This window comes from Myxocyprinus asiaticus, chromosome 27 (genome assembly GCF_019703515.2).
Source record: "Myxocyprinus asiaticus isolate MX2 ecotype Aquarium Trade chromosome 27, UBuf_Myxa_2, whole genome shotgun sequence".
NCBI lineage: Eukaryota > Metazoa > Chordata > Actinopteri > Cypriniformes > Catostomidae > Myxocyprinus > Myxocyprinus asiaticus.
The window spans coordinates 43,710,955-43,848,454 of NC_059370.1; the positions used below are offsets into that span (position 1 = coordinate 43,710,955).

The 137,500-nt window shown below is 38.6% G+C and overlaps 10 protein-coding genes across 10 annotated transcripts; all 10 read right to left on the reverse strand.

Annotated features, from left to right (window-relative positions):
• Positions 1-11,788: 11,788 nt before the first annotated feature.
• On the reverse strand, positions 11,789-53,934 carry LOC127417853 (protocadherin beta-15-like). The gene is made up of 3 exons (XM_051658089.1): positions 51,436-53,934; positions 13,852-13,863; positions 11,789-11,938 (listed from the first exon to the last, which is right to left on the reverse strand). Exons 1-3 carry the CDS (start codon positions 53,785-53,787, stop codon positions 11,789-11,791), a joined length of 2,514 nt encoding a protein of 837 aa, XP_051514049.1. The 5' UTR covers positions 53,788-53,934.
• Positions 46,930-47,719, reverse strand: LOC127418116 (protocadherin gamma-A11-like). The gene has a single exon (XM_051658509.1). The coding sequence runs from the start codon at positions 47,599-47,601 to the stop codon at positions 46,993-46,995; it is 609 nt and encodes a 202-aa protein (XP_051514469.1). The 5' UTR covers positions 47,602-47,719; the 3' UTR covers positions 46,930-46,992.
• Positions 53,935-54,395: 461 nt separating the features above from the next.
• Positions 54,396-56,830, reverse strand: LOC127417854 (protocadherin alpha-2-like). Its single transcript, XM_051658090.1, has 2 exons — positions 54,464-56,830; positions 54,396-54,401 (listed from the first exon to the last, which is right to left on the reverse strand). Exons 1-2 carry the CDS (start codon positions 56,828-56,830, stop codon positions 54,396-54,398), a joined length of 2,373 nt encoding a protein of 790 aa, XP_051514050.1.
• Positions 56,831-58,122: 1,292 nt separating this feature from the next.
• On the reverse strand, positions 58,123-61,267 carry LOC127417855 (protocadherin alpha-8-like). Its single transcript, XM_051658091.1, has 2 exons — positions 58,778-61,267; positions 58,123-58,188 (listed from the first exon to the last, which is right to left on the reverse strand). Exons 1-2 carry the CDS (start codon positions 61,142-61,144, stop codon positions 58,123-58,125), a joined length of 2,433 nt encoding a protein of 810 aa, XP_051514051.1. The 5' UTR covers positions 61,145-61,267.
• Positions 61,268-62,322: 1,055 nt separating this feature from the next.
• Positions 62,323-64,737, reverse strand: LOC127417856 (protocadherin gamma-A11-like). Its single transcript, XM_051658092.1, has one exon. The coding sequence runs from the start codon at positions 64,735-64,737 to the stop codon at positions 62,323-62,325; it is 2,415 nt and encodes an 804-aa protein (XP_051514052.1).
• Positions 64,738-65,833: 1,096 nt separating this feature from the next.
• Positions 65,834-68,219, reverse strand: LOC127418082 (protocadherin alpha-8-like). Its single transcript, XM_051658462.1, has one exon. It carries the CDS (start codon positions 68,207-68,209, stop codon positions 65,834-65,836), a length of 2,376 nt encoding a protein of 791 aa, XP_051514422.1. The 5' UTR covers positions 68,210-68,219.
• A 7,329-nt stretch (positions 68,220-75,548) lies between these two features.
• Positions 75,549-77,965, reverse strand: LOC127417857 (protocadherin alpha-2-like). The gene has a single exon (XM_051658093.1). The coding sequence runs from the start codon at positions 77,937-77,939 to the stop codon at positions 75,549-75,551; it is 2,391 nt and encodes a 796-aa protein (XP_051514053.1). The 5' UTR covers positions 77,940-77,965.
• A 1,340-nt stretch (positions 77,966-79,305) lies between these two features.
• On the reverse strand, positions 79,306-85,541 carry LOC127417858 (cadherin-related tumor suppressor-like). The gene is made up of 4 exons (XM_051658094.1): positions 83,138-85,541; positions 82,607-82,664; positions 79,543-81,825; positions 79,306-79,335 (listed from the first exon to the last, which is right to left on the reverse strand). Exons 1-4 carry the CDS (start codon positions 85,504-85,506, stop codon positions 79,306-79,308), a joined length of 4,740 nt encoding a protein of 1,579 aa, XP_051514054.1. The 5' UTR covers positions 85,507-85,541.
• Positions 85,542-86,643: 1,102 nt separating this feature from the next.
• Positions 86,644-88,930, reverse strand: pcdh2aa1 (protocadherin 2 alpha a 1). Its single transcript, XM_051658095.1, has 3 exons — positions 88,711-88,930; positions 86,918-88,575; positions 86,644-86,706 (listed from the first exon to the last, which is right to left on the reverse strand). The coding sequence occupies exons 1-3, from the start codon at positions 88,928-88,930 to the stop codon at positions 86,644-86,646; spliced, it is 1,941 nt and encodes a 646-aa protein (XP_051514055.1).
• Positions 88,931-107,194: 18,264 nt separating this feature from the next.
• Positions 107,195-119,926, reverse strand: LOC127418071 (protocadherin beta-15-like). The gene is made up of 4 exons (XM_051658446.1): positions 117,217-119,926; positions 111,337-111,395; positions 110,707-110,825; positions 107,195-109,199 (listed from the first exon to the last, which is right to left on the reverse strand). The coding sequence occupies exons 1-4, from the start codon at positions 119,725-119,727 to the stop codon at positions 108,871-108,873; spliced, it is 3,018 nt and encodes a 1,005-aa protein (XP_051514406.1). The 5' UTR covers positions 119,728-119,926; the 3' UTR covers positions 107,195-108,870.
• Positions 119,927-137,500: the final 17,574 nt, after the last annotated feature.

Consider the following 137,500-nt stretch of genomic DNA (forward strand, 5'->3'; position numbering starts at 1 on the left):
ACGTCAGCGACATCCACGTGTATTACTTTAGCTCTGGACAGGGACGGTGACCCTTCGTCTTCAGCAATGACTGTGATGTTGTACTCTGTTACGTTTTCCCGGTCCAGTCCGCCATCTAAAACCAATGAAAAGTAGTTCTGAAACGATGACTGTAATTTAAAAGGGCTGGACCCTGCAAGACGAACGCGCACTGCTCCGTTTTTACCCGAGTCTGGATCTGACACCGTCATCAGTGCAATTACCGTGCCCTTCCCCGCGCTTTCCACTACCGGGCTAAGAAGTGACGTTACAGTCACATCTGGAGGGTTGTCGTTAATATCTAGGACTTCTACCAAAAGCTTAGTATGGCCCGACATAGTCACTGGACCTTTATCTGTGGCTTGAACTCTGATCTCAAATGCGTTACTCTCCTCGTAATCAATATCACCTTTGATTTTCACATCTCCACTTTGCGCGTCAATATCAAACTTTTCCAGAATATTTTGAGGCGTCCGACTAATAAAAGAGTAAACTATCTCTCCATTCATCCCTTCATCTAGATCTCCAGCCTGCAATCGTATTATTGTAGTGCCAATTGGCGCGTGCTCGGCTATTGATACTTTATACAATGATTTACTAAAAACTGGTGCGTTGTCATTGGTATCTAACACATTAACCTCGATCATGACGGTTCCTGACCAGGCGGGCGTCCCGCCATCAACAGCAGTGACTGTGAATTCAAGCCGTGGGGTTTTCTCTCTGTCTAAATTCTTCTGAAGCACTAATTCAGCGGAGACAGTCTTATCACTATGAGTTTGTACATCTAAAGTGAAAAAATCATTGGTTGTAAGCTTATAAGTTTTGATTGAATTCACACCAATATCTGCGTCATGCGCGCTCTCCAGAGGAAAGCGCACACCAGGCGCTGTGCTTTCACTAACATTAATGACTACAGAGCTAATTGGAAACACCGGAGAGTTGTCATTAATATCGAGTATATTTATTCTTACCCGGTAAAGCTGCAGTGGATTGTTCACCACGGCTTCCAGATCAACGGAGCATGAAGTTGCGCTTGCACAAAGCTCTTCTCGATCAATCCGTTCGCTCACCTGCAGAGCTCCCGTCTCTGTATTTACACTAAAATACTGCTTTTTAGAGCCGGGCATGATACGGAAGCCCCGTGAGTGCAGGTCTTTTACAGAAAGGTTAACATCTTTAGCTATATTACCTACTGGGGTGCCCTGTTTCACCTCCTCCGACACACTGTATGAGATTTGTCCCATTACAGTCCCCAAGATATGACAGGCCAAAGAAAAGGAAAAGCACATCAAATGCCACCGTTTGCATACAAACATGGTTACTTTTTAATTCAACAGAATAACGCTAAAATAATCATAAAAATGGATCATAGATCTTATAATTCCAATTAAGCAAAGGATCCGTTTCAGGCGGTGATCAGAGACTAAAGAAAACAGCCCAACCTTCCTTCTCTGTCATCAGGACAAAACCATTGCGACGGTAAATCCTCACACCAGGATCCAATTAATGCATCCATCCAAACACCTCAAAGCTATAAGTATATGACAAAAAGTGCCCACATGATATTCCATTGGTTTTTGATAAATGAAGCCGACGTCCAGTCTTGAAGATGTTGAATACTGAAAAATATAGATGAATGAGAGGGTGAGAGAAGCACAGAGAGAGAGGGTGAAGAGGGTGGGGGGCTGGTCATGAAGAGGAGGAGACACCCCTTTCTTTGACACCGCTAGTGGAACAAGAGTGACACATAGTGGCCTCCTTATGAACTGCAGTGCAAGGTTCACTGACAGTGTCTTGTTACATTCTCTGTTCAGACATGCGATGCACAGTTAAAGCCATATCAAAAACTAATTTTAAAATCATTAGAAAAATAAAATATTTGAACCAGAGAAATTACATCACACAAGCACAGAGGCAGCTGTCAAACATCTTTATATGAAGCCTTAAACTCATGTTTAAGAATTTGTACAATATATTAACTTTTTGAATTGGTGTTTTGTCATTTATTGTTATTATAGTGTAATGAGCATTGTATTGTTTACAGAAAATAAAAAATAAAATAAAAAATATGAAGGGTGAATATGGGTAAAGTGGGACACTTTTATACATTTCTTCTTCTTTATGATTTTAAAGCCATATAACCTTTAATCATGCCTTTAGTGAAAGCTTAGTATATCTTCTACCTTAGTCAACAACACAAATTAAGAAATGCTAAATATTGTGAGGAAGATCCCATGAAGACCCTCTTATGACCAAATCCCAGATTTTTTTCTGGTAATACTGGTAAAGTTGAACATTTGTATTGTCCAAGTACATAGGCCACTTGATTTTTTCCTCTAAAACAGGCTAGCAGTAGTTTATTGTAAGCTTTTAATTTTGTTTGCTTAAAGGTTAAAATATCCACTTGTATCAACTTAAATGAACAAGTTCAAGTTGTAAATTCTCCTTAAAATATCCATTAAGATAAACAATTTGTGATGGTTTTAAATATTAGTGTAAAACACATTGCTCTTTTGTAAACTACATGATCATTTTTTATGGAGGTTTTACTTTATACTGTTATATATTGTATTGTATTGCATATTGTTTTGTGTTACATCTACATGTTTCATTAAATGTTAAGCGTTCCTTACAAAATAAAAATAAATAAATACTTAATGCAATAATAGCTGGAAATCACACAGCTATAAAGCTGTAAAACATTCATAAACACAGTTTTACTGGAAAAGATGGCATACGATGCAAAACATCACTGATTTGTTTATCATTTTAAACTCATACTGACTGATGCCTCCAAAACCTCAAATCATTTTTGCAGTTTTTACAGAACCTCATCTATGTTTGCCAGCAAGATAACTTCACTTTGGTGATATTTAAATCAGCTTAATTTATAAAATCACTGAATTTATGACAATTAACAAATGTTTGAGCTTGCAAGACATATAAAGATCAACAAATGTAAGATTTAAAGACAACTAAGCAATCACTTCATTTTAAGATTATACAAACCAGCAGATATCCAGTCGTGGCACCACACATTTGGACACTGAGATACAGTATGGGTGTCACTGTATTAGATAACAAAATATCAAACCAAGTGGCATACACAAATGAACGTAGGATGCCAGAGCTTCTCTCATAACTAACTTCACTTCTCTATAAGTTATTTTTGCTCAAAGACTTTGAATCAGCTGGTGTCTTGGTGATTTTTAGTGGATGTATAAGAGTCAGTTTTTACAGTACATCTATTGCTTTATCATTTAGAGACTAATGATTCTCTAAAACAATGGAATTCATTCATTGTTAAGTGTGACTTAAACATTAAAATACTATATGGGAGCCCCTGCACTTTAAAGTGTCCAAACTACTGCATGTTTGATTGCACTGCACAACTTTAAAAGAGCTCAAGCTACAAACAGCCTATCCACTCCTACTATTAACATCATGATTTTTTTTCTTGTGCTATCGCTCTTTCTCTCTACCTCTTCTCATGCAAATGCTCACAGACACTGTCCAACCTTATATTAGTGGAATCGTGTCTCTACACGCAAATAAACTCATCTCATTTCTGTCTTTCTCACTCTACATTAATGAGCCAATAAACTCAGAGTGTGTGTGAGAGAGAGAGAGAATATAAAAGTGGGACACGTCCATTTATCTATGTTTAACTTGACATTGATGCAGGCATCCAATTTAAATATTTCACTGCATGTTTCCTGAAGATACACCAACACTGTGTGTGTGTGTGTGTGTGTGTGTGTTTGTGGGCAGGTTTAAGTGGTTTACGAGGACTTTTTTTTAGGTTATAAACTGGTAATTACAAGGGTACTATGCTATAAATGTGGTTTATGAGGACAATTCTAGTGTCCCCATAATTCAAATCATTTAAAAAAAAACATACTAAACGATGTTTTATTGAAAATGTAAAAATGCAGAAAGTTTTTTGTGAGGGTTAGGTTTAGGAGTAGGGTTAGGTTTAGGGGATATAATCTATAGTTCATACAGTAAAAAAATCATTATGTCTATGGAGAGTTCTCATAATGATAGCTAAACCAACATACGTGTGCGTGTGTGTGTGTGTGTGTGTGTGTGTGTGTGTGTGTGTGAGAGAGAGAGAGAGAGAGATAGATAGATAAATGCATCTTACATTATTCAGGGTCTGTGTAATCCAGGGATTAGCTTCTGCTCGCAGCCTCCTCTGTCCTATTTCCATTCCCTTAAAATGATTTCAAATATTAATAATCATAATCTTCAGATATAAATCAGAAACATGATGGCACCTCAGACTAGGCCGCAGTGCGATAGCAAATGTTTTAGATGACACAGAAACACAGAAAATATAAAGTAACGTTTATATATGGGTGTTTTTTTATTTTTTATTTTTTCAACTTCAGGATTTATATATATATATACACTATATTGCCAAAAGTATTCGCTCACCCATCCAAATAATTGAATTCAGGTGTTCCAATCACTTCCATGGCCACAGGTGTATAAAATGAAGCACCTAGGCATGCAGACTGCTTCTACAAACATTTGTGAAAGAATGGGCCGCTCTCAGGAGCTCAGTGAATTCCAGCGTGGTACTGTGATAGGATGCCACCTGTGCAACAAGTCCAGTCGTGAAATTTCCTCACTACTAAATATTCCACAGTCAACTGTCAGTGCTATTATAACAAAGTGGAAGCGATTGGGAATGACAGCAACTCGTAAGGCCACGTAAAATGACAGAGCGGGGTCAGCGGATGCTGAGGTGCATAGTGCGCAGAGGTCGCCACCTTTCTGCAGAGTCAGTCGCTACAGACCTCCAAAGTTCATGTGGCCTTCAGATTAGCTCAAGAACAGTGCGTAGAGAGCTTCATGAAATGGGTTTCCATGGCCGAGCAGCTGCATCCAAGCCATACATCACCAAGTGCAATACAAAGCGTTGGATGCAGTGGTGTAAAGCACGCAGCTACTGGACTCTAGAGCAGTGGAGACGCATTCTCTGGAGTGACGAATCACGCTTCTCCATCTGGCAATCTGATGGACGAGTCTGGGTTTGGCGGTTGCCAGGAGAACGGTACTTGTCTGACTGCATTGTGCCAACTGTGAAGTTTGGTGGAGGGGGGATTATGGTGTGGGGTTGTTTTTCAGGAGCTGGGCTTGGCCCCTTAGTTCCAGTGAAAGGAACTCTGAATGCTTCAGCATACCAAGAGATTTTGGACAATTCCATGCTCCCAACTTTGTGGGAACAGTTTGGGGATGGCCCCTTCCTGTTCCAATATGACTGTGCACCAGTGCACAAAGCAAGGTCCATAAAGACATGGATGAGCGAGTTTGGTGTGGAAGAACTTGACTGGCCTGCACAGAGTCCTGACCTCAATCCGATAGAGCACCTTTGGGATGAATTAGAGTGAAGACTGCGAGCCAGGCCTTCTCGTCCAACATCAGTGTCTGACCTCACAAATGCGCTTCTGGAAGAATGGTCAAAAATTCCCATAAACGCACTCCTAAATCTTCCCAGAAGAGTTGAAGCTGTTATAGTGCAAAGGGTGGGCCAACGTCATATTAAACCCTATGGATTAAGAATGGGATGTCACTTAAGTTCATATGCGTCTAAAGGCAGATGAGCGAATACTTTTGGCAATATAGTGTATGTATATATATATATACACACACACACACACACACACACACACACACACACTGTATTTATATATACTATATATAAGTTTATGAATGTCACATTAAAAATTACTTGGAAACTATTTACCAGACCTTTATCAGATATATTTGGTACTTTACACATGCCTTTTCTGAACATGTTTTAGTGTTTCTTGTCCCAGATCCAGAATTTTAATATTAAACTATGAAAATCCATTTTAAAATGCAAATTATTACATATTTTAAACTATAATTTCAACACATAACCATTAAAAAAAATAAATAAATAAAAAAAATAAACCTAAACCAATTAAATATTTATTTTGTAAAAAAATATTTCTAATTTATTTATTTATTTTTTTAAATTATTACAGTTCCCACAGTTGTGGTGTCATTTACACTACACTAAATAATTTTGCACCTAATATATATATATATATAATTATTATAATTATTTATTTATTTATTATTTTTATTTTTTTCAAAAGTTAGTGTAATTGTTCACCAAGTGGACAAAATGTGAACAAAAAAAGAGAAGAGCATGCTTGAGATTCATTATGAGATTTTTTATTTTATCACTTATGAGCAGAAGATTTTAATTGGGCATAATTTCCAATCAAGCTGTCATTTTGCAGAATTACACAAAAAGTGTGAAAATATGATTTAATTGTGTTTATTTAGGATCCATTAAAAAAATGACAAAAATTACGTAAATCTCTTGTGATGCATCTAAATACACTGTTGGACATTATTAGTAGACTTAACTTTCAAAAAATTCACAGAAACGTGCCCGAAGTTGAAGAAACACCCATATTCCTCTTAAAGAAAACATGCAGTCAATAGTAATACACATATGAATGAATTATTTCACACTAGGTATATACACAGAACCCTCAATTCACTTGAGAACTGTTGAATTTCATGTTCACATATGATTACGATTCATACGGTAAAATTCCATATGAGCAACATACTGTCATGCATTCTCATACTGTCTATTTTTTTTTGTGGAAATCAAAAGGTATTCAGTGCTTACTGTCCTTCTTTAAAAGTGACAAATACACTGTTCAAGTAGTGCTGAGGCGTATAGTTATACTGGGTTAAAAGGTTTAATAATCAAGTTAATAACAGGGTGTTTCATTTAAGAACGAGACTGTGATCAGTTCGGTGTCTAATACAAAAGCATTTGAAATTGTAACACTTGAATGTGCCTGTGTGCTATTATTATATCTTTCTACTCTGGCATATTTACTAACTAGAGGCAGGATTTGACATTTTTGTGTGTATTTGTGTGTGTAGGACACAAACATGTCTCTAAGAATATGCCAGAGGATGCATGAAAGTATTGTGAACACCAGAGGGGGCGGTTGGATAGCATGTGTGATATCATCAAGGGTGGGGCTGCATAAAGACATATGCGTGAGGGAGGGTCATTATATATGATAAAGTCTAATCTGCTGAATGTGTAAAGGAGATGAGTGTGTAAACCAGCACATTTATTTAATATTAACAGGATAGTGAGAAAAACAAAAACATTTATATGCACAAGTCTATGTGCTTGAGAAAGAGAGAATCGTGTGTGAGAAAGAGAGTTGGGGGGAGGAGAAATGTTTTCAGGCAGCAGAAGAACCCACTCTGCAGAGGATGCCTGTTGCCACGGAAACCGCTTTACAGCAGGAGGAGCCTTTATCCAGCTCCCATTCTGCTTAAAGACATAGTGAGACCATTCTAAGCACCATCCATCTCACAAACTATATATCAAAGTGTATGTTTCATCACTAGAATATTAATATTAATATTAAAAGGGAACCATTAACATGACAGTTAAATTAAGTATTGTAATGAGTCTCTCTCTTTCTCACACACACACACACACAAACACACACACACACACACACACACACACACACACACACACACACACACAAACACGGAGATTCTGAAGAGCAGGTCAGCTCATGCAATGATGATGCGTTTCTACAGCAGCAGAGAGACACAGTCCTGCTGATATCTGTCACCTCCCCCACAAATACTATGAGCCAACAAACGCTGCCAACACACCCTACAGCGCATTCAACAATCAACAGTTTACAGTATCACACCTGATGTTGTATTCGTGATATAAAAACACACAGTATGGAAATAGGTGATACCGGTGTATAAACAAATAGCTTGTAGTCTTGACTAAAATACACTATTGAACATTTCCACTGTTATTGCGCAAAAAGAAAGATACAGTTAATTTAACAAACACTGACACACTATAGTGGAGCATACTGTCACACTATATGGGGTAAGATGTCCCAATGGGAACCTGCCACTAAATAGATAACAGTATTTTAATTAATTAATTAATTCCTTACATTTATATAGCACTTTTCTAGGCACTCAAAGCGCTTTACATAGTATAGGGGGAATCTCCTCAAACACCAGTGTGCAGCATCCACCTTGATGATGTGACGGCAGCCATTGTGCGCCAGAACGCCCACCACACACTAGCTGTTGGTGGAGAGGCAGGCTTAATAGGGGAGAGAATAGGCAAATGTAAACTATTATGTAGCAAAATATAAAACAAATCATAAAACAGCAAACGTTTAAATGGTAAGCTCTTATAGGAAAAAGCAAACCATTGTTTTGGCTGACAAATATTGTAATTAATAAAATGTGCTTTAAATCTACCTGTGTTATACAGTTGACTGTTGTCTTTATGTATGCTAGTGTGGCTTTTATTTTACTCAACAGCTTTTACAAAAAATACAGTGTTATTGGAATTCTAGTTTGGAGGACATAATTCACAAAAAGTATTCTAATTTGAGACATTTATGAAACAAGCATGTTTGTAAATGGACATTTGACTCAAAACCTTATAGTTACTGAGATGTAGCCCTTGTGACAGCTTTCCCATGTGACAACTAGCCCCTGTCTTCCCTTCATTAAATTCTTACAGATTTATGAGACCTGAACGTAATGTTGAAAATGACCTTAAACGTCTTATGTGAGCACAATTCTATGGTAAAGATCTATTTCACCCCCACATTTGATCACTTTGATAAAATTCATCTTTGATAAAATTCATGCCTCAAACATTTAGGAAAAAATCTTTGTCTATGGACCCACATCGGTGCAGTATTGTTGATTACCACAGACAGTAATTTAGACCTCACTGTATATAAATGGGTAACCTTAGTTATGAAACGTGACAGCTGCACATATATTTATTTTTTGTACAGGCATCCACTGTAACAAAATAACTGTAAATTTATTTCCCATTCGTATAAAAGGGACACATTTATATTATTATCTGTAGTCCTTTAATACATTTCCAAAACTACATCCATGTTCTTGTGCATAGCTCTGCTTCTACACAACACACACACAACCATACATAAAGGAATCGCTCCACAGGACATTCATATACTTTGTTCAAAATCTACTTCAGTGTTCAGCCCTCCTCCTGATTAAGAGACTGACTCTAAGAGGATCTGATCTTTCTTGAAAATCTGGCACTAAAACATCAAATATAACTGCAGACTTTTTAAACTAAACCATTTTACAGAATCCAACAGATTTTCTACCAAAATCAGTCAAGAAAATGCATAAAAAGTGTTTGAAGTCATAATTAATATCGGTTTAATAAAATCCATCCCTCCCTATAAAGCCACACACATATTCTGACAATCCATATTTCAGTCTTTGCTGTCCAATCAATCACATATTCTAATTGCAATGAAAAGAAACCAAGAAGTTTTAGCTTAAATTCGATGTTGTTTTAATCTATTTTTAATCAATAGAAAATTCCACCATGTGTTAATATTAAGTGAGCAGATCACACATGCACTCACAACCATGATATCTTGAGAAAGATGAGTCTCTAAAGGAATTTTAATCCAATTAGAGTTTAATCATTTATTTCCAAATCTGTGTTCAGATCCTTTCACAGGTAGCTCTAATGGAAATGGGACAGGGGCGTGACTTCCAATCAGAAAGATAGAATCCAGGGCAGACACACACATATATATATATATATATATATATATATATATATATATATATAGGGCCTGAAAGTACTTTCATCCATGAAAAATACTAATCCTCATAGAAATGAAGAGTGGCACACCACAGAAAACATAAACCACTCAGAAAAACCACATGGATGTTCCAGCACTCTGCCCAGGACACTCAACTGAAGTCTGTATGTCTCTCAAACTCTCATTTGGATTTGGATCAGAGAGGTGCCGTCTGGCAGCTGCACGACAGTTCAGTCATCTCTAATCCACTTTCCCAAAATCCCAAAGCATTCTGGCAGGAAACGGTTAAACAAACCAGGGTCGTAACCACCATTAGACTAGACATTAGATTAGACAGTATTCAGACTATTCGTCAACCAATATGTGCTTTTCAATGATTGATTCTTAAATTGTTACATTTCTAGCCAATATACAGTAAAGTTTTAGCACAACTTAAATTTCTCTCCAATATAGAAATTTCCATAATTCTTTATGATTTAACTCAATTCCATGGCTTTTCCAGGCCTGGTAATCCACATTTTAAAATTCATGGGAATTCTGCCTCAGCCAGCTACTCTCAGGGCACATCCAAAACATGTCCCAACCATGTGTGTGTGTGTGTGTACGGGTTTGGGTGGTTTACGAGGACATTTTTTAGGTTACAAACTGGTAATTACAAGGGTATTATGCAATAAATGTGGTTTATGAGGACATTTCTAGTGTCCCCATAATTCAAATCGCTTAAAAAAAAAAACCATACTAAACAATGTTTTATTGAAAATGTAAAAATGCAGAAAGTTTTTGTGAGGGTTAGGTTTAGGGTTAGGGTTAGGGGATAGAATCTATAGTTCATACAGTATACAAATCATTCTGTCTATGGAGAGTCCTCATAATGATAGCTGCACCAACATATATTTGTGTGTGTGTGTGTGTGTGTGTATATGTCTGTGTGTGTGTGTGTGTGTGTCTGTGTGTGTGTGTGTGTGTGTGTGTGTGTGTGTGTGTGTGTGTGTGTGTGTGTGTGTGTGTGTGTGTGTGAGGGTTAGGTTTAGGGGTAGGGTTAGGGTTAGGGGATAGAATCTATAGTTCGTACAGTATAAAAATCATTATGTCTATGGAGAGTCCTCATAATGATAGCTGCACCAACATATATTTGTGTGTGTGTGTGTGTGTGTGTATATGTCTGTGTGTGTGTGTGTGTGTGTGTGTGTGTGTGTGTGTGAGGGTTAGGTTTAGGGGTAGGGTTAGGGTTAGGGGATAGAATCTATAGTTCATACAGTATAAAAATCATTCTGTCTATGGAGAGTCCTCATAATGTTAGCTGCACCAACATATATTTGTGTGTGTGTGTGTATATGTCTGTGTGTGTGTGTGTGTGTGTGTGTGTGTGTGTGTGTGTGTGTGTGAGGGTTAGGTTTAGGGGTAGGGTTAGGTTTAGGGGATAGAATCTATAGTTCGTACAGTATAAAAATCATTATGTCTATGGAGAGTCCTCATAATGATAGCTGCACCAACATATATTTGTGTGTGTGTGTGTGTGTGTGTGTGTATATGTCTGTGTGTGTGTGTGTGTGTGTGTGTGTGTGAGGGTTAGGTTTAGGGGTAGGGTTAGGGTTAGGGGATAGAATCTATAGTTCATACAGTATAAAAATCATTCTGTCTATGGAGAGTCCTCATAATGTTAGCTGCACCAACATATATTTGTGTGTGTGTGTGTATATGTCTGTGTGTGTGTGTGTGTGTGTGTGTGTGTGTGTGTGTGAGGGTTAGGTTTAGGGGTAGGGTTAGGTTTAGGGGATAGAATCTATAGTTCGTACAGTATAAAAATCATTATGTCTATGGAGAGTCCTCATAATGATAGCTGCACCAACATATATTTGTGTGTGTGTGTGTGTGTGTGTGTGTGTGTGTTTGTTTGCACAGAATGAAAAGGTATTACGTGAATGAGAGTATTAAAATCCATTTCAATCTCATAAATAGGGTTTTTAAGTAATAAGACTAAAGCAGCTTGTGATGAAAAAGCCTCTGCAGAGCGATTCACTGGCCACTCACACTAATCAAGAGCTTTGATTGGCTCCTGACACACACTACAACATGTAATTCATTATCTGATTGGTTTAGCACACCTCTCTAAGACGCTTCTGGCTATCTGATTGGCCCGCGTGTTGCCGTGCAGGTGTGAGTGATGACTGAAGCAGATTTATGTCTATCAGACTCTCAGGAGAACAATCATCTAATGAGGTAAGAGTATTGATTGACATTTCAGCCTGTTCTGTTCACAGATATATGAGCCACACCCTCAGAGAAACCAGCAACAACCAGAGGGTGTTTCACAAGGACAGATGACCCCTAAATCACTTACACACACACACACACACACACACACACACACACACACACACACAGCTTTAAATGGGTCATCGCTTACTAAAACAAATCAATTGTTACACACTAACACACACTGAAATAGAATGATGAATCGTTTGACAAACACTGACTGACAAAGTGTAAAACTGGTGGCTATGTTTTGTGTACAACAGCCCTTGCACACACACATTTATACATAAAACACACCAAAAAGACAAAAAAATAAATAAAATAAAATAATACACTGATCAACCACCAGGCGGAGATGTTTTTTTTTTCTCGAGTAAGTTGTGAAACAAAGAAACCAAGGATCTCACACACACACACACCTTCTCTCTCACAATTCATGTGAGGGGAAATGAAAACGATGTTAAGAGAGGAGACAACCCATTCAGCAATAGCAGACAGATCTGATAACACACACACACACACACACACACACACACACACACACACACACAACACAAACTTAGGCTTTAATGTCTATTGTACAGTAATGTAGTGTGTAGTTGACAGTATTGTGTTACCTTGTGCACTGATACAATATCTAATATAATCAGTTCAGGATTTAAGAATGATTTCACATTCCACACTCCATTTGTACTCACATGCACACACACATTTAGATTTCTAATGTTTTTGAATAAAGGTAATTATATTCACTACAGGCTAACCCTAACTCTTGCTATATATCCCGAACACTAGCTGTATAAACAGTATAACTGCAACTGCAAATTTTAGGTTTTGCCAGATTGAGCTCATTTAGGGATGATTTTGTCCCCAGAGTAAAGCAAATTAAACCCACATGCACACACACACACACACACACACACACACACACACACACTAGCAGTAATCTATTGACCTGCTGTTGTGACAAATCTATTTGACCCCTCTTCTGCAAAACTCACAGAATAAATAATCCACCAGCTCCCTGCAGCACGCGACCTAATTATTCACACAGTGAATGTAATTTACTTTGTATATCTTCTGTGTGCCTGTATGCGTGCTTGTGTGCATGTGTGTGCGTGTTTATGTACTTAGCTATCCTTATGGGTCAAATCTGCCCCCAGAAGCGAGCTAAATATGGCAAAACCTCTCTTTAGGGACATTTGGCGAAGTCCACATTTGGAAAAGTGATTAATAAAGAAAAACATGTTAATAACACACACACACACACACACACACACACACATATATACAGTTTATATAAAAGCAAAAAAAGTTTTCATTCAGGGGTAGAGTTAGGGTATGAGTTAGGGTTAGTCTATAGTACTGGTAATTATAATTTGCTTTAAATAAGAAAAAGTGAATATGGTATTTCCTTATTTAGACAGGCAAGTGTGTGAGACTACAGATGGATTGGTGTGTGTAGTTATTGTTGTGAATTTTGCTGGGAAGTTTGTAGGGGTAATGTGTGTGTTATATGTGCATCCGTGTGTGAGTATGTGCATGTGCGGATAGATTGGGCAGTGCTGCATGTGTGTATGGGTGGGGTTACTGCAGAATGACATCAGCAAGAATGCTTATGGGACATTTCAAGTGGACAGAATAGAACCCAATGTTCCAAAAGTTCTCTGCTATATTCATCTCTCTCTCTCTCTCAAATGCAGACACACACACAGACACACACTTCCTGAACATAATCTTTCACTCTCATCATCAAAACGTAATCATTTCACTTGGCCTCATGCATTACTAAGAGTTACACATTCTGATCTTCTAAGGTGTTTTGGGTGAAAACTTTTTTTAAACACTTTTGCTATCTTGATAGCTACTTTTTTTTTTTTTTTTTTTTTTTGCATGGTCTTACCTTGAGTGTGCTCTGGGACACAGAAAATGCAGGTCAAGTGGGAGGAGAGAAGAGAGAAAAAGGGAGAGAGGTGGTTAGTGCTTCTCATCGGTTAAAGCAATATTTACATTCCACAAATTCTGCATCTTGAATTTACAACACGCACAAACAGATGTGAGGTCAGATCTGAGGCCCAACTGAGCTCAGATACACAGATGGACATGTAATGTCTCGCTGAAGGACAGCATTGTTTACTTTTTTTTTTTTTTTCATTTAGCAGACACTTTTATCCAAGGCACAGGGGATAATGTAGAGGATAATACAAGCAGAACAATATATAAAACAGAGAAAACAATATAAGAAGTACTAGACTAGTACAGAAGTGTAAGTGGAGAATAGTGGAGAAATATTTTTCCCCCAATAAAATAAGGTTGGTTAAGTGCTCCTGGCAGAAATGTCTTCAGCAAGCAGAACTGAGACTCAAACCACAAGAATTAGAATGAGAACATCACTTACACCACCCCTATCTCTGAACAAAACAAACAGGACAAACCATCCCGCAGCTTGTGACACGCAACTGCCTAATGAGGGAGTTCTCAATTAAAGCAAGAAAGAAATACAATGGAATGGAACAATATATTTTTAGAGTAATAAGGATAGCAGCTTTGAAGCAAATTACAAAGACATGGCTCAAACCAGAGCCCACATGAATTCAAAGATGGAATAAATTATGGAAATGGGGATGGAGCGAGTAACATATAAGATTAGAAATCAAAGTTTAAAAGATGGAAATTGGTTAAAAAAAACTAACTCATTACAGGGACAATACAGTACCGCTGGAGTAACCTGAGCTTGATGCCTTGATCAAAGGCACAATTTTCATAGTTTACTTCTTGTGGACATCTAACCAACTACTACCGAGTTTAAATTACTGCACCAAAACACGCAGTTTCACAATATATTAACTTCATGTTAATGTAAATGTCAGCTTCAGAGTTGAATAATCAAAACAGCTTCATCAGCTCATATAAATGTTTAGATGATACCCACAAAGACCTGGAGTGGCAAAACCTAAACGATTATTTAAAGCAATAAAATAATAGCTTTTTTTTTTTCTTTTCACAAAGTATGGGGCAGAACTACACACAACTGCAGCTCACTCCAAAATGTTTAAAGATAGAAAAACAGAGTGATTTTTTGCACTAAGTGTAAATAGCACCTGCCACACAGTGTGGCTATTTGTGCACGCCAATGGTCTGGTGGAAACACATAAATGAACCTTCCCTAAGGACTTTTCCCTATCCTGTTTCCTGTCTCCACTCATAATATTTCTTTTAATACTAGTACTTATAGTGATAAATAAAAATCAATATAAAGGTTGATTTGGTCACGGTGGCGGTCGAGGAGTTGAGAGAAAGGTTTGATCCAGGTCATATTAACCATGGTTTTATTATAGTAATATTGCAGTAACCATGTTTTTTTGGCAGAAGCCAATATTAATGCAATTACCCATGGTGATACTACAGTAATCTGGTGTTTTATAGAAACCATGCCTAATGTTGTGGTAAATATTATTTTTCTGCAAAAAAAAACAAAACAAAAAAAAAACATGGTGATCCTATGGTTACTGTAGTAAAACCATGGTTATTTTTTGTAAGGGAAGATTGGGTTTAGGGCTAGAGATTGGTAAACAATAAACACGCTGCAGTGATGCCCCTATGCTGTATTTAATTTAGGGTTCAAATTGTATCCAGCACTATTTAGCATCTAACACTATTTGCACTTAGTGCAAAGAAGATGCATTTTGTTGCTATTTGCACTGAATGTAAACAGGCGCTGCCATAGGAAAAAATGCCAACATCTCCCCAAAATGTAACTTGCATAAATATGACATTGCTTTCTTTCTAAATGTTGCTTAAGTGCAACAGTGGGCCTTAGTGGTCAACAACTTTGAATGTTACTCACATAACCAAACCCATTGAGAAAATCATACATAAATATTCCAGATGATTTTTGACGTAGCATAATCTTAATTAATGATAAACATAATGACATAGACAAACTGAAGATTCTTTTTAAATGACCATTTTAAGAGGGCAAAAAAAAAAGAAAAAAAAAAAAAAGAAAATACACCATCACTATCAATGACTGGGAGATGCAATTGATTGAAAGATTAAAAGGGTAGAAGAAAAAGCAAGGAATGTATTGATAATGCAGCACAGTAAAGACTGGAGTAGAGGAGAAAAATATAAAGAACAGCAGCATGAAAGAATAGGGTTACCGAGGCGATGAGTGAAAGGACGATGAGAGAAAATTAAACATGGATTAAAAGGAGGAGAGAGAGAATTAAACAAAAAAAGGATGTGTGTGAGGAACAGAGTGAATGGATGAAAGGAGAGAATAAACAAGTATTAACTGTTAAAGTTTTTAGTGGCTCCACAAAAATGTGTGTGTGTGAGTGTGTGAATGGTTATGACAGGTCCGTTGCATGCGCGGTAAAGTTATCTTCCCCTCTAGACTGCTGTAAAGCTGATGACTTTCCTCAATAATCCCATTAGAAAGCTTGTAGTTGGATTATCGTCTCCCCAGTTATGATGACAGTCCTAATCCAACACCACAGCACACATCAACACCACAGGGACTACGGCAAGCGTTATGGACCAGATTAACCAGAAAACACCTGAGCTACACAATGCATGAATCAGACACAGCCAAAATGAGAGGCTCTCTTCAAACAATTATGAAGATATCAAGAGTCACGGCACTGACAAACACAGAGTGATTCTGAAGGGTGGATGGTCACGGCTGACTTTCGCTTTCCCTAATGACAGCTCAAGTTCTAAAACTGTACATCATGTAAGTTTGCATTATTTAATGTGACAGGATGAATTAAATGCATTTCTAAATCCTCGCCAGTGACTAAAATAATATTGTAATAGAGTTTATTACAGTGTAATCTTGTTTAACTTTCAAAGGTAAAACCACATGGATTTAACGGTGATATTGGAACATTTCACATGCACTCCCAACATTTCATGTGACATAGTTCCACATGTGCAAAATTCAAGCCTCAAATGCAATCAGTTCCATGCTACATGCATGTAAACACATATTTTTATCGAATTTAGACCAACATCTAAACACACGATTTTCCTCTTAATTCAGCATTGTTTCGTAATTGATCAGAAATTATCACTTGGTGCTCAGGTAAATTGAATGAATGCATTTAGCAACAGTATACACAGTCAGATATGTCTAAAATATGTGGCAAAATATTGGATTTGTGCATTAGGCCTTGCAGAGTAGAAACATTTTTAACTTTAGTTTTAACATGCATCTACATGTGTAATCCATGTGTTTTTTTTTATATGACAATACAGCCAGAGTGAAACATTTTAAGAGTCATCACCTGATCAGTGAGATTTAAAGCAAAGCAATTTGTTCTCTTATTTCCCAGAGCATATAATGCCTCTTTTCGAAGCTTTGCTCTCAAGGCTGATCATACAGAAAAATAATAATAATTTCATCATGTACTACAGAAGCCACAAGCACAACCTCCTCTACAAGTGCACACCAGAGCAATAGCACTGTTTATGTTCACTAAAGGTCACAGATCATCAAACTCACTGATAAAACTGACACTGAACTGAACTGAAGCACCCTAAGCAAATGAAGCCGTGTTTATACTACACACGACATCGTTTTAAACTTAGTTAGTTTAGGGTGATGTCACAGTGTTTAACGTACTGTTCCAGCCACAAGTAAAGCCAATAATGCAGGTTTTTCTTTCCGTCGCTTTTAACGCTGTGTCGCTGCTTTGCTTTATTGAACTTGCCACGGACCCTTCTACTTTTAAAAACTCCAATCTCTCTCTACTCATGCATCGTGGCTGTGCTGTCTTTGTAGAGTTTGCATTGCAAATCATGTAAAAAAAAAGTATACTTCCACACAATCTCTGAGAGACGGGCTTCAAAATTATCAATTTTAACGACAGTAACCTAGGTAACAACTAGGTAAATAAAAAGCATCACGTCCAAACCACACCCACGAATAGTTTTTATTAGAGGTTGACCAACAGTGGATTTTGCCGATACCGATAACTAAGGTGGAGGGAAAGGCTGATAACCGATTAATCATCTGATAGTTTTTAAAATTGATTTATAGAATGTCAAAAAAAATGTCTTATTATTTCCTTACTATGACGGACACAGACAAAGAGTCCTAATAAAACAAAATCCCAGATGCAGTTTATTGTTCAACCAAAATCACCAAAATAACCAGAAAAAAAAAAAAAATGTTTTATATATATATATATATATATATATATATATATATATATATATATATATATATATATAGTGCATAACACGGGACTTTTAAGTATAAACAAGCCCAAAACACACCGGGGACTCTTATTTTGAAATGACAAAACTATCTTCAATCTATCGGCATAGATTTTTGCTGATAAAAGTATCTATCGGCACCGATTAATCGGTAAAACCGATATATCGGTCTACCTCTAGTTTTTACCAATCATCAGTGCTCTCCAGCCAAGTTCTCTTGGGTCAAGAATTTCTGAGATGTACACGAACAAGAGAAATCTCACCAAACGAACACCTTGGCAGAACAAAAACTTCCCTGCATTTTTTTATAATTTCTTGGCGAACTAAGCGAAGCCTTTTCGCCCAGTAAGTATAAGCCTTTAGGCTAATTAATTGTACTACTCCATGGAAGAATTATTCAAATTATTAATTAATTTAACTGTTTAATGAACACCGGTGTCTCTTATTTTATTTTTGTTTCAACAGTTTAGAAAACAATCAACAACTCAAGGCTGTGCATTACTGTGATTTTAACACGGTTAAAGGGGATTTAGGCACTCTGCTTCTTGTCTTGCTTAAGAACATTCCTCACGTGTCAAATGTGGCTTATCTAATCAGATTTTATAGCATCAACTATACATTTTACAAAGACTCACCGCAGGAGAGTACTAGAGACAGTTCAGAATATTATAAAATGAATAATACAATGAGAACAAAATATTGATTAAGTGAGAGCGTGAGATTGGAAGTGACTCAGGGAAGACACAAACAGGAACTACAGAGCATTGAAACGGCTAGAGCAAGACGATGAGAAGAGAGATAAAGGACAAATTAAGATGCGACAAAATGATTCAGAACCTGAGCTAATCTGAATATACAGCTGACACACACACACACACACACACACACACACACACACACACACACACACACACACACAGAGCTCTTATTGTGAGGAAGCAACTGCAGAAGGATGAGGCTAGAATCACTCGGGAATGAACACACACACACACACACACACACACACACACACACACACACACAAACACAGACACACACACACGTCTAGAGAGCAGCAGACACATGCAAAAACCATGTTAATTCTCTGCACCTGCACGTCAAATGACATCATTCTCAAACTAGAAACATGCAAGCAAATCAATGTGGCGTAATGATGGAATATAACATCTAACGAGGCCCACAAGGACAGAAATCCATAGAATACAAACGCCAGTCATTTACTAAATTGTACACATTATCCAAGCCTAGTATTTTGATGTATTAAATATTATGGCTAATTTGACGATGGCTCCAGCTGTCAAGACTGTGGTAATCTTAGCTCTGTTTAAATACTTCCCACAGATTTCTTGCCAGAAAAAAATTATTTTTGTATTTACATAATTTTAAAGTATTTACACCTGCATATAATTAGCATATAAAAAGCAGACTGACTCAATACTAAAGTCATTTATATTCTTAACCATAATCTATAATAGAGCCATGGCAGAAACACAATCACTAAATAAAACTTAATAAAACAAACTGCTTTCATAGAATCATATAGGCCTACCAACATATTAACACAATTATTTTTATGTGGCTCGTTGTACGTATTGCGGCAGTTTCCTGGTGAAATGAACACTCGAGGCACTACAACATCGACTTTATCGCACTTTCACACAAATCACAAGTAAAACGGCAGATTATCAGTTCATAAACACTTACTTTCACCCTGCTCCTCACTCAATGCTATGTTATGACAGTTTCTGATCAACTGATAGAGCGATGCACTTGCGATACAAAAAAAAAATCATGTGAGCAGAAAGTATCATTTTAGCCCCACAAAATGACGTGGTTGTATCAGCAGTTGCGTTCTTCATCTCACATTTGCTTTTCTGACACTATCGGTTAGGTTTAGGTTTAAGGTTAGGGAGGTCAGTTTTGTTGATTTCAAACTTGATAGAGCATTAAACTTAAAAACCTCATCTGTTTGGGAGAACATTTAACTCGCTTTTAGCGCCACACAGTGGACATTTCACCTCGGAACTGCTGCAATACGTGTAATGAACCGTATAATATCATTTTTGCATAAATGTCACCACAATCACTTAATCTTCCTGAGATCAGACTGTAATTAAAATAAAAAAAGCTACAAAATTGCATTAGAATCAGACTAATGAATATGCATTTAAAGCCCCTTATTTCTGAACAGTAAAACGTTTTTATGAAAAAAATACATAAAACAACAACGATAATACTAAATAAAGAAATTTTACTAAATAAATAAAGAGATGCCTGCAGCTTGTAAAGTTATCCACACAAAACGTCTTTTCTTTTAAATAAGAAGAGAGCGAGAGTGAAGGGGGGGGGGGGGGGAGAGAGATATGGCCATATTTAAGCTGCAGTCAGTGAACAGACTAAATTATTCACATCATGCTGCCCTACATTTTCGAGGCAACCTTGTGTGTGTGTTTTCATGTGGGGGGAATTTGTGAATGCTGTTCGGACTCAAACACGCTCTTGAATTCATAGCGACATTAAAAGCTTCTGCATCTGTGCTGTGAAGGCCCCAAAAGGACAAACCTCACTGGTAGAGCCGCACTGTTACAGAATAAAAGCTGAAACACTGACGTGTTCTGGTTGGAAAACTACTATGCAGATTTTCAGAATTCTTCATGTACAACAGTGTTGAATAAACCAATTTGAAATTATATCATGCCAAGCTATGCACTACTCATCATTTAGGTTGGTGAAATACAGTGTATACAAAACATAGTTCACCCCAGAATGAAAATGCATTGTCATTTGATCAGCCTTATGTTTTTCCAAACCCATATGACTATCTTTCTTCCATCCATCTTCTATAGCCACTTCTCCTATGCAGAGTTGCGGGTAGTGCTGGAGCCTATCCCCTTTCTTTCTTCCGTGGAACACAAAATAAAAAAGAATATTAGTCTCAGTCACCATTCACTTTCATTGCATCTTTTTCCATGCAATGAAAGCGAATGGTGACTGAGACTAACATTCTGTCAAACATCTCCTTTTGTATTCCACGGTAGAATGAAATTCATGTGTTTGGAACAACATGAGGTGTATGAGGTATAACAACATAGTAAGTTTCTCCCCTTTGCCGTTATATAGACAGCCAGACCTGAAACACTAGTCCTGTTCTGCTACACACACATACGCATGAGATGCATCTGATGACCCATGTGTGCACAGACACATGGATGACACACTGTCCTGATGTCTCTATGAGTCAAATGACACACACACACCCACACACATACTGTATACGCACACGGGCCTGAGTTTGGCATGCAAGTGTGACTCACTGTCCTACTGTCTTTGCCACTCAAAACACACACTAAAATGCAGTTTTGCTTAACAGGTTCACACGGGAAGTTGGCATGTTGTTTCCGAGAGTTCCGGTACCTTAGGAGCGGCCACATTATGCCGACTCAGTCAAGCGCCATCTCCTAGCAGACATTTTTGCATTGGCTCCAGCATGTTTACCTTGCCATGTGGTGTGACCGGAAGCACGTTGCGTCAGCAGCGTGGGACACCCAGATTTGGATCAGTGACGCATGTGATTCTAAGGTTGCATTTTTCTTTCTAACATTACATTTTTACTCCACTGATGGTAAGATTTAAGTATGGGGTTTGGGTCTGGGTGTACAGTATACAACTTACTTTTGGCCCCCCTCCGTGGACATTACACCCAGAAAATGGAGCTCAAACTTGCCCATACGCCCAACAACACTTACCGCTTTTGCCACTGGGGGTAGTGTTTCACATTTCAGTAAGCAAAGATGGATTTCAGCTAAAGGTAAGTCAACCTACTTTTCCGATTTCACTGTGAGATCAGTCTGGTCAGCTAGATGACGACACAAATACCAGAATCTGCTGCCATTTTTACATGTTTCATCTGCACACACCATCCAAAATTTACACTTAACAAGCATCAAATCAGAGTACAAACTGGCTTCAGAATGTAGTCTAATAGAAATGGAGTTACTCACCAATATTCTGATTACTTTATTAGGAACTACATCATAATACACAATTTAAATTGCAAATTGAGGGTCTGACCTTTGCTCCAGCAGTGACACATCTCTGTTGTTAAACCCTCAAAATGAACATTTGACGAGCAAAATCATGCAAAATTTCAGTGTTTCTGTGACTGCTGCCATGTCAACAGCTAAACAGGAAAAACAGACAAATAATTCAAAGGAACAATATATATATTCATGCAGAAATAAATACAGTTTCATGGCCAGTAAGAAACATTTACCTATGGCTCACCCTCACAAATCACATTATATGGTGAATCAGAGCTGCTTTTGGAGCTGATTGTTCTTTGAAGCCTAAAAAAAATGGCTGCTGCCTCAAATATGAATCAATCAAACACTAGAAGGATGAGTCATTTCTCTTCCTCCTCCATGCCTCTACGTCAAGTCACTCTCTCTATCTCTATCATCCTCTGTTGAGTTGATCTAAATATATCCTTAACATAATAGGTATTCTTTGTCTTTCTTGTTTAGCAATGAAAAGAAACTGATTCTACTGAACATATGCAACCAAAGTGCATATTTGTCTTAAAACGTTTCCATGTATCAGTAATTGTGTCTTTCTGATTATGTCCCAAAACATGGTGAGCTGCCTTTGCTGTCTACTGCCTATAAAGGCATATACTGTATACACAGAATCACATTACAGTACAGCAGATCTGTGGTACTGCCTTAAAACTTCAAACGAGGTATCATTTGGGACAGCATGTGCTTCAGGCCTATGATGCCTTAAGATGCTGCCAATGTAGGCAACTCACTAGGTTTTAGAACATGAGACTCTGTGTGTGTATATGCATATTTTCAGTGGAAGCAAGAGCTCTCGTAAAGTGCTGATTTCTCACGTGACTAAATGTTACTCAGAATGCCAAGCAGGGGCCGCAGGAGAGATGTGACCAAACAGCTGAGGACTCCAGAGGCTGTCTATAAATATGCCTAGAAACGTATGTCATCAGATAGACAGTACTCCCTGGCCCTGCAGCATCCTCTGCTCCGATTTAAGATGGGATTTAAACATTATATCATGAGCAAATCAAAATCCGACATTAAATGTCTGGAATGTAAGTCAAGCTGCAGCAGCACAGACTTCTAATAATAGCGTTCATAACCATGACTCCGCCCACGTCCAGTGCACGGCTTTGCCTTCAGCCTAAAAGAGATTCCTCGTGGGCTTTATAGCACTCCAGCAATCACAGACTGCAGCGCTAAAACTGTGCCAGAACACAATCAGCTTAGGCTATGTTAAGAATAGCATGCAACCATCCTACTCTTACACATTTCACAATATACTGGATGCATAATGTGCATAATATGCAAACTTTTTTTATGCATGAAATATTCAGATGACCTACTATATTTGTCAAAAATGTGCAGCATACAACAGAGCAGGAGCCAGAACTGGAACTGGAAGTGATATCAGCTGTGATTTTAACTCATTATTTGACTGGACTGCAACATGTTTAAACACTTTTTAAACAACAACAACAACAACAACAAATGTATTACAAAATGTCTGTGTTATTAACTGGATGCACTTACAGAATTAAACATGCATGCAGTGAGGAGATGTGAGAACAATGTAACATAATATTGTTTGTTGAATAATACCTACTGTTTTACTAGATGTTATAGAGTATATAGAGCACAGTGTTCACTGTACATTAACTTATTGATTGATTTTAATTTTGACACCATACCCACTTGATTTATTAACAGAAATTATTTCTATTTTTTAATGATCTTCAAGTAAACATTGTGTAAATAATTTAAAAGTGTTTGCTAAAGCAAACTATTACTATTGGTCATACGGAGGGTAAGGAATTTGAACAAAGTCCTAGCCCTAATATTAAACTTTGGTGCATAACTCATCCCACACAGTTTAACCTACACACATATAAATGATCATTCAAATCATGTAGCTTGTTGAGGAGAGATGCTATTACTTTTTTTTAAGCGATCAGACTTCCAATTTTCATAAAACAGGTGAAAAAAATAAATAAATCCCATAAAGTTACACTGAAGGATGGTTCTGAGCTACAGTATATAGGGACCAGAATATCATAAAGAATCTTTTGACTTGGGTCAGTGAGCCAGTTTAGTGATTTAAAGAACATGCATGCCACTGTGAACGAGCTTATCTGACTTGAGGGTGAACAAATGACAGATTTTTCATTTTTGGGTTATATTTCATAATTTAGCATTTTGTTGGGATTACGTAGTTTATTGCAATATTAATTAATTTCAATATTTGATTTTAAGGGCAATCTTGTTTACTTCTGTATATACTTCTATTTGCATTTTGACATGATTTTTTATTTTATTTATTTTTTTTATAGAGAAATATAGATTTTGCAAAAAATATTGCAAACGTTATAGTTAGATATGTTGTAAATCCACCAAAGGCTGAATAAGGAAGAGAAAAAGAATTCATAGCACTTATCTTAATGTCGCTTCCGTATGGGATTAACTTTGTGCCAATTGTTTTGAACGTAACATTTCATGAAATGTATAAAAATATAAACTGAGAATGAATAAAAACAATCTGAAACTGAAAAACAATGTAAACTTAGTCTTCAAACAAACAGCATCCTTTGGTAACGATATTCTCTGCTTGTGTTTGCTGATCGGGTTTTACGAATGCGTTGCTCGTGTTTTCAGTCACGCTTCCAAAGTTTTCATTTACGCTCCCTGAGTTTTCGTTCACAGTTCTGGCACAAACTGTGTGGGCGGGGCTAACAGAGAGGAGTTCTTATTGACTGGTGAGTTTTTGAATGACAGCTCTTTGACCTGGAATTATAGTACATCAGTAAAAGGGGCTCTGGTTCAGTTGTTGCATTTAAAAGTGTGAGAATCAGCAAGGGGCTTGATATGGATGTGATTAGTGATATATTAGAATAGAATTATATATATATATATATATATATATATATATATATATATATATATATATATATATATATATATATACAGTATATATCTGTAAACCTGTCAGCTGTGTAAAGGGAAAGAATACAGAACTACAGTATATCTCTAGACCACAAACAGGTGATTTTTATGGATAATAATTTATGATTGACAAGTGAAAATGAACATGAATGATAATTTGTTATCTTGATTTTACACTTTTTGAAGTGTACTCCTGATACAAATTAAGAAATTACTTTAGCTATATGATTTCATTTGAAAAAGTAGTCTATTATTAACTTGAAGACATTTCAAATAATATACGTTGATTAATTAAATAATACTTGACTGTAAAATCTACAGTAGGCCTACAGGAACACTGAATAAATGAAAAGAAACAAGTCTCTAATGCATTGCCATCCTCATGAACGTTAAATTCTAAATGGTGTAATACATCTAAAAATCAGTATGTGTATTGGTTTATGTATATTGTCTTTTGTTGTCTGTATACTGTGTACAATGTGTGTATTATGTAATATGGATATTGTGTATTACATGTACATATTGTTCCGTGAGTGTTGTGTATTCTGTATATTGTGTATATTATCTTGTAATTATGTGACCGCAACGTTGATGGCTGCAATGTCTGTGGAACTGCACTAATAAAGTGATTTGATTTCCAAAACTATTTTTTTTTCAAGTTAAAGTCATTCAAACTTTAAAATCAACCATTCAGCTGGTTTTGTAGAAGCCACATTTGAAGCAGTTAAAAAATGCCTGTCAACAAAAACATTCTTTGGATTGAATACCCATGCAATGTAATACAATCAAAGGTCTACACCCTGTGAAAACAAGCTCCATGCTTGGTTGGGATTTTGGAAGCTTATCGTGACAAAGTAGTATTAGAAGAAAAAAGGACCCATTTTATATTAGGTGGCCTTAACTACTACGTTCTTAACCATTTGATGCAATGTACTTATTATGCACATACATGTTGTTGCATTGTAATTACATTTAAATACTTGCATTTAATTACATTTGTAGTTACACTGTTAACTTTACCCCTAACCCTAACCCATCCCTTACTTCTAAACCTACCCATACCTCAACCTCAGTAGCAGCAAATGTGGGAATTTTGCAGAACAACACGTAGTTGCACAGTCAATACATAGTCTTGTATGTATTTAATGTTATTACATAGTAGTTAAGGCCACCTAATATAAAGTGTGACCAATACACATAAAATACAAAAGCGAACGCCTAAATATATCACTAAACACATCCATATCAAGCCCCTTGCAGATTCTCGCACTTTTAAACGCAACAACTGAACCAGAGCCCCATTTTACTGATTGAACTCCACTTCCAGGTCAAAGAGCTGTCACTCAAACTCACCAGCCAATGAGAACTCCTCTCTGTTAACCCCGCCCACACGGTTTGTGCCAGAACTGAGAATGAAAACTCAGGGAGCGTAAATGAAAACTTTGGAAGCATGACTGAAAATGTGAGCAGTGCATTCGTAAAACCTGATCAGCAGGTTCTTTTTTTCAGTTTCAGATTGTTTTTATTCATTCTCAGTTTATATTTGTATCCATTTCTTGAAAAGGTAAGTTCATTTCTTGAAAAGAAATATAATCCGATCCTCCCGATCTGATCAGCTGCACGTGTGTGGCATGTTCCAACTGAACAAGTTAACAACACGGAGATTGATATAAAAGACAGCAGTAATATTCCCAGTACGATTGTACAAAGTGCGATTGTAGCTCAGATTCGTCCATCATGCATGTATACACCAGCATTTGACAATAACTGGCCTCGGTGTGCACATGTTGATGAACGGTCTCCTTTTCTTTTTACCCATAAAAAGCGCTAGTTACGTGACTGTTATGGGCGCTTCATTTCAAATCATGGAGTGGCTATATATGGGAGAATCAAACATCTGCCACTCCATTTACCATGATGATTCAGATAGATCGCTAATTATTGCTTTGTTCTGTGATGCGTTTCAAGTGTACTGCATCTATAGCCAACATCTGGCAAACGATCATTTTGATAAAATTCGGCAGTTGAATTATAGTGATAAATTATTTCATATTGCTGCGCTGCTCAGCGTGAACCACTAGAGGGCGCGTCTCTATCTGCAGGAGTTTATGAATATACACACAAATTGTTTGATATACAAAGAGTACTTTCTAGATAAACTTAATCATTTATAGATATTGATTTCTAGATAACTTTCTAAATAGACTTGGTTTAGATCAAATGAATACCTACACTGGCTAAGAATTATTTAGCAGTTTTCTAATTCTATTATTTCTGAATATCTATAATGAAAATTACTTGGATGTCTCTAACCAGGTTGCCTTGCATTATAATAAAGAACATACAATTTGAATCATGTTGGAGTACAGTTAAAAGTTGAAAAAAATTCTTGTTTTTATTGTGAATCATCCATAAGTTTGATAAAAATCGAGATTAAATTTCTTTTGCCATGTCGCCCAGCCCTACTTTAAAGAGAGTTCAAGAGATTAGTATGGACTTCATACATCAAAGATTATATAAAGAGAGAGAGAGAGAGAGAGAGAGAGAGAGAGAGAAACTTGAGGCCAGCTGCAGACTGAGATATAGAGGACAGAGCTACTTATAACCACATGAAGCACAAGCAGAACTGATGTGACCCACTAAAGTACTGAACCACTGCAGAATGGACCTGATCCGCACTCTCTCTCTCTTTCTCTCTCTCTCTCTCTCTCTCTCTCTCACACACTCACACACACACACACACACACACACACACACACGTAACACCAAATGTTGGGCACCGGGCACAGAACTATTTTAGGGCCCCCTATACAATTTAAGTGCAGTATAAAATATATACACACACACACACACACACACACACAGTATATTAGAAGTGTGCAGTGGAGCCATTATCTGTATTTGTATCTGCATCTGTTCAAATGACAAAATTATCTGTATCTGTCTCTGTATAGAACCAGGTGTGGGCGGGGCTTAAACCAGTAGTGTGTCAAAAAAACTGAATGAAATTCCCATTTTTAAATGTTACTCTTACATTTATAGTTTCTATTAAAAAAATATTCATTGTATATGCCTTTTCATAATAATAGCCTAATAATAATTATGATAATAATAAGTATTATTATTATTATTATTATTATTATGCAACAATTATTTAAAAAATATATATTATTTTTCTTACCAGATGGAGCTGAATTTTTAGGCTACATTAACTGTGGAATATGTTGTGGGTTTCTCCTGGTATTTCTGATATTAATATCTGTATGACACAACATTTTCGTTTGTCTGTTCATGTATAACAACATTATTCTGGAGGCAGGAGGTGTCAAGCAAAATATGAAATGTCAAGCACACATTATGCAGTGAATAATAAATACAAATTCAAACTTTAAAATAAATGAAAATAAATCAATATAGCCTACAAAAAGGTGAAAGTCCTGTAAATCTATCAGGAATTTTTACAATAAGACAACATTATTTAGTTAAATAATAATAATAATAATAATAATAATAATAATGTAAAATTTATATAGCACCTTACTAGAGTGATTCGCTGAGAAATCTGATTGAAACTGCTAACCTGAGCTCCTGAGTTCACACTCCCTGTGTCCGAATATTCATACTTCCCTACTATATAGTATGCCAAAAACAGTAAGCCAATGGAGTAGAATGTCTGAATCCATACGATTCATAAGACAAGTAAGCGAGAAATGACGTACTACTTCCAGTGGGAATCCGAAGTGTGGATTTGTTGAACATTTTCCTATCCCACAATGCATTGGGAGCTGAGGAGACGTCACGTTCAAACGCTGGGTTTAAAACAAATGGAAGAGAACCGCAGGGCGGAAGGATGTTTTCAACAGAAACTGTATATACAAAGAATACTGCTCATTGTGCTTAAATGGCACTTGTTTAACCGAACTTGCATGGATTATTTTCACGATTGTTGTTGTCACGTCATATATTCTGGTCACGGGACCATGCGTACGTTCCCGGATGTTATTTTGACCAAATTCTATTCATACTGCCTCTCGCATACCTAAAGTGCATTTCTCATCAAATACAGTACAAACTGTGACAGGACGCGGTTTCAGATGCAGGGACTCTTTTCGGGTGATTCATGAAAAAGTCCCGCTTCAAAAGAGTCATTTGTTCACGACTCTCTCACGCTGGGTTTGTTGTTGCATGCGGTGCAGCGAGCTCGTCATCACAACAGAACGGGTAAAAAGCATCTCGAGACACACTGGTGGTGCATGCTCTAAAGAGGTATTCAATAACTCACAAAATGATATCTGATGAAACTGCTTATGAACGCACACATATTAAATTATTGTCGCAATCAATTATTTTTGTTCACATTTGCGACCATTTTAGTCGCCGTCTGGAGCCCTGTACTGTATATTTAAGGAATACAAATATTCAGTTTAATATCTAAAAATTAAAAAAGAAATTGGTCAAAATAACCAGAATTAAAAATATATATATTTCAGATACATTTTATGTAAATGCCATATTTTTCAAAAACCATTAAATCAGTGACCAAAACTGCAGAACAGAGTGATAATAAACTTCCAAAATTAACACTCACTCATTGTGTATATTCTCTTAAAGCAATAATCTTTCAAAATGATCTCCAGTTTGAACGTTAACTGGAGCAGAGCCCATGACATGCCCATGATACCAAACACAAGATCCATCACATAATTTCCAACTACACCACAGCAAATACAACTGTTCACTGCAATGTATGAATCAGTCACTCTTTAATGTCTGCACAACATATCCCGTTACCAAAGCAACTGAAATCAGTAAACAAAGAAACTGTGTTCTATGTCTGCTGTTACCATAGCAACTGGGATGGGTAAAAAGACCTGAATAGCTGAAAGTGATTCTATTATAAAATTTTAAATAATCTAATATAAGAAAAATAGAATTATATGGTTATATTGTACAGCTCTGTACCAAAGCATTGATAAACCATGGCAAATACTTAAAGAAATTAAATTATAGTGATTTAAATAGTGCCCTCAGCTAGAATTCGAAATCTGAACTGAAGATGAGTTTTTGAAACACAGAGATAGAGTACATTCAAATTGTTACATAATTAATATCTTCTTTTCAAACACTGAACAAATAATTTGTCAACGAAGCATGCTTCAGTACACAAATGAGATGCTGAACTATAAAGTAGCTAGATTGCAGTGTGTGTGCGCGTGCGTGTGTGTGTGTGTGTGTGTGTGTGTGTGTGTGTGTGTGTGTTTGCTGTAGCAGACTGAATATTCTGCTGATTTCTGCAATACCCGATTTGACCTGCAGTACAGGACAGTCAACACAGCATGACTGTGGATTTCATCATCCTCTAAGACAGCATTTAAAAACTCACAGAGTCTCACAGAGTCTCAAAAAATGCTGGCATTACAATATGAGCAGGTGCAGTATCACAAAGGCTGTGATACTGATCATGTTTTCCATGTATTTCAAGCCATTTCTGCATGTCTACATCCTAGAATCAGAAAAAAAAAAAAAAAAAAAAAATCAGCAACAACAGATTAGATTTAATTCTGTAGGCCAACTCTAAACAGATCTAGCTGACAGCTATCATGACAGCTCATAAAAGCCATTACTAACTGGTGCTTCTGATAATTAATTAACTAGCAATGGTGTTTGTGTGTCTATAATAACGATCAAAGATTTGGTTAAGGCTCTGCAGAAAACCTACTAGTTAAATATGGCCCACTGGCACAGAACTGTGAGTAAACAAGCACACAAAAAATGCACACATTCAACTGATCTATACAAACTGACATTGACAAAAAAGCAATTCCTTTCACAAAGACTATAAACTGACTACATAAAAAAAAAAAAAAAAAAAAAAAAACATGTTTTACCTTAGGGGATGTTTTTGCATATTAATGTGCACATTATGGAGCTTTTTTTTTAAAGACAGGTACAACTACCACATACCTCTGTTAAAATGTTTCAGCCTCAATTATGAATGTAACAGGAACCATCATGCACTTTTAGTTCAATAGCTTCTAATTTGATTGTGATATGAATCAAATCAGCGGTTAAGGCTCTGGGTTACTGATCAGAAGGTTGGGGGGTTCAAGCCCCAGCATCACCAAGATGCCACTGTTGGGCCCTTGAGCAAGGCCCTTGACCCTATCTGCTCCAGGTGCGCCGTATCATGGCTGACCCTACGCTCTGACCCCAGCTTAGCTGGGATATGTGAAAAAAAGAATTTCACTGTATATGTGCAAATGTATAATGTGTGATAAATAAATAAAATTAATTATTAAATTAAATCAACACAGATAATGACTGCTGACATGTCAAAGACGTTTCAGATATAATTTCAAAGCTTTAGGCTAAATATTTTCTAATTAAATGGGTAAAAACCAAAATGTGTTATCCCTGCCTTCACTTATATATTATTATTGTTTAGAAAGAGAAAAGGAAAATGGAGTAATAGATAAAAAATAAAATAAAAAAAAACAGCAGAAAGAGACATATTTTGTCACGTGCATATTTTAAGGAACAGAAAAGCAGAGCAACGAAAGACATGAAAGCACTGGGGCTGGGGGAGGTGTGTGTGTGTGTGTGTGTGTGTGTGTGTGTGTGTGTGTGTGTTCAGTAATGTCAATCCTGTCTGCCTGATAGACTAAAATATGCCTGAGTAGCAGCCCGAGGTGCTCAGCATATAAAGATAAATACACTAACAGAAAGACATTAAACATATATGCTGTCATCCGAGCGCTACATTCATAAAAGCAACCTCATTAATACAATGTTTATTTACACAGAAATAGACAGTGATCAGACAATCAGACAAACCACAGACACGCACGTCAACACAACCTACTGCACATATACAGAGAGAAACACGCTACTGAGACTATGACTGCCTTACACAATCACACACACGCCTCTCTGAATCCTGTTCACAGGGGGTTGAATCTGTTGACACCATCTGCTGACTAAATTACAGCATCGACTTATCCATCTTAATCTATTTGGTTTGATCAAAACAAATCCACTTCAATTAAAACTCACCCAACAACATCTTCCATTGATCTCTATCTGTCCGTTTCCTCCACATAATCAATCTCTTCATATTTCCCAATTCAGTTTATTCTATTCTTTGCTAAGAGTAAAAATAAGAACATGTATGTTGCCATGGATACCAGATAGGCAATAACCTGAGGCCGGATTCATGAAACGTTCTTAAGAAATTTCTTCTTAACTACCATTTTCTTCTCATTTCTAACTTAAGAAAAAAGTTACAAATATTTTGTATTCCCGAAAAACGTAAGAAATTTTAGAGCAAAAAATGTTTTTGACTGTTTTTTTATTTAATGACATTTTTATTTTCAGCTTGTAAACCATGTAAATGTTATCACCAAAATTTTGAAGGATGCTGTCCTTTTCTTCATATCGCTGCCCCCTTCGGCATATCGCGGTGCTATTTTGTGGCCCATTTTGCATAACGCGTCGGCCCAGATCAGCTTATCGCGGCCCATTCAGCCACGTTTCGTGGCCAGCCCATCGGGAAAAGTCCCGGTTCTCCCGATGGCCACTCCACCCCCACATATAGCACTCTCTCTCCGCAATCTTTAGAGTTCATAGAAACATAATAATTATAACAGTAGAAAGCTGAGACTTTCTTTTTCAATTTAAGTTAATAGATACATCTATCAGTACAATTTACCAGTGTTGAAGTATTGAAGTTGTTGTAGGCTATTAGACAAGGCAACTCCATTAGCAGGCTGATCAGACAATGACAAAGCCTGTCTTTTTATACGTAAGAAAAAAATTCAGATGTTCTTAAGAAAATATTTGAGAACTTCAGTGTTGTAGTTAAGACCACCTAAACCGAGACCAAGTCAACACCAAGACCAGAGTGTATCGAGACTGAGACAAGACAAAGACTTTGAGGGGTTGAGACCAAGTCAAGACCAAGACCAGACCAGTGCGAGTCCCACACTGCACGACACACTTACGATAAAATGTGGAACATGCAAACCATAGGCGCTCCTCAAACTGATCTGAAAGATCCACATTCCCATAAAACACCCACAGAAAACAAATGAAGATTCCTCTTCATTCACCTCTTTTATTGCCATTATATATATATATGTGTGTGTGTGTGTGTGTGTGTGGTGTGTGTGGTGTGTATCAGTGTACCATGAGAAATGCCTTGATAAAATAATCAAAAGGCATTGCAGAGGTGAACTGCATGTGTGTGAATTTTTCCTTAGTTTTCTTTGAGCAAACAAATACAAATAAACACTAAGGAGCTGAAATCAACTTAACCATCTTTATTCAACACTCCTTTTCAAAGTTTTACCATCCACCTAAAACAATAACATTTTTGTGCAAGCATCGCATTAGGTTTTATGAATGACTCTTCCCCTAGAAACCATCAAGTACAGAATATATCAAACAATTATTCAATACTGAAGTCTTCACTTGGGGGCCTGGGTAGCTCAACGTGTATTGACGCTGACTACCACCCCTGGAGTCATGATTTCGAATCCAGGGCGTGCTGAGTGACTCCAGCCAGGTCTCCTAAGCAACCAAATTGGCCCGGTTGCTAGGGACGGTAGAGTCACATGGGGTAACCTCCTCGTGATCGCTATAATGTGTGGTTCTCATTCTCGGTGGGTTGCGTGGTGAGTTGTGCTTGGATGCCGCGGAGAATAGCGTGAAGCCTCCACACGCACTATGTCTCCGCGGTAACGCGCTCAACAAGCCACGTGAAAAATGCGCTGATTGTCGGTCTCAGACGCGGAGGCAACTGAGATTCGTCCTCTGCCACCTGGTTTGAGGCGAGTCACTACGCCACCACGAGGACTTAGAGCGCATTGGGAATTGGGCATTCCAAATTGGGACGAAAAGGGGACAAAATATATATGTATATTTTTAAAGTCTTTACTTTTCTCTGGCTTTTCTTAAACAATATAGTAACCTTCTGAGTTCTCAAGATTGCTAACGTTAGCTAGCTATCTTTGCTAGCATCACTTACTCTTAGCTTACCATTCTTTATGCTTCCTTTCTAAGTGCCGATAAAAGTTTGACGTGGTCCCAGCCATCTCGGTAAGCATTGCATTGCAGAATTTTCAAACTGCTGTGTGTTTTCTTTTGGACGCTTTTTTGCAGATGAATTCTTTGTGGTTTAGGTCAGTGTTTCCCAACTTTTTACACCACTATCCCACATAACCATCATCGATAGTTTTCCTTTTCAAAAACTTATCCATGTCTTAGTAGCGTGAACTCGTAATGTTTGAAATTCGGCTATGCAAAAAAACGCAAGTAACATAGGTATGCTGTATGATGAGGTTACAGATGCCAAGAGCGCTAATTGGATAATGAAAAACCAACACACTCTCACGGCGAAATCGTCAGGATTTGTACGACTTTTCTACATTTGGCTAATTCGTATGATATCGTGCGACTGCACTCATTTGAATTCCTACGACTTTCGTTACAGCCAATCACGTCGCTGGACATCGTTTCCATCTAATACACGACAATTACTTGCTTCTGTCACACACAACAGCTTCCTATCATGTTTACACACTCTACTTAATGGTTAAGTTTAGATAAGGGGTTTGGGTAAGGACATAATATTCATAAGTATGTCCTTAACGCCTCATGCGCGGAACTCGCTCTTACTTCCGCATTAGACATCCGGGAATTTGTACTTGATGAGTTTATGCAAACAACATCGTGCGAGACCATATGAAATAGCCAACTTGTAAATTATGTATGACATTTCATGAGATTGGGTTGTGAAAAACCAATTTTCCAATTTGTAGATTTGTTCTTGCAAATGAATTCTTGCAATGGCACAGCAAATACATTTGTTATTTTTTATTTATGTATTTATTTACTGTATTTTCCATAAATAAAGTTGCACCTGACTATAACGCGTTATTGATAGAGAGAAAAAAAAAAACCACATAAGTCGCACTGACAGAGGTTGCGTCCGGCAGGCACTAGTACCCGGGAGCAGCTGCCCGGCCTCCATTCACTGGTTCAGATGTCAAAAGCGCTCCATGAAGATTACAGAACCTCAGAATCTACACATCGTATCATGGTGTTTTTGGACTTGTTTGAAACAGGAGAACTTGCTTTTAGTAATCGTATGTAACAGTTTCTCATATTCTTTTTGTTTCATGAGAGAAATGCGATAAGTAAGCCACATCTGTTTATAACATCTGTAACTCTATGCTGTGCACAAATAAACAGCCTTTAGTCTTTGAGTAAACAAGACACCTGTTGTATTCTATTCATTCACTCGGTTCACTGACTGAATGTTTTTACTACAAGTGTGATGATGAAGCATCATTTTGTGGGCATGTGAGGAGTTGCATTTTTCAGCGGACTAGAGTTTGTTAGAACAATAATGTTATGATGGACAAAATATTGAAACTGGTTGCATAAAATACTTTGTAATGGAAAATATACTGAACTGGCAACTTTAAAACTCTTCTACCGTCTCTATGCCTTCACTAAAATACCGGAAATAAATGGTATTTATTTATTTTGAGGAATTTTATAATTTTCCATGGCACACCTGACAATCTGTCATGGCACAGTTGTGGGCACAGTGGTTGGGAAACACTGGTTTAGGTAGCCAAATTGTATTAAAGAAGATTTGGCTGACATCTCTCAGACAGCCACAGTGTTTCTCCTGTCTCTTGCATTCACTTCTTGGTGTGCGTGTGAAGGGGGCTGGGAGGGATGATAGCTGTTAACAGTAACAAAAATTTCAAATTAGAAATGAGTCAAGTTATTGCTTGCATTTGAAGCAGGAAGTTTTACATCCTATCACAATAATGATGTTAACAAATAAATCAGACAATGCACAGGCAATTTAGTGATATCCCCGCAGTTGTGGTCTTGACCGGTTTTGAAATAAAATCCCGAGTCCTCTTTGTCTGAGACCAAGACCAGACCGAGTAAAAATGCGGTCGATTCCGAGAAGAGACCGAGACCTTCAGAAAGTGGTCTTGAGACTGGTCTCTGCAAGTGGTCTCTCAAGTGGTCCTCTAGATGCAACAGGAGACCCCCTGGAAAGAAACATTATCTCATTCTTGGGGGTGGGGGGGGGTTGATCTCCCCCTTAGTGTCTCTCTCACTTGTTTACTCACTGATGCATATGCGAGTAATAGGGAAACGTAAAGTCATTTGCACTCTTTATATGGTGGAACTTAATCATCGTCTGAAATTCACAAATGCAACATGGGCATGAAACATGAACACCAGTGAAGTGGTAGGTCTTCTGCGATCTGCAGCATCTTCAGTTTAGTATTAAGAAACTAGCCAGTCAGACACGAGTCAGTCAGACACTAATGAATGTGCAAGTCTGTGTGTCCCGAAAATGATAGTGGTAGTGTTGATGTGAAAATGAATGATGTTTTTATCAAAATGTCTTGAATGTAAATGTGTCTATATTGTGTGAAAGTCTGCAAAGAATACAGAGGTGCAAGCGCAAAACAGTCAATAATAGGGATGGGACAATATATCAAATTTAAAATGTCCCTGAAGTGCTTAAAAGTGCTTAAATTTAGCTTTTAGAAATGGAAATATTGGAATACCTGTAAAATCCCCTTGTTTTGTTGAAAAGTGCTTGAGATTAAAACTGACCATTTCTTCCGTGTAAAGTGTGTTCATCAAAGATGAGATACCGCACTCCACTTTCATTGAATAATGTCTCTTTTAATATCCTTTCTGTTCTTTACGGTCAAGTAAAAAAGTAAAAAGAAATATAAATTTTAATAACAAATAGCACAAATGCACTAAAAAACCTAGACTCCTCTCTCGTTATTAAATAAACCGGAACACCTGTAAGAGTCTGTGAGATGCACGATGAACTCAAAAAGTGACAGTACCATTATAGCGTGTCTTATCCACCTTATTCCTAAGCCCTGTGATGCTTTGCGCGAATGTGGGAGGTACTACACAGTTGTAGTTGCATCATACGTTTATTCATTTTTTCGTTGCAATGTTGATCATACATTCATACTTCTAGATGTGTGAGCACAGCCTGACAGAGCTTAATAAGGACAATATCCGTATAGCCGTTCCATCTTTAATAGAGGTTTGGGAGGATGACTTAAAGAAGTGGCCTCAGGATGTATGAAGAGCTATGAACTGCACGTTATCCCTAAGCTCTGTAAGGACATCCTAACGTGTTCTAGCCAAAATGACTTGATCAAATCATAATACAGTACTCACTAAGACCTTGTTTATAGCTGGTATTTGTTTTGTTCAATGATTCAAAATAAAATAACTCACTTTTTGACATCTCAACATGTCTCTATTTATTGTCGGATCGCACATTACATGTTGGTCTTGTATGTCTATTTCTCAAACCATTTGTAATATTTGCTGTAACACAGTGCCATCTACTGGATTCTTGAAGAACAATAGGTATTGTAATTAATGCATATCATCACAGTATTAAGATGTATCTTGAGTAATCCGATCACATGTGGTCAGGTGTTGAATCCATCCCTGTTGGTCACACAAATGCATCTCCTGTGAGCACTTGTCATCGGTTTTCGAGGGGAGGGTTTATTGATGACATAAATCATCACTACATCATAAATTAATAACCCGGAAAATGTCACTTAAGACAAAGAAGCATGGAAAAATGGCACAACAGGTACAGCTGAAATTGCATCTACTGTGCACACAAAGACACACTGAAGAAGATTCGTAAAGATCTCATACATGTATATGAAAGCTCTTTTTCAATTTTTCCGATTGGACAGTTATTTCCTTTTAAAGCCATGTGTTACCAGAGTCATGAACAGTATAAACTCTTCATTTAGCACAGCGGTTGATTGACAGATAAGGAGTGGCGTTTCACTGCATCCCGGACAGTGTTTACAGCATTTCAAATATGTTTTTGACTACCTCCGTATGTGTTTTTACAAAAGGTATGTATAATAATATATATGTATAAATGAATCCTTGCCTGTGTTTTTGCAAGCGTGTCCTCAGGAATATTCACCCCCTCACACATCAGCCAACTTGGGCATACTGGGTTTACCCTTCCATGTCCAACAGCCTATGCATACCCTTTGATGCTGTCGAATCGCTTCCCTCCCTCGGAGTACCCAGTACTTGCGTCGCACTTCTACAAAGACGCGTTCTGGAAAGTCCGCAGAAGATGTATCGCTTCAGCTCTTCATCCTCATCATCTAGGTGGAGAAGAGTGCTCTTAGGCACTGATCAGGGGACTGAAGGAGGAATGGTGGACCTTGGTTTCACCGACTCAAATTGGCCAGCACTGCTAGTGTCTTACCAAGCGTAATGTCATCGGCAGGATTGCTTTTTGAATCCACATAGTGCCAGACTTCTGGGTCAGTCAGTTCATGGATATCCGCCACCCGTGTTCTGACGAAAATCTTAAAGCAACATGATTCAGCCCTGATCCATGTTAACACCATGGTGGAATCTGACCACAGGGAAACATGCCATATGGGAAGACTGAGTTCCGATTTCAAGAGCTTAGCACCGGTAAAAGCAGCACACAGCTCTAGCCAGGGAGTTGACTGCTGCTTCTTGGGGGCAACTCTAGACCTCGCTGCTAAAAATGCTACATCTATGTGACCCTGAGGAACTTTGGTGTGCAGGTAAACAACAGAGCTATAGGCTTGCTTTGAGGTGTCGCAGAAGATATGAATGTCTCTAACACTCTGGGAGGTATCCAACTCAGAAATAACATAACACCTGGGAAGAGAAATCAGTTGGAGATCTGTTAACTCTCTCTCCTATGCTTGTCAAGCCTGCAGCAACTCATTTTGTACCTGGGGAATATCCCATTCCCGTTTCTTGTCCCACAGGTGCTGGACTAGGACCTTGGCCCTTGTGGTGTAAGGGACAATATAACTCAAAGGGTCATACTGGTTAGCCAAGACTTCATAGATGTTTCACATTGTAGGGACAGAACAGTCAACAGGATGATATTTGTAGGACAATGTGTCCGAACAACAGCGCCAGTGTCCCAGTGTTGATTCTTGAGCATCTGGTTGACCTTGTGTTAATCACAACTCAATGCTGGATGATCTTGCATGGGATGGCATATGGCTCAGCACAGCAGGTGTATTATTCGCCCACTGCCGTAGATCAAACCCACCCATGGCAAGAAGATCTCGCAACTTTAATGCCAGTGACTTGGCTTCCTCTTCTGAACTGTACTTCTCTATACATACTCTCACATCTTCCCCGGGTTCACTGTAGTCCAGGACGTGTTTTAGTAAGGTGAATGTTGCACAGCAGGGGCTGCACATCGTCCTGAAGGGAAGAACTTGCCACTCATACACCTGGGGTGGCTCTTCTTTTTGAGGTCTCTCCAGAGGAATCTCAATAGAGGGCGATCTTCCAGAAGCAGCCGCACCTGGTGAAACATCACTCTGATGTCACTACTCAAAGTGTGGCATACCTTGGCATACCTTGCAACTCCATCAACCATGACTCTTGTTGTCTTTGACTCAAGTGCAGCGATGGCTTTTTGATCCTGCCTTGAACGGGTAATGACTTTCTCACTACGATAAGGGATCACATCAAGTTGCCATAATTCCTAAACTTGTTTGTGCAAGTCACCTGAGGGGAGAGGATGTCGCAGTAAAGAGACACTGCCTTTCTGTAAGATGATGTTGAATCTCGTGAGTAGGTCCCTGCAGTGTCCACCCTAAGTGGGTTCTGATAGCAGCAGGTCCAGCTGGTGAACCTAAACGCACAGGTTCAACCAGCATGATAAGGTGTGGATAGTCAGACCCGATGAGGAGGACAGGTTGGACGGAATCAATCTGTTGCAGTGGTAATTCCTGTAGATGCTGATACTTTTGCTGTAACTCACTGATTGGATAAGTATGTTCAGCCAGTCCTAGGGATTCAGCAATGAATGCCCCATGAATCTTTAAGGCTATCTTTGGCTGGAAAGCAGGAGAGACTGTATATGACACAGCAGTACCGTATAGTATAGATATAGATCTTGACGTATGGTATGTAGAACTCCTCTGGCTGACCTTTAAACCTCAGCTGCTGTGCTGCAGAACGAAGGAGAATCGATCATTCGGACCCATCGTCTAATATGGCGTAAGTCTCCGAACAATGATCTTCATTTCTCAGAAGCAACTTACACATCTTCAGCAAGACTTGCCGGTTTCTTGTAAGGAAATCAAGGTACAGTGTCTCTGCTGTTGTGTTCACTAGACAGCTCTCCGGAGCTTTCTCCTTGGAACGCTTAGCCGTTTTCTCTGAAAATCTGTCATTCAACTCATGCAGAACAGGCAAGTGTTTACAGTTGCAGCTCTTGCAGAGGGTCCGGAGGGTACAATTAGCTGCTCTATGACTTCGCCCACACCACCAGCAATGATTGTTTGTGTAAATCCAATTCACCTTCTCAAACTCTAGCCAGGATGATAAATCAAGCAAGGTAGGAATAAGAACCTTGTTAGGGTTGATGAACCTTCTAAAGCTAGTTCTCAGGTCATGTCGAAGCTTACATAGTAGCCTTGAGACGTGGGAGCCGCATTCGAGTTCGACCTGGACTTTTCACCCCAGCTGATTCAACCTACTGACTAAGGAACGAACTCTTGAGGCAAACATCCTAAAGGCTTTCACATCTCCACTGGTGACAGTCGGTCCATCCATAAGCTCTGCTATTCTGTGGAGAGCCAGCTGGTGAGGTTGTCTGTACTGTTTATTAAGTGCTTCCATAATATCTGAAAAAGGGTAGGGGAAATTGCAGTAGGAATCTGCAATGAGCAGGGCTTCTTCCAATTTCAGATGGTCTACAAGTATTTGAAATTTGAACCTCTCTGTAGTGTCAGCTGGTAAAATATTCTCTAGAGCTATTCTCAGTCTTGAAAAATCTCCTGGGTCGGCATTGAGGAAGTATGGAATAGTGGGTGCTGGCCCTCTATATGTATTCTCTTGACTAGATGGAGGGAGCTACTCAGACTGATGGTGAACCAATCTGGGTTGGTTAAAGGAGTCATCAGGTCTGGTGAAGGTTGAGGACCTCGGGGAAGAAGACTGATGAGGTAAGGTAGGTTGGGAATAACTCTGATATGCTGACATCTCTAACCGCTTCAGTCTCTCAGCTACAGTAGGTCTGAAATGCAGTCCTGATTTGGTTGACCTTCAGTTTTCTCACTCCCTTTCTTGGTCTGTCTCGTTCGAGGCATTGGTACAGGCTTCTCAATCTCCTTTGTTCTCTGAGGGACATGATGGCAAGGCTGTGGGACAGGTGAAGTTGTTATCGAATAATGTTCTGACTGGCTAGAGGTCCTAAGCTCATTAAACTGTGCTTCAAGAGCCTCATTCCTTTTCTCTAGCCTTCTGAGTTCCATGATAGCTGAAGGAACCTGATCTACTCAGACAGGATAGTTCCTCATTCTCTCTCCTCAACTGCTGAAACTCTGCTAAGATCTCTGCTGATATATCTGAATAAAGAGAAGAATGTGTATGCTGCTGTTCGATTTCCCTGATGGAACACCACTGATCCAATGTCTGCCAATGCTGTACATTTGAATGACATTCAGAGGGTGTGGCAGTAAACTCCATGGAGGTTGCTCCTTGTGGCTCCACATCTTCACTCAGTTCAGGGAAAGAAGTGTCTGCTCTGTTGGGTGACTGATGTTTCTGATGAAACACACTTGGGAGCTCAAAGTATGATAAGTAACTAGGGAGTCACACTGATCTCTGAGGTCTGACAATGGGCTCAAGAGGCTCAGATCTCATGTCAGGATACATCTTCTTGAGACAGCTCTGTATCCGGGTTGAAGGAACGCATTCAATATAATGTACTATACTGCAATATAAAATTGATTAAAGCCACTGTGGTTCCTACTGTGAGTCTTCGGGCACAGTGCTTGAAAATGATGTCACTTCTGTCTCTGGTGCATTTTCATTTATGTCAATGATTTTTATGGTTATACTTTTATCTGATGTGAGTGGAACAGGTCCTTTGTCTGATGCCTGGATATCAATTTCATAGCTATTTTTCTGTTCAAAATCTATAAGGCCAATCACAGTCATTTCCCAGTGCTGGAGTTTAAATCGAAAAGTTTTAATATCCTACTGTCTATATCCTTTCCAAATGTGTAAAAAATGTCTCCATTGGGACCATCATCCATGTCAGTAGCATTAACTTTTATAATAGTTGTGCCACAGGGACATTTTCATAAAGTGTTACAGAGTAAACATCTCAAAAACCAGCATATTGTCGTTTACATCTAAAACGTCAACTATTATCTACATTGTCCCGGACTTTGGTGGTCACCCTCCATCGAGCAAAGAAGTAGCTTGTGTCTACTGTTGGCTTCTCTATCCAACGACTTTTGAAGAACTAGAAATGACATTTTTCTTTCCTCTCCGCAGTCTTTCACTTCTACCCAGAAATGATTGTTATGACTTAGTTTGGACCCATCATCTGGGTCACGTGCTGCTTGTAACAGATACCGAGCTCCAGGTAAGGCTGTTTCAGATTCTGATTTTCTCTTAGAATGTCGGGGTGTGATCGTTGATGTCCAGAATTTCAATCGACACGTAGTGAATCTCTAGCAGATTTTCTAGGGCAATTTTCAGATTGACGATGCACGAGCTGCTTCTCTCGCATACCGCCTCTCGATCTATCTTTCCATTGACACTTAAAATCCCGTTATTCTGATTTACCATGAACAGCAAGTCGCTCAAGGTTGAAACTATCCAAAATCTTCAATCAAACAAATAGTACATGGCTTGATTCATATGTCCTTCACAAAGATGAATCTGCCCGATTGCAGCCTTGCTGAAGCGCCCCCAGATCATCACCGATCCTCCACCTGGTCATCTAATGGTTAGACGGAGACCTGGAGAGGCCTTCAAGTCACAGATTCTCACACCCACTATGAAATTTGGCGGAGGATCGTGATGATCTGGGGGTGCTTCAGCAAGGCTGGAATCTGGCAGATTCGTCTTTGTGAAGGACGCATGAATCAAGCCACGTACAAAGTTATCCTGGAAGAAAACTTGCTTCCTTCTGCTCTGACAATGTTCCCCAACTCTGAGGATTGTTTTTTTTTCCAGCAGGACAGTGCTCCATTCCACACAGCCAGGTCAATCAAGGTGTGGATGGAGGACCACCGGATCAAGATCCTGTCATGACCAGCCCATTTTCCAGACCTGAACTCCATTGTAAACATCTGGAATGTGATCAAGAGGAAGATGGATGGCCACAAGCCATCAAACAAAGCCAAGCTGCTTGAATTTTTGCACCAGGAGTGGCATAAAGTCACATTGCTGTTGGGTGAAAGACTGGTAGAGATCATGCCAAGACGCATGAACGCTGTGATTGAAAATCAGGGTTATTCCACCAAATATTCATTTCTGAACTCTTCCTAACTTAAAACTTTAGTATTGTGCTGTTTAAAAATGAATATGAACTGGTTTTCTTTGCATTATTCGAGGTCTGAAAACACTGCATCTTTTTTTGTTATTTTGACCAGCTGTCATTTTCTGCAAATACATGTTCTAAATGACAATACTTTTATTTGGAATTTGGGAGAAATGTTGTTAGTACTTTATAGAATAAAACAAAAATTTTAATTTTACTCAAACACATACCTATAAACAGTCAATCCAGAGAAACTGATAATTTTGCAGTTGTCTCATAATTTTTTCCAGAGCTGTATATTGCTACTTGCACTTCTGGTTAGATGCTAACTGTATATAATTTGCTCTGTTCTTGTACTCTTCACAATGACAATAAAGTTGAATCTAAGAATCTAATCTAATAATCATGATTGCTATTTTTATCTTCACCAAAATCATTTCCATCCTCATTATCAAGGGTAGTTGAGAACAATAGAACTTTGTAACATACCTCCAGCAAACAATATTTTTTTTCTGAAGCAAACATACATTCTTTACACAAACAAAACCCAGCCAGACAGACAGACAGACAGACAGCCAGACAGACAGACAGACAGATAGATAGACCCTCCCATCCAATATTTCACATTGTTGGCACTGACATTGACAGTAATCAAAAAGACGCACGCATGCCGCATTCGGCAAGACAAATGCAATCATCATCATTACATTATATGTCAGCACACTACTACACTAGTACGCTACTTGTAGTACTATGTGGTGCCATTTGTAAAATAAAACATTTGACAAAAACTGGTTCAATTTATACACAAAAACATGTGACCTCTTGCTGTTAATTGCTTGATAGAAAACACAGACAACAAGCAGGACTGTGAAACAGAAGCTCTCTATCTCTCTTGTCCTCTCATCACACAACATCTACTTTTAAGTCTGCTATATAAATAATACAATAAAATATTAAACAAAAATAATGTGATGTAATACTCTGCCTATACTACTGTAATGCAATTATATTTGACAAACTAAACATAGGCCTACATTGGCCTTATTATCATGCATCAAACGGTTTGTATTTTGATGCTCTAGTTTAGACAATGTTCTTATTACTTATCATTCATGCAGCAATGCTTATTATGAAAACTATTAATAAGTATTGTTGCATGAACTATAAATAGATTAATTCTCCACACCTAGCCTATAGAAAATTATCAACATATTCTGATGCAATCAATAAGGTCTAATTTAAAGATGTCCATCCCCCACAGAAAACAGACAGAACAGAGAGAGAGACAGAGACCACGTTTACATGGACACCAGAAAGCCGCTTATTGCAAGAAGGCTGCTTAAAGCTCGCAATCGATGAATGTGTTTACATGAGCTATGTTCGTGGCTTTCTCTTTACTCTTATATACATCCGGCTCATTTGTGGGACATAGCAGTGATGAGTTTTGCCATGGCAAGCACCACTCACATTTTCTTCAGAAAATGTATCTATTTATGTAATGATAGATAGCCTAATATGGGTTGCATTTTTATGTGTAATTTTGGTACAGTTCTTGACAACCCACCCTGGACACGACTAATTTCCAAACCCTTGTAACAGCACTGATTGAGCTTAATGTTTACCTATGAATAATTATGGTTAAGACGTTTTCAATCTTTGTAGTTTTCTTACCTCTCCAGAATCTCTCCTCCTGTGATCTGGTATCACTAGAGTATTTCTATTACTGCCTGGCGCTATAGTTGATCCAATACTCATTCTGGGTCCAACTAACATGTACCGTTTGTCTCCAGATCTGTACTGGATGCTGTGACACAGAGTCCCGTCATAATTTGCATCTTGTAAATACTTGGATGAACAGTCTGTAGATTTGGAGCACTGCATTACAATCAACACAATGATACTGATGAGAAAAAGCACTGAAACCGAGCCCAAAGTGATGATCAAATAAAATGTCACGTTGTTTTCCTCCTCGTCTTTTACTGCATTTTTCACATCAGAAGCTGCAAAAGCCTCTTTGGGCTCCACAACTTTGACAATCACAGTCGCTGTTGCTGAGAGTGAAACGTTCCCATTGTCTTTGACCAGTATGACCAGTTTCTGCTGGGCCTCGTCTGTTTCTGTGAATGAGCGAAGGGTCCTTATCTGTCCTGTATAGCGGTCCAAACCAAACAGACTGTGCTCACTAACTTCCTGCAGTGAAAATAATAACCAGCCGTTGTATCCGATATCTGCGTCATAGGCTCTGACTTTAGTCACCAAATGACCTGCGTTCACATTGCGGGGAATCTCCTCCACACCCTCAGCGGAACCGTTAGCACTGACTGGATATAAGATCACTGGAACATTGTCGTTCTGATCCAGAATAAACACGTTCACTGTCACGTTACTGCTCAGAGACGGACTTCCAGAGTCTGTAGCAACAACTTGGAAATTAAAAGTTTTTACAGTTTCAAAGTCAAAGCTCTTCAGCGCATAAATCTCTCCATTTTCAGAGTTTATATTAATGAAAGATGTATATTTGTTTTCTACAATGCCATCTCTCCATATCTGATAGCTGAGCACACCGTTTTCACTTGTGTCTTTGTCTGAAGCAGATACAGAAAATAAATATTTGCCTGGAAAATTATTTTCCAGCAAATAAAATGCATAAGGGGAAAAGGAAAACTCGGGACTATTATCATTTACATCTGATAAGTGGACAGTTATAGTTTTAACAGAAGACAGTGGTGGCTGCCCTGCATCTTTGGCTACTAACGTGATATCATAACGAGATATTGTCTCTCTGTCAAGAGATGACGTTGTAACTAATGAGTAGGTGTTATGTTGTGATGACGGCATTAGTTTGAAAGGTATGTCCTCAGGTAATGAACAGGAGACTCTTCCATTTATTTCAGAATCTAAATCAGAAACGCTGATTAAAGCCACTGTCGTGCCAAGTTTGGAATCCTCGGGAACTGCGCTTGAGAATGACGTCACTTCTATCTGAGGGGCATTATCATTTACATCGGCAATTTTTATAGTTATACTTTTATCTGTTGTTAGAGGAACAGTTCCTTTGTCAGATGCTTGAATGTCAATCTGATATTTATCCTTGACCTCAAAATCCAAAAGACCCGTCACAATAATGTCTCCTGTGGTTCGATTAACATCAAAGAGTTTACGTAGTTTGTGATTGACGTTATGTCCTAATGAATAAACAACTTCTCCGTTCTGACCCTCGTCTGAATCGGTTGCGTTAACCCTTAAAATCGTTGTGCCTAACGGTGTGTTTTCATTCAGCATTACAGTGTAAGTTTCTTTGGTGAAAACAGGGGCATTATCGTTTATATCCATCACATCTATCGTTATCTCCATCGTTCCAGTCTTTGGCGGCTTGCCTCCATCTAAAGCAGTCAGTTGCATTTGCATACGTTTTGTTATCTCTCGGTCAAGCGGCTTTTGCAAAACCAACACGGGAACTTTTCCGTCTTCTATCTCGATCTACAATTTCAATACGAAAATAATCTGTGTGGCTCAGTTTATAAATCTGAACTGAATTACTGCCGCTATCTGGATCGCGCGCTGCTTGGAGTTGGAATCGCGCACCGGGAAGAACCGTTTCACTTATTTCTAAATGCTTTTTCTGCTCCGGGAATCTTGGAGCGTGATCATTCACGTCTACAATATCAACCGTCACGTAATGAATCTCGAGAGGATTTTCTAAAGCGATTTTCAGATTGATTAAACACGGGGTGCTTCTCTCGCACACCTCCTCTCTGTCTATTTTACCGTTCACATACAAGATGCCGTCATTCGGATTTACTCTGAACAGTGACTCGCCTGAGGACGAGACGATGCGAAATCCTCGTTCCTTTAAGGTTCTGTGATCAATACCCAATTCCTTCGCAACATTTCCCACAGCAGCTCCGTCCTTTTGCTCCTCAGAAATCGAGTAGCGTATTTGTGCCCAAACAGTTCTCCAAAAAACAAGCGATAGAGCAACGAAGAGGATTTTCACATGGCGCTCCAGCCACTGAGCGCGTCTCCTTTGTCCCATTTTTGCTGCGTTTTCGTTTCGCAACAATCACACAGCGGCTCTGCGAATATTACTCCATTATCGACTTGGCAGATAAACCAGTTCTTTAAGATCGTAAGAAATTACGAAGAAAATTGAAAGACAAAGCAATGGGCAAGCCGCACCACCGATGACAATGAGATCACTTACCAGTGCAAGTGACGAAAAAGGGAGGTATTCTGTGACGTAATGAGTCGTACTCTGGGTGTACACTGACACCTCGCGATCTTCCTCTTTCATTGCATAGCAACCTATTAAATTCTCCAAATGCATATTGAAATCAAGTTGATAAGTTTAAGCACTCAAAACTCTCCTAATAGATCATACATATATACTGAAGCAGACAGAGAGAGATACAATGTTATGTGAATGCGGGAAAAGCGTGATTTTGCCAATTCAGCACCTAGGACAGCGACCAAGTTCTCCCGCGTGTGATTAAAAAAAAAAAAACATACTAAACACTGTTAATAAATAAATAAATAATACATCGCCCTTAAGACATTCCAGGAAATAATCTTATCAGAATTGATATACAAGTTTAGATTAAACAATTGCCCAGGTCTGCAATAGTTGTTACAAAAAAGCAATTCTTGCATGGGTGGAGTACAATAAGTTACAAACAATCAAAGCACAATATCGATTGACCATGAAAGCCATAGAGCTCAATTTCAATAGCTTCCTTACCTCTCCTGAATCTCTCCTGCTCCTGCGATCTGGTATCACTAGAGTATTCCCATTACTGCCCGGGACTATAGTAGAACCGATACTCATTCTGGGTCCAACTAACATGTACCGTTTGTCTCCAGATCTGTACTGGATGCTGTGACACAGAGTCCCGTCGTAATTTGCATCTTGTAAATACTTGGATGAACAGTCTGTAGATTTGGAGCACTGCATTACAATCAACACGATGATACTGATGAGAAAAAGCACTGAAACCGAGCCCAAAGTGATGATCAAATAAAATGTCACGTTGTTTTCCTCCTCGTCTTTTACTGCGTTTTTCACATCCGAAGCTGCAAAAGCCTCTTTGGGCTCCACAACTTTGACAATCACAGTCGCTGTTGCTGAGAGTGACACGTTCCCATTGTCTTTGACCAGTATGACCAGTTTATGCTGGGCCTCGTCTGTTTCTGTGAATGAGCGAAGGGTCCTTATCTGTCCTGTATAGCGGTCCAAACCAAACAGACTGTGCTCACTAACTTCCTGCAGTGAAAATAATAACCAGCCGTTGTATCCGATATCTGCGTCATAGGCTCTGACTTTAGTCACCAAATGACCTGCGTTCACATTGCGGGGAATCTCCTCCACACCCTCAGCAGAACCGTTAGCACTGACTGGATATAAGATCACTGGAACATTGTCGTTCTGATCCAGAATAAACACGTTCACTGTCACGTTACTGCTCAGAGACGGACTTCCAGAGTCTGTAGCAACAACTTGGAACTGGAACGTTTTAACAGTTTCAAAGTCAAAACTCTTAAGCGCATAAATCTCCCCATTTTCAGAGTTAATATTGATAAAAGATGTATATTTGTTTTCATCGCTACCGTCTCTCCATATATGATAACTGACAACACCATTTTCGCTTGTGTCTTTGTCAGAAGCAGACACAGAAAATATAGATTTACCTGGGACATTATTTTCCATCACATAAAACGCATAAGGTGAAAGAGAGAATTCTGGACTATTGTCATTCACATCTGATACCAGAACAGTTATAGTTTTAACAGATGACAATGGCGGCTGTCCTGCATCTCGTGCCACTAAAGTGATGTCATACTGAAATGAAGTTTCCCTGTCGAGAGGTGACGTGGAGACTAATGAATATGTACTATGCTGTGATGAAGGTATTAGTTTGAAAGGCAAGTCTTCTTCTACTGAGCAGGAGACTTTGCCATTGAGCCCAGAGTCTAAATCTGTGACGCCTATCACAGCCACTGTAGTGCCAGGTCTAGAGTCTTCCGGGATTGCGCTTGAAAATGATGTCACCTCAATTTCAGGCTCATTGTCATTTATATCGATAATTTTTATTGTTATACTTTTATCTGTTGTATGAGGAACAGTTCCTTTGTCAGATGCTTGTATGTCAATCTCATAGCTATCTTTGTCCTCATAATCTAAAGGTGCTTCTACAGTTATCTCACCAGTGATGGAATTAATATCAAAAAGCTTTCGCATTTTACTATTAACACTTTTACCAAATGAATAAACTATCTCACCATTTGAGCCTTCGTCAAAATCAGTTGCGTTTACCTGTATCACAGTCGTTCCTACAGGTGCGTTTTCATTCAGCATCACCGAATAAACATCTTTCGTAAAAACAGGCACGTTGTCATTTATATCTATCACGTTAATTATGATCTCCAGTGTCCCTGATTTTGCAGGTTTTCCTCCATCGACAGCAATTAACTGCAAGTTAATGTTTCGAGTAACCTCTCTGTCTAAGGGCTTTTGCAAAACCAGTATAGGAATTTTACCGTCTTCTCCACGATCTTTAACTTCAAGGCGGAAATTGTCGTTGTGGCTGAGTTTATAATGGTGAACAGAATTACTGCCACTGTCAGAATCGCGCGCTGCCTCAAGCTGAAACCGAGCACCGGGCAGGGCAGATTCTCCGATCTCTAAATGCATTTCTCTCTCAGGAAAACTCGGAGCGTGGTCGTTTAAGTCCAATATCTCTACAGTAACATAGTGGATCTCCAGAGGATTCTCTAAAGCGATTTTCAGATTGATTAAACACGGGGTGCTTCTCTCGCACACCTCCTCTCTGTCTATTTTACCGTTCACATACAAGATGCCGTCATTCGGATTTACTCTGAACAGTGACTCGCCTGAGGTCGAGACGATGCGAAATCCTCGTTCCTTCAAGGTTCTGTGATCAATACCCAAGTCTTTTGCGATATTTCCCACAGCAGCACCATCCCTCTGTTCTTCAGCGATCGAGTAGCGTATTTGTGTCCGTGCAACCGCAACAAACGCAAGCAATACAGCAATGAGAGTGAGTTTTGCATGTTTCTTCAGCCATTGCGCGTATCTCCTTTGTTCCATTTTGCAAACAATACAGACAGGATCTGCGGCAATTCCTCTACTACACTACATCTGTCGATGGACTCTGTAGCATTGTATTTAGTCTCTAAATGTTTACATTTATTTGAGAAAATGAATCGTTTGAAAGCAAAAGCAAGAATCCAGTAGCACCACTACCGCGCAGGAATACACGAGGAAAAAAATGAGAAGGGGAGGAAAAGCGTTCTATGACGTCATGAGCCGTACACTCTGGGTTTACACTGACATCTGGCGTTTTCACAGTTTTACTGCATTCTATTGCACAAAAGTTTGTTTCAGTGAAATATATATATATATTTTAGTTGGCTTACGTGGTCACAGCCTTAAGACTACATCATAAAATAGTCGAATTACCACGCAACGCGTCTCCACAGATGCTGTAGAAATACAAAAATACATTTATAAATGAATAAGATTTTGAGAAGAAGAAAAAAAAAAATAAATAAATAAAAAATAAAAAACAGTACCAAGGACAGCGATCAATCAATTCCCGAGTTCATAAATACCATTTAGCGGCTGATTTATTCCAGTTAAACCACACACTCCTTCTGATATCGTGGATCACAACATTTAAACTCCCGAAAAATACATGAAACAAAATATTTCATGTAGGCTTGTGTGTGTGTGTGTGTGTGTGTGTGTGTGTGTGTGTGTGTGTGTGTGTGTGTGTGTGTTTACAATTGCAAGGGAAAAAACAGAGGATACAATAAAAAATATTTTGAAACACATTTTAACTATTTTCCTTACCTCTCCAGAATCTCTCCTGCTCCTGCGATCTGGTATCACTAGAGTATTCCCATTACTGCCCGGGACTATAGTAGAACCGATACTCATTCTGGGTCCAACTAACATGTACCGTTTGTCTCCAGATCTGTACTGGATGCTGTGACACAGAGTCCCGTCGTAATTTGCATCTTGTAAATACTTGGATGAACAGTCTGTAGATTTGGAGCACTGCATTACAATCAACACGATGATACTGATGAGAAAAAGCACTGAAACCGAGCCCAAAGTGATGATCAAATAAAATGTCACGTTGTTTTCCTCCTCGTCTTTTACTGCGTTTTTCACATCCGAAGCTGCAAAAGCCTCTTTGGGCTCCACAACTTTGACAATCACAGTCGCTGTTGCTGAGAGTGACACGTTCCCATTGTCTTTGACCAGTATGACCAGTTTCTGCTGGGCCTCGTCTGTTTCTGTGAATGAGCGAAGGGTCCTTATCTGTCCTGTATAGCGGTCCAAACCAAACAGACTGTGCTCACTAACTTCCTGCAGTGAAAATAATAACCAGCCGTTGTATCCGATATCTGCGTCATAGGCTCTGACTTTAGTCACCAAATGACCTGCGTTCACATTGCGGGGAATCTCCTCCACACCCTCAGCAGAACCGTTAGCACTGACTGGATATAAGATCACTGGAACATTGTCGTTCTGATCCAGAATAAACACGTTCACTGTCACGTTACTGCTCAGAGATGGACTTCCAGAGTCTGTAGCGAGCACGTGAAACTGAAAAGTTTTAATTGCTTCGAAATCAAAACTTTTACGCGAGTGAATAACTCCTGTTTCTGAGTTTATATTCAACAATGATGTTATGTCGTTCTGTGTCCCCGCACCTCTAATTATTTGATAAGATATCACCGCATTTTCATCCACATCTTTGTCAGATGCTTTCACGGAGAATATGGAGGCTCCAGGGTCATTATTTTCAAACAAGTAAAGCTCAAGGAAATTACTAGAAAATTCCGGTTGGTTGTCATTCACATCTGCAACCAGGATGCTTAAAGTTTTAATGGATGATAAAGGAGGCTGGCCTAGATCCGTGGCTGTGATTGTAATGTCGTAATGGGACACGAGCTCGCGATCTAAATGTCCCTTTGTCACTAATGAGTACATGTTGTCTTGAAAAGAGGGTTTCAATTCAAAAGTGACTCTTTCAGACAGGCTACACACAACCTTGCCATTGACACCAGAGTCTTTATCTGAGACACTTATCAGAGCAATTACTGTGCCAGGTTTAGAGTCCTCAGCAATAACATTCGATAATGATGTCAGCTCAATTTCAGGCTGATTATCGTTTATATCTTGTATCTTAATAATAACTCGACCTTGGGAAGACAAAGGAGGCTGACCTTTGTCTGAAGCCAGAACATCAAGTTTGTAAACTTCTGTGTCCTCAAAATCTACCTCGCCTTTAACTTTTATTTCGCCTGTAATGCGATCGAGATGAAATACATCATAAATTTTGCGCTTTAAAATTTTACCTAGGGAATATTCAACTTCACTGTTCGAGCCCTCGTCTGTGTCGGTTGCCTTTATTTTAATTACTGTTGTCCCGATTAATGAATTCTCTTGTAAACTGACAGAATATGTGTCTTGACTAAACACAGGGCGATTGTCATTACTATCCAACACTTTGACGGTGATATTAAGGGTTCCTGATTTTGGAGGTGTTCCGCCATCGAGGGCCGTCAGAACTAATATATGTTCTGCCTTATGTTCGCGATCAAGTGGTTTTCTTAACACTAAAAATGGAATTTTCTCTTCATCACTATTTCTGATGTCAATCTCAAAATTTTCATCCTGACTCATTTTATACAAACGAACAGAATACGGTGCGGCATCCAGATCCCGGGCTGCTTGCAGCTGGAAGCTCGTTCCTATATGGGTGTGTTCTGCTATCTCATAATGTTGAATCTGCTCAGAAAAACTAGGATGGTTGTCGTTGATATCTGTTATTTCCACTGCAACATAGTGGATTTCTAAAGGATTTTCGACTGCAGTTTTCAGATTTATTAAGCACGCTCCATTGCCTTCACAGAGCGTCTCTCGGTCTATTTTTGTATTAATGTACAATTCGCTATTGTTCTGATTTACCTGGAAAAAGGCGTCTTTAGAACCAGAGACGATACGGAACCGTCTGTCCACCAAAGTTCTCACGTCAAGTCCCAAATCCTTAGCAATATTTCCTACAACAGATCCCTCTTTCATTTCCTCTGGAACAGAGTATCTTATCTGAGCTGAAACATGCCGTCCGATGCTCAGCAGCAAACACAATGCAATCCACCAGTATTCCCATCTGCGCCTTTGTTCATCCATCGTTAAGGATTCTTTTTAAACAGCTTAAAACGAGTCGTGGTTGTGCTCAGTTGAAATTAGATTGCATTCCCTGTAGCTCCAACATTCTTAAATAGCATCGATAAAACGATCGAATATTTCCTAAAATTCCTGTTCTCGTGATGCAGTCAGTAGCTGCTAACACCGTTTAACTGGACGAAACAGCCATGCGCACCACATATCAATGGGCAGGGCCAAATCTCTACATCATATCCTTATCTAACACTGACACCACATGGTACAAATCAGAAGTAAACCTGAACTGCAATATTTCTGAAATGCTTACCACCTTAACACATAACATTCGTCAAAAATGCTTAAACCTTAGTGATAAGAATAATATTAATTAAACGTTGGGCCATTCTCAATTTACGTCATTACATGCTCACACAAATGTGTTAAACACATTCAAACCAAAAGATCTCAGTATCATGGGAACGAACGTCAGCGCCAACCCGACATCATGAGAATTCGAAAGAATATTAGTTACTTTCTTCCGAGTTAAACTTTATATTCTGATGACGAACATTACATTAATAACAATAACAACAACAATAACAACAACAATAATAATAATGCACACAAAAGAGTTATGCCTATTGAAAAAACAAAAACAAAAACAAAAAACAGTTCGGATTTTTATTTAAATGCACCTTACCTCTCCAGAATCTCTCTTGCTCCTGCGATCTGGTATCACTAGAGTATTCCCATTACTGCCCGGGACTATAGTAGAACCGATACTCATTCTGGGTCCAACTAACATGTACCGTTTGTCTCCAGATCTGTACTGGATGCTGTGACACAGAGTCCCGTCGTAATTTGCATCTTGTAAATACTTGGATGAACAGTCTGTAGATTTGGAGCACTGCATTACAATCAACACGATGATACTGATGAGAAAAAGCACTGAAACCGAGCCCAAAGTGATGATCAAATAAAATGTCACGTTGTTTTCCTCCTCGTCTTTTACTGCGTTTTTCACATCCGAAGCTGCAAAAGCCTCTTTGGGCTCCACAACTTTGACAATCACAGTCGCTGTTGCTGAGAGTGACACGTTCCCATTGTCTTTGACCAGTATGACCAGTTTCTGCTGGGCCTCGTCTGTTTCTGTGAATGAGCGAAGGGTCCTTATCTGTCCTGTATAGCGGTCCAAACCAAACAGACTGTGCTCACTAACTTCCTGCAGTGAAAATAATAACCAGCCGTTGTATCCGATATCTGCGTCATAGGCTCTGACTTTAGTCACCAAATGACCTGCGTTCACATTGCGGGGAATCTCCTCCACACCCTCAGCAGAACCGTTAGCACTGACTGGATATAAGATCACTGGAACATTGTCGTTCTGATCCAGAATAAACACGTTCACTGTCACGTTACTGCTCAGAGACGGACTTCCAGAGTCTGTAGCGAGCACGTGGAACTGAAAAGTTTTCACCGTTTCAAAGTCGAAACTTTTTAGCGCATGAATTACGCCTGTTTCTGAATTAATGTTCAGGAATGAAGCCATATCATTCTGTGTACCGTCACCTCTAATTACGTGATATGAAATTAAAGCATTATCATTCATGTCTTTGTCAAACGCGGTTACAGATAATATAGAGGCACCTGGGACGTTGTTTTCCATTAGATAGAGTTCGAGGGGATTTCTGAGAAACTCTGGTTTGTTATCGTTAACATCAGCCACCTGAACATTAAAGGATTTCAAAGAAGAAAGAGGTGGCTGACCCAAATCGGTCGCTTTAATAGTGATTTTATAATCTGAGACAAGTTCTCGGTCCAACCGCTCTTTAGTAATTAAAGAATACATATTTTCCTGAACAGATGGCTTTAACTCGAACGGAACATTGTCTGAAAGACTACAAACAACTTTACCATTAACACCGGTGTCTTTATCCGATACACTAATCAGAGAAATTACGGTTCCGATCTTAGAATCCTCAGAAATTATGTTAGAAAGTGACGTCACGTCTATCTCGGGATTATTATCATTCTCGTCCGTTATCTTTAAAATGACTCTGCAGTCCGTTGTCATCGATGGTTGTCCCTTATCCGTTGCCTGGACGGTCAACCTATGTATCTCGTTCTCCTCAAAATCAATTGGTTCTTTGATCTGAATTTCACCAGTGACACTATCAAGGCTAAATATTTCATGCACTTTTCGTCTACTGGTTTTGCCAAGCGTGTAAATAACCTCCCCATTTAAACCCTGATCAGAATCAGTGGCATTAACACGAGCTATTACTGTTCCTATTGCCGTGTTTTCTGGGAGAGTTACAGAATATATATCTTTACTACATACCGGACGGTTGTCGTTTATATCTTGAACAGAAATAATAATATTTAAAGTGCCTGACTTTGGGGGTATGCCTCCATCTACTGCAGTTAACATGAGTCTATGCTCTGAATTTTGCTCCCTGTCAAGAGGTTTCAGTAAGACCAAAATTGGATTTTTTTCCTCTTCATCACCGTCTCTCATTTCGAGCTCAAAGTAACTGTTCTTTGCCAGTTTATATAGCCTAATAGTGTTGCTTCCGATGTCAGGATCTCGTGCAGTTTGAAGTTCGAAACGTGAGCCTGCAACAGTGCTTTCCGAAATTTCAAAACGCTGTTCATTCTCGGGGAAACCAGGACTGTGGTCATTCACGTCTTTGATTTCTACTCCAACATAATGTATTTCAAGTGGATTTTCAACGGCGATTTTCAGATTTATCAAGCACACGCTATTTCCGTCACAAGCCTCCTCTCTGTCGATTTTCTTATCAATATACAATTCACCATTGTTTTGATTTACCTGGAAAAGAGCTTCTTTAGATCCAGAGACGATACGAAACCGCCTGTCCACCAAGGTATTCGCATCAAGACCCAAATCCTTTGCAATATTTCCCACAATCGATCCCTCTTTTACCTCCTCTGGTATAGAGTACCTTATTTGGGTTGAAACCTGCTGCCCGAAGCGAAGCAGAAAAGAGAAACACAAAGCAATCCACCAGTACTCCCATCTGCGCCTTTGTTCTCCGGTTTCCATCGTTACGTATTCCTTTAAAACGGCTTGAGACGAGTCGCGATATTAGGCTACTCCTGCAAAACGGCGTGTATTCATGGCAATCTTGTCATTTGTAAATAACCGATGTAAATTATGTCTTTTAATTTCTACAGTGCCATTATCTTGCTTCTCGTGATATAGGCTCGACCTCCTATCCCGTGTGAAACGAACAGAACAGCCATGCGCGCCACATACCAATGGGCAGGGCCAAATCTCGAAGGCGCATCCTTGTGTAGCACTGACCCCAAATGGTACAAACACGTAAATATTATTATTATTATTATTTTAATAAACATCACATAAGCAGAGCGCAAAATTGCAGCACAACACATACAGTACAACTTCGATTTTTATATAACATGGATTTAAAACAATTTCACGTATTGCATGGATACTGTAGTATTCAGATTATACACAGATTTCAGGGATAACAACTAAACAGAAGAAAAATCAGCCAAAATAAATCGAAAGGGCCCTTTAAACATTTCAGCACCATGGACAACGATTGTTTCAGTTTAAGCTGATGAGAAGCTGTATAAATTCCTAAGCAACTATGTATAAGGAGTTATTTTGCTAGTCAGAGCATAATAATATCCAGTTTAGTGTATGACATTCTGAATTTAAAATAAATAATACATAAATAAATAATAATAATAAATGCACAGGGCCTCGTTTCCCAATAACGATTGATCTTAGTGGTTTATAGCGTTTTCTACGAGCGATTTTACGAACGTTCGTTATTTTCTTTACGTGCGTTTCCCAAAACTGCTTTTAACATGAACGTGTGAGGACGCGCTTTAAGTGCTACTTAAGAGAGACGCTGTCCATAAACGTGAAGTGCTGAAATGTGAAGGTATAGTGCTGCTGGTCATTGCAACTTCATTATATTTGTTGCGTAACTTTAAAAACACTTGTAACTTACCTCGCTGGAAATATTTAAAAATATTTTCTTAAATGTACATCATAATTCACCACATAATTGCATTTTATTTTGCAATCGTTTTTTGCAGAATGATATATTTATTTTACACAATCGCTGCTTCGTTCATCAGATGTGTATTTTAATATTTCGTTTTTAAAAATTGTTCTGTGGTTCGAGATTAAAGCTTCCAGGATCAGTGAAGACAGCGGAGACCCTGTGAATGGTCCTGCTAATGGCAACAAGCATTAATTGAATATAACGAGGTTCACAGTGTTATTGCAGAGCGCAAAATAAGGAGAAGCGTGGAAGCTGCGCATTAGGCATATTCACCAATCAAAGGGAGGACTGCTCTTTAAATGCTACACAACATGTGCGGTACTACACAACGCGTGGTGCCGGCGAGAGCGCCCTTAGGTGTCTGAGAGGAAGAGGAGACGAGGCTAAGGAGCCAATATACCGTACAAACGATTTTCATGCACGGCAGCAAGTTATTGATTTCTTCCTTCTCTCTCTGATTGTTATTTTTACAGTTCTCTGCAACAATCATCCCACCACTTTGTTGTTACCAACTAGTCCATAAATAACTTTTATTTGTTTACTTATTAATTTATCTGTTCATCCAATACTAACCATTTTATGCATTAATTAATAATAATAATAATAATAATAATAATAATAATAATAATAATAATAATAATAATAATAATAATCTTAGCCTTTTCGGTTAAAAAATAAATGAAATAAAACGTATGTATACTGATATTAAATTAACATAAAGTGTAGCTATAGGTGTTTAAATTGTATCAGGTGTAATTTCGCGTTTGTCCTGCATAAGTCTGTGTGCTTACGATGTTCTTAACGCTGTACGATTACTCCAGAGCACTCCTTAATCTACGAGCATTTTCAAGTACTACTTAAATTACGATGCTTTTGGGAAACGAGGCCCAGCTCTGACAACAATGGGCCAGAGAAAGTGCTATATTTAATATAATTTTGTGAGTTCTTACCTCTCCAGAATCTCTCCTGCTCCTGCGATCTGGTATCACTAGAGTATTCCCATTACTGCCCGGGACTATAGTAGAACCGATACTCATTCTGGGTCCAACTAACATGTATCGTTTGTCTCCAGATCTGTACTGGATGCTGTGACACAGAGTCCCGTCGTAATTTGCATCTTGTAAATACTTGGATGAACAGTCTGTAGATTTGGAGCACTGCATTACAATCAACACGATGATACTGATGAGAAAAAGCACTGAAACCGAGCCCAAAGTGATGATCAAATAAAACGTCACGTTGTTTTCCTCCTCGTCTTTTACTGCGTTTTTCACATCAGAAGCTGCAAAAGCCTCTTTGGGCTCCACGACTTTGACAATCACAGTCGCTGTTGCTGAGAGTGACACGTTCCCATTGTCTTTGACCAGTATGACCAGTTTCTGCTGGGCCTCGTCTGTTTCTGTGAATGAGCGAAGGGTCCTTATCTGTCCTGTATAGCGGTCCAAACCAAACAGACTGTGCTCACTAACTTCCTGCAGTGAAAATAATAACCAGCCGTTGTATCCGATATCTGCGTCATAGGCTCTGACTTTAGTCACCAAATGACCTGCGTTCACATTGCGGGGAATCTCCTCCACACCCTCAGCAGAACCGTTAGCACTGACTGGATATAAGATCACTGGAACATTGTCGTTCTGATCCAGAATAAACACGTTCACTGTCACGTTACTGCTCAGAGATGGACTTCCAGAGTCTGTAGCGAGCAAGTGGAACTGGCCAGTTTTCATGGTTTCAAAATCAAAACTTTTAAGGGCATAGATAGCTCCCGTTTCTGAATGAACGTTCAGAAATGACGCCATGTCGCCTTTTGTTCCATCACCTCTAATTATGTGATAAGAAATTACAGCATTTCCATTTATATCTTTGTCTAGTGCGCTAACAGCAAAAATAGATGCTCCGGGTGGATTATTTTCAAATAAGAAAAGCTCGAGAGGATTTTGAGGAAACTCTGGACTGTTGTCGTTCACATCTGACACATCTACGCTTAAAGTCTTCACTGAGGACAGAGGAGGCTGTCCTAGGTCAGTGGCCGTTATTGTGATATCATAATGCGTAACTAACTCTCTATCTAAAGTCCCTTGCGTCACAAGCGAATACATATTTTCCTGAAACGAGGGTTTTAACTCAAATGGAGCGCCTTCAGGCAGCCTGCACACTATTTTTCCGTTAACACCAGAATCTTTATCCGTAACACTAATCAATGAAATTACAGTTCCCGGTTTAGAATCCTCAGGGACTAGATTTGAGAGTGATGTGACCTCGATTTCTGGTGTATTGTCGTTTATGTCAGTAACTTTTATTATAACTCTACAATTTGTGGCCATGGGTGGTTCTGCGCTGTCTGAGGCTGTGACGTCAGCTCTGTATACTTCTGTTTCTTCATAGTCAACAACACCTATAACACGAATTTCACCAGTTTTTCTGTCTATTTCAAATGTGTCATACACCTTTCTCTTTAAGTTGCTGACAAATGAATACAGTATGTCACCATTCAACCCCAGATCTGCATCTGTGGCGTTGACTTGTAATATCACGTTCCCTATGGGGAGATTTTCAGTAATTGTAACTGAGTAAACATCTTTACTGAACACTGGTCTGTTATCATTTATATCAATTACTGTTATTGTTATGTTCATGACGCCTGATCTCGGTGGATTCCCACCGTCGAGAGCAGTTAATACTAACTGGTGCTTACTATGTCGCTCCCTATCAAGGGGTCTTTGCAGTTTAAGAATGGGGATTTTATTGTCCTCTCCGCCATCTCTAATCTCTAATTCAAAATGTTCGTTATGACTCAGTTTATATGTACGAACAGAGTTTCCTCCGGAATCTGGGTCGCGGGCTGCGAGCAACTGGAAATCAGCCCCGGTTAAAGTATTTTCGGCGATCTTCAAAATGTGTTCTTTCTCGGGAAAAACCGGTGCATGATCATTGATGTCCGTAACCTCAATACCCACATAATGAATTTCGAGAGGATTTTCAATAGCAATTTTGAGATTCACTTGACAAACGTCATTGTCGGCACACAGCTCTTCTCTGTCGATTCTATTTTGAATGTATAGAATTCCATTGTTCTGATTTACCTGAAAAGGAGCATCCTTCGATCCAGAAACGATACGGAACCGTCTGTTCACCAAAGTACTCACGTCAAGACCCAAATCCTTAGCGATATTTCCAACAACAGATCCCTCTTTCACCTCCTCTGGAACAGAGTATCTTATCTGAGCTGAAACCTGCCGCCCGACGCTCAGTAGAAATAGCAAACAGAGAACAATCCACCAGGACTCCGATTTGCGCCTTTGTCGTGCATCTCCCATCGCGAAAATTAAAAGACAAATATTTCCCCCACAGCTAAATAGTACATTTAAAGACGTCGTATAGAACTGGCTTATTCAAAATAAATCACTTCTTTGTAACGCCAGCACAATTATGTCCATACGCCTTCGTTCTCCACAGCTCGCTCGCACAATGCTCAGCACGACGTCATCGCATGAAGAGCGTAATTTCTGACGTAACTTTAGTGCAGCACTGACACCGAGCGGACTTCAGTGTGTAGCACAGTCGACAGACATGAAGAAACATCCAGAGGGTTATTCTGTGCCAAATTCTACGTGGTTATCAATTGCACAATCCTCAGAAATTAAAACTTCACTGCTAAAAGAACAGAAAGTTCGCCTTTGCACATATGAAGCCGTTCGTCTCATATTTCAATTGTCACCAAGAACAGGACTGAACCATGTGGTAACACTTCTAAGGTTCTAATCGTTTAAATTAGTTCATGCATTAGGTATTATAAACTAAAACAAAAAATTACAGCATTTATTCATGTTAATTAATAGAAATAATATTGTTCATTATTCCTGATAATTCATAATGTATTAACTAATGTTACCGTATACAGCTTTAATGTAAAATGTGTCAGTATGTTTTATTAATTAATATTACCCAAGATTAATATAAGCTGTAAAAAATATTTTTAGTTTATATTTATATTTATTAACTAACGTAAAAGAAAATAACCTTTTTTGTAGTGTTAGCCAACAAGTATAACAAGCGTACTGTGTAAAAAACAAATAAAGCACAATGTGTAATTATTAAAAAAAATAATAATAATTCAAATTATTCAATTTAAAGTATATTATCCGCTGAGCCTAAATGGTACAAACAATTACATACAAATTATAATGAACTATTATATATTAGGAGAGTGCAAAATGACAGCAAAACACATCTAACGTCGAAACTTTCTATATAATATGGATTTAAAACATTTTCAGCAATTAATTGCGCAATATACACAGATTTCAATGGTAAAAACTAAAATGAAAAAGTCATCCATCAAAATAAAACAAAAGGACCCCTTAAAACATTTCAGCACCATGGACAATGGCTTTAGTTGAAGGGTTATAAATTCTTAACCAACGATGGATATTTTGCTAGTCAGAACATTATAATATCTAGTATACTGTATGACACTCTGAATTTAAAAAAACGCTCAGTTCTGATAACAATGGGCCAGAGAGAGTGCTACATTCAGTATAATTTTATGAGCTCTTACCTCTCCAGAACCTCTCCTGCTCCTGCGATCTGGTATCACTAGAGTATTCCCATTACTGCCCGGGACTATAGTAGAACCGATACTCATTCTGGGTCCAACTAACATGTACCGTTTGTCTCCAGATCTGTACTGGATGCTGTGACACAGAGTCCCGTCGTAATTTGCATCTTGTAAATACTTGGATGAACAGTCTGTAGATTTGGAGCACTGCATTACAATCAACACGATGATACTGATGAGAAAAAGCACTGAAACCGAGCCCAACGTGATGATCAAATAAAATGTCACGTTGTTTTCCTCCTCGTCTTTTACTGCGTTTTTCACATCCGAAGCTGCAAAAGCCTCTTTGGGCTCCACAACTTTGACAATCACAGTCGCTGTTGCTGAGAGTGACACGTTCCCATTGTCTTTGACCAGTATGACCAGTTTCTGCTGGGCCTCGTCTGTTTCTGTGAATGAGCGAAGGGTCCTTATCTGTCCTGTATAGCGGTCCAAACCAAACAGACTGTGCTCACTAACTTCCTGCAGTGAAAATAATAACCAGCCGTTGTATCCGATATCTGCGTCATAGGCTCTGACTTTAGTCACCAAATGACCTGCGTTCACATTGCGGGGAATCTCCTCCACACCCTCAGCAGAACCGTTAGCACTGACTGGATATAAGATCACTGGAACATTGTCGTTCTGATCCAGAATAAACACGTTCACTGTCACGTTACTGCTCAGAGATGGACTTCCAGAGTCTGTAGCGAGCACGTGGAACTGAAAAGTTTTCACAGTTTCAAAGTCGAAACTTTTTAGCGCATGAATTACGCCTGTTTCTGAATTAATGTTCAGGAATGAAGCCATATCATTCTGTGTACCGTCACCTCTAATTACGTGATATGAAATTAAAGCATTATCATTCATGTCTTTGTCAAACGCGGTTACAGATAATATAGAGGCACCTGGGACGTTGTTTTCCATTAGATAGAGTTCGAGGGGATTTTGAATAAAAGTAGGACTGTTGTCATTTACATCTGATACTCGTACCGTTAGTGTTTTTACCGTGGTCAGAGGAGGCTGACCTAGGTCTGTTGCAGTTATTGTGATCTCATATTGAGACATCGCTTCTCTGTCTAAAAGCGTTTTGGTTACCAAGGAATACATATTGTCTTGAACAGACGATTTAAGTTCAAATGGCACATTAGAAGACAAAGTGCACACAACTTTGCCGTTTGCACCAGAGTCTTTATCTGACACGCTAATGAGTGAAATAACAGTTCCAGGTTTTGAATCTTCCGCAATAACATTAGAAAGTGATGTAATCTCTATTTCAGGGGTGTTATCGTTCACATCTAGGATTTTCACTACAACTCTGCAGTCTACTGTCATTGGCGGGGTCCCCTTATCAGAAGCGAACACATCTAGTTTATAAACCTCGACATCTTCAAAATCGATTTTATCCTTAACTCGAATTTCTCCCGAGACACTGTCCAGGACAAAAATATCATTATTTTTACTATTTAGATTGCCACCAAGAGTGTAACGCACTTCACCGTTCAACCCTTCATCAATGTCAGTAGCACTAACTTTTATCACAACGGTGTCAGCTTTTACATTTTCTTGTAAATTAACAGAGTAAACCTCTTGACTAAATACAGGGCGATTGTCATTGATATCGAGAACCGTGACGGTTATATTTAATATCCCTGACTTAGGTGGACTCCCACCGTCAATGGCTGTTAATATTAAACGATGCTCGGCCTGATGCTCTCGATCAAGTGATTTACGTAAAAGTAAAAAGGGATTTTTTTCGTCGCCTCTGTCCCTTATTTCTAAGTCAAAATGTTCGTTTTGGCTTAACTTGTATGATCGCACAGAATTCATGGCAATATCTGGATCGCGCGCAGCTTGTAACTGGAAGCGCGCTCCTGGCTGGGTGCTCTCCGCGATTTCGATTCTTTGGTTTTCCTCTGTAAATCGAGGAGAGTGATCGTTCACATCTGTTATCTCAACTGCAACATAATGGACCTCTAAAGGATCTTCAACGACTGTCTTAATGTTCACAATGCAGGCCGTATTTCCGTCACAAAGCTCCTCTCTGTCGATGCGTTTATGCGCATATAAAATGCCATTGTTCGAATTTACCTTGAAAAGCGAGTCCTCAGATCCAGAAACAATACGAAACCGTCTATCCACTAATGCGTTGACATCAAGACCCAAATCCTTCGCAATATTTCCCACAACAGATCCCTCTTTGACCTCCTCTGGAATAGTGTATCTTAATTGGGCTGAAATCTGCTGTCCGAAGCATAAACATAGAGCAATCCACCAGTACTCCCATCTGCGCCTTTGTTCCTCGGATCCCATATTAAAGGATGCACCAATGTAGTTTTTCTCGCAAAATGTCAAGTTTGACTTCAAAGTACGTGTTAAGCCTGCATTTCTGGCTATACAATCTTACAAACAACGAAAATATTGGTTCCGTATTGTTTTACGACGCAAGCCCTCCTACTAGTCGTTCGGTGTTCACTCTGTAGCTTCAGAAGAAGAAACAAAACAGACCTGCGCATCGTGTACAGATGGGCAGGGAAAAAAAAATCTCCTTTCACCCTATGTTACACTGACACCGTCTGGAGCAAAGTGATAGTAATTATCTTATGTTTGAGATGTGCTTACCAATGTCAACAACAGCTTGCAAAAATTCTTCATAACCACAACAAAAGCTGAGACTTATAATTATGTAGCCTATAAAAGTCCAGTCAGTCAAGTCATTTTTATTTGTATAGCTCTTTTCACAATACACATAGTTTAAAAGCAGCTATATAGAAAATCATACCGTAATGTCCGTTAAGTCTCTACTGAGCAGATTCCTTTAAAAACTTAATTGAAAATCGTACTTTAAAATTTTGTTTCTTTAGGCCCCCAGTGAGCAAGCCAAGGCAATTGTGGCAAGGAACGAAAACTCAAGTTATTGGATGTTAGTTAGTAGAGGAAATAAAATAAAAAATTAAATTAAAATAAAAACTTTGCGAGAAACCAGGCTCAGCTAGGGGAGCCAGATCCGTTCTGGCTATACAACATGGGCATAATACCAATGTCTGTCAGCTATGTGTTATACAAGTAATGTATTAATTGAGTAAACAGTAGAGTTTTTGATAGGCAATGTTTAAAATGAGTGTTTTTCACACAGAAGACAAAAAAACAAAAAAATTTGAGGATGGTAAATGAATGACAATGATTGCGAGAGAAGATGTGAAATTTCAGTACCATGGACAGTACCACACAGAGAGCGCATAATACATTGTAGGCCTCCAATGCAAAGTCCATTCCAAGCATTTTGACTGATAAAAACTGAGTCAGCTCGAGCAAGAACGGTAAAACACACGCAACCACGCACGCACACGCAACACTCTTTAAATCCCGTTGCAAGCTGGAAATGTTCAAATGTGTCAAATCAGTTAATTCAAAGGGCTCTTACCTCTCCAGAATCTCTCCTGCTCCTGCGATCTGGTATCACTAGAGTATTCCCATTACTGCCCGGGACTATAGTAGAACCGATACTCATTCTGGGTCCAACTAACATGTACCGTTTGTCTCCAGATCTGTACTGGATGCTGTGACACAGAGTCCCGTCGTAATTTGCATCTTGTAAATACTTGGATGAACAGTCTGTAGATTTGGAGCACTGCATTACAATCAACACGATGATACTGATGAGAAAAAGCACTGAAACCGAGCCCAAAGTGATGATCAAATAAAATGTCACGTTGTTTTCCTCCTCGTCTTTTACGGCGTTTTTCACATCCGAAGCTGCAAAAGCCTCTTTGGGCTCCACAACTTTGACAATCACAGTCGCTGTTGCTGAGAGTGAAACGTTTCCATTGTCTTTGACCAGTATGACCAGTTTCTGCTGGGCCTCGTCTGTTTCTGTGAATGAGCGAAGGGTCCTTATCTGTCCTGTATAGCGGTCCAAACCAAACAGACTGTGCTCACTAACTTCCTGCAGTGAAAATAATAACCAGCCGTTGTATCCGATATCTGCGTCATAGGCTCTGACTTTAGTCACCAAATGACCTGCGTTCACATTGCGGGGAATCTCCTCCACACCCTCAGCAGAACCGTTAGCACTGACTGGATATAAGATCACTGGAACATTGTCGTTCTGATCCAGAATAAACACGTTCACTGTCACGTTACTGCTCAGAGATGGACTTCCAGAGTCTGTAGCGAGCACGTGAAACTGAAAAGTTTTCACCGTTTCAAAGTCGAAACTTTTTAGCGAATAAATTATACCTGTCTCAGAGTTTATATTCAAGAAAGACGACATATCATTCTGTGTTCCATCACCTCTAATTATGTGATACGTTATCACGGCGTTTTCAGCTGTGTCCCTATCAGAGGCTCTTACTGAGATTATTGACGAACCTGCAGCATTATTTTCCATTAGGTAGAGCTCTAGAGGATTTATTACAAATTCAGGGGCGTTGTCATTCACATCAGAAATCTGCACGCTTAGAGTGGTCAGTGACGTCAAAGAAGGCTGTCCTAAGTCAGACACTGTTATTGTAATATCATACTGTGAATCAGTTTCTCTATCTAAGCGACCGTTTGTTACTAAAGAGTACATATTGTCTTTGAAGGAAGGCTTTAGCTCAAAGGGAACATTTTTGTTTAACTGACAAATCACTTTAGCATTAATACCTGCGTCTTTATCAGTTACGCTGATGAGAGCAATAACAGTTCCAGGCTTTGAATCTTCTGGGATGTTTTTGGAAAGTGACGTAATTTCAGTTTCAGGCTTGTTGTCATTGACATCAGTAATCTTAATAACAACTCTACAGTTTGCAGACATTGGTGGATATCCCTTATCTGAGGCCTGGATATCGAGTTTATAAACTTCTGTATCTTCAAAATCCACTTCCCCCTTTACACGTATTTCACCTGTAATTTTATCGAGTTCAAAGGCCTCATGGACTTTGGTGTTTAATGTTATAAAGCTGTATTCGATATCACTGTTTGAGCCCTCATCCTTATCAGTTGCATTTACTCGAATCATTACAGTACCAACAACTGAGTTCTCTTGCATTGTTACAGAATATGTCTCTCGGCTAAATACAGGGCGATTATCATTTATATCGAGAACAGTAACTGTGATGTTAAGAGTCCCAGATCTCGGAGGAGTCCCTCCGTCAACTGCTGTTAAAAGCAGTTTATATGTCGTGGTAATCTCCCTATCAACAGCCTTCTTCAGAACTAAAAAAGGCATCTTGTCCTCGTCACTTTCTCTAACTCTAATTTCAAAATGATCATTAGGACTTAATTTGTAAAAACGGACCGAATTCGCTCCAGAATCAGGATCTCTGGCAGCTTGTAACTGATAATCAGCGCCGGGCAGCGTATTTTCAAAAATTCTCAAGCGTTGCTCTTTTTCAGGAAAGCTAGGGGAGTGATCGTTTATATCTGATATTTCTACCTCTACATAATGTATCTCTAAAGGATTTTCAACGACGATTTTTAAATTTACCATGCAGACACCGCTACCAACACATAAAGTCTCTCGGTCGATTTTCTTATGCACGTACAAAAAGCCATTTTCTTGATTTATCTGAAATAGCTCCTCCTTAGATCCCGAAACGATTCGAAACTGTCTGTCCACCAAGCTACTTACTTCAAGATCCAAATCCTTTGCAATATTTCCGACAGTGGATCCTTCTTTCACCTCTTCAGGAATAGAGTATCTTATCTGAGCTGAAGCCTGCTGTCCAAAGCACAGAAAACAAGAAAAACACAGAGCAATCCAGCAATACTCCCATATGCGCCTTTGTCTTCCTCCTTCCATTGCGAACGATTACCACACGGTTATTCCAGGGACAAAAATATATAGCGAATGTCCGTGTCTACAGGCCGTAGTAGAATGTTTACGTTAAATCCATCATGACAAATTTGGAGAAAAAATAAATAAATCTGTAAAGGCAGTATGGCACATATTTATTACTGTTCACACATCCCGAGCCTTCCCAGTCTGTGAGGAACAATAAAGCTCTATTCGCGTCATCATCGGGGGCAGGACTCAATATACTGGAAAACTCTTAGAGCAACACTGACATCAAGCGGTTTAAAACACTCGAAAATATTTCAGAAAGCATCTGCAGTCGAGAAAAGATTTATGCTGCCTTCAAGTGCATCAGTGAAGCTCCTACGTCGGAGTCGAGCTTTCGCTATTAGGGCATGACACGCATTCAAGTCGGAAATAAAATACGGAAGAAGCCAAACTAAACGGCAAACGCTCTTTTTTTATGTTGTAGTAGTGAATAAGTATAAGTGGATTCACACGCCCTTTAGTATTTATTAATGGATGTTCTAATAAATTACTTTGCATAAAATAAACCGTGAAGGGTGAGTCATTAGCTTTACATACTTGACGATCGGTCATATTTCACAAGAATAATATTATAAAAAGTACTAAAATAAATAAATACATTTAAAAAAAAAAAAAAGCTAAATCGATGCTTCCCATCATCTTTCATGTCAACAGCCCCTTCAGCTCGATTATCATCTAGAATACCAAGTTTTCTACTTGTAAATGCAACTTATCTTGATTATTCTTGAAAAAGGTGTAGACAGTTTTAATGTTTGGAACTCATAAGCATTGCAGTATCTCCAACTCCACTTGAAGGCCGCATTAAAGTCGGTGATGACGTAAATCTACTTATTGTACACAACAAATCTTTAATCACTATATGTGTGATTTTACGCCCATTCTCGGGGAAATGCAACAGATTTCAGCACCAAAGCAGCGGACAGCTCCCTGCGCGTTTTGACTTTCAACACAAGTAAAAAAATAATATATATACAGTATATATATATATATATATATATATATATATATATATATATATATATAATAAAGTAATAAAACAAAAGTATTATATGAGCAAATTCTGTTGTGCTTGGCAATCATAAAAATGTAAAAACAAAAAATCCGAATTTTTAAACAACTTATAACTAGTGCTTCTACAGCAATATGATAAAAACAATATTTTAGAAATCACAATTATAGGGTAAATAAACATCAAACCAAAACAGTGATTGTAATTAGAATAAATCGGCCATTCTTACCTCTCCTGAATCTCTCCTGCTCCTGCGATCTGGTATCACTAGAGTATTCCCATTACTGCCCGGGACTATAGTAGAACCGATACTCATTCTGGGTCCAACTAACATGTACCGTTTGTCTCCAGATCTGTACTGGATGCTGTGACACAGAGTCCCGTCGTAATTTGCATCTTGTAAATACTTGGATGAACAGTCTGTAGATTTGGAGCACTGCATTACAATCAACACGATGATACTGATGAGAAAAAGCACTGAAACCGAGCCCAAAGTGATGATCAAATAAAATGTCACGTTGTTTTCCTCCTCGTCTTTTACTGCGTTTTTCACATCAGAAGCTGCAAAAGCCTCTTTGGGCTCCACAACTTTGACAATCACAGTCGCTGTTGCTGAGAGTGACACGTTCCCATTGTCTTTGACCAGTATGACCAGTTTATGCTGGGCCTCGTCTGTTTCTGTGAATGAGCGAAGGGTCCTTATCTGTCCTGTATAGCGGTCCAAACCAAACAGACTGTGCTCACTAACTTCCTGCAGTGAAAATAATAACCAGCCGTTGTATCCGATATCTGCGTCATAGGCTCTGACTTTAGTCACCAAATGACCTGCGTTCACATTGCGGGGAATCTCCTCCACACCCTCAGCAGAACCGTTAGCACTGACTGGATATAAGATCACTGGAACATTGTCGTTCTGATCCAGAATAAACACGTTCACTGTCACGTTACTGCTCAGAGACGGACTTCCAGAGTCTGTAGCAACAACTTGGAACTGAAACTTTTTTACGGTTTCAAAGTCAAATCTTTTGAGCGCACTAATTACGCCCGTATCAGAATTAATATTGAGGGATGAAGCCATATCACTTTGTGTCTGATCGCCTCTCATAATGTGATATGTAATAATTGCATTTTCATTTTTGTCTTTATCAGTGGCGCTCACAGAGAATATGGATTCACCGGGTCGATTATTTTCAAATAGGTAAATTTCAAGAGGGCTGTATGGAAATTGCGGTGTATTATCATTAACATCAGACACTTCTATGTTTAGAGTTTTCGACGCAGAGAGAGCTGGACTGCCTAAATCAGCTGCAGTTATTGTGATGTCATAATGTGACGCAACCTCCCGGTCTAAACTCTCTTTGGTCACTAGAGAATACATGTTTTGCTGGACATATGGCTTCAATTCAAACGGTACGTCCCCTGACAAGCTACAGACAACTTTACCGTTTATCCCTGAATCTTTGTCCGTTATGCTAATTAAAGAAATGACAGTCCCGGGTTTTGCGTCTTCAGAAATAATATTAGACAGCGACGTTACTTCGATCTCGGGTTCATTATCATTGACATCTATAATCTTAATGATAACATTGCAGTCAGTGTTCATTGGAGGGCGTCCCATATCCGAAGCTATAATGTTCAGACTATAAATTTCATTTTCTTCAAAATCAATTTTTCCTTTGACACGTATTTCACCCGTGACCTTATCTAACTCAAACATATCATGCACTTTACGCTGTACATTTCGTCCGTAAATATATTCAACCTCTCCATTAACGCCCTCATCGGAGTCAGTTGCATTAACAAAAGTAACCGTAAAACCGGGAGGGGCGTTCTCATTTAACGTAATAGTAAATGTGTCTCTGTTGCATATTGGACGGTTGTCGTTTACATCGAGGACTGTGACTGTTATATTTAAAGTCCCTGATTTCGGTGGATTTCCACCATCAATGGCAGTCAGAGTTAAAAAGTGTTTCTCTTGACTCTCCCGGTCTAAGAGTTTCTGTAAGACCAGAAAAGGACTTTTATCCCCGTATTCGCTGTCTCTTATCTCTATGTCAAAGTTATTATTTTGCCCAAGCCGATAAGATCGAATAGAATTAATGCCAACATCCAAATCCCTAGCAGTTGGAAGACCGAAGCGAGCACCTTTTACAGTGTTTTCTGCGATTTCAATGTGTATGTCTTTTTCCGGGAATGATGGAAAGTGGTCATTTACATCACTTATCTCAACCTCAACATAATGAACTTCGAGTGGATTTTCAACCGCAATCTTAAGGTTTAACAAACATGCGATATTGCCATCACAAATCTCCTCTCGGTCGATTTTCTTGTGAACATACAAAACGCCATTGTTCGGATTTACCTGGAAAAAAGTGTCCTTCGATCCCGAAACGATACGGAACCGTCTGTGCTCTAACGAGCTGACATCAAGACCGAAATCCTTCGCAATATTTCCCACAAGTGATCCATCTTTCAGCTCTTCTGGAATTGAGTATCTTATTTGAGCTGAAACCGGCTGCTTAAAGCCCAGCAGAAAAGACACACACAAAGCAATCCACCAGTACTCCCATCTGCGCCTTTGTCCACCGTCTTCCATCACGAGCGATTACAAAAGAGTATTCCAGAACTAGACATAAATCGTCGGTGATTAGACACAAAGGGAAAATTGCGCAGATTCTGCATTGATGTAAATAGTTCAAATGATGTTCTATATCGTATCGTTAGCCCACCGTACCCACAATATTTTTCTGCGTTTCACATCGGTCCCTCAGATGTGAAGAACAATACAGCACTGCGCACGTCATCATCAGGGGCAGGGCTTAATCGTAATGTCATATCCTAGAGCAATACTGGCACCAAGTGGTTTACTGTCCGTTTCAGACAACAAATATTTTATATGTTATGACGAACGCTGAAGACTTCAGCAGCTCTATAGGTGTACAGAGTAAAATGTTGCATTGTACAAGAACTGTATACTTGGCAACAAATGTTATGGTCAGCCTTCTCTTGAGTCAATTACAGGAATATTTTCGTGTGACAACACTATTATAAACCTAAATATCCTCACACTTAAAATATAGTAGTCTAAGTCCAAGCAGAGCAAAGACATGCATTTAATAACACAAAACTTATATTATAATACTGTATGTATATAAAGGTACTGTACGTCAAACAAAAAGAACAACAAACAGGCAAAAAAAGTGCAATTATGATGTCACTGATGTCAATGCTAAAGTTTGAAATTACTCCTTACCTCTCCTGAATCTCTCCTGCTCCTGCGATCTGGTATCACTAGAGTATTCCCATTACTGCCCGGGACTATAGTAGAACCGATACTCATTCTGGGTCCAACTAACATGTACCGTTTGTCTCCAGATCTGTACTGGATGCTGTGACACAGAGTCCCGTCGTAATTTGCATCTTGTAAATACTTGGATGAACAGTCTGTAGATTTGGAGCACTGCATTACAATCAACACAATGATACTGATGAGAAAAAGCACTGAAACCGAGCCCAAAGTGATGATCAAATAAAATGTCACGTTGTTTTCCTCCTCGTCTTTTACTGCGTTTTTCACATCCGAAGCTGCAAAAGCCTCTTTGGGCTCCACAACTTTGACAATCACAGTCGCTGTTGCTGAGAGTGACACGTTCCCATTGTCTTTGACCAGTATGACCAGTTTCTGCTGGGCCTCGTCTGTTTCTGTGAATGAGCGAAGGGTCCTTATCTGTCCTGTATAGCGGTCCAAACCAAACAGACTGTGCTCACTAACTTCCTGCAGTGAAAATAATAACCAGCCGTTGTATCCGATATCTGCGTCATAGGCTCTGACTTTAGTCACCAAATGACCTGCGTTCACATTGCGGGGAATCTCCTCCACACCCTCAGCAGAACCGTTAGCACTGACTGGATATAAGATCACTGGAACATTGTCGTTCTGATCCAGAATAAACACGTTCACTGTCACGTTACTGCTCAGAGATGGACTTCCAGAGTCTGTAGCGAGCACGTGGAACTGAAAAGTTTTCACAGTTTCAAAGTCGAAACTTTTTAACGCATGAATTACGCCTGTTTCTGAATTAATGTTCAGGAATGAAGCCATATCATTCTGTGTACCGTCACCTCTAATTACGTGATATGAAATTAAAGCATTATCATTCATATCTTTGTCGGAAGCACTGACAAAAAATATAGACGCACCGGGAGTATTGTTTTCAGTTAAGTAAAGCTCAAGAGGATTTGAAGAAAATTCTGGGACGTTGTCATTCACATCTGACACCTGTATACGAATAGTTTTGAATGCCAAAAGAGGAGGGTTACCTAAATCTGTTGCAGTAATTTTTATATCATATTCGGACACCTGCTCTCGATCCAAGCGCTCTTTCGTCACAAGTGAATACATATTATCCTGAACAGACTGTTTCAACTCAAATGGCACTTTGTTAGAAATGGCACACACAACTTTACCATTAAGCCCAGAGTCTTTATCACTTACACTTATGAGAGAAATAACGGTTCCGATTTTTGCGTCCTCTGAAACTACATTTGATAAAGATGTTACTTGTATTTCTGGTTTATTGTCATTCACATCCTCAACTTTAATGATGAGCTGACAATCGGTGTTCAAAGGAGGAACCCCCTTATCTGAGGCCCTGATCACCAAACTATAAATATCATTTTCCTCGAAGTCAATCAAACCTTTAACACGTATTTCACCAGTCGCCCGATCTAATTGAAATAAGTCGTGTATTTTAGGTTTCATGTTCCTACCGTACGTATATTCAACTTCACCATTCAGGCCACTATCTGCATCACTTGCATTTATAATTGTCACCACAGTATCAATAACTTTATTTTCATGCAAAGTTATCGTGAAGGCATCACTACTGCATATGGGGCGGTTATCGTTTACATCCAAAACAAAAATAGTGATATTAAGAGTGCCCGATTGTGGTGGATTTCCACCGTCTATTGCAGTCAGTAATAACCTGTGTATTTCAGTGGTTTCTCTATCTAGTGATTTCTGTAATACTAAAAAAGGATTTTTATCCCCGTAAACACTATCTTTGATTTCCAAATTAAAATGTCCATTCTTACTCAACTGGTAAAATCGGACTGAATTTATTCCCACATCCAGATCTCGAGCAATTGGAAGCTCAAATCGTGTTCCAGTTACAGTGTTTTCCCAAATTTCTAGATAGAGGTCCTTTTCGTGGAAAGAAGGGGTGTGATCATTCACATCTGTGATTTCAATCGCCACATAATGGACCTCGAGTGGTTTTTCGACAACTAATTTCAGATTTATCAAGCAGGCGCTATTTCCATCACATACCTTCTCTCTGTCGATATGCTTATCCACAAACAATGCGCCATTGTTCTGATTTACCTGGAAAAGAGCGTCATTTGATCCAGAAACAATACGGAACCGTCTGTCGACCAGCGTATTGACATCAAGTCCTAAATCCTTTGCAATGTTACCTACGACATATCCCTCTTTCAGTTCTTCTGCAATAGAGTATCTTATCTGAGCTGAAACCTGCCGACCGAAACACAGAAACGAAGATAAATAGAGAACAATCCACCAGTACTCATATCTGCGCCTTTGTCCTCCGTCTTCCATTGTGATCGTTTACGACACCGTTATTCAAAAGAACAAAATATGCTCGGTGATTAGAGGCCACACTATAATATTTACGTTAGATACATTGTGCAAAACAAAATTAATCCACAGTAAGTTATCGCCACTATAACCGCCTACCGTTACTGTTCATGAGCTCGAGTTTTCCTCTCGAATGTGAGGAACAATACAGCCTGTTTGGCGTCATCATAAAAAGGGCAGGACTTAATCTATTCCACAAATCCTAGAGCAACAGTGACATCGGGTGGATTGAAGAAAATTATATATATATATATAAAAGTTCAAATATATTAAATATTTATGTTAGGAATGTATAATTTTTACAGAATTGTATTGTGTGTGTGTGTGTGTGTGTGTGAGAGAGAGAGAGAGAGAGAGAGAATGTCAGTAATTATGGACAAGGAGTCAAGTGCATTCTCTTGAAATCGAAGCTGTTTCAGCACCAATGCAACGGACAGCTCCCAGCGAGTTGTCACTACGACAACAGAAATGTAGACATGTGGCATCAGTATGTGCATACTTTATTGTGCTATTGAACCGTGTTATGCTGCCATAAATAAAAAGCAAAACTTTCTATTTTGTAGTGCATTCAGATTAAAATCACAAATATATTATATAAACAACAAACCAACACAGTATTGACAGACAGATCATAATAAATCAGTCAATCTTACCTCTCCAGAATCTCTCCTGCTTCTGCGATCTGGTATCACTAGAGTATTCCCATTACTGCCCGGGACTATAGTAGAACCGATACTCATTCTGGGTCCAACTAACATGTACCGTTTGTCTCCAGATCTGTACTGGATGCTGTGACACAGAGTCCCGTCGTAATTTGCATCTTGTAAATACTTGGATGAACAGTCTGTAGATTTGGAGCACTGCATTACAATCGACACGATGATACTGATGAGAAAAAGCACTGAAACCGAGCCCAAAGTGATGATCAAATAAAATGTCACGTTGTTTTCCTCCTCGTCTTTTACTGCGTTTTTCACATCAGAAGCTGCAAAAGCCTCTTTGGGCTCCACAACTTTGACAATCACAGTCGCTGTTGCTGAGAGTGACACGTTCCCATTGTCTTTGACCAGTATGACCAGTTTCTGCTGGGCCTCGTCTGTTTCTGTGAATGAGCGAAGGGTCCTTATCTGTCCTGTATAGCGGTCCAAACCAAACAGACTGTGCTCACTAACTTCCTGCAGTGAAAATAATAACCAGCCGTTGTATCCGATATCTGCGTCATAGGCTCTGACTTTAGTCACCAAATGACCTGCGTTCACATTGCGGGGAATCTCCTCCACACCCTCAGCAGAACCGTTAGCACTGACTGGATATAAGATCACTGGAACATTGTCGTTCTGATCCAGAATAAACACGTTCACTGTCACGTTACTGCTCAGAGATGGACTTCCAGAGTCCGTAGCAACAACTTGGAACTGGAACGTTTTAACAGTTTCAAAGTCAAAACTCTTAAGCGCATAAATATTTCCAGTTTCCGAATTAATGTTTAGAAAAGATGTCACGTCGCCTTGATTTAGATTATATATTATTGCAGCATTTTCGTTTAAATCTTTGTCAAAGGCAGTGATGGAGAATATAGAAGCTCCAGGGGCATTGTTTTCAGGTAAATAGAGCTCAAATGAAATCTGAGTAAACTCTGGGAAGTTATCGTTCGCATCAGAGATCTGTACGTTTAATGTTTTAAAAGATGACAGAGGTGGACGTCCCAAGTCAGTGGCCGTTATTGTGATTTCATAACCCGACGTTACTTCTCTGTCTAACCGCCCCTTAGTCACTAACGAGTAAATGTTTTCTTTAAATGATGATTTCAGCTCAAAGGGTATGTATTGGGGTAATGTACAAATAACCTGTCCATTGACACCAGAGTCCTTATCTGAAACACTGATTAAGGCTATGGCTGTCCCGGGGTTAACATTTTCAGATACGACACTGGAAAGTGATGTTATCTCAATTTCAGGAGAGTTGTCATTAACATCTATAACTTTAATGCTGAGTTCTGCTTCAGCTATCAAAGGAGGCTGGCCTTTATCTGATGCTTGCACATCTAATTTAAATACATCTGTTTCCTCAAAGTCTACACTCCCTTTAACCTGTAATTCGCCTGTGATTTTGTTAAGTGTAAAGAGGTCGTGGATTTTCCCATCCAAATTTTCGCCTAAAGTGTATTCAATTTCGCCGTTTATTCCATCGTCTAGATCAGTTGCGTTAATTGTAATCACGATGGTGCCCAAAGGTGCATTTTCCCGGAGTGTTGCGGAGTATGATTCCCGACTGAAGACGGGACGATTGTCATTTACATCTAGGACAATAACGGTGATGTTAAGAGTACCTGATTTCGGTGGGTTTCCACCATCTGTAGCTGTCAGCGTGAGTCTATGTTTGCTCTGCCTTTCTCTGTCCAGTGCTTTCTTTAAAACTAAAAACGGTATTTTTATGGCATGCCTTTCCCGAACGTCGATTTCAAATAGTTCATTCGGACTTAATTTATAGTATCGAACCGTGTTCATTCCCAAATCAGGGTCTCGGGCAGTCTGGACTTGAAACCGTGTTCCCAACAGCGTATGTTCTGCTATTTCAAATTGCTGCTCAGATCTCGGGAAAATGGGTGGATTATCGTTTACGTCGGTTATTTCCACTTCTATGTAATGCACCTCCAAAGGGTTTTCAATGACGCTTTTCAAATTTATCGAACAAACAGGGTTTCCATCACACAGCTGCTCCCTGTCGATCCTCTTATTAACATACAACTCGCCATTGTTCTGTATTACCTGGAAAAGAGCGTCATCAGGCCCAGAAACAATTCGGAACCGTCGGTGCACTAAATTATTGACATCAAGGCTCAAATCCTTAGCAATATTTCCCACAACAGATCCCTCTTTTACCTCCTCTGGAACAGTGTATTTTATCTGAGCCGTAACCAGCTTCCCTGAGCACAGCAGAAAGGTGAGTGTAATCCACCAGTATGACCGTCTCTTCCATTGTCCTTCGGCTTCCATCGCAAATAAAGATATTCCAGTCATTTCTGAATACAAATGCTCCGCTTATGAATCACTAGCTCTTCCTGATATCTGATTTCAAGTACATTATCAAGTAACGAGCTTGCAGAATAAATGTACGATAAAATTGACCGTCACTCTGCTTCAAACGCACGGTAATACTGTCCTTCTGTCTGAATAAAACAGTGTTATTATTCTCTTTATTTGATGGGGTAGGGCTTACAAATGAACAGTACCCTAGAGTAATACTGACACCGTGTGGAGTGGATTCGGTAATGCAAAAATAAAGGGCTTTCCAACTAGATGGCTTAGACAAAAATCGTCCAAGGAAATTGTATTTTCTCAGCTGCCACTGCAAGGCTTTAAAAGAAAAAGGGTTTCAGCAACGGAAAAATAACTCTCTACAATGTGTACATAGGCATAAGCTTTCCTATGCGTGTCACTCATTCTTTGCAAAAACATAATCAGCTCATTTTTATGTATTCCAACAATGTCTCGAAGTTAAAATAGTTAACTTCAACTACACAGATCGCACCTGATGCCTAAAAGATACGGAGAGCAGAGACACAAACTTCAACTCTCAAATGCAACTTCATATCAACAACGTCGAAGACAGTGATTCATAAAGAAAAAAAACTTATAATAATTTAAAAATAAATTGATTTAAAAACAGACCACAAGAGCTGTAAGAGAACAGGCACAAAAATATTCCACCTAAATTTGCATTTTAAATCTACTGTAATATATATATATATATTATATATATATATATATACACACACACACACAATATATTGTATTATATTGTACTGTGTATATATATATATATATATATATATATATATATATATATATATATATATATCATCTGGGCCTTAAAACTGATGAGTTCTTTCTCAATAATTTCCTCCAACCCGATCTCATGAAAATTCGTACATAGTTGTCGAGTTGGCTGTTTCGTATGGTCTCGCACGATCCTCCGTCTTTATTCTCTCAAGTTCATCGCTGAACACTCCCTAACACAACTCTTTCTTTCTGTCTCTCCAAAATGATACCACACATCAAAATAGCAATCCTTGCTAAAATAACCATGTGATCCACTATTCAAATATAAAATAAATAAATAAATTATTTATTTTACATAAAATCTGAAATATTTACTCAGCTTGCAAACAAAAAAAATCTTTATATTTGATCGTTACACTGTCAATACGTTTTCAATAATAATTAATTAGCCATTCTTACCTCTCCAGAATCAGGACAAATGTCACACACTGTAATGCATTATAGTGATTGATATAGGAATATATAGTGATATATTGGCAGTGATAATTTATGAAAGGACAGTTCCCCGAACTCAGAACATTCAGTAGGTATATTACACAATGTGTTAAGCAAGCGTGGCAAACACAGAGACAGCCTAACAAACAAACAAGCATATTGATAAAATTCATACCTTGAATGCACTGCAAATTTCTTGGTTAAAAGCGTCTGCCAGATACATAGCCTACATATAGCCTAACGTTAATTTCAGCACCTCGAACAGCTCCTCGATAAGTGTTCTTCTACACATTAAAAGAAGAAAATGACAACCCAACATTCAGCTAATAGTAAATATGCACCTTACCTCTCCAGAATCTCTCCTGCTCCTGCGATCTGGTATCACTAGAGTATTCCCATTACTGCCCGGGACTATAGTAGAACCGATACTCATTCTGGGTCCAACTAACATGTACCGTTTGTCTCCAGATCTGTACTGGATGCTGTGACACAGAGTCCCGTCGTAATTTGCATCTTGTAAATACTTGGATGAACAGTCTGTAGATTTGGAGCACTGCATTACAATCAACACGATGATACTGATGAGAAAAAGCACTGAAACCGAGCCCAACGTGATGATCAAATAAAATGTCACGTTGTTTTCCTCCTCGTCTTTTACTGATTTTTTCACATCCGAAGCTGCAAAAGCCTCTTTGGGCTCCACGACTTTGACAATCACAGTCGCTGTTGCTGAGAGTGAAACGTTCCCATTGTCTTTGACCAGTATGACCAGTTTATGCTGGGCCTCGTCTGTTTCTGTGAATGAGCGAAGGGTCCTTATCTGTCCTGTATAGCGGTCCAAACCAAACAGACTGTGCTCACTAACTTCCTGCAGTGAAAATAATAACCAGCCGTTGTATCCGATATCTGCATCATAGGCTCTGACTTTAGTCACCAAATGACCTGCGTTCACATTGCGGGGAATCTCCTCCACACCCTCAGCAGAACCGTTAGCGCTGACTGGATATAAGATCACTGGAACATTGTCGTTCTGATCCAGAATAAACACGTTCACTGTCACGTTACTGCTCAGAGATGGACTTCCAGAGTCTGTAGCGAGCACGTGGAACTGAAAAGTTTTCACCGTTTCAAAGTCGAAACTTTTAAGCGCATATATATGTCCATTATCCGAATTGACATTGAGGAAGGGTGCAATGTGACTTTTTCCTCCATCTTCTCTAATTATTTGATAAGTTATCGCAGCATTTTCATTCAAGTCTTTGTCGATGGCGCTAACAGAGTATATTGATGCGCCTGGGGGATTATTTTCCATTAGATACAGTTCTAACGGATTGCGAGGAAATTCAGGAACGTTATCGTTCACGTCTGATATCTGCACTGTCAGTGTTTTGACCGAGGACAGAGGCGGTTGACCAAGATCTGTGGCTGTTATTGTGACATCATATTGAGACATAAGCTCTCTATCTAGCTTTGCACTCGTCACAAGAGAGTACATATTTTCTTTAAAAGACGGCTTTAGTTCAAAAGGTACATTGTCAGATATTCTACAAACAACTTTGCCATTGACGTCCGAATCTTTATCGGTAATGCTAACAAGCGAAATGACCGTCCCTGGTTTTGCATCTTCAGGAACTACATCAGACAGGGAAGTAATTTCTATCTCTGGTCTATTGTCATTTACGTCAATCACTTTAATGATAATTCTACAGTTGCTTGTCTTCGGTGGTTGCCCTTTATCTGCCGCTATAACACCAACTCTATAAACATCGTTTTTCTCAAAATCAACATTGCTTTTCATACGGATTTCACCTGTATTATTGTTCAAATTAAAAGTGTGGTAAACTAGTCTTTCGATATTTTTAATAAATGAATAAACAATTTCGGCATTCTGGCCTTCATCTAAATCAGTAGCATTCAATTTAATGACAAGAGTATCCACAAGAGCGTTTTCTTGCAGTGTAATAGAATAAACCTCTTGGCTAAATTTAGGCCTGTTGTCATTGTCATCCAGAACTGTGACGTTAATAATTACACTCCCTGATCGTGGTGGATTCCCACCGTCAACAGCAGTCAGTATTAGACTGTGCTTTATCTGACGCTCCCTATCAAGCAATTTACGTAATTTCAAGATTGGGACTTTTTTGTCTCCCCCATTTTCGCGAAGCTCAAGTTCAAAATTCTCGGTTTGACTCAGTTTATAAAAGCGAACAGAATTCATGCCAAAATCAGGGTCCTGTGCTTCCTGCAACGGAATGTCCTCACCCGGTGGGGTTGATTCTGCTATTTCTATCACCACATCTTTATCAGCAAAACTGGGTGCATGGTCATTTACGTCAGATATTTCAACTTCTACATAATGAACTTCAAGTGGATTTTCAACCACGGTTTTTAGACTTATCAAACAAGCAACAATTCCATCACATAGCTCCTCTCTGTCGATTCGTTTGTGCACATACAAGATACCATTGTTCTGGTTTACCTGAAAAAGGGCGTCATTTGATCCAGAGACGATACGGAATCGTCTGTCCACCAATGTATTGACATCAAGACTCAAATCCTTAGCAATATTTCCCACAATAGATCCCTCTTTCACCTCTTCTTGAATAGTGTATCTTATCTGAGCTGAAACCTGCCGTCCGAAACACAGCAGCAAAAAGAAACAGAGAGCAAACCACCAGTACTCCCATCTGCGCCTTTGTTCTCCGGCATCCATACTAAAAAACATCGTCTAAGGAATTAAGGTAGGCTATAATTGTTCTTATAACGATTACCGCATGAACCTCTTAAAATGCTTCCGAGAAGTATATGAGAACATCTCTTACTCGAATATCACGCAAATAATCCCTTGTATCGACCTCAGGCTCAAAGAGCAGTCAGTGCGCTCCAGCCTGGGTTAAAAACCATCGTGACGAAAACAAGGAGGTCCGTGACCAAATCCGTTTTCTTGTGAAATACTGACACCATGAGGTCTACTGCAGCGTGTGAAGACTATAAGACATTATTTTATGCGCTTTAACTATAGCGGAAAGACAGCGAGCAAATGTTAAATCCTTCTCCAGGCATGGTCTGATTATATAAAGTTACATTTAAATCACAACACAAAACATAACATAATAGATAACACTTATTGAATCACTAAAACCACAGGATATATAGCACACACACACACACACACACACACACACACACACACACAACCGTAACACCACACCGTCCAATCCAAATTGCCCGACAGCACTTTTCAGCCCCACTACCCTGAACAGTTCCCCGCGAAAAAATGATAACACAAAAGTAACTTGCAACAGTTACCTTGATCTTACCCATAAAAAAAATAACGTTTTTGTGTGTGACCTAATATAGTCAGGTCGATCTAATAATGTTAAATAATATTTTTGACTTTGAAAGTTTACCAGACAAATATATATATATATATATATATATATATATATATATATATATATATATATATTTCAGTGTAGGGACGAGTTTGACGCATGCCTATATATAGCAATAGTAAAAGCAGTATGATAATAGGCTGTCATTCCGAACTGAGCCATACTTAATTTCTGTTGAATAAGGAAATTATTTAAAATGTTTCCCCCGAAAATGTAAAAGAGTCTTGACAGTTGCGTATTCATTAGGCATTATGAGGTCATGTCATGTAGTAACATTTTTTAATATGAACAAGTTGGTGATATATGATTATAATTACTCTAAGATACAAGAAATTTTTCATAAGTAGGAATTCAATGACATTTTGTCACTTGAACTTGAGAAACCACGTATGGATGTTGCAGACAGACAAAGTGAATAAACAATGGAGATCTCATCTAACTACTAAAAATTGCATCTTGTCTATCAATATGTTTGTTTTACCAGAGGCTAAATGAGTGCAGCAAAATTAGCTTAATAAAACAGCTTAAAATTGTTTTTAAATGCACCTTACCTCTCCAGAATCTCTCCTGCTCCTGCGATCTGGTATCACTAGAGTATTCCCATTACTGCCCGGGACTATAGTAGAACCGATACTCATTCTGGGTCCAACTAACATGTACCGTTTGTCTCCAGATCTGTACTGGATGCTGTGACACAGAGTCCCGTCGTAATTTGCATCTTGTAAATACTTGGATGAACAGTCTGTAGATTTGGAGCACTGCATTACAATCAACACGATGATACTGATGAGAAAAAGCACTGAAACCGAGCCCAAAGTGATGATCAAATAAAATGTCACGTTGTTTTCCTCCTCGTCTTTTACTGCGTTTTTCACATCCGAAGCTGCAAAAGCCTCTTTGGGCTCCACAACTTTGACAATCACAGTCGCTGTTGCTGAGAGTGACACGTTCCCATTGTCTTTGACCAGTATGACCAGTTTCTGCTGGGCCTCGTCTGTTTCTGTGAATGAGCGAAGGGTCCTTACCTGTCCTGTATAGCGGTCCAAACCAAACAGACTGTGCTCACTAACTTCCTGCAGTGAAAATAATAACCAGCCGTTGTATCCGATATCTGCGTCATAGGCTCTGACTTTAGTCACCAAATGACCTGCGTTCACATTGCGGGGAATCTCCTCCACACCCTCAGCAGAACCGTTAGCACTGACTGGATATAAGATCACTGGAACATTGTCGTTCTGATCCAGAATAAACACGTTCACTGTCACGTTACTGCTCAGAGACGGACTTCCAGAGTCTGTAGCGAGCACGTAAAATGTAAAAATTTTGGCTGTCTCAAAATCAAAACTTTTCAGCGCATAAACTGCGCCTGTCTCAGAATTAATATTTAGGAAAGGTGTCATGTCACTTTTTGTTCCGTTCCCTTTAATAATTTGATATGAAATCATAGAGTTTTCATTTATGTCTTGGTCAAATGCACTCAGAGTGAGAATGGACGCACCTGCAGCGTTGTTTTCTCTTAAATATAATTCGATGGGATTCAGGGTAAATTCAGGTGAATTGTCATTAACATCTGATACCTGCACACTCAGAGTTTTATAAGAGGACAGTAGTGGCTGACCCAAATCAGTCGCTGTTATTGTGATGTCATAATGTGATATGATTTCACGGTCCAGGTGCCCTTTAGTCACTAAAGAGTACATATTTTCCTGAACTGAGGGTTTTAATTCAAATGGAACGTTTTCTGAAAGAGAGCACACAACTTTGCCGTTAACACCACTGTCTCTGTCAGTAACACTAATGAGTGAGATTACAGTACCGGGCTTAGAATCTTCGGGTACAACGTTCGATAGTGACGTCACTTCGATGTCGGGTTTATTATCGTTCGTGTCCAAAATTTTTATGACTACTCTACAATCGGTTGTCATAGGCGGCTGACCATCATCAGATGCTTGAACATCAAGTTTGTAAACTGAATACTCCTCAAAGTCCACATTGCCTTTCACACGAATGTCACCTGTCACTTTATCCAAACTAAATATTTCATAGACATTTGGGTTCTGATCGTTGCCAAACATGTAAGTGACCTCTCCATTTAGGCCGTAATCTCGATCACTTGCTTGTACCTGAATGACCAGTGTTCCGATTTGAATATTTTCTTCTAATGTGGTAGAATACATATCTTGACCAAAAACAGGTCTATTGTCATTGATATCAAGAACATTAATTGTAATATTGAGTGTCCCTGATCTTTGTGGATTCCCACCGTCGATTGCTGTTAAAAGTAAATTATATTCATCATTGAGCTCGCGGTCAAGAGGCTTTTGTAAAACCAAAAATGGTAGTTTATCTTCTCCCTGATCTCTCACTTCCAGATCAAAGTGTTCATTTTGTGTTAATTTGTATGAACGAATAGAATTTACCCCTGCATCCGGGTCGCGCGCAGCCTTAAGCTGAAAGCGCGTCCCTCGAGCTGTTGATTCTGAAATCTCCAATCGTTTCTCATGTTCTCTAAAACTGGGTGAATTATCATTTATATCCGTCACTTCCACTCCAATATAATGTATTTCTAGTGGATTTTCAACGACAATCTTCAAGTTTATCGGGCATGCGCTATTACTTTTACACAGCGCCTCTCGATCGATGTTTTTATGAACATGCAAGACGCCATTCTGATTTACCTGAAATAAATCGTCACTAGATCCAGAAACGATACGGAATCGTCTGTCCTCCAAAGAACTTATATCAAGGCCCAAATCCTTAGCAATATTTCCCACGATGGTTCCCTCTTTTACTTCCTCTGGAATCGTGTATCTTATCTGAGCTGAAACCTGCTGTCCGAAGAATAGCAGAAGAGAGAAACACAAAGCAATCCACCAGTACTCCCATCTGCGCCTTTGTCCTCGGTGTTCCATCATGAATCAAATGCTTATAACCGCAATATAGATTAATGTTGCCTTTGCGATTTCGTCATAAATCCTCAGAGATTTCGTAAAATGTTTCATTATAATTAAACTGATCAACATAATCCACATCGTCTACCATGCATCTTTAACCAGACCACGCAACAACTATCGTTGTGCTTTTGGAGGAGAGGTGCACGCTGCGTGACGCAAATCATCTTTAAGGCGATGGGCTGTGATTCATAACGTTTCCTGGTGTAATACTGACACCATGAGGTTAACTGAGAATATAGCAGTCAATGAAGGATATCATTGATTCTATTGGTTAGAGGAAACATTAGGATCTCCTGTTTTTAGGTCTAGAAAGATGAATTTCCTGTTGCTCAATTGGTAACACATGGCGCTTCTAAGCTAAGATCCTGGGTTTGATTCCAACAGAGCCTTAAAGGATAGTTCACCCCCAAAAAAGAAAATCTTTCATCATTTACTCACCCTCAAGCCATCCAAGATGTGTATGACGTCCTTTCTTCTGTTGAACACAAATGAAGATTTTTACAAGAATATCTCAGCTCTATAGGTCCATACAATGCCATGGAATGGGGGCCAAAACACCAAATATCACATAAAACATCATAAAATTAATCCATATGACCCTAGTGGTTTAATCAATGTCTTAGGTTTTGGGTGAGAACAGACCAAAATGTAATTCTTTTGTCACTGTAAATCTTGACAGCAGTCTCCTTGGCGATTTCAAGGTCGATTACACTTCCAATAGCTCCATCTAGTGCTCTGCCTTTGCGTCCAGCACTAGGAAGTGTAATCAAGCTTGAAATCATGATTGTGCCTAGAGACTTTAACATAAGTTATATTTAGGTTTGTTCTCTCCCAAAACCGATTGGATCACGCATGGATCCATGGAAGCATGGATTAAACCACTGGAGTCTTTTGGATAACTTTTATGATGCCTTTATGTGATTTTTGGACCTTCAGAGTTCTGGCCTCCATTCACTTGCATTGCAAGGACCTACAGAGCTGAGATATTCTGCAAAAAATCTTAATTTGTGTTCTGCGGAAGAAAAAAGTCACACATCTGGTATGGCATGAGGGTGAGTAAATGATAAGAAAATGTTCATTTTTGGGTGAATAATTCCTTTAAATGATTTCAGTTATTTTGGTAAGACTCAACTGGTTAAGCATGGCGCCAACTACTGGGTTCTATTCACAGACAAACAAACATACTGATAAAATGTATACCCAGAATGCACTGTGGGTTTCTTTCGATAAAAGCGTCTGCCAAATGCATACATGTAAATTAATGTACTTAGAATTTCAGCACCTCGAACAGCTCCTCGATAAGTGTTCTTCTACACATTAAAAGAAGAAAATGACAACCCAACATTCAGCTAATAGTAAATATGCACCTTACCTCTCCTGAATCTCTCCTGCTCCTGCGATCTGGTATCACTAGAGTATTCCCATTACTGCCCGGGACTATAGTAGAACCGATACTCATTCTGGGTCCAACTAACATGTACCGTTTGTCTCCAGATCTGTACTGGATGCTGTGACACAGAGTCCCGTCGTAATTTGCATCTTGTAAATACTTGGATGAACAGTCTGTAGATTTGGAGCACTGCATTACAATCAACACGATGATACTGATGAGAAAAAGCACTGAAACCGAGCCCAAAGTGATGATCAAATAAAATGTCACGTTGTTTTCCTCCTCGTCTTTTACTGCGTTTTTCACATCCGAAGCTGCAAAAGCCTCTTTGGGCTCCACAACTTTGACAATCACAGTCGCTGTTGCTGAGAGTGACACGTTCCCATTGTCTTTGACCAGTATGACCAGTTTCTGCTGGGCCTCGTCTGTTTCTGTGAATGAGCGAAGGGTCCTTATCTGTCCTGTATAGCGGTCCAAACCAAACAGACGGTGCTCACTAACTTCCTGCAGTGAAAATAATAACCAGCCGTTGTATCCGATATCTGCGTCATAGGCTCTGACTTTAGTCACCAAATGACCTGCGTTCACATTGCGGGGAATCTCCTCCACACCCTCAGCAGAACCGTTAGCACTGACTGGATATAAGATCACTGGAACATTGTCGTTCTGATCCAGAATAAACACGTTCACTGTCACGTTACTGCTCAGAGACGGACTTCCAGAGTCTTTGGCCACGACAAAGAACTGGAATGTTTTCTGAGACTCGAAGTCAAAGCTCTTCAATGAGTAGACGGTACCATTTACCTCATTAATGTTCAGGAAAGTTGCCATGCTTTGGTCTGAATTCACGCGATCAACTGAATATGAGACTCGTGCGTTTTCACCTTCGTCTAAATCATCTGCACGTAACGAGAAAACGGCGATTCCTGGTTTATTGTTTTCAACTACGTAGAACGTGTACGGGTTTTGAATAAATACAGGACTGTTGTCGTTAACATCTGTGACGTCGACATGAATTAGTCTTGTAGATGACAGTGGTGGATTCCCCAGATCTTTGGCTGTTATTGTGATGTCATAAAACGATTTAGATTCTTTGTCGAGGTATTCCTTTGTCAACAAAGAATAAAAGTTGCCATCAGAAGACGGCTTTAGGTCAAAGGGAACATCCTTAGGCAGAGAGCAAATTATCTTCCCGTTCATACCTGAGTCCAGGTCTGTAACTCCCATCAAAGCTACGACTGTCCCAGGAAGCGCATCCTCGGGAATGTGACTATATAGTGAGGTGACTTCAATCTCAGGCTGGTTGTCGTTAACATCCTCAACTTTTACAAGCACATTACACTGTGTAGAAAGGGACACGGCCCCCTTATCCGCAGCCAATATTTTAAGCTCATAAACCTGCCTATCCTCAAAATTTAGCTCACCTTTTATCTTTAACTCCCCCGTCAAACTATCTAAATCAAAAACCTCAGATGCTCCGTTCCTGAATTTGTTCCTTAATGAGTATTCTATTTGCCCGTTGACTCCTTCATCTGAATCTGAAGCATTGACCCGCAATAGAAATGTTCCTTCCGGAGCATCTTCTTTCACCAACACTGTGTATTTTTGCTTATTACAAATGGGGGCGTTATCATTAATATCTGACACAACAATAGTAATATTTAAAGTAGTTGATTTCTGTGGCTTGCCACCGTCAGTCGCGGTTAATATTAGATTATGCCTTGCATTATTTTCTCTGTCAAGAGGTTTTTGTAGAATGAGGAAGGGAATCTTACCTTCATCCCCCAAGTCCTCCGTTTCTAAGCGAAAATACTGATTTTGACTTAGTTTATAGGACTGCAGGGCGTTTGTGCCTATATCTGGGTCGTGAGCAGTTTCTAACTGAAATCGAGCTCCTGTCGTGGCAGATTCAAGTATTTCCAAATTATATTTTTCATCCAGAAAACTAGGTGGATTATCATTGACATCGATAATGTCAACTGATATCTTATGCATTTCGAGTGGATTTTCGATTACTGCTTTAAGGTGAATGAGACAAGGGTTAGTTTTAGCACACAGCTCCTCTCTGTCTATCCTCTGGTTCACAAACAAAGCGCCGTCTTCATGATTTACCCGAAAGAGCTCTTGCTTTGTCCCCGCAACTATACGCAAATTCCTGTTGTCCATTGAAGTCGCGTCAATTCCTAAATCTTTTGCAATATTCCCCACAGTAACTCCAATTTTAGATTCCTCTTGAAGGGAATAGTTTATCTGGGAGGCGCGTCCTTCAGAATAAAACAACAGACAAATAAGAGAAAAAATCTTCCTGATCCATGCTCTCGTATTTCCTCTTGCCATGCTTCCTCTGGACACCATTGAAACTACTTTAAGCACATGCAACCGACTCATTTATGTTATCCCAGAACGCAAATGAACTGAAAGATTTAAAATCGCATTTCCGTCGGTCGTGGTGGCTCATTGTTCAACGCCAAAGCAATGTCTGACACTGGCTCGACGAGATGATTCTGTTAAACACGCCTGTGCGTAATTCCTAATATTATAGCGCCACTTAGAGTCACACTGCAAAGCTGCATCATATCAGACCTGTAAAGGAGACGCCGAAACAAAGGAGATATCACTTAATTAAAGTTTAGTTCAATTTTATTGAACCATAGCAAAAGTAAAATTTCAAATGAAAGTTAATTTTCATCTCTGTTTTTAGTTTTTAGTTAAAACGATGCAAACTGAAGTTATCATTTTAACCTTCAAACTGTTAGCTAGCATCTTGCATAGTCTTGTAATACTTGCAAAGTCTGTAAAAGTGACTAGATTACAACCTGCCCCTATTAGAACCTGCTATTAGTGTCTTTACCTATTTGCCTGTATTGTGTTGTGGCTTTGTTGTGTGTTCACTGTGATGCACCAAAATTAGCTAATGGATCTTTATTGCCATTATGTTATATGACAAAGTTAATAAATGGCTTTTATTGACACCATTGTGTGTGTGTGTGTGTGTGTGTGTGTGTGTGTGTGTGTGTGTGTGTATTAGTTTTAGTTTATTGCAGTTTCTTTTTTTATTATTAGATTAGATACAGTTGTTAGAGGCTTTTAAGATGTCATAAAGTCATGTTACAACGTGCACCCTCACTTTTCACTTCCCTTCTTTCCAGGTAGATAACGAGAAGTACACGTTGTATTCACAAAAATGACCACATATTTGTACCAGACTTGTGTACAGTTAATGTGAAAAAATACAAATTCTTTGAACCCCAAAATGCATTTACACAAACTTGAGAAAACCAAAAAGTGCTAGTTTGAGCATCACTCTCCCATCTCCTGTACATATAATTGATAGGCCTATAGGCAAGGGATATGTAGACTAGTGTTATGTCTTGTTGTTGTTATTTCAATTTCGATTTTATATTAAGCTTATTTGTATTGAGCTTTTATAGAATACATACTGTTCCAAAGCAGCTTTTCAGAAAATAGAGAAATATATTAATAAATAGCAGATAAATAATATGTAGTAAAATTATTATTATTATTATTATTATTAAGAAAAACAAAAAAGTAGGCAGTAGGCTACCATTCAGTTTTATTGAGTGTTAGGCCTCTTTGGCATTTTTTGTTTGACATTTTTTTCGATCAACATTTAAATCAAATCGTTTTATCATCCTTTAAGCGAGTAAATGAGTCAGACGTTATGTTCAAGTCTGTCTTCTGTCTGATTGTATGGTGAACAGTGACACCGTGTGGTTTAGTTACACAGATCACGTGACAAAATCGCCCCACCCACCCCTCTTGTGTTCCCTCCCTCCGTGTTCCTTTTTGTGTGAGCATTTCCAGATCTGTGCTGGTCTGGGGAACATGAGCCTTGAAAATACCACGCACGTGACACTAGAGGGCAGAGTGAAGTGTTTCGAAGCTCAAGGGCTTTCCATCCTGGCATACTCTGTTACAGTAAAAACTTTCAGCGTGTTATATTATTCACTCTTTAATGTTAGTACTGTCATCTTCACCAGCATTCATATTAATAAAGACATCCATAGAGTAATATACATTTTAGCATTGTTCTTTATGTGTAGTTCATTACATATATGGTTTATGTTTTATGTATAATTCAATGACTCGGTTTGGTTCTCATTTACTACGATGCCCGGATGCGGCGAGCTGTGCATCAAATTACACCCTGCGACCTGCATCATGCACCCCCTCCCCGCCTGCAGTCCTTTACCGTGGCAACGGATTCTCGGAGAGGCGGGTCGCTGTCTATGGTGCTGAACGCTGCGGTCTCCAGAGGACGGGGCAGCAAAGAAACCATAGTAACAGTACTCCTGATACTTTATTGATACTTTTTAATTTTGACAGCCTAATTTATGTCACTCCTTAATTATGACTGTTTACCCCCTTAAACAACACCCCACCTTCTGTCTTTCATATTCGGTCGCCAAGAGACACTCTCCCGTTTCCTACAAACCAGCAGTCAGCGCGATTTATCTGAGTGAGGTGTGTGTGTGCGTGCGTGTGTGTGTGTGTGTGTGTGTGTGTGTGTGTGTGTGTGTGTGTGTGTGTGTGTGTGCTGCAGTCTCTGCATGCTGTAAGGCAGGGGAGAGAGAAATCTGGGTCAAGAGGAAAAAAGAGGCTCAATTTCTGATCCAAAACCAGGCAGTAATCCAGCCAGGACAGCAATTCAAATCTTTTACTGTTTATGTTTCAGTATTAACAGAAGAAGAGAGAAATAGACACAGATTTAGTATCAGAGAGTTTGAGACGATAATTTGAGTGTGGCTTTGTCATGAGTTTTAATCTAAAAGAAAAAGTTGACCTGAAATTAAACTGAGGAATCTGCATAAACTCATCTGCAGATATGACCTCATCTTTACCCAGTAACCCATCCAAAAAAAAGCACGATCTGGCCAACCACGCCACACTCATATCCACACAGCTGAACATCATGATAGCAAAGATATCAGTGCACAAAAAGCCACTTGATACTACAGTTGATATACGTAGATTAGTTATATCTTTCTCTCCATATTTAAAAGATAATAATCATAACAGTGTAATGTAAAAACAATTTGTTTATATTACTTTTACTCCAGTGCATCTGTTTTTCCACAGGCTGATTGCTGCTCAAACTGGCAAGAGTTATACAAGCTACAAACACATTGCAAATGCAATGTACCATCTCATTTTATGTAGTTCTGAATGAAATGGAAAATGACAGAAATCACTCACTATTGTCGGTGAGATTGTTTTTTTTTTTTTTATTTATTTTTTTTTTCGTTAATATGCAGCACAAATATATCAGCAGATAATCATGAGCAAAGAGGGTCTGGTTAGTTTTCTCCCAGGCAGAGCACGCATGCTTAAGGAAGGCGGTTTGTCTGCTTAATAGCACAAATGCAGGCAGAGCAATGCAATAGAATAACTGCATTAAGAAAATACAATATGTTCTTGGTCATTCATTCAGTGGAAAGAAGAGAAGAAAGAGACATTAGGGACTTGAGGGCATAAGAGTTGGCCTACAATCCTGACAGGGCCACCCTGTGCTTTATGAACTAGCCACCTATAAAAAAGCAGCCCATTTTTTATATTACAACATAAGCAGAGAGAGAAAGGAGTGACCAACTTCTAGCTGCACTCACTGATCGAACCCTCCTTCATGCTCTCTGCTCTCTTTGATATACAATCACAGATAACACATTTGAATTTTAGCATTCTTCTAGAAATTTAGCTCTATTTCATGCCGATTGCCTTAAATAGTGTTTATTTGACATCACTGCTCATGTCTGAGCATTAGCCAATTCTGTGAAACAGCTATTACAGCACCTTTAAGTGCCTTTGAATCTATGGTGGACTGTTTTAAAAAGGTTTACATTTAAGAATGTAAACATTCGGCATTTGTTCCTCTTAAATGGAAATTCTAAGATATATATATCTTTTGTATATGTATAATTCTTTGTAGAGAATGCACGTCTTTGTCAAGAAGCATGCTGTACCAGAGCCGGTCTTAACATTGATCCACTAATATTTTTACCTGTTGACATGCCTGGATAAGCCATCAAACACTTTAAGATATGATTATTCTTTAACGATAAATTACATTTCAGAAAGGCAGCAAAACAACAGAAAAACAACACCATATTATTCAGTGTAATAAACAAAACATAAACATCCATATATTGCATAACTGTTATAACCAGCAAATAGAAATATCAATAATAAAAAGCAGCAATTTTAAAGTCAAAATCTAAATACATAATCTTGTTGACAAGGCATTGAAAAATAATGTAAAAAATTACAAAACTGAACATTTGTCTAGTGAGTTTCAATGCAATGCACAATGCAATGCAGTTTCACTTTTATATATATTGTCTTTTTTAAGTGGTAAAGCATTTTCATGAACCTTAAACACATTCTACAATAACAGGGGGAAAAAAATATGTAGGCAGTAGATACATAAGTAATCAAAGTAAACATCTGCAGTCTTGTGCAGTGTTAAAACAATGCAAAGTCATCTGCCACCATAGACATTTCAGTGTTTTATCTGACACAGAGTAAATACACTAAACATGTAGCCAGTCTGTTTCCATCACAAAACAATGGGAATCTAATTAAAGAACAGTGCAGTCAGATTTAAATCTTATTTGATCATGTAAACAAACCCTTTCACGGGGCCGAATATAGCTGTAGGTCCTTCTGAAATTGAAATTAAGTTGTTTAGAGAACAGAATCACTTTCCATTGAGTGTTATTTACATTTTATGGATTCAATTTGGGCTCCTTTAAAAGATTTAGTGAAGGCTGAAAGATATGTTGGACTGAAAAGCCATTTTTGGCCCTGGAGTAATGCAGAGTCTCATTCTTTAAAAGTGCTTTTGGTATAAGACAGTAGGAACTTGCTGATAAAGATGAATTCATCTCAACAGTGTAGGTTTTATCTGAGATATAGAGAGAAAAATCTCCTTAACTCATTGTCTTGGGAACATTAGTAACTTTCACATGCCTCTGCACTATGACAACACTGTGCTTTGTCTGCATTTGTCACCTGACATCACAGAGGAAGCAGTGCATTGTCATAGTGATTTCACAGCCTCCAGTAAGCCCAAAATGCTATGAGAATGGCAGATCAGATCGGGAGAGATCATATTTACAACAGTACCCATTCTCAAGACCAGTGCTTAGATTTAACTTTGTTTCTTTACATATTGAAAAAATACAGACATACATAGCAACACAGACATAATACAACATGACAGATAAAAGCAGAGACTTACACATGGCTTAACAAACAGCTTTTGCTGTGACCTACAGTACACTGTGGAAAATACTTATTTATAGTGTTATTTTGATAGCAGAAGTCTTTGAGATCCAAGGAAATGCATATGAAGCACTTTATAAATCTGTTGCAGGAAAAGAGAAGCTTTCAAGGTCCAAACTCAGTTCATCTTTCCTTTATAGCTTCATCATGTCAATCTTTGTGCTCATTTAATATCGCTCGATGTCAGCTCCAGTTCATGTGAATGTGTTCTGATCATTTCTCCCTGCAATGTCTTTATCAGTCTTTAAATGTAAGAACGATCTAATGTGCAGCTGTAATGCAAACACAAGCACTGATTTTACAGGAGTTCTTTAAATAAAAACATGAGCTGTGCTGTTTGGAGACAAATTGGGAACAAAATTGTGGGGGCTCAAACTAACAAAACCTCTTTTTGAGAGCATCAAGAGATGTCTTCAGCTGAAAAGAAATATTCATGCATGAAGTAAAACTTTTTTCCAATTCTAAAAATTCAAAAGGCTTTTTTTAGGGGTAGGGTGTGGATTAGAGTTGGTCAGTAGTGTTTACAATTGGCTTTATATAAAAACAATAGAAGTCTATGGTATGTGACCCTTTAGATAGCGAAGTAAATGTGTGTTTGTGTATGTGTGCACTCACGGACCCAGTCCAATCCTGACCAGTCATAGAGTAAGAGAATATCTTAATATCCATAGGCGAAAGATTTTGATGTTATTCCTCTGGTCAGATCATCCAAGAACTTGTTGGGGAAGAGAACTTAAAGCGAGGGCAATTCTTCAAAACTCTACAAATGTTGAGGTGAAGATGGACGAGTCATTCAGTTTTGTTGTCGTCTTTGTAGGATGGATGCAGGTGAATGTTTACGATGGTCCTCAGATGGAACTGCTGCTGCTGGTGGTGGATGCCTGTCAACAAGAAAGAAAAAAAGGTAAGAGGCTAAAAGACCTTATGACATTCTTTTCTTTGTGATAGGCCAGACTCTGAACACATCTCATGCAACCAAGGCCTGTCACTCAATCAAAAGTCTTCAGGCAATACAGAAGGTGGGACTTTGGTTTGATTGACAGGTGGTGTGGGTGGATTGATCAATGACAACCATGCTCAGAGATTAGGTGGGGTAACGTTGTGGGGAGGTGGTGGGGGAGATGGAAGGGCAACAAGATGAAAACTGGGTGGTTGCTGTGATTCGATTCCCATCATGTCGGATATTTTATGAAGAAGTATTCAACAAAACCAGTATGTGAATGTGGAATCCACCAGTCAGTTCACTAACCATTCAAACACTTAGACAGACCATCCAACAAACAGGGTGAGGAATTCTTTATGATGTTTAGTAAATAAACAGTCAGTACATGTATCACTGTAACCCATATCATGCAATAGAGCCATATTTGCTAAAAACATGTTTCCTATTTCTTTATACGACAAACTGTTCATCAAATAATGAAAAATCTGTCATCACTTACTTTCAAATCCATGTCTTTCCAAACCTGAATTACTATTACCTGCTGAACACAAAACGAGACCCTATTGTCCAGGGCTTTCTTTACAATGAAAGTGAATGGAGATAAATGTTGTCGAGCTTCACAAATTATATATATATATATATATATATATATATATATATATATATATATATATATATATATATATATATATATAAGAAACATAAAATTAGTCCATACAACTCATGCACTATATTTCAAGTATTCTAAATCCATTCGATAGCTTAGTGTGAGGAACATAACGAAATGTAAGTCTTTTTTTTTTTTTTACTGAAGATCTCACTAAACATTCTCCCTAACTTCTCCTTTTTGTGTTTCACCTAGGAAAGCAAGTCATAAGGGTTTGCAAGGACATGACAGTAAGTAAATGATGACAATTCTTATTTTTGAGCGAACAAACCCTTCAACTGATTCAGTAATTTATCAGGGCAGGGCAGGTTTATTTGAGCAATTTTTGAATCCCCAACTGCTGTCAATCAAACCACACACAATCATGTTATTACTTTGTTTCTGCTGGTCACAGGTGTTTATAAAGGGGTTTGTGAGGCTGCAAACCAAAATCATTTGTAGTAAGGATAACACATCAGTTTTAGGGATTTCAATCGAGCTCCAGAAGTGTGATTAAGTATGCACACAGTGTATGTAAAGACTGCAAAGTTGAAATATATCAGCCAGTACATCTTAAAGGCTAAAAACAAAAACAAGTGAGACTGTGCAGTAATGTCAGACTGGTTCTACTTCATGACTTGTTAATGCATCTGTTTTAAAACTGTGTGATTGAGAAAAGGCCTCAGGGAATAGAGCTGATTTGAATTCGGTATAAATTGATTCCTTGGCTCCTCCTACAACAGGACAAGGCAAACACCACTGACAAAAACCACCAACCACAAAGAGAAACACAGAGAGCCACACATATTTCAGTAAAGGCCAAAGGGCACTTGGATCAGGCCAACACACTCTCACGGCGAAATCATGAGAAAGGTGAAGTCAGTGATGCATACCTCCAGCACGGGAAGGGCCTCGTTCATTCTGAGTACTTTAGAACGGAAACAAAAACAGAAGACACATTTCAATGTTTAGGTTACGGATGAATCATGAATTTTTTTTATGTTTTGCTTGAAACGTGTGCATGTGTTACCTTGTTTTCTTTTAAATAAGAGCCACTTGGTTTAATATTTTGGTATCTAATGCAATGAAATTCAGACATTTTTAAGTGTGAACTAAGTGTCCAAATAATTTTATGGGGTCATTGTAATTCATTCTCCTGTGCCAATCATCTTGTATATAATTCTGTAGGGCCCAGCAGAGACATTATTACAAAATAAAAAGATTTATGGACACATTTATCAAAACATGAGCTAAATATATTAATAAATCAGGCTTATGAGACAGCAACGGCAGGTCAGGAAAGTAGGTAACCTGCCTGCACAAATTTACACTCCATTCACACACAAACACACATATGATCTCTCTCACATGGCAGCTGGCTCAGCCAGAGGGCCACTGATAATATATGTACAACAAGTAAGATAGAGAGAATATGGGGCTGTAGATTCATGCTGCTTAGAAAGAGAACAAATATGCAGATGAAACATATTAAAGAAAAAAGGTCTTTGCATCCATCATTAGATCTGACACAATAATAATAATAATAATCTCCCGTAGTGAAGTATAACTTTGGATGCATGAACAATAAAGCATAACTGACTTCAAATAAAAGGAACAGAATTGCTTTGTGTTAAATAGAAACATTCCAAGGAGGAAAAAACATACAATGTGCACTCTGAGTATAAAAAATGAAGAGGTGCCAAGAACTGTAGAAACATAACCTTCTAGAAGTGATGCAAAGAAAAGCAAAGAATTGATCTTAAGTTAATTCAACGTCCTCATACAAGATGAGAAGTGAAAAATTGAGCTGTGAATTTGCAACTGAAAGGCAGAGTCTATAAGTTTACCTCAGAAAGAAGAGTGGACAAAGTGAACTAAGAAATCAGCACCATCCATAAGAAAGTGTTTGGATAACTGTTGAAATGTAAAAGTGTATTCTCTACAAGTATGTAAGTTGAGATTTTCTTTGTTGTTTGGCTTCTTAGAAGGACTGGTTTACCTGCTCAACATGGGATGGTTTATATAAGCCTACCTGTAGAGTAGATGCAGCTGAGTCACTGGTCTCAGTCAGTCCTGTGCTTCTCGGTATACTGGACACGATGTATCTCACCCCCTTTGGCACAGGCTGTCTAACCACCAGCTTTCCTTTCCTCGTCTCAGCTAGAAATAAACTGTACCAGTAGGCATCATTGGAGACCAGAGTGGAATCCGCGATGGTAGAGTTCCTCTCACTGATCACACTGTTTCTACAGGGAGGAGCCGCTTTGCTGGGCTTTGCTTTCCGACATTTCAGCACGATAGTGACCAGTATGGTGATGAGTAACAGAAATGACACCGAGCCCAGTCCGATCACCAGATACAGGTTTAAATCTGAGAAGATGTCATATTTCAAAGGCACCTCAGTCATGTCAGCATAGGCTTTAAGGGCAGTCTCCACCGTGGACAGTTTGATGGTAACTGTAGCAGAGAATGCAGGCTCTCCGTTGTCCTTGGCGATCACCACCAGCTGCTGGAGGCACGAGTCTCTGTAACTGAACATCCTCATGATCCGAAAGTCTCCATTGTATTGATCCAAGCTGAAAAATGTCACGTCGGTGTTCTGGAGAAGCTGGTACGTAATCCGAGAGTTGTGCACTGAATCAGAGTCTATGACAATGACTTTGGCTATCAGAGTTCCTTTATCGGTGGATCTCAGGATCTTTTCCTCCACCACCGAGCCGTGGCACGCCATGGAGACAATATAAGCGGTGTGTTGTTGTTCTGATCCATGATAATAATGTGAACAGTCACGTTACTGCTGAGCGGAGGGACACCAGAGTCTCTGGCCTCGATGTGGAAAAGGAACTCCTTCTTGATCCCGTAGTCAAACGTCTTTACTGCGTAAAGATTACCGTTCTCTGGATTCATGGAGAACAGCATGGACATGGAGGTGTTCACTATTTCCTTCTCTATGATGAAATAAACTATATACTGATTTTCGTGGAGATCTGGGTCCATTGCGGTTAAAGATGTATGGGGCCTTGGGCGAAACCCGCTTCAACAGGCCTGGGGGGGGGGGGGGAGGATGGCACGAGGCACCCACACAGACCCATCCAAGATGCTGCCCTAGGCAACTGCACATGTCACCCATGCCTAAATCCGCTACTGCTTGTTCATTGTAAGATTCACGTTGCCATTATCTCCCATGTCCTATCACTAACACCCACGAGAGCTATAACAGTACCAAATGGGATGTTTTCTTCCACGGTGTTCTTGAGTGATTTTATGGTTATCTCGGGATAGTTAACGTTCTCCCCCATCAATTGCAGTGAGTATCAGATTATGAATGGCCTTCTCTTCCCTGTCTAGTGCCTTCATGAGGACCATATCGACATATTTTGTTCAGTCACTTTCAGAATGGATATCAACAGTGAAATGGTCACTTTCACTTAATTTGTAGGTCTTAACTGTATTGGAACCAACCGGGTCGAACGCATTGGACAAAGATAATCTTTCCCCCGCTGAACCACCGACCCACGCTCCATCTTCCATCTCCGTCACAGATGAAGCCGTTTTCCATGGCATCCAAAATACAAAGAAAAATGGCACCCAACGATTAACTGGCTTCATCATCAATATCCTGAAAAAAACACACAATCACTCAAATCAGATCGGTCAGATAGATGTGCTCCTCCTTCAAACATCCCTCAAGACTGATTTGTGGTGAGACAACCTTAAAAAAAATGACCCTTGTAATCATTTAAACATGCTCTGGCATAAAATGATGTTGTTCTCAGTAACACAGGGCTTGTGGAGTTTGATAACGCCCCTTTCAATGCATGATTGTGTGTCATTTACTGGCCAACAGCGACACGCTGAGACTGAATCAAGTGAGTCACATGAGCAGAGAGAGTTTTCATATGGACCTCATAGTGCAGAAAATAAGCAGCCCTAGATGTAATGCTTTATAAAAAGCTAAATTAACTGAATGAAGGTGATATAAAAAGTAGAGACGCATGCATAATTAGTTGACAGCTATACACTGCTCACTAGACGTCACGTAATTAAACTGGAAAAAGTAGTTTCAGCCCCACAGTCCTGGACAGCGACATTGGAGCCTTTTCCTCTGTATTAATCTCTCTCTCTCTCTTTCACACACACACACACACACACACACACACACACACGCCCACTCTCTCTCTCTCTCTCTCTCTCTCAAACACACACACACACTCACACACACACACACACACACACACACACACACACACACACACACACACACTCTCTCTCTCTCTCTCTCTCACACACACACACACACACACACACACACACACACACACACACACACACACACACACACAAACACACACTCGCTCTCTCTCTCTCATTTTATTGGGTTATTTTCACAGTGTTGGGTAGTTTTTAACCCAACTTTGCTGGGTTAATGGCTGGATCATTGTCACTGACAGTAAAATTCACCACAGCCAACCCAAGCTTCAAAATGTTGGCACCCATTAACTTGCATTGTATGGACCAACAGACCTGAGATTTTCTTTATTTGCACTGAAAAAAAGTCATACATATCTGGGATGACATGAGGGTGAGTAAATGATGAGAGAATTTTCACTTTTGGGTGAACTACTCCTTTAAATGTTTTATGAATTATGCATAATTACTTTGTGGATCTTAATGAATTTCTCATAATTTTACTTGTTCTCAAATAAAAAAATAAATAAAGTTAATCTAAACTGTTTGTGTGTATATTTCATTCTTATCAAATCTTATCATATACTGTATATATTACTGTGTATATATATATATATATATATATATATATATATATATATATATATTACAGAAAAATCTCTATATACAGATTTTGCTGTAGAAATAATTTAAAACAATAGCCATTTATGAGGTAAAATGAACCCAGCATATTGTCAATATGAGATGACATGTTGGGTTGAATGTACAACCCAGCTTGCTGGGTCAGTTTAATCCAACATGTGTTCTGTCCAATATTTACCCAGTGCTGGGTTTCCAATTGGGTTATATTTAACCCAGCCAAATTTAGAGTGTAATTATTAATATGGAGTTCCTGTCCTTGGTTAAGCTTTTAAACAAAATACAGAGAGAAAATATAACAGAGTTCACAAATCAGCCAATTTTTACATTAATATTAAAACTTTAAACTCTGTTTGTGTCTTCAATTCTGGTGGTAAACTGTGTGCCTTTAACTGAAAATTATGATTGACGTTATTGCTGCTTTGTAACTATTCAATTACTATATTGTTAAGTTATTATTTGACAAATGATTTTTGGAGCAAGACTGTTTAAACCTGTTTTAAAACCGATTCATAGTTTTTTCTACAGTATGTATCTCCCTCTCTCCCTCTCACAGGAATGTACAAGAGACTGACTGCATTAGAAATATAATGGTTTAATCTCTTTTTTTCTAAAATTTCCCTCACATTTACCTTACATTTAATCCTGAGGTTAAAAATAAATAAATAAATTGAGCGACAAAGCAGTGTTTCACTATAAAGTAAATACAGTATTTAGTTTTCAGTTTTTATAATAGCTGAAATCAATGTCAGTCCACTGTATGTGAATAAACTCTGCAGAGGTGGGTTGTAAAGTGTTACGTTTACTTGAGTAACTTTTTGGGGAAAAAAAATATTTTTAGAGTAGGTTTAAAAGTGGGTCTGAAGATATGGATTTAACTACTGGAGTCTTATGGATTACTTCCTTTATGTGCTTTTTGGAGCATCAAAATGTTGGCACCCATTCACTTGTATTGTATGGACCTACAGAGCTGAAATATTCTTCTACAAATCATAATTTGTGTTCTGCAGAAGAAAGGAAGTCATACACATCTGGGACAGCATGAGGGTGAGTAAATGATGAGAGGACTTTCATTTTTGAGTGAACTATTCTTTAAAGTGATAGCTCAGCCATAATTTAATATTCTGTCATCATTTCCCTACCGACATGTTGTTCCAAACCCGTGTGACCTTCTGTATTCTGTGGAACACAAAAGATGTTAGACAGAATGTTAGGGACTGACAGTCTCAGTCACCATTCACTTTCAGTATACATATAAATATAACACATTCACTGAAAGTAAATGGTGACACTAAAATCTCCTTATTGTGTTGCATTGAAGAAAGTCATATGGGTTTGGAACAACATGATGGTGAATGAGGACAGAATTTCCATTAATAATAAAAATAATAATTCTGTAATACATGTTAAATGTGTATTATGTAATGGAATATAGGGGAGTTAACGTCCATTATGTAATTTGTGAAAGTAACGAGTTACTCACTACTTGAGTACTCTTTTAATTGGATACTTTCCTACTCTTATTCAAGTAATTATTAATGTTAGCACTTTTACTTCTACTTGAGTAATACTTTTTTTTAAAGTAAGTTTTTGGCTACTCTACCCACCTCTGCTTCTCTGGTATTTTCCTCTGAAATGTGCTCACATGCTTAAGTTTAAACTCAAGACCTCAAGGGCAAATGTGCCCGGATATGGGATGCTTTGGATATAAACAGACAATCATTAGGATTTAGTCTTATTCCTTTGAACCAGCGCTGTCAGTGCCCTCATATAAGCTGAATTAAATGTAATAAAATATCAGGAATATAATACTGTAGAATTAAAGGTGAATAAGGTGTAATTGTTCAGAGTATTATATAAAGTTTAACACAAAGCATATAAATATCCCCAAAAACTATCTATAGTTACAGAGATTCTGTTTGTTTCTGGTTTTATGTAGATGGTTTTGCATAATCATAAAAAGTTCTAATAACTTACTGTAATCTATTGAGTCTAGAGTTGCATTTAATATCTTGCACCTTGTGTTTGTTGACGTGATGCAGGCGACCTCTAGTGGTGTTTTGACTGACTTCCCACTTTAAAACTGTAAATGAATGCAGAAAATATCAGCTGATCATTATTTTCTGTTTCTTAGATAATATCCCTTCACAACTGTCTTCAATGTTGAACTGAAATGTTAAAAAGAAATAAATAAATAAAATAAAACATTGTGATTACTAAAGACTGAGTTGTCATTTCTTTTAAATTGTTATATATATATATATATATATATATATATATATATATATATATATATATATATAATTGAATCATGTTTTGTGTATATGCATGCATTGTGTATGTTGTGGGGGGATTTCCGGTAAATTGGGCCACGTTTTGACATACGCTGGTTAATTTGAAATGTCTAGTCATATAGCTCCATAACTTTAATACAATTGAATAAACTGAGATATATTAAATGAGACTCAATCATTTCTACACCTCTGTGACTATGTTAAACCACAAATCCTAAAAATCTAATGAGGTAGATAGTGAATCATTTTGAGATGATAATCTGCAAAGCCATTGTATAACACTGATGTTTACTTGATAAAGTTAATCTTTAAATCCTTGGGTTCCCAGGCTGACAAGTCATTAATCGATTCATAACTTGTGTCGTGATAAGGCTGCGTTTTATCTCCATTTGCAATTTCCCTCTCATAAATGAGACACAGTGACAGCTGAAGTTAAAGATCTGATTAATAAAATGTTGACCATCAATCCCTCTAAACACATCACAGCTGATGACCACTGTACATCTACACACACATGCAATAGATATGAACAACATATAAATGGTTTCATTAAGAAGTAAAACTTGCAATAAAAAAATACACTATGAGCAGAAAATCATAAAATAATAAAAAGTGAGATACAACTTAAATCAGAAGACAAGTGAGCAAGCTGCGGAAACAGTAAAACAGATAAATCTCTGAGGAATTCAAGACAAGCCATAGAAAATAACTAATTGCATAAATAAATTCATATTGAAGAAAAAATGACAGACACACCACTGCTTATTAAACTACAGATGGCAACACCAACAAAACTCCAACAAAACACAGCACAGCATGTCAAGCCCACTGTGATGTCATTATATCTAGAAAGCGGCCCTGCTTCTGGTTAGCGGGTTTAGGACCTAACAGGAAAACCCAAAGGGAGACAAAAGGGATTGATGTTGCCATAGTAACAACTACAGCAAGGAGAAAAAAGTCTTAGGACAAGGACAAGGTCAAACTGCAGAGGTGCTATAGGCTAGAACTCAAAGGCCAGTGCCCAGCTGAAACAAACCCCTTAAGTTAAGAAACTAACCATTAATATTAATTGTAGGGGTATGATCATTCTCTCATCATTTACTCACCCTCATGCCATCCCAGATGTGAATGACTTATTTTCTTCTGCTGAACACAAACAGATTTTTAGAAGAATATCTCAGCGCATGCATCAAGCACTAAGAAGTGCAATTGAGCTTAAAATCATGATCATGCCAAGAGGCTGCTGATGTCAAGATTTATAGTGTAAAAGGAGTTACATTTTAGTCTGTTCTCACCCAAAACTGATTGGATTTCTTCAGAAGACATGGATTAAACCACTGCAATCTTATGGATTGCTTTTGTGCTGCCTTTATGTGCTTTTTGGTGCTTCAAATTTTGGTCACCATTTACTTGCATTATATGGACCTACAGAGCTGAGATATTCTTCTAAAAATCTTCATTTGTGTTCTGCAGAAGAAAGAAAGTCACACACATCTGGGATGGCATGAGGGTGAGTAAATGATGAGAGAACTTTCATTTTTGGGAAAATGAACTTTTGCAACTGGCTACAGGTCCTGACATACCTGACCTAACAGGAGGAATCTCTGACACATGCAGATACTAAACATCATGTCAACTTAACAATTCAGTGTTAAGCGTTTGAACTTTCAAGGCAAAAAAAGTGTCCGCTTGGCCCTATGTCGTGGAATTTAGAAAGATGTGTGAGTAATGAAACTGTTTTGTCTATTTCAACTGTATTGCATTTATTTATTTATTTTATTGTATTTTTACTTACTGTATTTTCTTTGCTTATTTATATGAAGTTAAAGGAGGGGCCTCATTGTTGACTGTCTCTGTGGCCTCACAGCCAATCAGTTAGGACTACTAGGCGAACGTCACGAAAGGTACTACATGAGCAAAGTTGATTAAGTTTGATGTCCTCCTCCCAGCTCCCACCCCTAAATTTTACAGATCTTTCCGTCGCCTCTTTTCAAAAGGATGTCATTGCGTATGTATGACTGTCTGAGCCTCCCTAATTCCTGATCTGTAGTCTAGAGAGAGATGAACTTCGATTTAGAGAAGTGTGTTAGCACCATGGAGACCATTTCTTCATTAACGTTTGTAATCTGAAAGGACACGTAGCAAACCTAATTACCCCTCTCAACTTGACATTCTGAACTCACTTCCCGGGGAAATTAAAATGGAAAGGGCACGCGAGAGATTGCGTCCAGGTGTGGCATTTTTAAGGGGGGTCTTTAATTAAAATGATATTTTAGACGATGGAGTTTTGTGTTTGTTTAGTCAATGAAGCAAGTCTATTCTCTGTTGGTAGGAAACGGGGAATATAAGAAAGAGGATTAGCATATGTTGGCATTTGCGATAGTGGCCTGGATCGTTTTTATTCCTTGTGCAGAGAAATGTCTTTTTCGTATGACAAAGTAAAGATCAGAGCCAAGAATTAGTTAAGACAATAAGCTTTGAGTGGATGGGCCTGAATATATGGAGTAATATATTCCTCACTATTGCAAAGCAATCAAACTGTCGGCCATCTTTGAAATGCTCTCGGGAGGCTATTTCCAGTCATGCCAGTGCAGCTCCTATGTACTTGGGGAAAGACCAAAATCTCAAAAAGGGTTGGTCAAAATTATGATCAAAGAACATATTTCAAACCAACAATAAAATCTGACAATACTGGTATCATAAATTTTGATTATTTACCTCATATTGCTAATGCGCTTGCACGTTCCCGAGTTGATTGACAGGTGATGTCTGTATCTAAAAGGTGATTGGCTCTTTTAACTGTAAGGCGGAACTTCCAATTCCAATTTCTCCCATTCATTTTAATAGAAGTGGCCCATCTCTGCTAAATAATCTCTGGCCTTACCTGATCAGGTGCAGCATATTGAATCCATACACCAAATCATTTCCTGTCAGAGTATTTATTAAAGGAATATTCCGGGTTCAATACAAGTTAAGCTCAGTCAACAACATTTGTGGCATAATGTTGATTACCCCCCAAAAAATAAAAAATAAAAATAATAATAAATGCAATAATTTTGACCCTTCTTTTCTTAAAAAAAAACAAAAACAAAAAAAAAGCAAAAATCGATGTAACAGTGAGGCACTTGCATTGGAAGTCAATGGGGCCAATTTTTTGGAGGGTTTTTAAAGGCATAAATTTTAAGTTTATAATTTTACAAAAGCACTTACATTAATTCTTCTGTTAAAACTTGTATATTATTTGAGCTGTAAAGTTGTTCAAATAGGCCGTTATGTTGTTAAGGTAACAAAGTTGGAGAATTTGATGTAACTTTATACAGAAGCAGTTAGTAAGAGATCTTAACACACTAAAATAATGTTAACATTATTGTTCTTGTGGCTATACTTTTGAAACAGTGAGTATTTTAATGTTTACAGATTGCCTCCATTGACTTCCATTGTAAGTGCCTCACTGTAACCGCAATTTTTGCCTTTTTTTAAAGAAAAAGAGGGACGAGTCAAAATTAATTTTTGTGGTAATCAACATTATGCCACAAATGCTGTCGACTGAGATTAACTTGTATTGAACCCGGAATATTCCTTTAATGATTTCGAAACTATAGAGGGTGGACACCAACTGCAATAGAAAAGTTTTCTATGTTTCAGTTTGTTCCATGTTCTAATTTATATTCTAAAACACTATTTGTCTATTTCAGCAGTATGTATACTAATGTGCACAGCAGGTCTATGCACATTTTCTATATCCATGAAATACCATGGAATATGTTTGCCAAAATTGTGCAGTAGGCTATAAAACAAAACCAACTGAACATCTATACTTTGTCTTTGTCTCCCAAAAGTTCAGACATTGTTTTTACATGAAATTGAATTTTAAAAAAAAGATAAAATAACCATGTAATTGTCAAGATGATAACCACCACTCACACGCAACGTGATGAAGTCATGCAACAACAAAAAGCATTTACCATTGGAAAACTGTATCATTAATAATATGCATATGCATACTACATAGTGTTTCACTTAGCATCTTTAAAAATATATCCAGTTTATACCGCACAGCTTTCAGTAAGCAGCTAGTATTGCATTCTGAACATCATCAGTTCTCAAAACATTACCACATCACAAAGGCAGTGACTTTATTAGGTACTTCTCTAAAAAAAACGTTTCTATTTCTTGTAAAATATTAATCACAACACTGCAGATTTATTTCAGAAAAAAATATTTAATTATTATATTTGTATGTACACATACAGAATGAATGGACTTCACATCCTGTACTCCTGTATGAGGCAATAATGTGTCATTAAACCTGATCCAGCTGTTCCTTCATCATAAAGAGATCGATGCCGAATTTAATTTTGGTGGTTTCACTTTCTCAGCCATGAACACTGTGCAAAGGGTGTGCAGTCATCACATTATGTCTGAAATGATTGTCAAAGTAACAACAGTAGGAAAATATAATAAAAATACTCATGGTTTTCAGTATTGTTTTAAATCTAATGCCTTGTATTTCTCATAACACTGATATTCTAGTGGTGATATAACATGACTCTTGACCTTTACGCCTGGTGTGACCAAGCCAACCAATCAGACACCATACAAGAAAAATAAAACAAAATAAACGAGATAGTTCACCCATAAATTAAAAGCTTTAATCATATAATCACGCTTGTGTTGTTCCAACCCCATATGACTTTCATTCTTCCATGGAACACAAAAGGAGACGTTCAGTCACCTTTCACTTGTTCACCCTGAAAGTGAACGGTGACTGAGACTGACATTCTGCCTAACCTCTTTTGCGTTCCGCGGGAGAAAATAAGACATACAGGATTGGAGGGTGAGTAAATGATAACAGAATTTAAATTTTGGGTGAACTATTACTTTAAGATTAATTCAGCCCCTGATATAACAGGACAAGCGAACAGCAAGTAAATCTCTTTTCAGAACGGCCTGCTGCTCGTCTCTCCCCTTTAACTGAGCAGTACATACGTATTCAAGTTCTTTTAAATATCTGTATATTATCAGAGACATGTCCAGTGAGAGAGTCATTAATACGTTTCAGGTCTGTGAATGATGCTCCACAAAAACACACAACGTAAGTGAAAGATGAAAAGTGCATCTTAGAGTGAGTGTGAGCACAGCGATTGCAGACAGAACCATCATGGTGCTGCTGTGACATAAATGAACTTTCCTTCCTGTCACCTGTTAAGTAGTCTCAAATATAGCCAGATATTTGACTAGTCCAGTTTGCAGCTTATTCTGACCAAGAACCGCCCACTTAAAAAGGGAGAGGCCATCTGACCAGCTCTGTTTTGTTTAGGGGTTAATGGGACTGTTTTATGCATCTGTCTGTCTGAATACCACAATAATGGATAAAAAACTTGCCTCTGTGAACGGCTGTTAAAAAAAAAAAAAAAGAAATTAGCTTGAGACTTTGTGGTCTGTCCAAAATAAATTATTAGACTACTGATTATTTCATAAATAGAAAACAAGCAGAATAAACAGTTCTGCTCGTTAATATCTAGTTTGCTTGCTTCACTGTGCCTCAAACAATACTTTGAATATCTTTCAAAGATTTGAAGCCACGAACCTGGCAAACTTTGGCGGATCCAATAATACGTTTTCCACAAGCACTTGTAATATCAACGTGGTACTTATACTGATAAAAACCTCTGCGCTGTGACTCGTGGAAGTTGTGTTTCAGTCGGGAAACCTGATTGGAGCTTGCAATTTTCACAAGTGCTCTCTAGTTTTGTATGTAATATGCATCAGACAGTCAGTGAACGAACCAGATGGCCGATAACATCTGAGGCAGAGACTACATGAATAAATGCTATGCTTTGGTCATAATAAAGAGTCACTCCTCTTTTTGTCCATTATTTCATTACACCATCATCGCACCTCAGGTCCTTTCTCTCTTATTCTATTCGTTATATAAGTCATTGTTGATAACCTCCGTCCCCATGTCATCATGAGGGTCAAAGCTGCTGGGTGAGATGAACCTGTGTTTTTTGCCGAAGGTGGAAAAGGAGTTGTGGACGTCGAGCTCACTTCGGTAGTTGGGGCGCAGGGTGCAGAAGCCGGAGGGTGTGCCAGGGATGTAGACGTTGTGCTGGTAATCGGGTGGAGGATGCGGGTGAACCTTCGCTGTGGGCTGCTGCTGTTGTGGATGGCGGGTGGGGTTGTGTGTGGGGGTGTAATGAGGAGTCCACACCCTCTGAGAAACACCTGCTGGAGAATGCGTCCGGTTCTCTGTAGAGAGAGAAACATGAGAAATATTTAAAGGAATAGTTTGTCTAAAAATGAACACTCTGTCATTTGCTCACCCTCATGTTGTTCCAAACCTTTTTTTGCATATTTCTTTCCAAATATGGTCATTCTGAGGGTGAGTAAATGACATAATGTTGATTTTTTAGGTGCTACTGAAACTTTTCCTGTTTTTACTACTGTTGTGTAGGGTATTGAATCAGCAGAATAACAGCAGTACCCCATTACTCAGTCATGCTGGAACTTCAATGCAAAACTGCTGAATTTACTGACTTCATTGTCTTTCATTAGTATGAAAGAAAATAGCAATGACTCCACATACACAAGGGATCTGAGTTAGATTTATATTGTTAAATCAGAAAGAGTTCTCTGTCACTGACAAACATTGTAAAACAGAATACGATAAAGACATACAGGTGTTACAGTCTATTATATTGTAAGAAACATGTTATTTAGTCAGAGGACAAATTTAGCCTGGACATGAATGATCTATAGAAAAACATTTCACACACTTAAAGGAATAGTTCACCCAAAAATGAAAATTCTCTCATCATTTACTCACCCTCATGCCATCCCAGATGTGTGTGACTTTCTTTCTTCTGCAGAACATTAATGAAGATTTTTAGAAGAAGATCTCAGCTCTGTAGTCCATACAATGCAAGTGAATTGTGACCAGAACTCAGAAGGTCCAAAAAGGACATAAAGGCAGCATAAAATTAATCAATACGACTCCAGTGGTTAAATCCATATCTTCACAAGCGATATGAAAGGTGTGGGTGAGAAACAGGTCAATATTTAAGTCTTTTATACTATAAATCTCCACCTTTGACCAGCCCCAAACAGTAGGTAGCTAAATGTAAAAGTGAATGTCACTTCCACACCAGAATGTGGAAGTGAAAGTGTAGATTTACAGTAAAAAAGGACTTAAATATTGATCTGTTTCTCATTCACACCTATCATATTTCTTCAGAAGACATGTATTAAACCACTGGAGTTGTATGGATTACTTTTATGCTGCCTTTATGTCCTTTTTGGACTTTCAAAGGTCTGGTCACCATTCACTTGCATTGTATGGAACTACAAAGCTGAAATATTCTTATAAAAATCTTAATTTGTGTTCTGCAAAAGAAAGAAAGTCACACACATCTGGGATGGTATGAGGGTGAGTCAATGATGAGAGAATTTTCATTTTTGGGTGAACTATCCCTTTAAGTCAACATGAAATCAAAATTTACTTTCTTAATGCAAGTTCCTGGTCTTTCTGTGCACAATTCATCATTGCACTTTAATCAAATTTTATTTATTTTTTAAGTAAGGCTTTTTTGTCATAATCTTTCATTAAAATGCAAATATACCTCTGAATTCCCTTCCTTTTTGGCTTCTCCCACTTTTCACGATCCAATCAATGCCTAATAAATAAAATCAAGTCCTCCCCTACTTGCATTTCATATGAACTTTTAAAGAGGATCTGTTGATGTGTGGTAGAATGTACCTCTCGAGCGGTTTCCCCAAGTCCAGTACTGTCCTGCAGCCATTGGAGTCATATAAGTCTCTGGTTCTGCCTGCATGGCCTTACGCATCAGAGTGCCATCCATGTTTATAGAGTTACAACTGTAAATCAGGGACAAATAAAGACAACATTCAGACATACTACTCCTTAGCAAGTGAAGGAATTAAACTGAGCATCATACAAACTTCATAAACAGGCCATGAACAGAATTACCAGTTGCTAACTTAAAGAGATAGCTCACCAGAAAATGAAAATTCTGTCATCATTTAAGCACCCTCATATAGTTCCAAACCTATTTTACATTATTGTCCCCACAGAACACTAAAGGAGGTGTTAGGCAGATTGATAGCCTCAGTCACCATTCATTTTCATTGTTTGTTCACAAACAAATAAGCAATATAAGTAAATGGTGACGGAGGCTATCATTTTGCCTAACATCTCCTTTTGTGTTCCACAGAAGAAAGATAGTCTCTTACACGGTCAATGTGTTGAATAAAATCAAATAATTGTGTTTAATCTGTGTGTGTGTGTGTGTGTGTGTGTGTGTGTGTGTGTGTGTGTGTGTGTGTGTGTGTGTGTGTGTGTGTGTGTGTGTGTGTGTTTGTGTTTCACCTTTTCACAGAGGAGGTTTGGTTTTTGGTGAGTGCCCAGTCAGTATTTGCTTGCTTCAGCTGCAACAGAAAGAAAAGAAAAAAAAAGTCTTATTGACTGATTTTGGTATGACAAATATCTAAGACAAACAGTTCATATATTTATAGTAGCTATACACACAAACATAACTTTTAAGAGTATAACATTTCTACATTGAAAGGAATATTCCAAGTTCAAAACAATTTAAGCTCAATCGAAAGCATTTGTGGCATAATGTTGATTACTACAAAAAATAATTTCAACTTGTCCCAACTTTTCTTTAAAAACACACAAAAAGAATAAATAAATAAAAAAATAAAAAATCGAGGTTACAGTGGCCCCATTCACTTCCATTGTAAGTGCCTTACAATGGAAGTGAATGGGGCCAATTTATTTGGAGGCTTTAAAGGCAGAAATGTGAAGCTTATAATTTTATAAAAGCACTTAAACTTCAAACGAAGTTGTAAAATAGGATGTAACTTTACACAGAAAAGTTAAGTAATTTAAGTAAGAAATTTTATCATACTAAAATCATGTTAACACATATTGTTTGTGTTATGTGGCTATACTTTTGTATTTACAAAATACAATTTTGTTTTACAGTAAGTATTTTAACATTTATGGCAGTGGTTCTCAAATTTATTTTGAAACAACCAAAACTTTCGCCGAATCCTCCATCTGTTTTTAAATTAGGGTGACCAGACCTCCCCATTTTCCGGGGACAGTCCCGGTTTTTGACGGTCTGTCCCAGACTGGAGCTGTCCCTGGAAATGTCCCTGTTTTTATTGAGCGTTAAAAACAGTCCGCTAAGGGAAAATACATGGCAAGAAAGCCGCTATTGAAGCCCACCGGCAACAAGGTTAATCGTGTACTGTTCATTTTGACCAATAGAGGGGGCTGCTCGCTATAGCAGCTTTAAGGCATTCGTCTTCCTTTACTGATTACTTGTTTGTGCCAGTTTTTCCATTAAGAAAATCATCACCATCATTATCAGCTTCGAGGTGAGGCACAGGGGCATAGATTCCAGGGGGTAACCTCCCCCCCCCCCCCCCCCCCAGTGTTCAAACCAAACCTACACCCTTAGTGAGGCACATGCTAGTTATGTTATAAAGAATTTATACTGTTATGTATTATATAAAATTAATGCATTTAAAATAAGAATACAACATTAAAATGGAAAAATAAATGAAATGTATAATAAAGTATCTGCAAAGAACAACAATAAATGTAAGTCAGCACATTACAGCATTGATTATATTGCACCTTGCTGGGAAAGAAATGACTGAAAAGAAGCATCATAATGCATCAAAATAAAAGGTATAATTACGAAAAACAGGTCCATGAGATACCATATGAGATAACTGATAGAAACACTTAGGTGAAATAGTGTAATAATAATAATTATTATTAGTATTATACAATATTGAATATCTTTGTGCCATGACTACAAAGTGGAAAAAGTCCCTAACAATATGAGGCATCTAAGGGGGGCAATATTAATTCCAGGCCCTGATATTGTCCATAGTGTAAGTTTTTCATATGATTTCAGTTGTAATACTGAGGGAAATGGTAGTCAAGTGAGCTAATTTCTTTTGAAATTCCTCTGCCAGTTTTCCAGGTACCACGTGTCAGCGACAAGACTGAGGGATGAGAGGATGGTGATAGGCTGTCCAAGTTTCCTCATTAAAAATGTTTAACTCCTTAAAACATGCATTGTAATTTTGCAATATGTGAAGGAAATCATGAGCACTCCCAATGAAATGAAGACTCCAGTCATATCAGTAACCTTATAAAAGCTGTTTTATTCTTCATGGAGAGGGTCCGCACATGGGGGCTGCCATTTTATAATCACATGACTGGCCGAATACTTCTCGCTTAATCTCAGTAATCGTACTGTTATTTGACACTTTCACTTATTGATTAAGTAATCATGGCTGACTGTGAATACTACATTTCTACAATGTCTTCTGAAACTGACAACTATTGATTTTAAATGATGCTGCATCCAAGCAGCTGTCAGTGTAAGTCCAAGACGACACAAAGACAAAAGTTTCTGAGTGCACCTTTAACTCTTGTGCCTTATATATAAATTCTTCTGAAGCCATTCGATAGTTTTGTGTGAGGGCCGACTGAAATATTAGTGTGCAGTTCACGCTGCGGTGCCTGCTGAAAGTTTAAACAAGGCAGGAGAAAAGGCAGAGGTGAACAAATTGTGCACATTGGTTCTTGCATGTATTGTCACTATTTTTGCTGAATGTGTGAAAGTGATTTGAGAACAGGTCAGTTTTCCGCACACCCCTTACAATACCTTCACATCTCACACTTTGAGAACCACTGATATACAGTTCGGCCCCATTCATTTCCATCGTAAGTGTTTCACTGTAACTTTTGTTTTTTTATAAAAGGACGGACGAATCAAAATAATGTTTGTGGTGATCAACATTATACCACAAATGTTGTTGATTGAGCATACTCCTTTGACTGAAGTCCAACAGTCTGTTTATACGTTTTATAGTTTTATATGCATCCTTACATGTACACTGGCGGCCATATACAGATTTTGCTCTTATGAAAAGAAGTTGGTACTTTTATTCACCAAAGTGGCATTCAACTGATCACTATGTATAGTCAGGACATTAATAACATGAAAAATTACTATTACAATTTGAAACTTCTTAAACTACTTCAACGAGTTCTCATCAAAAAATCCTCCATGTGCAGCAATGACAGCTTTGCAGATCCTTGTTATTCTAGCTGTCAGTTTGTCCAGATACTCAGGTGACATTTCACCCCACACTTCCTGTAGCACTTGCCATAGATGTGTCTGTCTTGTCGGGCACTTCTCACACACCTTATAGTCTAGCTGATCCCACAAAAGCTCAATGGGGTTAAGATCCAGAACACTCTTTTCCAATTATCTGTTGTCCAATGTCTGTGTTTCTTTGTCCACTCGAACCTTTTCTTTTTGATTTTCTGTTTCAAAAGTGGCTTTTTCTTTGCAATTCTTCCCATAAGGCCTGCACCCCTGAGTCTTCTCTTTACTGTTGTACATGAAACTGGTGTTGAGCGGGTAGAATTCAATGAAGCTGTCAGCTGAGGACATGTGAGGTGTCTATTTCTCAAACTAGAGACTCTAATGTACTTATCCTCTTGTTTAGTTGTACATCTGGTCTTCCACATCTCTTTCTGTCCTTGTTAGAGCCAGTTGTCCTTTGTCTTTGAAGACTGTAGTGTACACCTTTGGATGAAATCTTCAGTTTTATGGCAATTTCAAGCATTATATAGCCTTCATTCCTCAAAACAATGATTGACTGATGAGTTTCTAGAGAAAGATGTTTCTTTTTTGCCATTTTTGACCTAATATTGACCTTAAGACATGCCAGTCTATTGCATACTGTGGCAACTCAAAAACAAACACAAAGACAATGTTAAGCTTCATTTAATGAACCAAATATCTTTCAACTGTGTTTGATATAATGGCAAGTGATTTTCTAGAACCAAATGATCAATTTATCATGATTACTCAAGGATAAGGTGTTGGAGTGATGGCTGCTGTCTAGATTTGATCAAAAATGACTTTTTTCAAATAGTGATGGTGCTGTTTTTACATCAGTAATGTCCTGACTATACATTGTGATCAGTTGAATGCCACTTTGGAGAATTAAAGTACCAATTTCCTTCCGAAAAAGCAAAATCTGTACATTATTCCAAACTTTTGGCCACCAGTGTATTTATTGCATTTTTCTCTAAAAGTGCTCTTTACCTTATAAACTTTTCTATCTATATTTTCTCCCTGGAGCTTGAATAATTTACACTACCGTATTGTTGTGCCTTTGATAAACTTTGAATTGATTTTGCAATGTTAATGAAAATGTTCCTTCAGCGGCACAAGAATATTGACTGCCTCTTTGAGCAATGACTACAGTTTCACGGTCCTCTCTTTCATCCTCTGAGACGCGGAGGGGGTGGTGGAGGAGGATGGGGGTTTTATTTATTCCATGTCAAAGAGACAGAGAAAGTATGGATTCCACGCTCTATTAATTCGCTAAGAGACTTTCATAAGGAGAGCTCCATGTAAGCTTATTATTAGAAGCGTTCTTCAAAATACCTTCCGCAGATAATGAGAACACTTCTTCAAAGGAACCCACAGCGGGCAGGAAATTAATTCCGAAAACGCATTTAACTGTCCGCCGCCAGTCAATTTAATTTCATTTCTTGTTTTATTTTTGAAACCACCGTGCGTTTGCGGTTTCCAGCACAGGCGGGCAGCTGTGGTGAATTTATAAAGAACTGTTCAGCTTTAATATATTCCCCAAAGAAATCCTCCTCAATAGCTCTTTTTCCCCCACAGAAAGCGACTGAACACAAGAGCTCTACGTCTCTTTCAGCTCTTTTTAGAGTCTCAAGGAAAGAATTTGCCGCTGCGCCTTATTTGAAATGCGTTGGCCATTGACCTGCCCAAGTGGAGACGAAATCAGGGGCAGCATATATAAAAGATTTTTCATGATTCTTCTATTTGAGTCCTGAGGGTCACAGAGTCTGTGGACATGACAGATTCCCTAAATGGGCGAGCTTATCACGTTTTTTTTTTTTTTCTCTCTCTCTCCATCAAAACCAGAAGCTTGTGAAGTTCTATTGACCCAAGGCAAGGTGACACTTCGCTCTCCAACAGGTCACCCTGACTATTGAACAATATCTGAAACAAGCACGTTCACAGCCTGACGTTTCCACCTAGTGGATATCAGCAGAATCTCTCTCTCCCTCAAACACACACACACACACACACACACACACACACACACACGAGAGGGAACCTCTTCCTCGCGTTCTGGTTTTCATTCCACTGGGGGGGAAAGTGACCGAATCTATAGGGGCGACACGTCTCCATCTGCTCCCTAATGCTTCCATTTCCCAGCCCCATTACGGACGAAACCAGTTTGCGTCCGTGTGTCATTGTGTACTGGATAATTAGCCTGATGTATGTGTGTCTGCCCTTGAAACACCGTTGACAAAGGTTGTCTGTCTGTGCCTACATGCGAAAGAAAGGAATAAGAGAACTAAAAAAGCGACAGATGCGACGTTATGCATTCATTTAAGTTAATGTAACTGTATTAAAACAAAAGAACAATATATATATATATATATATATATATATATATATATATATATATATATATATATATATATATATATATATACATGGATTCATTTCTAAAAATAACCCGTTTCAGAGAGATTTTATTCTGTTAAGGACACAGAAAGGAAGGATTGGGGAGAGTGATAAAAGACGCGCATTGTTCTCGGTTTCTCTGGAGGATGTTGCTGCTGTCTCGTGACGCTCGTTCACTCTCAGTCAAGGTCATTGATTAACTTTAAAGGTATAAATAAAATAATTAACACAATAATTAGTCCTCTGGAGGTGTTCTTATAGGTATTTATAACTAATCGATATAATATCAATTAATCTCTTTTACCAATATTAGACAGTTTTTGCATAAATGATGCGTCCTTAAGAAAATGACTTATACATAAAGCTGATACATGTCTATAAATATAAAACTATAGTTCATCTGAGCATATGTACATATTCAAATCCAACGTGTTTTTAGGAAAACGCATATGCCATTTTTGTAGTACATTTGGTACTGTGTTGCATTTATGTACAAGTATGCGCATTTTATTGTATTTGTTCAGTTAAATCCATTTGTTAACACATATTTCAAATATTTATTTTGCATACTGCCATGTATCCGATTTATGTATGGGAATACAGATCAACTGACAAACTCAGTTAACAAGTTCTTGTTCAATAAAGTGAAAATGGAGAGGAATAGAAGAATTCAGAATGATTATTTTTTTTACCTCGTTCGGTGTTGTCGCTCCGTTGTTCACGGATGAGCAGCGACTCTGTGAGCTCAGCGCCAGGTTGTCCGCTCCTCTCGCCGTGTTATTCCTCGGTGTACCGGGACTGCAAGGCTTGAGAAACATAAAGTCGCTCTTTGCGGATTCGGGCGTCAAACACACTTTGTAGCAGTAAGCTTGAGACAGGTTTCCAGAATTGCTGTTTACCTCCACGCAGTTCGTAGGCACTTTCGCGCCGCTGGAGATCTGTAGGTTGATGTTGGACTTTTTGAACACCTCGGCGGGCGGCTCCGGTTCGAAGCTGCAGCAAGCGGCGCCGAGCGAGGAGAGCGCGTAACCGCTGAGAGAGTCCCGGTCCTTGTAGCATTTCACGGCCGCCAGAACGATGATGGCCACGAGGAAGATGAGCGAGACGGTGCTCAGTGAGACGATTAAATAGAGCGCGAGGTTAGACGGAGGCTGGGGGCTGAGAAAGAGGTCACCGTAATCGGACAGAGACTCCGGTACGCTGTCCACAACCGACAAAATGATGGACACGGTGGCCGAGAGCGGCGGCTGCCCGTTGTCCTTGACGAGTACGACAAGTCTTTGCCTTATGGCATCTTTTTCCACGAAACGTCGGATCGTTCTGATCTCGCCGGTGTACAGAGCAACGCTGAACAGTCCGGGATCCGTCGCCTGGAGCACCTGATATGAGAGGCGAGAGTTTTGCCCCGCGTCTGCGTCTAGCGCCGTAATTTTAGCCACGATGTACCCAGCGTCCACCGACCTGGGCACCATCTCAATGGCTACGGTGCCGTTTTTCGGTAGCGGGGACAGGACAACCGGTGCGTTGTCGTTCTGATCCAAAACAAAAACATTGACAGTCACATTGCTGCTGAGCGGTGGGAAACCGGCGTCCTGAGCCTGTACGCAGATCTGAAAGTTCCGGAGCTGCTCGTAATCGAAAGAGCGCAGCGCGTAGATGTTGCCGTTATCGGAATTAATGGATACATAAGTGGACACGGGCATGCCCTGGATCTGACCTTCCAGGATGGAGTAGGACAAATAGGCGTTTTGATTAGAGTCCGGATCGAATGCGGTCACCGAGCAAATGGATGCGCCCGGGGCGTTATTCTCAGTCACATATACAGTGTATGAGGGCTGAATGAAGCGCGGTGGGTTGTCATTAATGTCAGACACTTGAACCAGAATCGTTTTCCTGGTGGATAGCGGCGGCGAGCCCAGATCTCGCGCCGTGAGTGTGATGTTGTACTCCGAGACGGACTCTCTGTCGAGAAGCTCGCTCGTTACAAGTGTGTAATAGTTTTTAAAAGAGGAGTGCAGCTGAAACGGCACATTTCCGGGAATCTGGCAGTCCACAGCACCGTTCTCACCCGAGTCGTGATCCATTACGCTGATCACGGCTATCACCGTGCCCGCTGGCGCGTCCTCCTGAACAGGTGTTGACACAGAGGTTAATATGACCTCGGGCGCGTTGTCGTTCACGTCCAGAATATCGATAAGTACTTTACAGTGCACGGCCACGGCGGAGGGACCCTTGTCTTTCGCTTGCACGTAGAGCTCGTACACGCTGGCCTTTTCGTAGTCCACTATCCCCTTCACCCGAATCTCACCCGAGTGAGAGTCCACGCTGAACAGCTCCCGCACCTTCAGAGGCGCGTGTCCGCTGAACGAGTATGTAATCTCACCGTTGGCGCCCTCGTCCAGGTCCGTAGCGTTCAGTTTGAGCACGAGCGTGCCTCTCGGTGCGTTCTCCACCAAGCTGACCCGGTATACGGAGCGGTCAAACACCGGCACGTTGTCATTGGCATCCAGCACAGTGACCGTAATCTGAGCGGTGCCCGAGCGCAAAGGAGAGCCACCGTCCACGGCCGTGAGCACCATCTCGTGCGTTTTCTGCTGCTCTCGGTCTAAAGGCGACTGCAGTACGATTTCGGCGAATTTGCTCCCGTCGTTACGAGTTTGAATGTCCAGCACGAAGTGCTGATTTGTGCTCAGCAAGTAGGAGCGGAGAGAGTTCGAGCCCACATCCAGATCTTGCGCGCTCTCCAGTGGGAACCGGGAGCCCGGCGCAGCAGACTCCGTAATCTCCAGATTAAACTCGCTCCACGGGAAACTGGGCGCGTTATCGTTGACGTCCAAGATTTCAACCTCAACCCGGTACAGTTCCAAAGGGTTTTCAATAACGACCTGCAAGTGCAAGAAACAAACGGGACTTTGTTCACACAGTTCCTCGCGATCGATCTTCTCATTCACGAACAAAATCCCGTTCTCCAAATTCACCTCTAAATATTGTTTTCTTGCCCCGGACACAATACGGAATCTCCTCGAAGACAATTTGGCCACATCCAAGCCCAAGTCCTCGGCGATATTTCCAACAAAAGCACCGTGCTCCAACTCCTCCGGAATGGAATACCGAATCTGCGCCAAAACCCGGTCCAGGGCGCACGCACACAGTAGCAGACACACAACCTGCCCTGCAAACGTCCATCGCCTCCTCCGGTCCATTTTCTCCAAGGCAGATACTCTCAGCTGCTTTCAGTGAGCTGTTTCATGTTTAGTTGTCAAAGCTTTAAACATTTTACAGAACAATGCTGGCTCACAAAACTGACTAAAAGTGATTTAAAATGCTCTGTTTGCAAGTATTGATTTAAAAGTGAGTGAACATCCACAGCAAATGTGGTGTCTCTTGTGTTGTGCGCTTTGCGCGTAGCACAGGCAGTGTGTGAGCAGAGGAGGCGAGCGCTTTGATTTCCCAGTGTGTTCGACGCTTTGAGGAGTGTGTGTGGGGGGGGGGGGGTGGGGGGGAGGCATCGTATTGGTGGACGACGATATGAGAGCAGGGGGCATAATTACTGTACCGACACATTTAACTCGCCGGACGTGATCATACCGAAAAACTAAGACTGTTAATTAATGATTCTAATTAATACGGGATGCAGACACAGATGAAACAGATGACCCTTTCCTAGAAGCCCCACGCAAAGAAAAAAAAAAAATCCCCAAAACTCAAAATTCCCCCCAAAAAGTTGTACGATTATAGTACATTAAAGTGGTTAAAAGGTGTTTTAAACGCTGTTGCAAAAATCACCCATTAGTAGCCTATGTCTAAATTTGGCAATGACTGCTCGTACCCCTTCAGAATATAAATAAATACACTGTTTGTAAGTATTAATGCTGACATATTTTCGCATATGAACCGTCGCAACAAAGCTGATCGGGTGATTTATAAGATTATGGATTGTGGAAGTTATTGTTTTGATGGAACACAGCCGAATCGTGTCTTCTGCTAGAGTGACACATGTTCGCAAAAGTCTAATCTTTCATTTTCATGGATAATTCTCGTGACTCTCTAAAACCATCTTAAGCACCAGTCCATGCTGCGCGCTCCCAACGAGCATCCTACGAGAAATGTTCCAATTAAGAACGAGCACGGTCTCTCTCGCGCACGTGCGCGCGCGCACACACACACACACACACACACACACACACACACAGAGAGAGAGAGAGAGAGAGAGAGAGAGAGAGAGAGAGAGAGAGAGTTTAATACTGAGGAAAAGGCTCCAATGTCGCTTTCCAGGACTTTGGTGCTGAAACAATTTTTCCCAGTTCGATTACGTTAGCTGTCAACTCATCAAGCGTCTCTGTCACTTTCATTCAGTTCATTTAGCACTTCACAAAGCATTACAGATTGGGTTCCTTTAGTTGAGAGAGAGAGAGAGAGAGAGAGAGAGAGAGAGAGAGAGAGAGAGAGAGAGAGAGAGAGAGAGAGAGAGAGCTTAAACCAACCTGCGGTGTTATGCTGGTCTTGTCTGGACAACAAGCTGGTCAGGATGGTCTGGTTTAATTTTAGAGGCTCTGGGCAGACAGAAGGCCAACTAGCTAAACCAGCTGACCACCCTGCTGGGTAACCAGCTAGACCAGGTGAACACCACCTTTACCAGGCTATGAGAGCTAAACCACGTTTACCTAACCAAGTTGTTAGGCTGTTTTAAACCGTTTTTGTCAGCAGGGATAATCTTACATTTTCGGACCTTTTCGGGAGGTGAAATCCTCCAGGCAGGTTTAAATAACCACAGAATACAATCTGCTGTCAGACTTAACCTCCAGCATATGGTAAAGCAGCAGCAGAAATGATGACATTTGAAATAAATAAATAAATAAATAAAGCAGGAGTTCCTTCCCTCTCGACTTCTTTTTAATTAACGGAGAGAAGGATTAGTGCCCGGCTATCCGGGATCAGCCGTTCTCCAACAGAAGAATACAAATGTTTTCGGATAAATAATCCTCGGCGCATCTCACGGTGCCCGTCACATTAACATGCATTACACGAGCCCTTAAACCCCGTTTCATCCGCCAGTTTATTGTCCACGGGGCGCCAGTGCCATTACTTTCAACACGAGCTCCATTTAAACTTATTCACGGTAACCTTGCAAAAACCCCTGTCGGTCTCTGCTGAATACTTTAGAAGGAAAAGAGACAATAGAAGAAGGTGAGAGTGAAAGAGACATTGGACCATCATTTTGATAAAATCTCTACAGGGCTTATAAATTTGAGATTACATATCCCTAAACAAAACACGCCGGAATGGCAACAGATCACCAAATGCATTTTAGAAATGCATATAGAAATAGGAAAATGTCATCTAAAATGATCTTTGAGCGCTCTCTACTGCTCTTGTAGTGGTGTTACACATTCATAATAAGTTAATAATTTTTTTTCTCTCTCTAAATGAAAAGTATAAAGTCTACGGCAAACAAAATTACTCGGGATTCAAAAAGACTATAGGAAAGAGATATTTAAACTGAAAGGATATCTGAATGAAATAGCTTTAGAATTAATATACAGGCCAAATTAATTCATTATATACTGTAAATATTTAATTGAAGAATTATTTGCCTTTAATGCAATAAAAAATAGTCTTGTAGTTTTCCTCTAGTCTTAAAATCTTCATTCTGACACATTGATTTCATTAAAAGGGCTTTAACGGGAAGATGAAAGGACATTTAAGATTTTAGCGGTGAATTGACCCCAATATTACACATATTTGACCCCCATGTACCGTCCAAAATATTCAAAAACTGCTTACAAGTAACCGATAAACCACAATGCATGTATAGCAACAGAAAATGAATAAATAAATAAAACGCTGGACAGAGCCCGTGGTTCGATCTCCAGCCACCGGTTTCCCGATAACCGTGAGAAGATGATTTTCAGTTGTCAGAAGTAACCACTGAGCTACACCAACGCGATGAAATCTGAACACAAAAGCTTATAAGTACTTCACAATGGAAAACTAAATGGTTTAAGATTATAAATACAAAAAGTAAAGCAAATATCACGATAGGCCGACATTATAATAATTATGATATGATTATTATCACAGCCCACTGAGCCCAGTTAAAATCAGGCTACTATTAACATTGCATTAGTACTGACACATCAATTTGACCAATTTATCCTAATGTTGAATATTAAGCTTCATGTTGTCCACACATTTACAACACATCTTGTAATTGCCCCCAAGTGCGAAATAAAGTTACAGAACAAAAGACTAAGGTTTTTATGAAACCATAAAGTCAAAAGCGTAGGACGAAGCTCGTGAGTCGACCTCAGGCTGCCCAAGTCCCACCCCAACCATGAGGGGACATGTGACAAACTGAAGTAACCGCTGAACTAAACCAACACGCAATGATATGCGGAACAGAGACTTTAAACACGCAAAATCATCACAAGGAGCTTCAACACCATCCGTAATGGAAAACGAAACTACACAGTTCTCAAAGACAGCAAACTTTCTATACGATTATTATAGCCTAAACAGTAAACCAACAACGACTACATCCATTAAAACAAGACACACGATCATACTTCTGATCATTAATATATGATTAGCATAATAAAACAATTTAACACAATTTAATTTCTGCTTCAAATCGATACACGCTTTCCGGTTGATTTACACGGTCTTAGTGCGCTATCTAGTGAACATATCTGGTTAATACAACTTCACAGATAGGAAAGTGTTCACATCATCTGTGAACGAGGAGTTGTGCATATTAAAACATAATTTAACACACGACTATTCCACAATATTATATGCTACCTTTTCCAAACTCTTAAAAAAGTACAACAGCAACCATCAATTCGAGACAGGTAAATTATAACAATTATATAATATGTATAATTATTATAATACTTCAATTATAATAAAAGTTTATGATTTGAGACGACCTAAAACCATTAACTTAACTAACAAAAAAATAGCAAAATAAACACTTAACATGCGGTATTGGTTTTCTTCGTCTTAAATAAAAGTTTTGACACAGCAGTTTTACTAATTGTTAACTAAATAGCTATCAAAAGCTGCATAAAAATAGCAAGTACGAAAGAAATGTAAAAAAAAAAAATTATCTTTATATTGGCCCCATTCTACACCACACAGGCCTAAACTTGGGATGCCTGTTAGACTCCTGTGCAATCCAAATATTTAAAAACTTTTTGTATAATATCAACAGAAGACTGCAATTTTAAAACATGCAACAGCATCCATCAAGACAAAACACGCTTTAAAAATGTGATAAAACTCGTTCATGCAGAATAGGTTTTTTACTCTCTAAATATAGTCACACAGTAAACTAACGTCTAATGCAGAGGAAATACTTTCAGTAGTGTAATGAAGTCTATTTTAAATTGATTTTTATTTTGTTTTATTTTTTTATTTTTTTATTAAAGAAAATGCTTTAGAATTGTGTGCATTTATTGCAGTTAAAATAAAGTCTTAGTAGTTTTCTTCTACTCTTAAATTGTAATTAGGAAATAGGGAAAAGCTTTTAAAATATGGAAGGAAGATGTAACAACATTTTACAATACATAAGTCATATTGCGCGTCATATTTTGACTCTAAGATTACACGTACACTGTAAAATTTCGTAATTTTAACGGTAAAAGACTGCAAAAATGCTACAGTAAAAAAACCGGTAGTTACCTTAAAATATACCGTAAAAAATGTTAATATATTACAAAGCTAATACATGTAGTTTTACGGTAAAATGTTGCAATGTTTTATTTATTTATTTATTTTATGTAAAAAGTATGATTTTCAGAATAATTAACAGTAAAAATGTATGTTATGTTTAACAAGAGAGTACATGTACTTTTTAGGATAAATTATTGTTAAAAGTACGGTAAAAAAACAATAATCAATATAATTTCATTATATTTGATGGGAATAGTTGTTTCTTCTTATTTTTAATATCAGTTATGTACATTGGGGTGTTCTGTGTTATATTTAATGTAGTTTAGTGTTTACTGCATTATTTTAATGTCACATGTGTTACCCTGATGGTGTTTAGTGTTTGTGTGAGTGACACTGAGCACTGTCTCTACATGTTTATTAGTCATTGCTCCTGGAAGAGTCATTATTGATGAACTTCATGTCATCATGTGCTCTTTAGTAATTACTACGGTGATAAACAATTCATTATAAAGTAAAAAGCAGATTTTCACAGCTTCAGAAGGTTAATATATCAAGTTTATTATTTAATAATATAAACAACGGTAATGCACTGTAAAATATACAGGCATCAAAAATACATCCTGTAAAGCCTGAAACATAGTTACCGTATTTTTTACGGTGAATTTCTGGCATTCACACCTGCCAGTTTTTTACCGTAAATTTAACAGGATTTTTGTTACCGTGTAGGCCTATTTGACCCTTATGTGCCATTCAAAATATGCAAAACTATTTACAAGTCAAAGAAAAAGCACAAGGTATTCATGGCCAGAAAAGAACATTAAAACGTTGGATTTTATTTACTGATTGTTGATAACCATGAGAAGTTCAACCATCAGTAATCAGAAGTACCCACTGAGATAAACCAACCTATTGACTGAATGCCAGAGACTTTAAACAAACGAATCCGGTTGCTTTACATGGTCTTAGTGTGCCATCTAGTGAACATATATGATTAATACAACTTCATAAATAGGAAAGCGTCAACAGGATCTCATGAAAATGTATTACATAATTTACGAGTCGGCTGTGTGGTCTTGCACCATGTTGTTCGCGTAAACTTGTAGGACTTCATCACGTGCAAATTCCCGGATGTCTAATGCGGAAGTAAGTGAGTTCCGCGCAGGAGGTGTTAAGGACATGCTTATTAATATTATGCCCTTACCCAAACCCCTTATCTAGACTTGACCAATCAGTAGAGTGTGTAAACATGATAGGAAGCTGTTGTGTGTGACAGAAGCAAGTAATTGTTGTATTAGATGGAAACGATGTCCAGCGACGTCATTGGCTGTAGTGAAAGTCGTAGGAATTCAAACAAGTGCAGTCGCACGATATCATACGAATTAGACAAATTTAGAAAAGTCGTACGAATCCTGACGATTTCGCCGTGAGAGTGTGTTGGAAAGTGTTTACATCATCTGTAATCTAGGAGTTGTGCCTTTTAAAATATAATTTAACACACAAGATTACCGAAAACCTGTACATTTATGACTATTCCATGACATTAAACGAAAGTAAACAGTATGCTACTCATTAGAAAAAGCCACCTTGTCTGAAATCATCATTACAAAAAATATAAAAGCAACCATCAAGACAAGGTAGGTACATTATAACAATTATATAGCCTAATATGTATAATAATTACACTTCAGTTATTCTAAACATTTAAGATTAGCATTAGGCTTTTACAAACATTTATTAACTGATTAACTATTAACTAACGAACATAAAATAATGAAATAAATGCTGTATCATACTGTATTAGTTCTCTGCGTCTTAAATAATAGTTCAGTCAAATCAATTACAATTTATTAACTAAATAACTGGCAAAAGCTATGTAAAAATAGCAATTACAAAAGAAATGTATAGATTTTAACGTCATATTGGCCCAGCCTATTATTAGACTCATGTGCAATTCAGAATATTCAAAACTATTTGTATATGGTACAATGAAGCTAAAAGCACACCTAAAGGAAAATATGCTTTCTGGTCACAAAGTGTGTAAAGATTGAAAAAAATTAATAAAAAATAAATTTCTTTTTATTGAATATTGATGGAGCAATATAATATGTGTGAAAAGAAATAATGTTATTTTGAGTAAAAAAAAAAAAAAAAATTTAAAAGGCGGCGAGGGAGACTTTTACCCCACACCTGGGGCAAAAGGCCTTCAGGGGGGTTATAGTGATATCGTGTAAACTGTCAACTTATGGAAACACTTTTGAGACAGCAAGATGCTTTTCTTAGTAACAAATTAAATTATGCTTATTCAAAATAACAAATTCAGAAAATAGTTAACCATTTTCTGTTCATTTCAATCACATTTGACATTTCAGAATATCTCAAGTTTTCTATAAACAAACATTGTGATTGGATCAGTCAATCTGAGCCTAGAACATTCTTCATAACAAATCTATTTGCCCCAAAGGGGTAGTTCACCCAAAAATGAAAATTATCTCATCATTTACTCCCCCTCATGTCATCCCAGATGTGTATGAGTTTCTTTCCTCTGCAAAACACAAATGAAAATTCTTAGAAGAATATCTCAGCTGTGTTTGTCCTCACAATATAAGTTAATGATGACCAGAACTTTGAAGGCCCAAAAGGCAGCATAAAGGTAATCAATACGACTCCAGTGGTTAAATCCATATGTTCTCAAGCGATATGAAAGGTGTGGGTGAGAAACAGGTCAATATTTATATAACTGTTTAAATGTAAATCTACACTTTCACTGCTACATTCTAGTGTAGAAGTGACTTTCACATTCAGCCACCTACTGGTTGGGGCTGGTCAAAGGTTGATATTTACAGTAAAAAAGAACTTACTGTAAATATTGATCTGGTTCTTACCCACACTTTTCATATCACTTCAGAAGACATGGATTTAACCACTAGAGTCGAATGGATTACTTTTATGCTGCCTTTATGTCATTTTTGGACCTTCTGAGTTCTGGTCACCATTCATTTGCATTAAATGGACCTACAGAGCTGAAATATTCTTCTAAAGGTCTGCTGAAGAAAGAAAGTCATACTTATATGGGATGGCATGAGGGTGAGAAAATGATGAGAGAATTTTCATGTTTGGGTCAACTATTCCTTTAAGTAAAATGATGTGTCGTATGTGTTTTATATATACAGTACTGTATATATTTATATTATCATATATATGTTTTTTTTCCTCAAAATACTAGACAAAAGGCTATTAAAATATTACACGTAGTTGACACTTATGTGCGAACTAAGTGGGAAAAAATCCACGAGAAAAAATAAAACGTCGGACAGAGTCCAGGGCCGCAGGTTTCCCGGTGACCATGAGAAGTATGATGTTGTATTAATCAGAAGTAACCACTGAGTTAAACCAGCTCACAGACAAAATAGCTAAAAACCGAGTTTAACACACAAGATTACAATGAGCTCATGTGTATTGCACAATAGAAAACAAAACCAAACGGTTCAAGATAATTATTACAAGAGTAAAACAATCATCAAGACAAGATAAGCCAACATTAGGCTATAACAACTGCAAAAGCATATATATGAATATTTGTCGTATATAGGCTATGCTTATATATGCATATTTCAAGTTTCATAAAATTTACTATTACAGTAACATACTGTAGATTTATGCCTATTCCAACTGACAACTATATATAGTGCTGTCCAACTTACTCGTCTTACATCATTTTGACATCAGTTTCACAAAGTTAAAACTAAAGTAGAAAATAATCTTTAAAACTGAAATGAAAGATTTTAGCCTCAATATATATATATATATATATATATATATATTCATATATTCAATTGACTTAATTAAAATAAACTAAAGCAACACAATTCTACAATATTTTGTCACAACTTGATTTCATTGCATTCTATCCATTTAAATTTGTAAAATGAAAGTTTACTTAATCCATGAGATTGTATTTTTGATTTTATATACATAAAGAAAAGAGATTTTATTTTAGTTCAATTCAGCTAGTTTCTTTCTACACAGTGTTTGTGTTGAGATTACATAGTAATTTTAAGTAAAGAAAACTCATTTCAGACATGTTGAACCACTGTCCACAATTTCATCATGTTCAACCAAAGAGCTATTTTTATAAAAGTTGGCTACACTTTTCTATCTTATTTTACATGTATTGTGGCATGACTGACCATTTATATAAAATATTAAAAGTCTCTGAAGAAAATTCCAAGATTTCTATGATGCTACTGTAGAAACAAATTGGCAAATAATACGTGAAAATTAGATTAAGATCATTGGCAAAATTATATCTTGATTTTAGAGCAACACAACTAAACCATTTTGTATTAAGAGGCTGTGTGTGTGAATACACTTACAAAAAGTAACATTATATGTTAACTGTTAAAATGTTTTTGGACCCTATAATGGTAAAACAATTATATTGGTTTAATTATCTTACCATTCAGGGGGGGGCTGGGTAGCTCAGCGAGTATTGACGCTGACTATCACCCCTGGAGTCATGAGTTCAAATCCAGGGCGTTCTGAGTGACTCCAGTCAGGTCTCGTAAGCAACCAAATTGGCCCGGTTGCTAGGGAGGGTAGAATCACCTGGGGTAACCTCCTCGTGGTCGCGATTAGTGGTTCTCGCTCTCAATGGGGTGTGTGGTAAGTTGTGCGTGGATCGCAGAGAGTAGCATGAGCCTCCACATGCTGTGAGTCTCCGCGGTGTCATGCACAACGAGTCACGTGATAAGATGCACGGATTGACTGTCTCAGAAGCGGAGGCACCTGAGACTTGTCCTCCGCCACCCGGATTGAGGTGAGTAACCGCACCACCACAAGGACCTACTAAGAAGTAGTAGGAATTGGGCATTCCACATTGGGAGAAAAGGAGATAAAATAAAATAAAAAATAAAAAATCTTACAATTGAAACACCTTAACATATTGTATATTCACATAGTATAAATATACCATATGAATATATAATGCTATTTTTATTGAATATTTGGTTACATTATTGATCTTATTACTACCCGATACCATCAGTGAAACATGGTTCAACAATCTGTTTTAGGGGTATCTTAGCAGAGGAGTAACTTTGTGCTGACACTATCTATAACTGTCCAACAGAGAGCAGCAAAGACCACAGTATCTCAGTAGAATCTGTGTAGGCTGTTTTCACAACTGCAAAAGTTGTTACTACAGATATTGAGAAAACTGATTACTGCTGGTGGGAGAATTTCTGTGAGTGGTATGTACTTATTGCCTGTTTTCTGTGTCTTCTGTCCCCAGAACAACCACAGAATGTTGAGCTTTAGTTCCTCATAAGGTTCCTCTCCTTCTCTGAGTTACTTCAGTGCCACAGTCTCTTCGTGTTTGCTCACCGGAGGTTTGGATCTGTTGCTGTTTATAGCATCCCTGCTGCCATTAAAAGCTTGTTAAAAGTAAAGCTCAACCAGACTTACAGAACAAACAGAAACATTAGTGGTCTTTTGAGTCATCATGAAATCAAAATGTACCCTATTTACTTTTTAAATCAGATTACAGAGGTAAAATGAGTTGCGAACAGTGTTTCACTTTGACTTCAAGCACAGAGGTGAGATCATGGGCGGATTAACCATATGGGCAATTGGGCGAGTGCCCAGGGGCACCAGGACTCCAGGGGGCACCAACTCAGGGCCGTCTAAAATTAAAGGTTTAACCCATTCGTGCGCAATAAGTTTCATTTGTAGCGCTTGGAAAATCCACAACTGATGCTTATTAACAGCGTCGCAAAGAAGAACATGTAAAATGAGTCACGAAATTCCGAGTGCATGGTCAAGGACGTGTTTTCAGGGTCGAGGAAATGTTCCCTCTGTGCTGCGTGCCACTCGGGGGGCTGCACTCAAGAGCCACGAATCATACTGTAGTTTTAAGCATTGTTCGCAAAAACAAGAGCAATAGGAATGGAGAGGCAATCAAATAAATCACAAGATATTAGTCTGTTTGCCTCCAAGTATGTGAGTATTTGATGCTTGACTTATATTGTAGAATGAGCTTAAAGATTAGCTTTGACTCGGAAAAACTGAATTCACCATGTTTCTTAGAGAAACACCATGCGATGTGCTCCTAATAGGCAATTCACTGTGTTTTTTCAGTGGTATATTCTTAAACCAGAACAATGTACATTAATAAAAATCATTTATTAAAATGTATTTATTTACTATATTAGTGTTATTCTTTGTGCATATTATTTGGTCAGTTGGAGTTTCAGAAATGGCTATAGTAAATCTTAACATGAATATTAATAGTAAAATTCTGTCATTGGTTATGGATATGGGATTGATTATTTTGTCCTCCCTTATGTTTTAGTTGCTGTCCTTGTTAAACACTATACAATTAAGGCAAGAAAGTTTCAAGGAGATTTAAATTTGCTCGATGCTAAAGGTTAGTCTCAATCCCACAGAGCAAGGCAGCAGGCATGATGCATATTGCATCAAAAATGGCAAGAGCTGGCAGAAACCTTGCATGGCCATTGCCCAGGGGCATCATAAAGTCTTAATACACCACTGGGTGAGATAAACGTACAATTTATTTAAATGTGTAAACCTCATAATATGTTGTTGTAAACACGTGACAGAAGCATTTACCATAAAAATAATATATGTTTTTTCTCTCACCCCTCCACAAATCAGTCACTAACAAAGAGACATTGAAGAATCAACTTAGTCTCAGATGTTTCTCATGAAATTCCTAAAAAACAAATAAATCAAGAGTTAGTAATATAATCAGTGCTGGGTAGATTACTTCACAATTGCAGTCCGGTACTGATTACAAATTACATGACTAAAATTGCAATCAGTAATGTAATCTCTTGGATTATATTTTTTAGATAATCTTAACTGATTATTTTGGATTACGTTTGGGTTAGCTCTGACCTAACTCTTGTTTATTTGATGTCACATGCATTTAATCTGGAAAATCTAAACTACAGTATTTTGATATAATGTTGCTCAAATGCATTTATGAAAACTTACTTAACATGCTATTTTTGGCCAAGATGGCAGAATCAATTATAAGTGAAGGTCAATGGATATGATGTAGACATAATATTTCACAGCTATACATCAGCAGTATTTAGTAACTTGCATAATTATTCGTCATGAAAAGGAAAGGTCTAACGTATATCAGCGATAGGCTGATTAAGAAAATAAATATTTAAAAGATTTAAAAAAGAAGAATTAGGGCATCAATAAATTATGAGCAATTTACTGCCGTTGCCTGATAAATGTGTAATCATGTAATCCATCAAAAAGTAACTGTAATCTAATTAGGAGTATTTTAAAATATAATTTAATCAAGTTACAAGTACCTTGATTTTGTAGTCAGGTTATGTAATCCAGATTACATGTAATCCGTTACTACCCAGCACTGAGTATAATGTAGATATCATAGTTCAGATCATTTGGTTTTAGAAGACTTTGATGAGAACTGTTTAAGTTCATATTGAGATCTCTGACTTTTGATTGCAGCACAGATTGAGACATTGAGATCTCTTCTGAAATTTAAGAGGAGACACATGTGAGATTACTGGAGTCTTTTTCTCAGGAAAATCTACAGTGATGCAGAAGATTTCAGCAAAAGTATAAATTTGCACTCCATTTAGGACAAACAACTGAGATATTTGGGAGATCTCATTTGCTATTTTTCTTTCCTACGGGTACATGAACCAGAGAGCAGTGTGTGTGTGTGTGTGTGTGTGTGTGTGTGTGTGTGTGTGTGTGTGTGTGTGTGTGAGTGTGTGTGTGTGGCCGAGCGAGTGTGAACACCCCCTGTGGGGTGATAGCCTGTGATTGCAGCACCAGATGTGAAAGAAAAATGGGCAGAGAGAAAGAGAGAGAACATAAAAGATTGCAAAGATGGAAACAGAAAGGCCCTGTTCTTAAAGACTGTGAGCTGCCTTGCTGTCTATGACCTACATTGGTAGCTGCCTTCTAAAGCAGCATCCTAACTGAAATGGAACCCATTACTAATTTGGAACACTTTACATAGGCAGCAACTTGTGTGTTATACAAATAGCGCTCCTCACATGAAGCACACAGGAGACTCAGCTCACAATTGCTTTTATATAAAGAGTTTAAAAGTTTTAAAGGGGTCCTGATATGCCTTTTTTCCCCCCATTATTTTAATGTTCCTTGAGGTTCACTTATAATATTATTGAAGTCTTTATGCACAGAAAAAAAACAGTTATTTATTTGTAAAACGTGATCTTATCCACCCTCATTCTGACACTCTGTCAGAAGAGCTCTGTTTTGGTGCTGCTTCTCCTTTAATGTACCTAATGTAAAGTAGGTAAAGTAGGCGTTGATATATTGTTGTGGAAGCGGTCAGATGCAAATGTCTTCCACAGTGTGACATCATAATGTGGAGGAAGTAGAGAATGAGTCGTTTTGGCCACTTGGTTTCAACAAATGGTATTTTTGCAGTGAGGAGGAAGTTTGATTTCTGAAACTTACAGTATGTTTTTATAGTACAATGAAATCTTATATGTTAAAATATCAAGGAAAATCTGATTGCTCTTGTCATGACCACTTTAAATATAGTGTTTATTTATAGGACATTGCACAAAATCAAACTAATATTTGGTCAAACACTGCATTTTATTTAGTTAAAAAATATATATATATATTGGGCCTGGGTAGCTCAGCGAGTATTGACGCTGACTACCAACCCTGGAGTCGCGAGTTCGAATCCAGGGCGTGCTGAGTGACTCCAGCCAGGTCTCCTAAGCAACCAAATTGGCCTGGTTGCTAGGGAGGGTAGAGTCACATGAGGTACCCTCCTCGTGGTTGCTATAATGTGGTTCTCGCTCTCTGTGGGGCGTGTGGTGAGTTGTGCGTGGATGCCACGGAGAATAGCGTGGTTCTCCACAAGCGCTACGTCTCCATGGTAACAACTGACACGGAGGTAACTGAGATTTGTCCTACACCACCACGAGGACTTAGAGTGCACTGGGAACTGGGCATAACAAATTGGGGAGAGAAAAAAAAAAAAAAAAAAAATATATATATATATATATATATATATATATATATATATATATATATATATATTTCGAAATTTAAAATCAACATTTCTTTCGCCATCTTGGATGGATTTGCTCATTGAGCATTTTAGAATTGCCTTCTACATGCAGGACACGTGCAATGCTTCCTTAGAGTTTGGCCTGAAGGATATGTACTAACTAAATGTACTGAGTTGCTGCATATATAGACCTAATTCAAGCTAGCGCCATCTTGGATTTTTGACGGGAATGACAACGAGGCTGTGAGGGATAGATGTTCAGTCTCTTTGATGGGCTGTACTGCAGTTTAAAGTGTTTTTGGATCGTTCCGCGGACAAAACATTGACAAAATATCTGTCCAAGAACATTCAGAATACAAGGAACTCCAGAGAACATGAGTTGTGGATAATCAGATGTGATCTAGGAGCTTAATTCAGCTTTATATATTTTGTGCTATTGAAGAGATGGTAAGTTTTTCCCTCACAGCCTCGTTGTCATTCCCATTAAAAATCAAATCTGGTGCTAGCGTGAATAATGTCTATAGAGCGTTCCAAATCATTCCATTTTAATTAGGATGCTGCCTTAGAATGCAACTGCCTAGACAGTAGGACAGCTCACTAGGTTTTGGATCTGAGCCATACCTGTTATAAAACTAAGAAAATTTGAATTTGACAGCAAGACAGCACAAAGGTTAAGACAACAAGTGAGAGAAAGAGAGCGTGCAAATGAATTCATGAAAAACAGACAACGAAAAGAGTGGAAATGGAGGGTGTGGTGAGGTGTTTCTGTCTGCGAGACGTTGCGATGGAAGAATAAAGAGAGAGGGAAAGACAGACAGAGAAGACGAGAGATTCTTACACATGTTATTCAGCTGTGTAAACGGGCGTAAGGCCGGTCTGGGCTCTCGGGTTGCCAGTGAAAAAGGCTCATATTTATAGGAGACTGGCAGCCTGACACTTCTTACACACACATTAATATTATTATTATTACTGAGCACTCAAAAATGGAAAATGGCAGCAACCTGAGAGGCCTGGAGAGCGGCGCATGTGTGTGCGAGTGAGTGTTCGTGAGAAAACGCAAGTATGACTGTGAGAATATGTGCACATAAGAAAGAGAAAGAGTGAGGAACGGTAAAGTCCCTCTGGAAAGAAAAGTGGCAGAAAGAGAAGTTTGGCATTAGAAGACGGAGAGAGAGAAAGTGTAATGTGTAACGTGATCTACTGAACATATTAGTGCTGTCAAAGACGAGAAAGAGCAAAAAAGGAGAAAAGGGGTGTCAAGACGCGAACATGTATTCCAGAACAAGATTATAAAATTCCCGCAAGAAGGGCACAGGCGTGTTGGAACAGTATACGCGCACACACACACACACACACACACACACAAACACATTGAGCAAAGTAAATTCTTAACAGGTGGGTGGGGCCACACGGATCAATGGCAGATCCTTGATTTCCCTCTGGGTTGTATTTAACCAATCACAGATCTGGTTGCATAATCAGATCACGGACCCATCCAACAGTGTCACTAGTCAAAGTCCAAAGGTCCAATTTAACATTCCCAGATTTCCCTAGAACACAAAGAACCGTGACCAGCACGTCAACCGGAGCTTGTACAGTAGAATTTGTGATGTGATGAAACGTTAGCTGTGTTACTAATGAAATACTAGTGCTTAATGCACACTTCAGAGTAGGCAATCCTCAGTGTACTGCATACAATTTTTTTTAAATAGTATGTGAAACTGTATACGGCATGTATGTGGATTAAACATTTCAAGCAATAGCATGCTATATTTTTGTCACAAGACTACGTTGCTCTCAAGGTGATCTCAAAAATGGAGTTGTTTATTTTGCATTTTTATTTAAATCTGAGGCAAAATGTCTAAAGGCAGCAGTGTGAAATTTTAACAAACAGGAAGTCCCACCCCAAACTCACACCATTAGGCATTTTTCTACCTAAGTGTGGAACTAGTAACTGAACTAAAAGCAGTTCATTGTGGAAATATATCCATTCCGATAAAATTCTAATGTTGTTTTTCCAGCGTGGACACAGAGAGCACGAACTTTATTTAAAGGGATAGTTCACCCAAAAATGAAAATTCTCACATCATTGACTCACCCTCAGGCCATCCCAAATGTGTATGACTTTCTTCTGCTGAACACATGGGTGGCAAAATTGTTAAGCTCCAACATGCACATAAACACAACATAAAAGTAATCCATAAGACTCCAGAGGTTAAATCTATATCTTCTGAAGTGATATGATAGGTGTTGGTGAGAAACAGGTCAATATTTAAGTCCTTTTTTTTACTATAAATCTCCACTTTCACTTTTACATTCTTCTTCATTTGTTTTTGCCGATTCGCATTATTCATGCATATCGCCACCTACTGGGCAGGGAGAAGAATTTATGATAAAAACTGACTTAAATATTGTTCTGTTTCTCACCCACACCTATCATATCACTTCTGAAGACATGGATTAAACCACTGGAGTCTTATAGATTTTTATTTTTATTTTTATTTTTATTTTATTTTATTTTATTTTTTGCTGACTTTATGTGCTTTTTGGAGCTTCAAACTTTTGGTATGGACCTACAGAGCTGAACGATGAGAGAATTTTCATTTTTAGGTGAACTATTTCTATAAATAAGCTTTGACGTATGTATGTGATGCTGTTATAACGGCAACAACAGCCAAGCTGACAAGCTTCAAAGCAAAAACAACAATGGAAGACTCCATTGTAAGATTTTGTGCTGCTCTTTATCATCTTGTTTTGTATAAATGCTGTTTATATTAATGCAAACTGCATACAGTTTGTACTGTATGCTGCACACTATTTTTTTTAAAGTATGTGAAACTGTATGCATTATGCAACAATAAATGTTTCAAACAATAATATGCAATGCTGATGTCACAAGACCGCACTACGCTGCATGTTTAGCGAGTGACACACTGGTGCCCAGGTCATCTCAGAAATAAAGTTGGTTATTTTGCATTTTAAATCATTTTTGTGCCAAAATGTCTTAAAGATGCAGTGTGCCAGTTTTGTGCAACTACCGCACCACTGTTTAGACACACAGAAAGTCCCGGATGGTAGTATACTTTGCGTAGTCTGATAATGAGTTAATATCACTTCCGGTTTATACATCAAACTGGAAATAGAAGGTTGATGTGCAATACAGTATTCCATGCTTGCACAATATATATAATGCATGCAAAAAAAAAAAAAGAAACAAAAAAAAAAACAAAGAAAAAGAAAGCAGCATGCCAATCTGAACATACCAGACAGAAGAATCCATAGGCACGAGCACGTGAGGGGTCCTGTAGTACCAGTGCTGTCCTGAAGGAGGCAGCATTCTCTGCCATTCGCTTCACTTTGAAGTTGATTCGTATCAGCAGCCCCTTCATCTTCATCATCCTCACCAGCTCACTGACCGATGAGTGAGGAAGAAGCGAGAATAAGAGCTGATGAAAATAAAGAGAAGGATTCTTCCAGAGGGACAGGACGAGAGAGGGGATATTATCTGGCCTGCCAGTTTGTTTGATTGTGTGTGTAATCCCTGGTGTGTTTGGGTGATAACACACACAGACCAGATCTGCACACACACACACACACACACACACTCACAGGGAAGGAGAGAGAGATTTAATGAGAATAAATGCAGGTGATTAACAAAGAATGTGTACTGAAAGTGTATTCTCTCCTGTCCTGGAGTTTGATGGGGACATCGTGGGGCCAAACTGTGTGTGGATTTACTTAGCTATCATTCATAGGCAAATTTGTCTCCAAAAGAGAGCTAAATTTGACAAAACCTCCCTTTGGAAACATCTTTTATTGCTAGGGATAGGGTTAGGCTATATTATTATAATTAGCTGTATAACCCATCAGTCAAACAGGACAGTTCACAGTCAAAGAGACCTGATTTCAGTCTTAACTCAGTTTTGATTAAATGTGTAGTTACTGCATTTTGCACAGCAGTATACGGTACAGGATGTTCCCATTTAGATAAATATGCTTAGGTAAAAGCCCAGAAACTCCTGTATCAATGTTTTAAACTGCTGATGGGTGCATATTACTGGTGGATGTTTCGCCTAGACATGTCGTAGGCGGAGTCTAAAGGATGCAGGTGGCCTGTAATTGGCTGGGACAGATCAATAATGGATGGTTTACAGTTAGGGCAAAAAGGTAGTGTTAATTGGCCCTTGGGAAGATCTGTTCTGCTCATGTTCTGCTGAGTAAACTCAACATGTAATCATGTT

Coding starts and splice junctions, on each gene's coding strand:
- pcdh2aa1 (XM_051658095.1), bottom strand. CDS start 88,930: ATGCATAAGATATCAGTTGACATTATCGATGTCAATGATAATCCACCT. Junction 88,576..88,710: donor GGAGGACTTGGGGGATGAAG/GTAAGATTCCCT, acceptor TTGTTGTGTCAG/ATATTAATGATAACGCCCCC. Junction 86,707..86,917: donor GCAGGAGAGATTCAGGAGAG/GTAAGGTGCATA, acceptor GTCTGTGAATAG/AACCCAGTAGTTGGCGCCAT.
- LOC127417854 (XM_051658090.1), bottom strand. CDS start 56,830: ATGGAAACCGGAGAACAAAGGCGCAGATGGGAGTACTGGTGGATTGCT.
- LOC127418116 (XM_051658509.1), bottom strand. CDS start 47,601: ATGGGACAAAGGAGACGCGCTCAGTGGCTGGAGCGCCATGTGAAAATC.
- LOC127417855 (XM_051658091.1), bottom strand. CDS start 61,144: ATGGGAGATGCACGACAAAGGCGCAAATCGGAGTCCTGGTGGATTGTT. Junction 58,189..58,777: donor GCAGGAGAGATTCTGGAGAG/GTAAGAACTCAC, acceptor TCTTCCTCTCAG/ACACCTAAGGGCGCTCTCGC.
- LOC127417853 (XM_051658089.1), bottom strand. CDS start 53,787: ATGGATGAACAAAGGCGCAGATGGGAATACTGGTGGATTGCATTGTGT.
- LOC127418082 (XM_051658462.1), bottom strand. CDS start 68,209: ATGGAAGGAGGAAGACAAAGGCGCATATGGGAGTATTGCTGGATTGCT.
- LOC127418071 (XM_051658446.1), bottom strand. CDS start 119,727: ATGGACCGGAGGAGGCGATGGACGTTTGCAGGGCAGGTTGTGTGTCTG. Junction 111,396..117,216: donor GAGCGACAACACCGAACGAG/GTAAAAAAAATA, acceptor TTTCTGTTGCAG/CTGAAGCAAGCAAATACTGA. Junction 110,826..111,336: donor CAAACCTCCTCTGTGAAAAG/GTGAAACACAAA, acceptor CCTGATTTACAG/TTGTAACTCTATAAACATGG.
- LOC127417858 (XM_051658094.1), bottom strand. CDS start 85,506: ATGATGGAACACCGAGGACAAAGGCGCAGATGGGAGTACTGGTGGATT. Junction 81,826..82,606: donor TATATATATATATTTGTCTG/GTAAACTTTCAA, acceptor TTCGGACGGCAG/GTTTCAGCTCAGATAAGATA. Junction 79,336..79,542: donor GCAGGAGAGATTCTGGAGAG/GTAAGGTGCATA, acceptor TTTGTTTGTTAG/GCTGTCTCTGTGTTTGCCAC.
- LOC127417857 (XM_051658093.1), bottom strand. CDS start 77,939: ATGACTGGAATATCTTTATTTGCGATGGAAGCCGAAGGACAATGGAAG.
- LOC127417856 (XM_051658092.1), bottom strand. CDS start 64,737: ATGGGATCCGAGGAACAAAGGCGCAGATGGGAGTACTGGTGGATTGCT.